The 114,545-nt window shown below is 38.7% G+C and overlaps 1 protein-coding gene across 1 annotated transcript; it reads left to right on the forward strand.

The window, feature by feature from the left end:
- Positions 1-5,958: 5,958 nt before the first annotated feature.
- MLIP (muscular LMNA interacting protein) lies at positions 5,959-110,296 on the forward strand. The gene is given in 16 exon segments (XM_036381258.2): positions 5,959-6,080; positions 48,785-48,943; positions 50,927-51,295; positions 57,189-58,280; positions 58,282-58,818; positions 64,246-64,317; positions 72,770-72,815; positions 72,818-72,834; positions 72,918-73,001; positions 73,098-73,157; positions 74,829-74,873; positions 77,329-77,373; positions 83,828-83,953; positions 100,403-100,456; positions 107,881-107,915; positions 109,983-110,296. Coding segments are annotated over 15 exon segments (2,796 nt in total). The 5' UTR covers positions 5,959-6,017; the 3' UTR covers positions 107,908-107,915; positions 109,983-110,296.
- The last annotated feature ends 4,249 nt before the right edge of the window (positions 110,297-114,545 follow it).

Consider the following 114,545-nt stretch of genomic DNA (forward strand, 5'->3'; position numbering starts at 1 on the left):
GTCTGGCCCTGCTAGACTTGAATGCCATGACTTTCTTTTCATGTACATTAAGTGTGCATTTATGGTTTTTATGATGTTTATACAGTTTATTTTCCTGTAAATGTACTATAACACAACCTGACCTGGTAAATGCTCATATTTTATTCACATTCTTGAGAAAGATTTCTCAGGTGACCATTCATAACTTCAATGAATGCTGGTAGCTGGATTTTACAGAATTAGAAAGTTTCCAGGAGGGTATGGCTGTCACAAAGAGAACAATATCTCCTACTAACAAAAGGGAAATTTTATTTTGAAGAGATGGATTTGTGCTAGCAGTATGATATCTAGTCAATGGCATCCAGTTAGGTTTTTTATTATCTTGTACATCTGCATTTTAATTGATGATAGCAATAGGAATATTAAGCTAACTTCATTCATTTGCAAAATGAACATTATCTTAGAATCTCCTATGACTGTAATATTAAAGACTGTATAATGTGCGTAAGCATAGGCTTAAATGATATTGATAAATGAAATGTTATTTAAAATATTTGTTTCCCATCTCTTTTCTTCCTCCAAAATATACAGGGTTCTTCCACTATGACTTAATGTTTGATCAATGCACGTTGTAAAAATATCAAACTCAGAACCCACAAATGCTTTGGCCCTCTAACTAGTAATGCACAATTTACTACTACTTTATTGTGTCTCACTAGACTGCAAAAAAACCCACAAACCCTCAGCTGTTATAAATCAGCCTTAGATTGCAGAACAAGTTGTAGTTGAAAGCTAGTAAAAATAAGAGTTCTGTTGAGAACTTGGTATTTTCTTCCTTTTTACTTCCCATGCAGAAGCGTTTGTTTTAGATTTTCCATTAGATCTTGGAAATCAAAACAGTTGCTATCAAAATTACAAGCTTTTAACCAAATGCTGTCGCCATTCAGGTAAGTTTTAAACACTGAGATTTTTATCTGTCCTTCTTCACTGATTTTCAAAGCAAATTTCATACTGCAGTGTTGAAAATTTTGCTGTGAGTATAAACTTACGGTGGTAACATTTTGTAGAGCTGCATGTCTCTGTGGACATGCAGCTGTACAAAATATATCAATCAAAGCCTATGCTTATTCAAGCTTTCATTAAAAAAAACCAAAAAACAGTGGCAGTTAATTATGTTTTGCTTTTGCTCTGCCAAAGAGGGGCAGGGGTAAAGGTCAGAAGCTGGTGTCCTTATCAGCACTGAGTAAAGTCTCTTGAGGTTTGGCTGTTTGATAAGAATGGGCAGAGACAGAAGGTGGAGAGGCTCAGTGGGAGTTGGTCTTTAATGACAGCTCATATCCTGTGTCCTCATTTCCTGCTGGCCTGGGAGGTTACTAGAAAAAGTTGCTGCCTGGCTATGGACTAGTTGTTTTCTGTGGGGAACGGGCTCCTCCTCATTCTCAGCTGCCACATAATTTAAAGATAGCTATGAAGGTATATAATGATTTAGTAGTGTTTTTCATTAGCCTAATCTCGTTATTTTTGCATCCATCGTTGTGGAGAAGGCATGGCAGTAGCAATCAATATGGGAGGGAAGATTTTTCTTTGTGCAGCTAATCTATTGATATATATTTTTCAGCCCAGGATAATTTAGGTTTGCTGGAATTTAGCAGTAATATTTAGGGACATCATGTATATAGCTGAAACAATGGATATCTGACAGAAGTCTGTTGTTCCATTCCTGTCTGTACTCCTGGAGGACAGTAGATGTAGGACCTGCCAGCACAAGGATAGTCCACTTTAAAACAATTAACTTAAAAGACCTGCAAAGAGAAGAATGCAAGTACAGGATTGCCATTCCAATCCTGGAAGAATGCTTCCTAGGATTGCCATGTCAGAAAAGGACCTGAGCTCTTGGAATCAATTTACTGTAATGTTGAAATAATCTTCCTTGTTTTCATCCTCAAACATAAGCAAACTTATCTCTTTGGAGAATATTTGTCAAGGAGCCTTCAGCTCCCTGTCCATGACATGCAGGACTCTGCTTCCTCACACACAAGGCACTTGTGGTGCCTGTGCTGTTTTCCTTTTCCACACCTGCTGTCTCCTGCTCTGTGAGTGTTTGCAGAGCCAGCAGGGTGGACCAGGGAGTGACAGCAGCAGCTGTTGGGTGCTGTGGCAGGAATGTGGACCCATCTCTCCTAAGGATCAGCTTCCTACCCTTGGCTCCTGGCTGCCTGGAAGGTAAGCCTGCTTCATATGCTGTCTCTGTAGCTCTGTCATGCTCTTGGTTTCTGCAGGGATCCTGCCATGGAATACCATCTCGAAATGCTGCTGGGGTTCTGTGATTCCAGGCGTGTGCATGTGACCTTGGATGCATGTGACCTGGGCTGGCACAGGGAATGCTTGCTGGTGGGGCAGGATGGGGCTGAGAGAAGGGTGAGCACCAGAAATAACCTGGGAAGCTCAGCTTCTGCTGGACTGGCACTTACAGAGGCACTGCTGAGTTTGGTGCTTGTTGTTACTTTCAACTTTTTGATTGAAGTGTGGGACAGAAATTCTCTCCACCTTAGAGCTTTAAAAATCGCTGTGAGAGTAATTTCTGTATTAGTCTTCGGGTTTTTAACTGGTAAATGTGACTTAAGTAGATGGTTTTCAACCGAGTATGGTCTCATTGACCACATCAGGGGCAGAATTAATACTTCTGTTGAATTTTTATGATGTGTCTGATGCTGAGTAAATAAAAGCTACAGGCTTAGGAGAGCAGAAGTGCAGATGTGTGATGTGTGGTGCAGCCACTGGCTGGCTGCCCTGGGCTACTGCTGAGCCAGGCTGAAAATGAAAATGTGCAAATTTAAAGAAGTGCAGGAGCCACAAGAGTGAAAACACAGCTGAGTGTGACACACAAACTTCATGATTGCATCACAAGCATTCACTTGCTTCCTTCTCCAGGAACAGCAGATCAAATGAGCACAGAAAACACATCTGTTTAAGTGCCTTATTTACAAAATAGTGTTATTTGGGATATTCAGCACTTGGATCTTACAAGAAAGCCCACAGCCCTCTCCTCCATCAGCTTCTTCTCTTGGCCTCTTGTTGTTTCTCTTCTGCTCTGAGAAGAGAAACAGGTGTCAAGAGATGAATAACTGTAATAAAAAGAAGCAATTGGAAATAGCACAGTAATTTAGGCAATGTCTAGAACATGCTTTTTACTTAGCACCTGTTTGCCCTGTTTCCCCTTGTGAAATAAAACAGGAAATATACAGTTACTAACAGTGTGTCAGGAAGTTCTTGGAGTAGAATAACCATTATTTCTCTGTAGGAATAAGAAATGTACTCTCATGATTGTATAAAACCATGGTCTTTCCTCAGGTTTGGTGAGGAAATGCCATGCTGAGCAAGGTGTGGTAGATAATAAGGTGATGTCAGCTTTTCTATGCTATCTCTAGGGTCCTTATATAATAGCCTTCAGGCTACAGAAGAGCTCTGCATCCACTGTTTCCTGGGCTCCTTGATTTTAGTGCGAGGGCATGAAGTTTGGTGTCATATTCCCTTGTATTCATAGCCTTTTTTTCATGTTCCCATCTCCAATGCAGTTTGCTCCAAGTGCCTTGCAGTTGCACGGGCAGCAGCATGATGCATCCAGAATATGAATTTCCATTCATGAGAAGTGGAGATTCTCAAGTGAATGCTTTAGATGGTGTTACAAGAATGTTAATGGGAAACCTACTTGTGAAATGACATACTCTCATCACTATCTTATGTTAAAATTATTGAGTACAGTTCACACCATAATTAATTCCTTGTGTCTTTCTGTAGCGATTGTTTTCGATATCAAAGGGTGAGCTGACACATGAAAACAGTATTGGACCATACAAGTAAAGACTATAAACATATCTGAATATTAAGTTCTTGGGTAGTTAGGATGAGTGCTAAGTTACATGCTACATAAACACCAGATAAAAATCTGCCATTGCTTGCCTGTATACCTCTCAAGTCCTGCATTGCTGGTTTCTTGCACCACTGAGAGCCTGCTCTCTTACCAACATGGATATCTGTTCCCCAGCCCAAGGAGGAAGTGCCTCCCCTGGAAGCTGCTGTTTGCAAGCCTGCTGACATCCAGGATGTCCCAGCTACCAGAGGGACAGGGCTGGGAGGGCGCCGAGCCACGCAGCTGAACGTGCCCACCTGAGGTGCTCCTGTCCTAGTCTGTCAATTAAAACCATTGCAAATGGACTTCATTGCAAATGAAGATTTAGGGGACTGGAGGAGCTTCAGGTTCTTCACCTGCACTGCAGGAATGGTCAGTAATGTAAGCAGCAGTGTAGTGCAAGCTGCTGTTTGGAGCCCACTGAAGACCTCCTTTGAGGTCTTTAAGTGGTGCAAAGCCATTATGAAGTCCCTTGCCACAGGGATAAGTCTCAGCCTCACGAAAAGATTATGGAGGTATGAACTTCTTGTTACTGTTTGCCTTCCCACTGAAGAGTGGAGAACTGCAGCTTTCCTCTGGGTATTATGTCACTTACTCTTGCTCCTTTTGTCCCAGCAGTTCCAGGAGACACAGTGGGGTGTATTTTTGCTTCATGACATCAAGCTCATATTTATTCCCTCTGCTGCAGCAGCCCGTACAGATTTGACTGGTTCTTTGCATTTGCCTTGCCATATTTACTCTTCTGATGGCTCTCTTATACTTCTAAAAACACAGGTAAAATAAAGGCTAAAGAAAACAGTTGTCACTGAAGTAACTTTTTGTTTGTTCTGAAGAATGTTTAAGAACAGGAGCAGTCTTAGGTTTTTTCAGCTTTTCATATATAAGGTATAAAGACTGTTGGGAGATGACTGGCTACCTTTTCTTCCTATTCAAAGCTCTAAAGATCACGTGAATATAGCATCTCTAAAAAAACATGCAGAAAGGAATGTGCCTAGTTAGGGCTCTTGAAAAATTGTAGATGAAAAATGGTTCAATATTCATTTATTCATTTATCCTATCTGCTTATTTATCCATTTTATGAGAGTCTTCTTTTACCAATGTGTGAAAGGAAGAAGTGGAAAGGATGTGTGTTTACTGGGGATTTAGTGAGATGCTTAAACAGCCAGCTTTAGAGCATGTCTAATGAACCACAGATTACCAGAGAGCACATTCTTTAACAGTAGGAAACATTTTCTGTGTTACTCTGTGTCTTCATGCTTCCCCTTCCCTGCAGAGCCAGGCTTGTGTGTGAATCACACCTTCGACAACGTGAGCCCTGTTGATGTGGCAGCAGAAGGGTGTGTTGTAAACCTTGGCATCCTCAGCAGAGCTGCTGAGAGGTTCCTCCAGCCCTGCAGTTTCTAAAATTGGCCTCCTGACTTTGTCACTGTGAACCAGAGCCAGGTTATTCTTCAACAGTCAAGTAACAAACTCCACAACCACCCTCGTGTGGCTGTCGGCTCCATGCTACTTGTTCACTGGTCCCTTCTTCACAGTGCCTGATGGAAGTTTAGCATTTCAAAAGTGCAAGATGTCACTCTGATATTAGGATAGGAGAGTACTCTCTGCTTGAGGGAATGTGGGGATAGCTCAGTCCCAAACACTCAACAGGGAAATATCAATAGTTATGGTGAAACACTGTTTTAAAGTGCTTTTCTGTATGCTTTTGTCTTGGCATAGCACATGTAAATTATATTCATTATTTTGCTTGCTTAATAATCTCTGTGAACTCAAATTAGTGCTATTGAGACATAACTATTAATTTTCATGGACTTTTTCGGTATGAGCTTTTGGGATAGAGAGGAAAAAGGAGAGAGTGAATGGGGCTGGTAACCAAAATCCATCCTGAACAATCTGCTGTGATACCAACCCAGTGTTTATTGTTATCAGAGGCAGCTGTCTGCCCCCTCTCCACACTTCTATTTGTGGATTTTTGATGGCTATAAATGGAAACACACGCTGACCAGAAATCACCACGGTGCTCCTGATACTTTTCTGTCCTGACTCCAAAAGTACAGGGATATCTAACATGTAGTCAGGTTGAATCACTTCTGCTCAGGATATTAGGTGGTTTTTATTCCTCTGGGAAATGGAGTTAGGAAAACATGAAAGCAAAGCCTCAGGAAGAGAAGCTTTAGAGGAAAAGCAAATGGTAAGATATATTGAGAAATGTTGATTTTTAAATTTTTTAAGTACTATGGATTATTTATTTTTCTGCTTATTTTAAAAAATAAGCAGGAAAATAAATGATCCATAGTACTTTATAGGAGTATTTCCTGGCTTCCTTTAACCACTGACCTTGAAGATTAAAACTTCATTCATGTATATTAAATTAATTATGACAGTGCATTTCTGTAGAAATTATGTAAATTTGTGAATTCATTTTGTGTGCATGTGAAATGCCAAAACTGAAATCTGGTTAAACTTTATTATCATAACCCAAACTGATAGCTAATATCATTGATTTTCTTGTATTTTTCTTAAGGGACTATATCCTTGCACATAATGTTCCATAACTTTAGATCGGTAAATGGCAGAAGAAATTATTTGTGTCTGGAATGAATCTGAAGCTTACTGAAAAAAGGTGTGACCAAAACAAATTATTAAGAGAAAGTGAAAACAGTCAAAACACAGCTTATTCCTAATTAGCTGAGGCTTGCAATGCAATTTGTAATTTGCCTTGCATTAATGAGTTTTTTCCTTGATGTCACAAAAAGGGTAGTTTATTCTTGGCTTTGCAAAGCTGTGAAGAAAAGTGGTCATCACTCTTGCTAAGAAACAAATTAGCACTGAATTTTTTAGCACTTAAATGGTGGTATTGCATTGATTTGGTTTCTTAGTGGGCCAACTTTTACTCCTGTTTAATCACAATGTTGGCCTCTGCCAGCCTCAGTTAAATTAGTTTTGGCAAGCTTGTGTATTAGTTAACAGTTTTCAATACCACTTCACCAAGGCAAGTGCATTAGGAAATAAAGAAATAAGGCAGGAAATAAGGAAAGCACTAAAACTGAAAGTAATGACCTGGTCTTATAGTACCTTTTCTTTAAAAAACCACGATTTATCTAAAGAGTAGTATCTTAAAGAGCATTGCTAAAGCTTCATTGCTTAAATTCTAATGGGAATATTATTTATTGTTTTAATTGTTCATTTTCTCATTAATCAATGAATTAATTCTTTAGACAGTGACCTAATTTTCAATTTGTGGTTGATATATAAAACATAAGGAAAACATCAAAATTAAAAACAAGTATAAAATCCACTTGATCTTTAAGGAACGTTTTGGAGGAAACCTTTGACATTTTGTTCTAGCTCATGCAAAGAGAAAATGCATAGCAATGTAATCAGCCTGTATGGTTATCTAATTGCAGACCATATCCTCATGCACAAAGAATTGAGCAGCCAACCTTAAGTAAGGCTTTTCCAGAATGCAGAGTGCTTCATTTGGAACACTAATGATCTGCTGTTGACCTTCTTTGTGTGCATCATTTACTAATTTTAAGAAGAGCAAACTGGAGCAAGCAGGGCCCCCGCTGCTGGGAGCCATGCTAACGCCCATGTCAGGTCACACACTGTTCAGTGATTTCCAAACTAAATCCTCCCAACACGTTGAGCTGAGAGTGTCCCTGAGCAGTGGCAGGTCACGCTCCTGTGGGTGCTCAGTGAGGGGATAGAGCTGCCTTGGCTCAGGGGGTTTCACAGCACTCTGTTGACAGTGGGGGAATGCCTCTGCTTTCGTCCCAGCCCCTTCTTCCCTGACCCCTTCCAGCTGAGCCCCAGCCTCCTCTACATCCCACCTCAAACTGCCTCTGCCTGTTTAGTCTTAATGCCTTTCTTTCTGTTTGCTAGGTTGATTACCCTTTGCCCCCACATTTTTTCCCTAGTTTTGCATCTCCAGGATTTTTACTGATTCTGCCCTTTACTCTTAGTTACATGCTAGTCAGGTCAATTGACTGCACTGGAGCAGTGTCAATCTGTGGTACAGATACTATTTGTACATGCTGTTGTGGATGTCTGTTCATATATTTAACTTCAGTAGAGCAAATACACACACTGTTTCATGCTCTGCTTCCACCTCCTGTGCTGCCTTTTTGCACTTCACCTCAGTTGTAAATTCTCAGTTTTGCCACACTGGTGTCCTGGTAAGTCTGCTTGTATTCCTGAATCATGAATAGCCTTGCATGTGTAAGAGGTTGCTTTCAAGGACATGATAGCTTTCCCAAATTCCCTGTGTTTCCAAGCTTCCTTCTACAGTATCCCACTTACCATCTCCTGGATAGGCTGAAGTCAGTTTTCCTAAAGCCAGCGTGTGTGTTTTGGTACTTGTCTTCCTCGGTTCCCCACACGGTCTTAGGCCTCACTATTTCACAGTCACTACAGCCCAGCCTGCCACTGAGTGTAAACATCCACAGCCACTTCTTCTTTGTTTGTAAATAACAGATCCAGCTGGGTATGACACTGCTTGGCCCATCCTGTGCCTGCATCAAGAAGCAGTCCTTGATGCCCTGCAGAAATTGTCTGCATTGCTTGTGCCATGCCACTTTGTTCTCTGTGGGTGTCACAAAAGCTTAAGTCTCATGTGAAAAAACCTAAACAAACAGGGTGTGCAGTCCAGATACTTCCTTGAGTTGTTGTGAGGAGCACTCTCCACTTCCTCACCCCTTCCGTACTGTCTGTAGCCCAGTCCCACTGACCTCCTCCTCCTCTGATCCTGACCCACATGCACTCACCCAGCCCTGTTGTTCAGCCTGTACAAATGTTCTCCACGTTTTAGCTGTTGCTTCACACAGAGATTGTCTTCTTTTCCCTGCCTTTCTGAAAAGCCTGTGTCCCCTTGCAGCACTATAGCCATGTGAGCTATCCCACCACATCTGTTATTTCTGTAATGTTGTAGTTCTATGCCCTATATGTATTTATATATGTAAAAGCAATCTTGGGTTTGTATGCCTTGTTACAAATATTTTCTAGCTATTTTCAAAAGAACAAAGTCTGTCATCCTGATTGTAGCATGTCAGTCAATCAGAGACCAGTTCATGCTCAGAGTCTAACATAGAAGACAGCATCACAGACAGTTTTATGAAGTGGTATTGTACCTTTACATTCACTGCTTATTGTGCATGAGATAAATACTATAATATTCTCTACCACAGGCTATTTCATGTAATATTTGTGAAATTTATTGTTAAAGAATTCTTGTCCTTGCTTCCTGGAGGAAGACTTGGCAGCCAGAATCCTGAAGAGAGTCTTTGTGTAGAGCTGACTGTGAGAATGGAAGATAATGGAGGGCCCATTTTGTGAAGGGAAAATAGAATGACTCACTATAAAATAGATTGGACTAAGTAGATGGGCATACGTGCCCTTTTCAGAGCTTTGATAGCTCAGAAGGACCCAACAATTCCAAAGTTTCCCTACTGAAAAAATGGCTCACCTCAAAATAGTCTGTTTTCATTCTAAAGTCCTCATCCCTTAATGCATATTGCCTTATTTGAATTTATTTTAATTATATTTCACACTTGTCTCTTTCCTTTTTGTCCTGTTCTCTCCCCATGAAAAACAGCACATAAACTATTGCATTTAAAATAATGTTTACAGTGGTATATTTAATGGGGAACATTTAATCTTTGTACTTTAGTTTGGATTTTAAGGTTTTTCTTTACTTTGTTCTTACATGGAGTAGCAATAAAGAACAGTTCTATAGAGAAAATAGATCAACCAAATGGATATGTGAATCAGAAAGGATGCCATGCACTCCTTAAAAGGCTAGGTTTTGAATGATAGAGTTGCAGGACTTCATTCAGAGAATTAGCTTTGCTTTTCACTAACTGTGGATACAGCTTTACAGAGCAGGGCAATTTGGATCAAGCCCGCCCAAGTGAAGCAATGGTTCATCTTCTTACTCTGGTAGCAACATCAGAAGTCCTGTCAATATCAGGCCTTCTCCATGGCAAGTGTGGGAAGTAGAGATTCCTTGAAGAAGGCAGCCTGTTTCCTGAAGTGTGCCACCTCAGGGAGCCCAGGCAGAATGAGGATGATGATTAATGAGGTGATGGCAGGTCCTGCTTGCAGGTTTTGTTGTTGATTTAAGGCCATGTAAACCAGGTGAGAAGCGAGTATGAGATGGGAAGGGTTGTTTGAAAAGCAGCAGATAAGGGAGCTGGGTGGAGGCTGGTGGGATTGGCAGGGCAGGAAGCACTGGGTACAGCCGTGCCTCCATGGAAAAAAACCCTTCTGCCAGGTCACCCCCAGTGCCATGAGGGCTGGGGTCAGGAATGGCAGCACTGCTGCTGGGGTCAGGGATGGCAGCACTGCTGCGGGGGTCAGGGATGGCAGCACTGCTGCTGGGCTGCTGGGGTCAGGGATGGCAGCACTGCTCCTGGGCTGCTGGGGTCAGGGATGGCAGCACTGCTGCTGGGGTCAGGGATGGCAGCACTGCTCCTGGGCTGCTGGGGTCGCTTCTTTTCCAGGAGCAGGGCCCCCTCCATGGGCAGTCTCTGGCACACTCCCTGGGTGTGCAGCAGGCGGGTGTGTGCTGTGGCCAGAGGTGTGCTAAGGCTCTGTGGGTCGCCACAAGGAGGAAGGAGGAGCTGAGGGAAGAGCAAGCGTTTGTCCCACCTGGACAATGGGATCTTCTTTGGCACAGCAGAAATCTCTGTGGCTGAGGAACAAAGGGTAGTTTGATAATTCGGTGCTGAAGTTCGAGTACCATGCTCATTTCATGACACAAAATTAAATAAACAGAAAAGGCAGAGAAGGCTTTATATGAGTATATATTTAATTTATTCTTTTTTATCTAAGAGGAAGGTTTTAGTTCATGCTGTGGAGGGTGTGTGTGACCTCCTCTGGGAGATTTTGTGGTGTAGCTGAAAATGTGGTGGGTGAGTTGACACACTTAAGATATTTTGTGCTACTTTGTCCTGAATTACAGCAGCTCTGGAAAAGAGGGTTGCTTCAGAAGGGCAACTTTCAAATAACCCAGAGCTTTGTAGATCAGGACTGAGGCTTTGCAGTTGCTACAGCAATAAGATCCCAACATGGTGGCAATTGCATCTTGCTGTACAGGTGTAGGAAAGTGACCAAGGCAGAGCTCTAGCCAGAGCAGCATTTCCTCTTGCATACCTAGAGCTGCATTCCTGCCTGTGTGGAGGCATGGATTACTTCAGCAAGCAATCACCCAGAAGGAGGAGGAGGAGGGAATAAATTGGAGCCTGCATGTAGCAGCATATTTTTAGCACTGTTGATGTGACATTAAACAGGACAAAAGAAAGTGGGAAGCACCGAATCTTGGTCTGCCCTTCTTTCTAATCCTGTCATGGGAGCATAAATGCCATGAGGCAGGAGCTGCCTTTTCTTTAGGCTGATGCCAGTCTTACAGAGGCACTGCTGGAGCATTTGAGGCAGGCTTTGGTTGTATCAGTGGGAAAAGAGCTATCTGGGGAAGGTGTCATCAGTGCATTTTTGGTTGGAGGTTATGTGAAACAATACCATACAATATCACACAGGGGTTCAGGAGAGGAGTGCAGCAGATTCCTGTAGGGTCTTGAATGTTGCGGTAAAAGAGGCTTTTCATGAGCAAGTAGCAATTGCCTATTTTAATGTTTGGGGTGAGGAAAGATAGGAACCCCGGTGCCCCTGTAACAGTTGCATCAGTTGCTGCCACAAAGTCATGCAGGGCAATTCAAGTGATAGAATTTTGGGTGAGGCATCAAGAAAATGCCTCATAGAAAATGCCTCAGAGTGTTAGTATGGAGAGACAGCCCATGTTGATTAATTAAAGCAGTTCTGGGAAACAGTTCTAGACATGAAACTCTCTAGAAATCAGTTAAATTTTTTTCTGTGGTATTTTTTTGAGACTTCTCTGAGTGTTACTCAGGTATAACCTGAGAGTTATAATGAGTGAGAAACCATTTCCAGAAATAAGTTTGGCTATGGAGACTGTTATTTAGAAAAAAACAATTTTTTTCTAAAGATATTCCTCAGGAATGTCTGAGTTATGGGTGATACTTGTGAAGATGTTCACTGCTGCTGCTCACACTGAAATTCAGAATGAATTCTAGGAAAAGCTCCTTCATTAGAAGTATAGTGCAGCACTGGAACAACCAGGGAATTTTTGGACTATCCACTCTGGGAAGTTTTCAGGACTTAACCATATGAAATCATGGCCTTGCTTTGGCAGTAGTCTGAAGTTGAATCCATATGCTGGAGTGGATGATTTTTGGAGGTCCCTTCCAAACACTTCTTTAATTTAATTTTGAACTACACTACGGCATTTGTCATGAAACATGCTTATAGCTTTTCCCATCTGCAAATCTCCTCACACATTTAGTATGGATACACAATGAGACTGTGGTTGTCATGAAGGCATCCTTATTCCAACATTTTAAGCCTAATGTTTTCAATTCACTGTTCTTTGAATTCTGAAAGCACTCAATAATAGAGTGGCAACATTAAATCTTTTGCTTTTGTATGAATTCCTGAAAATAGAGATTTTTGTGGTTTAATCCCAGACAGCAATTAAGTACCACACCACAACCAATTAAGTTGCACCCTCCTTCCCCTTTCCCACCCCACGTTGTGGAGGAGAATAAAAAAACCGTAAAACCTGTGGGTTGAGATAAAACCAGTTTTTATCTGTTTAATAAGTTTTATCTGTTTAACAAGTTTAGTAATTGAAACAAAATGCAACAATAATGGTAATTATAATGACAATAATGAAACAGAGAAATAGAGAGGAATAAAAGATAACAAAGCTTTTATGCACAATACAATTGCTCATGACCTGCTGACCGATGCCCAGCCTGTACCTGACCAGCTCCTCCCAGTTCATGTACTGGGCATGGTGTTCCATGATACGGCTCATAGCTTTGAGCCATATCATGGTCAGCTCTCGTGTACCTGCTCCCTGGCAAAGCAAGGGAAACTGAAAAGTTCTTGATTTAGAGTAAACACTAGTTAGGAAAAACTGAAACATCAGTGGGTTACTAAGACCTGTATCCCAGCTGAAACCAGGAAAAACTACTTGACAATGTACAGAATAAAGAGAGAGGAGTGGTTAATGAAAGGGATAAAGAAGGCAGATGTTAATGAAGCTGGGCTTGGAGGGCAACATGCATGTGGTGTCCCACATTGCTCCTCAAGGGGAGGGGGCACCCAGGATTCACAGGTGCCTGTGGTCAAAAAGGAACGACAAAAGTCAGAGGGGCTGCAAAAATTTGCAAAGTTTTATTAGTAAATTATACACATGGCAGGGCAACTGGAGTGTTAGTCCCTTATGATATAAACACACTGCAGTGGATTTTGAGTAAGGAGTAGGGTGAAAGAGGAGGGAGAGAATAAAGAGAGGGAGAAAGAAGAAAGAAAGATCACCAGTCCTGACTCTAGCATCAATCCTGCTGATGGGGTGCCCGGGGTCCTGGATCACATGTGTGCCTAGGTTTTGTGGGGTTATGTTTTTATTGGTACTTTTTGCCTGTTCTGGAGCTAAGTGTCTCACTTTCTGTTCAAATGAGTTGCCATATGCAGTTAATTCTTCTAGATCCTTCTGGAAACAGGTTGGAGGACATTGGGGGTCTTTGGTGGTCTTGCTCCCCCTCTGCTGGGTTGGCCTTTTGATGGCAGCCCATTCCTGCTTCTAGACCTCATCCCAGCACTTGTGCTGTGCCGTGTTTGCTTATCTCCAGAAACCAGAACAAGGATGTTTATCCAGAAAAGTGCTTCCCTACCTCAGTATGGCCTGCTTCTCCAGTCACATTAAGTGAGGCATCAAGCCTCCCTCAAGTGATGGTTGCTTATTTCATCTCTCCTTGAGAGGAAGATTCCACTGGATGAGGAGAAGCTGGAGTAGCATAGCCTGTATTTCACTTTTTAAGCATGTGGTCTGCTGCACTGAGGTTAGCAAAGGCAGGCTGAAGAAACACAAGCTATGTGTGGAATGAGTTTGTGCCCCAGACAGATGACGAGGCACTGGTGAGTCCCTGCCATTTCCTGACAGGATGGAAAATGGAGCAATGCCTGCTGGTCCTTAGTTTCTAGGACCACCCTAAACCTTTCCTTCCTGTTGCTGCTCCTTTAGAGGGAAGCCCTACCCTAACCCCGAAGTTCTCTGTGCCAAGGGAGCAGAGCTTCAACTCTTGATTGAACATGAAGGTCCTGCAGATGCTAGATTGATGAAGGAAACCTTTCTCCATTTAATACTTCATTTTTTAAAGTTAACTGTTACCTTTTTGGATAGAATGGATGGTGATCTGTAGTACATATTGCAAAATAATTTCCGATGGAAATTTTGCTATATTAGTACCTTTCTGGTAACAAAGATCCATTCTTGAGGAAAAGGAACAAAAGCAAATTTGCTAAATGTTGGTGAAAAATTAATTTTGCTCAACCACTTTTAATTTGTTCAGGGTTCTCAAAAGTAGAAAGTAACTGGTTGAAACTTTTTCTATCTTGAATTGTACACAAAAGAACGTATTCATACGCCAGAACTGACAGAAATCCCTAAAGCAATTTAACATTTTTCTCTATGAGACAAAAAGTGAATCATTGCCATTCTCTCTTTGCTGTATCATGTTTCTTGTTCTTGAAGAACATTTGGAAACCAAACATGGGAAAATTATAGTGTTTTATAAATGTTATGTTTTTAAATGATGTGAAATGAACCTACAGGATTTGCTTTAAACATTTAAAACTGAAGATTCAGGGAAGAGCCATCAAAAATTGTTCCCCTGTTGAATAGATTTAAAATTGTTTTTATAGAAACTCCATGCATCTCATAAAATGTTACTGACAGTAAATTTATCACCATTTTACTCCTTGAAAATACACCTGTTGGTGATGATAAAAAGAATGTTTGAAAAACATCATTCGATTTTTCAGCCTCAAGCAAGAATTAAATAGTTTAATAGACTTTTTTAGTAAATACACTTTGAAATACATCCAGATCAAACCCAAAATCTCAACTGAGTTAAGTGATAATCAAAGAGTAATTCTTAGCAAAGCTCCTGAGCCAAAACTCAGTTCTTTCAGTCTGAGACAACAAAAGCAAAATGCACAGTATCTGTATTTGAAATTCCAGCAGAGGAAAGGGCATGATTTGTCTTTCTCTCTACTCTCTACTGTTCTGTAATAGATCATTTTTTCACTAATGTGATGGAACAGATCTCAGTTAAAAATACATCAGCTTTCCTTATAGCAATCTTATTAACAGTCTTTAGGTGAATTGACTCTGATATTTACATATTTTAAAAAATCCAAAGAAAATGTCAGTTTCTTGGGTTTTTTTGTTTTTTTTTGTTTTTTTTTTTTTTTTTTTTTTTTTTTTTTGAGAGAAGTAGCCAAATCTAACAAGAAAGATTTCCTTTTTTAATTTCATTTTATTCTTAATAACAATATATTCTAGTTTACAGTGTCTTTTTCTGAGAAATAAAGTGTATGTGCTGAAGGATTATAATGATAAATGATTCATGTAATGGTTTTCAGCTCCTTCCCAGTTTCTAAGTCTTAGAAGAAGAAGTCAGGGCTGTGCACCTCCAGCCTTGCCAATGACTTGTGGTGAAACAGTGCTGCATCGTGTGATGGATTGCCTGGGGTTTTCAGAGGCTCCAGAGCACTTTAAAGTTTGGGAAATAGGATTATCAGGGCAAATTGAATTTTCACTTTGTTTTATTTGCTTTGTTTTATTCATAAGTGTTATGATAAAAAACAATGTCAATAACAGGATTACAGGCTATTTCTTTGTTCTCCAGTGGTGATTTTGCTTAGGAATCACCATGACCAGCTACATCAGGATACAATGGGATCTGAAAGAGAGTAGTTACCCTCAGTGGTATTGTAAGTAAAATGTGGTAAAATAAAACCTAATATTTCATCCTTCTGTTTCCAATTGAATATTTTTTTGACTTTTTCAGAATGTGCTTCTTGACATATGTAGAAAATCTAAGTCAAATGGTTGAGATGTCCAAAGAAAGGGAAAGCTGTAATTTTCACCCTTCCACATAATGACAATCACAGGGATGTGTCCAGAAAATGGTTCTGCATACTGCAAAGTGCTCTCAGAAATTATCCCCTGGCAGCAAGTGTGTGGGTAACACTCTCCAAATTACTAGGAACGAGTTAAACCAGTTTCTTTTCTTAAAATCAGCTAAATTGTTGATATTATTAATTTTTAAGAAGTGTTAATGGTCAGACTGCATGACTTCCAGGAGCACTGCCTCTATGAAGTGCTCAAGTACTGCAGATGTGAGTGTCAGGTAAAAGTATGGAAATAATTTTCATGATGCTCTGGGCAGTGTATGTCTTGGGAGGGGTGTGAGATTGAGATTGGGCTTTGCAGAAGTAGGATATGCTTTGACACATGCTGATTTTCAGAATATCCTCTGGTGTAGCAATATTACAGATTCCTCAAAATTCAGATCTTATTTGAAATGTTGACCCCAGTATTCTGAAGGAATCTCTTTGGTGTTCCTATGTTGGAGTTTCTTGATAGGAAACTCTGTTAAGAACATAAGTGCTTATATACTGTTATATTTACTGTGTATAGTAGATTTCCTGTAAAACATTATTTGTCTATGAAATGGTATATTAGAATTTTCTAACTAATGTTCTTTTGTTCTATTTGATTACTATTTCTCATGCAAGATCTTACAGGTTTAGATGTTCCTTCATTAATGCAGGAGATAGTTGCCCCTCTTTCAGATTTCTTAAGCAAGAACAATTTGGTCCAAGAATAGAATTCTATTTGAAAGAATGGCTTTTGTATAAAACATAAATAGTTACAGTAGTTATCTCACTGAGCTGTCTCAGGGTGGCAGTGATTTGGTTTGATAGTTGTTTGTCTTCCTTTGTGATTGTCTTATATTGTAGCTACCCTCTTTTTGATGTCAGTGAGAGGGTACAATTCTAAATGATATCCAGCAGCTTACATGTGTAGTCCAAGAATTTATCAAATTTTCATCACATGTAAATAATTTAGAGGGCTAGTCATGGAGATAAAATATATTATATATAAAATAAATTTGTTTATATAAAACCAGATAGCCACTTTCAATCAATGTGTGAGTGAGCAGATGATGACTTTCAAGTAAATCTGTTGTTACTTACATGTCTATGTCTTGCAAATAGACTGCATTTTATGTAAAGTGATGATGATCTGTAGCATGTCTGAAACACTGCCCTGCAGTAGAACAAATGCCAAACAATGAAGAGCAATGTTTTTGTATTTGCAGGTGTGGGACAGAATTTGCAGCATAAAGTGTGAAGGGAGTTGATAAGCTGTTTTGTAAAACCAGCTTTCACTTTTGAAGCAGAATGCAAAGGTATTTTTAGCATTACTGGGTGTTTCTGAGTTCAGTGCACCAGCTTTTCCTCTCAAAAGAAAAGACCAGAACTTGTTCAGAGTGTGACTGTGCCTGCTCTGAGAGAATCAGGCCATTCTGGGAAGTATCCCAGCCAAATATTCTTTTTTTTTTTATCTGGGAAGTGGAGGAAATTGTGAGAGGGATTTTAGTACTGCGACTTAGTGAACATAAAAGGAATCAGATAATATTTGAATTCCAAATGATTGTTTTGGAAACCAGTGGAGAATTGAAATCATTGCATAAATATTAATGATATTTGCATCATCATTAGCATTACTAATATTGTGATTTTCTATGATGTATGTTGCAATTTCACCCATGAATCATCTACATCAGGGCCTTTTAGCTCAAGGTTAGGAGTTGCCAATGACTACTTATCTGCAGAACCCTTATATACTAAATTCTTCATATGAGTTCTTTGTAAATGTCTTTCTAGTTAAGATGTTTGCTTTAAGCTGCTATTCAATATGTAGAAAAGGCACGAATTCAAGTGATCTTGAAGCAATCTTCAGAAGACTACGACCAACTTATTTCTTCCCATCTGATGCATAAATAAACATCTCAAACTGTTATATTCTTGAATTCAACAAATAGTTCTCTAATTTAATGTGTGTAATTAAAAATATGTAGATTTCATGAACAGAAAGTTATTTCCATAATTTAAAATATTTTTGTGCTAGAAAATGAGGCATGTTTTAAAGCAGTTTTAATGAAGTTTTAAAACCATAATGATATAATTAGTTTAAAATGTTTTCTGTGCTGTTACTTTCATTTCAGAGGAACGAACATATCTGACAGAAAAATAATCAGAAAGTACATTTATGTCTATTAGCTGTGTGCTGAAATCAGTTATTTAGAATTCCACTGAAGTGACTGGCTAGGTATTATGTGGAATGGCAAATACTCAAGCTGTTTGGGACTGTTAACCCACACAAGAAATTGAAAGACATTTTTTCACTTTTAAAATAGACACAGGTCAATGAATTATATCTCAGTGAAGTTTATTTGCACCAACCAGTTACTTTTCAAATGTTTTTTATTATGTTATCACCTCCTAATTTCACATTTTTGGCTGTTATTGTGGTGTGTCATCCCTGCCTGTCCTCCTCCAGCTGAGCAGCAACACTCCCCTGTCAGGAACCCCTCTGGTGCTGGCTTTTGTAATGTGGATTCTCCTGAGCACTGCTGCTGCCTGTCAGGAGATGTGGTCTGTGGCACCTGAGTAATAAACCCCAGTCTGGATTTGGGTGTGAGATGAGCATCCAGGTGGATGTTGAGCTGAGCCAAGGCAGTGACAGCTCTGGATAAGCAGCAGTGGTAGCCTGGGTACCTAAGGATGCTTTATCCCCATATTTAGGCACATGTGAGTTTACAGGTGTGGATAGAGGGATGAGCACTGAATGGAGGAGGAGTACGGGTTGAAAAGTTGAATCTGAGAGAAGCATAAGTGCTCTTTTGAGTTGCTAAATTGGTTTTGGTGGGGAGCTTCAGCACTTCATTGTTTCCTGAAGCAATGGGACTTAACAAAAGCATTTTACTCTTTGCTGCTTAGGTCAGTAAAATCAGTGCTGCAGGGAAAAGTACTGGTGAAGTAAGAAGTGGGGTGAATCTAGGGGGCTCTTTGCACACACTGGTGCTGTGGCAAAATGTGGCATGCACCACAAACCTTTTTAGTACTGCACACCATAGACATGGTTGTAATACTACACACATTAGACAAGACTTGAGAGGGAATCTGGTAATAAGACAGGAGAGGCAGGGAGTCCTAAAAATTATTAAAAGAAGGTGGAAAAAAAGTAATAAAAGTAATTCTCCCTGAAATGGGAGAAATGAAAGAAAAGGGAAGAAAGATAATTACTTCTGAAAAATGAAGTAAAAAAAGCCTACAAGATGGTGGGAGTGAAAATTAAATAGATATGTGTGAATTAAAGAAGTTCAAGAAATGTGGGAATAGTGATGGAGAATGAAAAATAGGGGATGTGTTTGGATGAATTTTCAGCAAGCTTATCTTTTAATAATTGATGTGTGACTAGCTTTATTTTATTTATCAATGTAATAATTCCATCATTTGTACCTACTATTAAGTTTCCTCACACTTTTGGTAAATAACTGTGTAGAATTCACAGATTACTTGGGAGAATACCTGTAAACATCTTCTAAGTTATGGCTCAACAGCAGCAACTCCCTCTGCTAATGTGTTTATAGCAACCCTTTGTATTCGTAAAGTGATTCTCCCAACATCTGTTAATTCCCCACTAGAAACTTAGAAGCCTCTTCCATGAAAAAATTTAGTTGTGTTTTTTCACATATTGTATGTATTTCACATATTACAGGATAAAAGATTTCAGTAAGGATACTAAAACCTTGTTGCATTTTTCTTGCTGGCTTCATCAGCACAGTTTTCCACACACCAATGTGGGTTGATGCTGATAGTTGGGAAAAAAAAAACCTCTTTTCCTTCTGTACAAACATGTTTTGCCATTGATTTCCATACCTGAGCCCTGCTGAACTGTTAACAAGATTTCCCTCCTTTCACTCCAGCACTTCATATAAAGCACTCGACTGCACTTGTAACTTAGTCTTAACCAATTGTTTTTGTGCTGATCTATAGAAATAGATGTAAATAGGTATACAGAAGATTTTATATCCTGCAACTGCTGTATAAGTAGAAGAGATATATTTCTACTCAGAAAGCTGGGAGTGATACTTTGCATCATATCTTAAAGTGAGAATGCTTCAGCTCTTTTCTTGATTTATTTTGCTATTATTATTTCTGTGGTTAATATCTCTCCAGCATTGCAGACAATCCTCCTTTGCTGCTACTCTTTCAGTGACATGGTTGTCTTCTCACTCGACAGCACTAGGCAATGTGTCACTTCTTTGGTTGACCTCTTGTTCTCCTGTATTTTCTGAAGTGTTTACAGGGTTTGTGGCGCTCCTGCTCGCTGCACTCCAGGCATGTGAGGCAGCTCGCAGGCTGTGCTCCAGCCTGGCAGGAGCTTTGGGCATGATAACAAGAATTGTCCTTTTACAGCTTTGCAGTGCTCTGCAGTCCCATGGTTGGTTCTTTATTTGAGTCTACAGATAACCTTGTATTTTTTCAGCATTAGGAAGCCTGAAGTAATATCAGATAACAGAAATTAGATTGTGCGTTGCCCTTGTTGTTTGTGGGCTCTTACAAGATTCTATTTGGGTTCCTTTATTTTCATTTTGGTTGTCTCCTGTCACTTGCAGGAGCAACAGACTGACTGCTATTAATTTCTGACATATTATTTATTTTTTTGGCATCTGGTTGGCACCTGTTTCTCTCTGATAAATACTTAGGGCTACGACTTTGTGTGGATCTGTGCACACACTTCATTAGCAGCACGCCTCCACTGATTTTGTTTGGATTGCTTCCGTGATTTACTATCCATAGGGACTGGAGTTTGCAGTTGAAAAATTTGATAACTCCATGAAAATTATTGTTGTAAGCACTGTGTGTCTGGCTGCTAATGCTGAGATGAATGTAAGCACTGACTGTGTGTCCCTTTAGGAAAAGCACTTGTACTCTTAATTGCCAGTGCACAGCTTCATGTGGCTCCTTTTCTGCAAATGCAGCCAGCTTTGATTATATACCATTTTGATTTGATTGAAAAAACAGCAACAAGGCCTCAGACACTACAGATTTTTTTAAAGCTTACCACCACAGAATGCAGGTTTATTCAGACAGCTGGCTTGCATCCTGATATAGTCCCTGTTCCTGCCTGTTATTATGGGCTCTCTGTACAGGCTTGGCTGCAATAAACATAGGTAAAATTTGGGGGGAACCCCTGAAACACACACAAACCTTTTTTTTTTTTAAAGGATTTTCTTGAAAACACTTGTATCTATTTCCTGGTCTTAGCAGCATTTAATAGTCCTAGTGTGTGTGTGTGTGTGTGTGTGTGTATGTCTATTTCTACACAGTTTTGAAATAACTGATGTACATTGATTGTACTGGAAAATAACAGTAATTAATTTTTCTCTGAACCATAATGGGATGAAGGGAATGGTAGTTACTTAGTGCAAAAAAAAAAAAAAAATTCCTGTGTTTATTTGGATTTTTCATTTTTTTTCTGTAGAGTGGATTTGAAAGTGCTCAGAAGAAATTGAATTAGCATAATATGACAGTTTTTTTTCCCTAACATAATTCTTTCAGTCACGAGGGAGATGTATTTAATATAAGGGATATGTGTCTCCTTCAGCCTGGCATAAGAGTTCATATTTGGTAATGCATAGCAGCAGTGATTGCTGAAATACAGTAGTTAGCCTGATGGCTAATTTAAAAGTAGAAGGAAAATGAGATGTTTGGATAGAAGGAAAAAGAATGTCATATGTAAAATACTTTTTATCATAAACATGTCAGAGCTTATTTTGTGTTGCAATGATAGCTCACTACTGAGTTCCAAAATATTATTGGGAAATCCCCCTGTGTCTGATTCTTCAGAAAACAGGGTTTAAGAAGAGGGTTTTGAGCCATAGTTTGGTGTTTCACTGTCATAAAAAATAAGGGACAAGAGACAATGCAGTAAAAAGAAACATTACAAAAAGCAACCTTTTCTCTTACTGTTTGTGTTCTCCCCAAAAAAGATGGAGGTAAAAATTCAATTAGCAGCATTAGTCACAGGCTAAGATTTGAGTTCCCCAGAAAAACACTCTGCAGTCAAGTTCTGCTGCTATTTTTAGCAATTTTTCAACTTTGCTCGAAAGGATCGAAGATGAGACCACTGCTGGTGACTCACGTTGATGACAGAATGGATAATATCAAGTAGGTGTTTGGCTCCAACACTAACTCTCCTCACCAGTAAATATCTCTACTGAAATAATGTGTCAGGAATGGAGGATTGGACAAAGCACAAATGTTTTGAAGTAATATTGGGAAAGCAGATAAGGTGATGGCTTGCATTTTTTGTTTGGGTGCTTTGTGGTGTAAAACTGAGGCTTAACCTGCATTTGATAATCCTGGAAAAAAATGGTATGAGTGAGATAGGACTATAATGCTCCTTGCTTGGCTCACTGCTGGAAGAACAGTGTTGGCAGTATGAGGTCAGAAAACAGGAATGGATGACTGAATTGGAGATCCAGTCCATCTAGCTCAGAGTCCTGTCCTCAGCTGTTCCTTGAGGTTCATGTTTATGATAAAAAAGGCCTAGTGAAAAGGATAGATATTCCTGTGTCTTCCTGTTCCCCCTGAGCTTAGTGTCAGTAAGTGGATCTGTACACTGTGGATGTATTTTCTTGGGTTTTGATCTGTTTTCCTTTTTAGCATCTGGAACTTCCTGATGCTGCAAGTTTCATAATAATTATGTGTTATGTGAGCTGACACTTTTGTTTGTATGATAAATTCATGTGGTGCCCCATGGCAATTTTGTTCTTATCCCAAGAATCCATGACACTGTAGTAGAAACTTAGCTTTATACAGATCTGTTTTTCTATACAATATTATAGTAGTCATAGTCTTGTTCTAAGTACCCACTAGCTCATATTTACAGGGAATCTTTTGCATGAATGGTCCAACAAATGTTGATTAGACAGGAATCATATCCCCTCTTTGAGATGTCTATAATGTACATCTGAGTGAGAAGAAAATCGGATGTTTTTAATATCAGCTAAAAAAAGAGACTATGATTAATCTGACCCAAATTAAACATTTACCTTTGAGTATAATGGACTGCACCTCAGAAGTGCCAATTTCTCTCTTTTGTATGTAGAGACAACATGGCTTAGATGTAGACTTCTGTTCTGGACACCTCTGCATTTGGTCAGATGAATATTGCTTTTGGGGATGTCATTCACTGTGGAAGAAGAAAAAACTGCTTTATGAATCATTCACCATATATAATAAGCTGGTAAAATGCATTTTACTTGCTGTCCTACCTCAGACACTCTTTGGGCAAGTGGTAGCCAGACCCTTTGGCACTAGCTGAGATGCTTTTGGAGTACAGAAGGAAATAGCAGAGGAGATTTTATACAATGAATACTCTTTAGCAGGGTTTTTTTCCTTAATGCCTGACATCATGGTATGCCCACAATTTTTTTTTTTTGGTGAAATTGTTTGTAACCTCAAGAGAGCCCATTCCTTGGATGATGTGCTTCATTTAGATTGTGAAGAGGGCTCCCAGCACAGTGTCTCTTCAAAGGTCACCCAGAACATTTTGATTAATGCTATCTTGTGTCTGTTTGGCAGCTAGTAAAAGGGAGGAAAAGAAAACAGACAAAAAAAGCAAGGCAAGGTGAAAAAACCACTTTGCTCCTTTAACTAAAGCAAGGTGGCAGGTAAATGTTATCACCACAAACACATGGTGTGCAGTGTGCTGAGGAATAAGAGATGATCCCAGGGCCAAGGGAAGAGGAGAGCTGGTCTCTGCACCTGGGAGATAGTGAGCCTCAGCTTGCAGGTGCCTTGGTAGTGTGCCTTTAATTGAGAGCTTGCCATCTTAAGTCAGTTCCAAACATTTGATCTCCCTGATGGCTGAGGAATCTGTTGCTGCTACACTGAACACTGGCACAAACACGCTGCCTGGCAATTGATGTTGCCCTTCTGATGTCAAATCCATAGAGTGTGATTCCACTAGGTCACTGGAAACTGTATTTTGATTTTAACCGGTTTTTAATAGGAAAATATGAGAGAAAAACTTTATTCAAAGAAATAAACAGCCCTAGACTGAGCCATCTAAGTAAGCTTCAAGAATCTCTAGCATTTGCCTTACCCTGGTTATGCAGTTTCAGTAACTAACAGCAAATGATATTTAGTTCCTAGTTGTGCTTTCTGGCATTCTAGCACTAAGCTTTCCTCAAAAAAAAAACCCAAAAAAGAACTTTGGACCTATTTCTTGATAGTTCTGGCATTCCAGCATTCATTCCCACTACAATTTTAGGTGCCAGCATGATATTTCAATGCAGATATTGTAAAGAAAGTATCAGAGTACTGTTTAAATTTTATTCAAGACCTATGCTATTAACTTTGATGTGGAAGGCAGGCTCTAAGTGTTTGAGACCTACAGAAGATTTCGAAGATTTCAATATTTTACTTGCTAGTCTTCAGAAATAATTGAAGAGGAGAGAGTGGGTAGATCCCAGGTTAGAGTCCTTTTTCTCCTGCTAATTCAGTGTCTGACCTTGCTTCAATTACCTGATTTTCATTCCCTAAAATCAGTAATTTAGAAATTCTTATTTTAGCTAAAAGGGCTAATCAATAGGCTGTGATTCATCTCTCCTGAATTTAGACAACTGCATTTACATCTGAAGAGCTTGTCCAGGCTCCTGTTGCAGACAGGAGAAGGAAGTAGGGACTTCTTGGGCATTATTCTCTGATGTAGTTTAGATGCCTGTCTTTACTCTAAGTCTAATCTATGTTTCCTTAACTGTCTGTATAGGAAATGTCCCTTTAAGTTTGCAGAAACTTTGGCTTTTCATATTATTGCAATACTATTTTTTTTCCTGTCAATTCATTTAATTCAATTTAATTGCTCAGAGTTATATTTGATGTGGAACAGAGGTATCAGCAGGCACACCAAAACTTTAGATGTGAATTTCAAGACATACACAAGTGAAAATACAGGGAAAATGTAGACTGAAATCCGGGCACAGTCCCAAGAAACAGCCATTGGCATTCCTACTCCTATGGAAAGTGTTAGGCTATATTAAGAACCACTGTTTTTGATTGATAGCAGAAGGGATTCCAGTCTGGAAAAATATTTTCAGCATGTTAAGTATGTCAGGCATTTATTATCTTACACACTCTTTTTTCTTCATGTTTTCTGAAGCTATTTTTTCCTACAACCTCTTTTAATATCCTACTACACCCTATATGTTCTTTCTGGTACATTGGGCAGGGCTCTGCTTGTGTTTCTGTCTTGAACAATAAAGGATCAAATGGTCAGACGAGCATTCAATTTGTACTGCTACTTATGTGAAATTAAGTACAGCAGTTTCCAAGTTGTAATAACCACAACTCTTTCCTCTTAGGGAATGTTGCCATTTAGACATCACCACTGCAGTGGGATTGATCCACAAGGCTTGTAGATTCCTTCATTGAATTGTCAAACAGAATAGTCCTGGAAGGTTACTCTCTGCTGTGTTTGTAAATTCAGGACAGTCTCCGATTTAGTAGTTACTAGTCAGGAAAGAAAAAATTGTGAAGGGACATCACATGTCCTGGGAGAGGGCAATCACACCCACAGAAAAAAAAATGGCTGTTGGATAAATGTAATTATCTGTATTTTCCTTGGCAATCCCTTTGTATTTTGGGAAAATAGAATTAAGAAATATAGGGGAAAAAATCTGCTAATGGGATGATTTACATATACTTAATAAATGCTTTTCACCCAGTATTCATTTGTTAGAAGAAGACGGAAATTATTTAACTTCTGTGTATTCACTGATCATCACAGATGCAGTCAGTGTATCTGCCCTCAAATAATCAATGAAAACTTCACTTAGACTGCCAAGAAATTTTCTATGCCTTTGTCATGAAAGTGCAAGACAGAAATATGTGGAAATATCCCACTTCCATTGCTTGAATTTTGCTTAATTTCAGAGTGTAAATACTCTGTTGAGTATGAATTAAAGCAGTAAAATTATGCAGGAACTCTGCAAAAATTCTTGCAAGAATTAACTGAAATTATAGCAACAGATGAACCAGTTGATTGTTCTCATCTAGCTTTATATTTCTGTTACAAAATCATAATGCAGAAAAATTCAGTTCTAGGGAAAAATGCCTTGCAATATAAAATCTTTACAGACAAAACAGGTTTTCTCATTTAAACAAGAGTGACTTTACAAAGGAAACTCTGTCTACAAATAAAGAAGGACATTTGTAGGAAGAGAGAGGATTATTATTGGAGTGATACATTTGTACCTATAGACATGTAGTGACACAGACAGAAATTAAATCCATGATACTTATCAAAGGTACTGACCATGGTACCCATAGCAGGTAAACCCACCTAGAACTTGTCTGACTGAACCAGATACTCTGACTCATTGCCCCTGGTGTCAGATTAACCTAATTTCTTTTGTGCTTGCACTTATTGGACTGAAATCAGAAGTCTTTCGCAGTATTTTTTTACAATTATTTTTTCTTAGGCTGTTTTGTCCAGAGAAAACTTAATTCTCCAGGGGAAAATTCTACATTGCCTAAAGTAAAGCAAAAATCTGTACAGTTGAACTAAGGAGACAAAGAACATTACTTTCAGACAAGGAACTGGGCTGGAGGAGAGCTGGAAAAGAGATGCTGCTCTTTTTCTCAGTCACATTGCTCACTGGATTGCTCCTCTTCAAATCAAGCTGGCTTAGCACAGGAATTGCCTGAAGTTGAGTAGTATGAAGTGGAAATAAGTATATATATAAATCTGTTAGCCTCAGTCTGCTTTAATCAGAATTTACTACCAAAAAAAAAAAAAGAGTAGGTTTTACTGACACTTGACGTGGAGTTATTCCAGGCTCTTTAGAAGATTCTGTACCTGCACTTGACCCCAAACATGCATGAGACCATGGAGCTGGCTGCCTTCTCTTTGTTGTGGGCCCCTCCCCTGCATTTGTAAAAAGATGGCCACATTTGCTTCATTTACAGCCCCAGAGGGGTGTCTTGGAAGGACATCGTAAGCTTTGTCTCCCTTCCCACCACCAAGACCGCTGTTCTAAAGCTACTGTAAGTCTTAAGAGAGAAGGAAACATCAGCCCTGAGACAGAGCACTCCAATATTCTGTAGATAATGTAGATTAGTCCAAGAGACAGTGCAATATTGTGGCATGTAGATTATTTTCAGTCCATTTGGTCTATAACAAATCTGCTCTGTTCCTATTTATTTTCCAGATTTATACTACAATTCTTGAGCTAGAGATGACAGAAGACAAAAAAATTAAATGGCTCTTACTAACCATATTTGCCAACTAGCTTACTACAGTGCAGAGAAAGGAAGAAGTCTCCTTTTCCAGGACCAGAGATGAAAAGCTTTTCCCACCCAGAATAAGGTTCAGACATAATTCAAATATCTCAGTCAAAATTCTGGAAAAGCAATTTTTAGTTCCATTCAAGTAATGGGCTTTCAAAGTTTTCATATATGAAAATTTCCCAAGCACATCCATTTCAGCTTCAGTGGCTCCATTTTACAGTATATTCTGAGTATTTTGGTGCTGGTCTGTAACCATATCTCTATCACAAATGCAGAAAGCAGAAGTTATTTTGATAAGTCCTTTCATCCTATGAATTTGATCTGAGCCCCTCACAGAAGAGAGATCATTTCTGTTAAATACAAAGGGAAAGGGAAAAGAATAATAATTGTCCCCTTTTGAAAGGCATCCTGCTGGAGTGGGGCAGGGGAATGTGGGTGCCTCCAACATCCTGGAGACCCAGTCTTCAAATAATTTCTTTAAACCAACCTAAAGATGCATCCCAGCCCCCAAATCTCATACTCTATTAATAATGTCCCTTTATTATTGGTGGCCAACAAGCAATCATAAATACTGAATATTTTCTGAATATAAAGTAGTGTAATAGAAGAGGGAATGAGCATTACCTGTTGCAAGAATGGCCTCTTGCCTGGTGGTTGGGGAATACATGGGTTTAAGTTTCTTCAGGCAGACTTTATTCAGAAAACTGGTTTGCAAAGGAAAACCAACTGCCTGTATTACACACCCACACTTGTTTGGTAGTGTTTCCATCTCTGTATTGCCAGCCTTTTCCTAGTGTAATAGAAAGAATATTTGAAATTGAAACAACTTATAAAATCAAACAACTTATAAATAGCTTATGGAGGATATGAATTTGATGCTAAATAATATTTAGGAAGGTATTTAGAAATGGGTTCTATGCTAATGGAAAACATTGTAACAAATAAATTATAGTCATTACTATAGATTCATGATAATATTAGATAATATTTTATCTGGGAAATACTTCTTGAGACTTGCCTGTTTTCCTGTGCTACTAAAAGCCTGATTGCTGAAGTTTGGCCCAGAATTTGTATTACTGTCCTGGGGGGTTGTTTCAGAGTCCTAGATGGCACTGGAAAATGTTTCCTGATCCCCAGCTGAATATATCTTCCTGCTCTGATTTTTTTCCCCCACTGGCACTGAGATGTGGACCAGTGAAGCCACGGAGAGATACAAGGAATGCTGGCACTTCACATCAGCTGAAGAAGAACCCCACAGTCCCTTAATACACCTTCAGATGAGTTTTACCTCTTTAATGAATTCCTCCACAGATACTTCAGATTTTTTATGATTTCCTGAAGCTGCAGGATTCATTCTTTACTACTGCACAATTTTAGCTCTATATAAACTTTGTTCCATCATTATTGTAAAGCTTTCTCATAGGCACAGCAGTGTCAGATTTTTTTTCTGTTTTGCTTACTATTACCAACATATCTAGACAGCTTTAAAGAAAAAGAAGAGACCTGCAATGGTTTCTATGATGTTGGAGTGCTGCTCTGCAGCAGAGTATTCTACAGGAATGGTGCAATATGGTATGTAGTGCTTTGTATGGAATTATGCATCAACAGATAGTATAGATGAGAGGAAGTGTGAAGCTGAACACTAGGTGATCTTTGGTTAAACCAAGACCTGTGTTAATGAACCAAGCTTTGTTTTTCTTAAGAGATTCTCTACCCCAAAGAAACAAATATCATGGTGATTTTGTGGTTAGAAAGCTATTTGCTACTTTGTCACATTCGAGGTATAGTTTAGCATTTGCCTACAAGTTGTGGGGACTGTATTAAAGAATATGGGCTCATTAGCTTTCCTTTCCTCAGTGTCATGTCCTTGTCAATTTTAAGGCCATCTGGTTTAATTTAAAATTGTCTTTCATTGCAGTACTTACTGCACGGATCAAGTATGTTTTTGGGAATGCCTTTAGAGAATTAGGGTTTGACAAGGTGCAGTGATATTTATACACATTTATGTACATTGAAGCATGCAATGGATTCTCTTTGGAGATAACAGACAGATCCTGAGACTATTGCATTTATATTGGTTTTCTCTATCACTAGAAATGAACTTGGCTGGCTGTCATCAAAAAACTTCATTTCCATAACAGGCAAAGAAATGTAATTGCTTTTGTAGATTTGCACACCATAAGCTCAAGGGCTCTAGTGTATTTTATCACAGTTGCAGTTGACTGATGGAGATTAACCTCATGCTAATCACTGTAAATGTAAAACCTTCTGTCTCAGATGGTGCTTACTACAAAGATCACTGATGTAATTTATTCCTATAAACAATAAGGTTTTTTTAGTTGTTTGGGAGCCTTTGAAAAATCTGACTAACTAATACATGACTTCTGACCATCTATAATATTTATGGTGCACTTTCAGTCATACAAGATATACTGCTGCTAAACTTGGACAGAAACCAGGAAATATCTTCCAAGTTGACATCATTTAAACCCTTTAAAGCATAAAATTTGTGAAGTAATGATATTGTTAGCATTTTTGTAAGTGATCCTTCAAATATTTTACTCCCTGTCATGTGTCTTGCTTAATGAGATGGATATTTAAGCCAAAAAGAATAATAACAAAAAACGATTGTTATTCTGGAGGCTCATATAAGGAGTAAGATATAATGTATATTTTACATTTAGTTCTGAATTGAACACAGTAATAATATCTAGCCTTGTTAATGCTATGGTCTTCTGTCTCATGTTTTGGGAGGATCTAGTGCAGGATTAGATGAGGTTTCCATGACAGAATATAACCCAAGTCCACCCTGTGCTTTCTTTTCTCTTTAGAGAAAGTAAGAGCAGCACATCTGACCTCACATAAGCATTTTCATTAAAGTACTCTGGAAAAAATTTGGTGACATTTCTTCACTGAAATCAATGAAAATCTAAGAGTGAAAATCTGAGAGGCCTGTCTGGTCCCAGAATTTCCATCCCACCTCTACCCTCCTCAGCACTCATAATTGGTTTGGGCAGATACAACACTACCTTGTCCCCCTTTGGTCTCAGAGAGCCATGGACACACTGGTCAGGGTCAGTGGCTGTGACCTGAGCACCTGCTGCCACCACTGCAGGCAGTGATCACCAGAGCCTGGGAATGAGCTACAAAGGACTGGTCCCAAATTGCTAGAGATTTAGGGAGTAGTCTTTCCTGCAGGTGACACTTGGGCCCAGAAAAGCTGCTGTCATGCATATGAGTGTTTCTAAGGGGTGTTTTTATTTTATGAAGGCTGGAAAACAGCAGTTAGGCTAAAATGATGCTTAGAAAGTTTTGTCTCCTTTATTGACAGTGGAAAATGCACCGTATCTCTTGCATAAGTGTTTGCAGTGATCTTTAAAAAAAACTTCACTGGGAAAAAACCTGTAAAATGATTTCAAGGTCTTCTATAGGTAATCAGACATTTCTGTTATACTGCCATTATTGTATTACTAGATGGTATATGTGGTACTAAAAAAATGAGGCATTTTCATAATATAAAAGCTATTAGAATATTCAGCTGCAATCACTGCCAGTCTTTTATAGTATCTACATTGGCAGAACCTTAGTTTGCTTGTAATGCTTGAAAGTTTATTACTTATTCATCAGCATCTTAAATTAGACAGCCTCAGTATCTCAGCTCTCTGTAGCAGGGGCATGTTGATTAGTGTTTCTAGAAAGATTTGGCATAAGTTAGGTTGATGCTGGCAGAGAGAGGTGGGTAGCATATGTACTGCATTATCACTATATGTTTTCAGTGTTGACAGGAATAGAAGGAAGCTGACATAACACATCTTGATAAGTAATACTGCTATTACGAGTGTCACTTTTATCACCAGCCATGCAAAACATTGACCTAGGACTCTGGTTTGATGTTAAAATAACATTGGTGTGTATTGACATATATATCATATTGATTTTGTCATGACATTCCTTGGCAGGAGTATTATTGTATATTGCTTCAGTTTACTTGTTAGTGTTGCCCTTAATATCTCCTTCAGAAGGCAGTAGTTATTTTTGTGCTTTTTTCCCCCCTAGTGACAAAGATAGCACTTATTGGTTTGGATATGAAATGCTTATAGGTAACATTTTCAAATGAGAGGCTGTCATACAGTTAATTTCGTTGCCAGCAATTCAAGTATTGAAAGATTCAATGTCATTCAAAGATTTATTTTTTTTTCAGAATACAAATCCATTTTTGATAATTCCATCAAAATTTGATGTCTGGAACAGCATACTTTTTCTGTTAAAAATGGAATTTTACTATTACTTATGTAATGTTTGATGCATCTTTAAGATGTGCCAATCATTTGATTACAATTTAAAGATGATTAGCGGTTGCTAACTTCTGAATGTGAATGACTGGTATCAAAATACTAGGCTGATCTAGCAGAGGTATTCTGGAAAACACCGTGTTGCAAATTGCATAACCCTCCAAAGTACAGGGATTTTGGGGTGGTATAACTGGTATGGACTCTGAATAGGTGGTGGGAACCTGAGCTGTGAGGCATTTGCTTGCACAGGTTCATGATGACAGCACTCTAGATCTCACTGGAGTTGATTTGGCTGTAGACTTTTATTTTCACCATGTAGGTACTGTGGGAGTGTACAGAAAGTGTGGGGTTTTGTCTAGGGCACAAACAGCTCAGCAGCACACATTTGGACAAAAAGGATCTTTTGTCAGAACTGAGAGTTGCTTGCTGGAACCTCTGAGACGTGAGAGGTGGGACCACAGTGGCTCTTAGTCCCGTGTTGCCTTTGCAGGACTCATCTGCTGGTGCTGTGCGGTGTTTTGTCTGTGCAAGTAATAGGAGCCTCCTCGAGCCCCGTCTCATAAGCTCTTGAAGGTCTATTTCTCACCCAAGATAGCTCAGCCACCTTTGGAGGCATAAAATCAGCAAGATGGCTTCCGTTGCAGTGTTGGAAACAAAAAGGTTTAATAAAAGGCAAAATAACAAACTTCTTACAGGGAAAAACCGAGCCAGGTGCAGGAGGTTCTTGCTCCTGGTAAAGCACCTCACAAAAGCAATTAGTCTCTTTGTTCTCTTCTTTTTCTAGTAAATTGCCCAGGTGGGATTTTTTGGCTCCTGTCCAATTGGCTATCCTTAAGTTTGAGGTGAAGTCCCCTAGGCCTATGAGGTGGCTTTTTCACCTAATCGAGGAGAGAAACTTCTGGGCTTCTTTCCTTTTTGAAGGGACAAAGGATAGTTTTGTCACTCCGTCAACAAGGAGCACATTTCTGTACATGCACACAGGCACATCCCCTCTAAAGCTTGGAGAGCCGTGTTTAAAGGAGAGGAGACACCACCATGCTGTGACCATCTGGATGGGAGCCACTTTGGTGTGGAGGATGAGTCATTTGGCTAGCACAGAGCTGTGCTCTGCTTATTAAATTAGGTGACGTGTTACACAATTAGCCTGTATTTGCGCGGCTGGTGACCCAGACTGGCTCAGGTGTCCCGAGCTCTGGAGCTTAGGAAGGGATAATTTGGACCTATCTGTAGTAATCACCCAAGAAAGCTGTGACGCCGGAGTGGTGGAGCTGCCTCAGGGAGCCATCAGGAAAAGCCGCCTGTAGAAAAGCGTCCGAGCCCTGGCCCTTGGAAGCGGTAAGGACCTGACACAGAGCCCCAGGGAGCAGCTCCCCTTCTCGGCTTTCTCAGCTGTGGCTCCTTCCAAATTTAGGCCTCTAAAGTAGGGATCAGTTTCTTACGAGAATGAGGCTGTGAAAACTGCCCCAGTGGATCAGCCAGAGTGCCAGTGGTGCAGTGTCCTGTCTCAGGCTGTGTCTGAGAGCTGACGCACAGAGAACAGTGGCAGAGAGGGGCCAGCATTAGAGCTGAGCTCACATCTCTCCATTTGCTGGGCAATTACAGTACTTCATCATTAGGCACAGAGTATGTCAGTGAGTTTCTCCTAATGAAAGTCTTTCATATTGTTTAACTAATTGAATAGTCACTGGGCCAGAGGAATTTAGGGGACCTAAATTGTCCTTTCCATTCCCATGTCCTGATCAACACCTAATCCTTAGCTGCTTCTACATTGCCCTAAATATTAATTATTTATATGGATTTTTTTGGTGGAATTTCTATGTATTTGTTAAATGAATCCCCCTTTGTTACCTTTTACTAACCTAATATTTTAACTTTTTTCCCCTTAAATATTCTGATTTTTGGCTTCCCCCCACCCAATGATTCAGTTTTCCTGAGAAAATTTCAAGAAGCTTTAAATGTTTCTCTGCATTCTGAACAGAATTTGTGTGTTTGAATATCTCTTACATTTGATGTCAAAATCTAACAGCAAACCAATTCTTGGTGACTTTTTTGTGCACCTTCCTTTGCTGCTATATGAATAAATGACATTCTTCACATATTCTTCAAAGATGTCATGCCTCTATTTTATTTTAGTTTAGATTTCATTTTTCAATAATTTTATTGGCATTTTATAATATTAATTAGAATGAAAAAGTTTTTGCATTGAACTAGCTCTCATTAGGCTCTCAGAAGTTGTGTTTGATAATTTAGTGAGTGCATTTTTACAATCCCTGGAAAGTGTGCAGTCAATGTGAACAGGGAAGAAACGTGAAGCTTTACCAGAGGGTTTATGTAACTGATCAGTTGCAATGATGGATGCAGTGTATAAGAATTCTTTCCCAGAATATACTTTCTAAGTGTGTATTTGTGTAACAGATGTTTTAAAGTGGTGACAAACAGCAAAGAGAAAAAAAAGAAACAAAAAAGAAGATAAATATCTTAGAAGTGATGTAGAATTCAATGTTGATGACTAAGAAATACTGCAAAAGAGTTTTTCAGGATGTTTCAGTCTTGTTTTACCAGTTATGAAAGGCCACATGACTGCAAATGCTTGACTAACATTCAAAAAGTCATCCCCTGTTAGCAGAGAAACATTCTCATGCTACCCAGGGAAGAAGTAATGGTAGGCTATTTAAATAAATCCATTTGCACCACAGTATTTTTTTTATTTTGCAGTTGTGGATGTCCAGCAGTCCCTAGATGATTGATTCACTATCTGTACCTCCACTGACAGATAATAACCTTTAAAAATAGTCTTGCAATCAGATGCACATGTTCCAAGAGAGATGAACTAAATTTGGATGAGAAAACAACTTCTGAAGAGTGCACCATTGGTAATTAGGCTTGAAACAAGCTGATAGTTTAGAATTTGGTCTTCTGAAGTGATACAGCATAATACTTATGGAACTGCTTCTTTCATTAGTCTTCATGGAATGAAGTGTATTTTTAAGTAGCAGGTGCAAATGCATGAAAGCCTATTTTATTTTTATTATGATGCAATCTCAAAAACACTGTAAAATCTTGCTCAAGTCTAATTTTTTTCATTTAAAAAATCCATTAAACTGTAGAGTTTCATGTGAGTAAGGCCTAGTCTATTGTTATAGGACAAGTACATAGTCTGCTGATCTAGCTGTTTGCAAAAGCAAATCCCAAATTCTTGACACTTCACCTCCACCCACATAACATTCTCCTGTCTCTCATTTGAGCACACACACACACAAAGACACACACTACAGAAACCATGCCAAAGCCTCTTAATCCTGAATGCTCTATTAAATGTTTGAGGTTCTAGTAAATTGGAGTGAAAATGCAATGACTAAGAAATAGTTTGTGTCCTATGTAGTAGACAAGGAGTTCTTAAACAGACCTGATCTTGTTTTTGTAGCACAAATCACTCTCTTTAAACCTTTTTGGCCGTTGAATTTTGCCAAGAACAGCTGTGCGTCAGTACAACCTTACATCTTGTGTTTATTTAGCATTAGTGAGGAGCCAAACAAAAATGTCTGCCCATTGCTTCAAATCTGTGACTGTGTGCATTTCTCATATGCATTGGTTTGGAAGAAGAATAAAGGCTGATGGCAGGTCAGATGTGCAGATCCTTCACCTGCAGCTTTCTGGCTTGTTTGTGACCATCAGGTGCTGCAGTGGCTCTTGGCTGCTGGCAGGCAAAAGGCAGGTTCCAGTGAGTGCTGCAAAACAAAACCTGTCACCTCACAGTTACCTAAAGCTCCTTTCTCTTGCTCCACAAATCCTTCTTCCAAGGCCTTAGTGTCAGGATTTTTGAGTCAAATGCTTCTCCAGCTCTGGAAGGTTGCAACGCCATTTTAACATTCAATAACTGTGTCTGACAATTCTGACTAGGAAAAGACTTTAGCGGGAGGAAGGCTTCAACCTTTGGCAATCTGTTTTCTGATGCTAATGGTGGAAGACCTCTTTCAGATCTTATGCTGAAAAACACATCTGAGAAAGAGACATCTGAAAATAGTCTGGTAGCTGGGTCATTCTTATTCTTGTCATTCAGAGAGACATTTTCGAAAGCAATTCTGTCTCTCCATTCTGGTGCTTCCAGCAGTCATTCCCTCCTGGATTCAAGGCACCATCCAGATAAAATGAATGAAGCCAAGTAGGTTCTGTTAAAAAGGTTTTGTTCAAGCAAACTGACTTTTTTAGTGTGGGAGAAAATACTTAAATGAAAGATTCCTGGTCCACTGCAGAACTGCAAAGGAGATGGGATCTCCTATGTACAGTGGCAATACAGAATCTGTTGAGGCAACATGCAACAAAACACAGCATCTGACTTCTACCAAAATTAAAGGCAACCATTTCAATTAGTGGAATTTCATAATCTACTAGTATATTTTGCAATTTTCTAAAACATCTTTCTTGGAAAGCAGAGTAAAAGTAATTTTTTTGGTACAAGAGGTCTTTTAAGTTACTTGAAAAACAACTTCATTGATTTCCTTAACTTTTAAATTCTTTTCTTCATGCTGATTTCTGGCTAGTTAACAAACAAGACCTTATAGGCAGGGCAGATACAAAGTCAGAGACTGGAGCTGGGAGAAAAAATACTGTATGAGGGTACAATTTTTGGGAGAATATGTAAGTGGTTACACTTTCTTTAAGAGTCAGAGAAGGGGTGTTTTAGGGAAGAGGACTGGGCTTGTGAGTGTATCTGCCTTTTGCTCTTCTTGGGTGCCTGAGTTCTCCCCTTGACCTGTGTTCTCTGCTCTTATCAAAACCTCACCTGGATAGCTGTGGCAGCACTGGGCTCCTCATCACTTTTTTTCCTGAAGAAAGAGCTGTAGCCAATAGGAACATAAAGTCCAACACTATGAAAAAGAATTTGGCATAAATAGTACAGCAGTGCCTTTTTTCATAAAAACTGAGTTTAGAATATTTTAAAATAATCCAAAGATTTAGTAAAAAGTATGCATGATTAAAATTTTATTGGATTGCCAATACATTGCTGTTAGGATGGTCTTGATACATGACCTAAAGTTTCAGGGATTTTAGTTTGGTTTTTTTTTAATTTGAGACTAGCTATGCTTCTGTGTAATGTAAACTAATTAAGCTGTTCAGAAGACATTGATTATGAACCTTTCATAGATTGTGCCTTGTGCAGGCAGATGGGAGAGCTTTATTAAAAATGCTTGTCATTTCTTAATATTGTTCACAGGACATATAATCTCTGGGATAAAGAATACTTGCAAGAGTCATTTGCTGATGCAGAACAAGGACTTTTATTAAGTCCAAATCTGTTTATTATCTGTAAATCTTCTAACTTGTCAAAACATTGGATGAAAAAGTAATGCATGAGTTATAGGGTCTTTTCTGTTGAATTTAAATGAAGAATATATATTTGATGTCTGGTTTAATGATCCCTGCTCTTAAAAATTAAAACTATGACTGATATGTCAAACTAACAAACTGATAACTGAAATGCTTTCACTTTTTAAAACTTTATATTAACCTCCAATTTTACTTAATTTGAATTTCAGTTTCAATCTTCATCCAAGATATATTTCTTCCCTTTTCAAAGCAAAGACCAAGTTCAGAAACTCAGAATCATACTTACTTTCACTCAATTCTTGGGTGAAATTTGACTTATTTCAAGTAACTTTAAGAAAAAATGGTCCAAAGTTATTAAAAAAAATTTAAAAGTCACCATTTCTTCTGAAATCTTGTAAGATTCTCCTCAATCCAGACATTTTAGAGCACTGCAGTAAGTAAGGGATGTTTTCCCTGAACCTGTCGGCTCTGCTTTTGGGAGATTGCAGATTCATCTCCCACTAAGGCAAAAGGAGCAAAGGTCTCTTTGGCTACAAAATTTTGGGCTCTAAACCCTAGAGTTTGAAGAAGAGGGCATGTGTCTAGCTAATAGAAAACACAGCACAAGAGAACCTTGACTTATGAACACTCTTAACATCATTGAAATGCTAAATGTCCTTTACAGGAGGAGGGACAGAATCCATCCTATATAATGTATGTCAGGAATGTCACTTAATGCACAGCTTAAGGGTAATCAGTTCTCCCTGGTGGTGAGGGTGGTTTAAGAATATTATGAAATATACTGGAATTACTGCCAGGACCAACCTTGATTGTACTGAGTTTATTTTGGGGTATTATAGGATATACAGGCTTTGAACTATTTTAAGGTGACAAAAATATTTCTAAAATCTCTGATATTGTAGTTCTTTCAGTAAATTAATTAAATTGCTTCTTTAATCAATCTAAAGCTATGATTATTACATTCATGCCTTCCTCCAATTTCCTAGAATGAAGATACAACATGACAGTACAAATACGTAGGAATTAAGTACTGAACCTACATTGTTTCTCACTACCTGCCAAAGTGTTTTCCATTGCATTGTCACGTGTATTCTAATATTGGGAACTTCTGAAGAAAGTATCTGTAGACAGCATGTAGATTTTTGTTAATTTCAATTAGGTCCCCTCCCTTTGTTATAAGCCTTTGAGCCTCTGATCCTTTTAGTTGAAAAGTGTGTTAAATAACACTTAAGCAAGTGTGTAATAAATAACACTTAAGGAGTGTTATTTATTACACATTATTACACATTATTCATTTTCAACTGAAACACCAAGGTATTCTTTGTAACACTGACAGGGTTTTGCTTAAATTTGGAAGACTCTTCTTTAGAACCCTGACATTAGTAGCATACTTGGTCTTGAAGTGTTTTCTCACTACCCAGATTTGTTGTCTAAAGAAATTATGCTTGTTCTTGGTGCAAAATGTACATTCTGCTGTTCTCCTACAGTTCTTCTATTCTTTCTCCTACACTCTGAAATATCTGAGGAATGGTACATGACTGTATTTAGTGAATTATTATGCCAAAGTGGAAAAGTAACAATTTTTTAAAATGAGACAAAGTCAAGCTTGTATATATATAGTGTAAAATTATTTAATAAGTAAAAATAAAGTTATTTAATTGGACCAAGTGTAATTATTCTTCCCAATAGATAAAGTCATATGAAAATGACCCTAGCACTATAGCACTATTCAAACATGCAGTATTCTCGATATCTGGGAAAGCTCAAGTTAAATGTTTAAGGACAGCTGCTTTGGAATTATTAACACAGAGAAGAAAACAAGATCCTAAGTTTATTATCGTGCCCTCCTGTGAACGTGCAGAAGAAGCCAACAGCCATTCAGCTTTACCTTATTGTTTGCTACTAGCTGAGTGCCAGAATAATTACTCTTTGTAGCCAGCATTCTTCTGGGCCCACACAGACCTACTCAGAAAATAGCTCATTAAAAGGACCTCTGAAAGTCCTTGCTGAGAAGGGGAAAATATGACCTCTTCTTCAGTTTTATCATAGACATTTTGTTGCTGCTTTTTTAATGTTCATTTTTTATTTATCTTCCAACTGTGCTCTACATACTACAGGCAGCAGTCTGCAGAAGGAGGCATCTGAATTATCAACCCTCTGAGTTTTATTAGTAGGGGACAGGTAAGAATGCTTGTAGATGAGCTTGTATTGATTATTCCTTAAATGCCTGGCACAGATGACTGTAAAGGGTGCAGCTTCTGATAGGGAAGCCTATTGCTGATAATACAAGATGAAATAATCCATTTCTTAGAGATTAAAATATTAACTGCCTTCCCCTATGTGTGCTTTGTTTAAAAGCTGAAAATTTAGCAGCAGATATTTCCAAAGTGCTCTGTGTATCCCTAATGTACCATCAAGGAGAACTCTGTTCTCTTCTTTGTGGAAAGGAGCTGAGGAATATGGGCTAGCTGGTATTACAAGACTTTCACTGCTGTCTGCTGAAATGACAGTAGAAAAAAAATTATTCTAGATTAACTAGAAGCCCTCAATCTGGGCATAAATGGAGTAGGTAAAGAGTAACGTTTTAATTTGCCTGTGTTGAAATCTATGACAGCATTGCTTTTATTTTTCAATATACCCTTTTCTGATTGATAAAAAAGCTTGTTAAATCCAGAGGCCAGATGGCTTTTTGAATCTTGGAACACATATTTGAGAGTATGTAACAATAATTTAGTGAGGTAATACCAAAACATGGAAGATGTGCTATTATCTGTCGTTGGTATGCGGGTGGCAGCTGTATGGCCTTTTGAAAATCTAACACAAGTCTTTATTAATATTCTTTGGATTGCAGCTCCAAAAATATAGTTCCTCTGCAGTACCAGTGGCCAGACACAAGCTGTAGCAGTTTGGGAAAGGAGATACCTATTGAAGATGTGATTCTTATTTTAAAATAATAGTAATAGCAGAGTCCAAACACAGGAAAGAATCTGTGCTGCCAGAAGCAAATCACATCAGCCTTTACTTTCCTCCTGCCAGATCAACTATTTTTAAATGAATATTTACTTTCCAATTAAATAAAACCTGTCCAAAACATTTTAACTCTCAAGATCCCTTACTTTCTACAGTTTTTAAAAATGAAAATATTTTAATAAACTAAACTGAAAAAGCCATCAAAAAATTAAATGTACTTTTAACAAATTTTTGTTTAGCTGAGAACAGACAACAGTAATAAAAGAGGAATATTAGAGGAAAAGGAAACTTTTAGGAAATCAGAAAATCAAAATGAGGAGACAGCTGTCAGTGGAGACATGCATGTAGTAGCTGCAGGCTGTGTATGAGCATTTCACTGCATTTTGGTGTTTGGATGAGAGCAGCTGGAGCTGGTTGGTTGTATCAGGGCAGGAGGTAATGACAGGATCTGTTAACCTGGGGCATGGGAATGGGAACATTAAATCTTACAGAGGTAGCTGCAATCTCTGAGGGGGAAGTATTGGATACTGTCTTATGTCCTCTCCTGGAAAGAATTTTCTTTGCTGAAAATGCTGGCAGTGAGAATGAATTTGAACCTGAAGCTGTAGTCCTTTGGGTTAGAGGACAATGTTTCTTAGAGTAAATGCTACAATTAACAGGTGACCATGGTACAAAGGGCCATGGTTGTTCATTTCTTCCAGTCAGATGTGGGTGACTGGGGTGTTCACACTGTGTTGGAGTGTTTTGGATAGAGTTATACCTGGGGGAACACAGAGAAAACGCTGTTGTGAAACAAATGATGTTGTGCTTGCCAAAATATTGCTGAAGTGCTCTTGCTGACAGCAGGTTTGCCCCAAAGCACTGAGAGCCCATGTCCTCATAAGGGTCCATGAGGGATTTCACACACAGCTGTTAACCTGGAGAAGTTTGAAGTGTAACTCTGTATAAATCATCTGCTGAAGTGGGGCTGTACCAGTCCTTCAGTTGCATCTAAGCTAAGGAGCAAAGCACTGCTTTAAAACTGAGCAGAAACCTGCACAGGTGGGAAATGCTCAGTCTCATCTGCTGTATCCAAATCACTACCAAACCTCAAGAGAGGTAAGACCAGATACCTTGTGCAACTCATGCAAGCTAGAGAAGCATCTATAGAGATGCAAAAATTTCTAGTTACACTAATTGGAAAATTAGCAGTCTAATCACAGACTTATAATGTTATTAATTCCCTTTTCCCCAACAGGAACAAGTTGAAGGAAGCACTTCTCAAAAACAACATTTATATGAGCCCTTTTTCTAGTCAAGATATTAAGAGAATGAGGCTGTTGTTAAAGCAGATAACTTTCCACAGGGTGTGTTTGGTTGCTGAAGCAGCTTTCTCAAATTCTCATGCACTAACTCATGTCCAGCTGGAGGCACAGCCCTTTGTGCAGAAGTAGAAGGCTTTACTACTGTGCCTTTGGCTTCTTGGTGAGCTGTATGTGTAATCCTGCAGTCTTTGGGTACAGCTGATACAGGGGGGGTTCAACTTGTTCATTGCTGATTCCAGTGTGTCCTGGGGGTCTTGGGCTGATACTTGGTATTCTGAATTTATCATTTATTTTGTATTCAACTGGACCACTAATCCCCTGAGTTTATCCATTTGGGAAAGACTTTTGTGCACTACCTCTCACACTTACCCTCTCTTCAATCTGTTTTCTCTTAGCACCTCCTCATTGTACTGTTCACCCAAGTGCACGCAAACTCTCGTGTGCATGGGGCTTATATAATGGTGTAGTCTAGGTACAGACATACACTTAAAGTCCAAATGTCCTATTATTGCAGCTCAATGGTCTCACAGTTGAAAGCAACCTAGATAACTTCCTCTTTTCTACCTCTTTTATTTTCTATGTATCATTATGGAAGCTGCCAGCATCTCTATTGTTTGCAGGAAGGTGGATGATGGTGGTGGTGGGGCTTACCCTGTGCTTTGGGCCCACTTGAAGCTACTTTACTGTCTTTGTTAACAGTTTACTTGTTCCTCCTTCATCAGCCAGCACATCTAAATTTAATGGTGTTTGACATGTTTTATATATGCCACATAAAACATGTTCTTTTCTTGCTCTGTTATCCTTAATACCACCAGCACACAAGGTTACATTCCTGTTGTGAGTTACAACTTATTATTAATGATTTGTGCTTGTAACCCTAAGGCTCCTATTCCACACTTGCACTTTCAAGGCTTCTGCTATTATCTTGTCCTTGTACTTTTGGAAGCATCTTTTAAAATCCCTTGTTTTCTTCAACAACCTTCAAGCTATGATAGCATGACATGTAGTATTAGCACATATATATCCTTTTTCTGGAGTCACTCTGTAGTTAATCCAGTGTACAAAATTAATGGTATAATGGTCTGCTAGGAGATTAGCTCAATTGGTTAAAGCATAAGTAAGATATGCCTAAGGCTGTGGGTTCAATCCCTGGCCACTCACAACACAAAAAACGAGTTGGACTCATTTTTCCTTATGGGTCCCTTCCAACTAAGACTGTTCTGTCATTCTATGAATAAGAGGGTGCAGCTTACAACACATGCAGGGGTATGTGCAGGCACAGCTGTGATGCTGGGCACCACCTGCTTCCAAAATGCATTGTTTGCAACAACGTCACTGGTGTGTTCCCAAACTTGCTCTGCAGTGTGCTTTTGGAAGGAGAACAGCAGAGATGCTCACCTGTGCTGGCTGCACCACTGGGCTTGGTTCAGGCAGGCAGGACTGGCAGTGCTCAGGGTGTGGTGGCAGAATGTCAGAATGTGAATTGGTGGCACGTGAGCCCCAGCTCTGCAGGGAGGGAGCTGCTCTGGCTGAAACCCCTCTGCCCTCAACCACTCGGACATTTTGTGACACCAAAAGGCAAATGGCTGATGTGGGATACTATAAAATTGAAGTTCCTTCCTAGCATCATCCCACAAGACTGATGTCTCAGCTCTGACAGATGTAAGGAGGGATTTATTTATCCTCCCAGTGCTTGATTTCAAACAGCACCCTCTTACTGATAGGCACAGCTTTTGGGAAAACACAATGAGAGGAATTATGTCATATAGATTAATGAGAACGTGCTTTAAGTTTGCTGTGAGGGTAACAGCAGCACTTTGGTACTCTGTCACAGGGCTGAAATTGCAAGAAACTTACAGGAAAAAAGAATAAATTCTAATTTTCAATTTCTCACTGAGTAAACAAGTCAGAATTGTTCAAAAATGAACTGGAAAATGGGGATCTGTTTTGCCTCTCTGCTATAGTAATGTGACTGACCAGCGTGCAGCCTTTTTTGCTGGGCAGAGGTATCATGACATTGCATAGGCATATATTATATATATCAGTTTTTATATGTATCTGCTAATGTGCTAGCATGAATGCTTTACATATGAAGGCGTAAGTCCTATGACCTTGCAAGGCCTCCAGTTTTAAGGCAGATATTTTTCTTTACCTTCAGGCACTGGATTTGATCTGAAGTCTCTCATTTCCCAAGAAGTCTTCTGACAATGATCAATATAAAAATATTTAATAAACAACCCATGTGCATGTACACAGCACCAGTTTTTTGTTTTGTTTTGATTTTTTAAAAGTTTTCTTTTGCCTTCAAACTTTTTCAGTCTACTTTTGTCAGTCCTTGACTGCCTTCTGTGGAAGGCCAGATAGCAAGCCTGGCCACACTAGTGCAGAATCAGCAACAAGATTTCAGCTTAATTTCTGCTTGATCCACACAGCAAAATGAACACAGGACAGCCAGAAGGAAGTGGTGATTCCCTGCTGAGGAAGAAGCCAGGGGCAGTCTGGGTGTGGGACAACCTACCTGTGGTTTTTTACATGGGTGATGGACTAGAGCAGCTTGGGATGTTACAACACAGTGTTTTAACTTGGGAGATATTGCTTCTTAGGAAGTTTCAGAGACTGAAAGCAAATCAGCAGTTTAAGGGTGCCAGTGACACTAGAAATATAATTTAAAGACACAGATCATCTTAGGGTCTAATATTTTATGACCATTTAGTCACACTGCATTTAATTAAGTCAAGTAAGCATAACAGAAGAGGTATTTTACTTGCCCTTAGCAAAAGGAGGAAATTAAATGTTATTTTCACTTACTTTTCATCAAACTTAGCTGCATATGTGTAGAGCAGTATCAAAGAGCAATTACAGTTGTATAAAGTCTGCTGGGCTGAAGAGCTAATTAAAATGATGTTTGAAAAAAAACCACTTAATCTGAATGAGCTCTTGCATTTTGAATAATAGATTAAATTTTTTTACTATTATTCATTTGCTCTTTCCTGTGCTTTAGACACATCACACATTAATTTTCAAAAGATACTTGTCTGCATTTGAGTGTGTGTTGATGTAATGAAAGAAGCACAAATGATTTGCTGAAGGTGATAAAATGGGCACATCATAAAGCTTGGGGAAGCTTCTGGGCCAGAGTTATCCTGGGAACTTTGGCACAAACTTCTTCTTGACTGTAATTTCATTCTGGACCTTTGGAATGAGTTTAGCTTTTTCCTCTGAAGTTCCACAGAGAGAAAGTTGGTGTTCAGATGATCAACTGCTGCTGTTTGTAAAAGGTTTTAGAAAAGCCAGAGCTCATTACACAATAAACAGCTAATCCATATTAGGTTACTGTGATAGCTATAATGAGTCATGATATGAAGACAGGCTGAAGATTCTTACATCTCATTCACTGATCATTCCATCTGACTAGATTTTTCTCTAGATTTTTCTCTGTCTCGAGGAGGAGGCAATGTCTCTTTGTGCTTTGACTTTAGTCTGGACATAGAAAAGGAGTTTAAGGAGCGATTACAGAACTCAGGCTGTGTTTTTGGATGGCCCCTCTCCCTAGCTGGGTGAATGGTGTTAGCTGTGCTCTCTCTGAGTGTCAGAGCTATATTTATCACTCAGGAATTGTGGGCATGTGAATTTGTGCTCTGACCAAAACAGTGCTTCAGTCAACATGTTTCTATTTCATGATGTACACACTTGTTATTTTGCTATTATTTACTCATCATTTCCTTTTCTGTCCTTTAAACAAATAAATATCTTCAAAGGAAGAACTAGATGTTTCAAGAATGAGGTTTTCTCAGGGTGTTGTTTTATTAATAGAATGACTTACATTAACAAATCAGTGCAAGAAGTGGTAACGTGACCCAGCATATTGAATTTCACTTTAGCAATCTGTATTCCAGAAGGAAGTCCTGAGAAGCAATCATTGACAATAGAACCTCTATTTAAATTACAAAATAGGCAGCATGCTGAATGCATATGGAGCATATGAGAGATTAAACAGAAGTGTTTGTTTGTGTTCATAAGGTAACCAAGACAATAAAAATGGGCTCTACAACTAAGGACTACAGAAGCTGTGGTAATGAAAACAATAATTAATATAATTTAAGTTACTATCCCCAGGGCAGCTGTGAATTGATGGTATTAATTATGCAACAAACCTGTTTGTAAATTGATGACATAGGAGCTCATGGAAGTCATCTAGAATAATTTTTTTGTTTTGAAGCTTTTTGGCAATATATTGTCCAGCTGCCCATAGGCACCAGTGGATATATATAAAGGTTATTAATATTAAACTCTATAATTTCTATTCTTCAAAAAACTAGTTAATGTGAGGCTGCAATTATAAAAAATCAGTTATTTCATGTGCATAAGATTGATTATATAATATAAACCAGAATTCCTCAGTTATTGAATTCAATAGATGTCCCATTTGGTATTTTTCTGCACTGTAACTGTATTGATTCAAGTGAATTCCAGCAGCAGGGAATGTATGATATTGAATTACCTCTGCTGTTACTACTGATTATGAAGGAAAGATGATAAGAAGTTTAATATATTTTTAATATATATTTGAATTTTAAGCTTTTTTCTTTATTGTCTACCTCTACATATCAGAGTGGCTATTAACAGATGAAATGCAGTGCTGGAGGTCCAGCCTGTTCATTTCTTTTTGGTTCTTCAAGGTTAGAAACATCAGCCAGAGAGAGAGAGATGGTAAATGAGATGAGCATATAAAAAAGGTATAAAAATCTTTTTTCTACCTTAAAGAAGGAAGTAGTATTTAACAGTTCCTTCTGCTTTGCATTGTTAAATGAAAAATTAAATTTTAAAATGTCCAATTATTTTTACTTATTTTTAAAAAAATATATAAAATAAAAATAAGCACTTAAAAATAATTTAAAGCCACAAGTATCTGTCTTTTGTTTTCCCTCAGTGGCAATGTTTGTGTTTTCTGGCTAGTCATGTGATATTTGCTTGTCTAGGTTTCTGTGAAGCAGCTTAGATTGCATGACCAGTTTTACCAGCTGGAAGTACCTGTTTCTCAATTGCTGTGAGTGAAACTAAGAGGAGCACAGTCCTGTCACTGCTTAGTGCAGTACCTAGCAACTTGAAACTGTCTGAAATGCAGTAATTGTATTTGCTTGTGTATGCTTTCTAAACTTTAAGAAAATAATATACACTAGGGGAATAAAAATAATGCCATGATTTAATGGCATCTCCCACCTGAAAAAAAAATCTTGTTTGTCTATTTTAATGTATTTTCCAATCATGGTTTTAGCTTGCAAGCAATTTTGATGATTATTTCCACAGTGTCTTTAGGCCAAAGATGGTGAGGTTTTCTTTGTGTGTTCTGTAATTTTTCCACCAAGGCAATAAAAATGGGAAGTGCAGGGTAAGACAGATACAAAATAAGGTAATATTAAGATATCTCCATTACTGTGCAACAGCCTGGAGCTTCTAGTCTAATTTCTTGTTTGTAATTCCTGTTACAAATATGCAAATAAAATAGTGGGAGTTTAGCAATGCTGACACATTATATTGGAATTTGCCATAAATCTGTTTGTGTTTGGGCTTGCTATTTGCACACTTATTCCCTCTCTTCCTTTTTCTTTTATAAGGAATATTTTGCCCTCTGACTCAATAATGTCCAGTGATACAGAACAGCTGCTGTCAAGTGTCAAAACAAGAGCATGACTAAAGGGTGAGGTAGAGGGGGGAAATGGTTTTAAAGACAACCAAGGAAGTCAAAGTCCTCAGCTGCACTTCCTAATTAGAGAGAGAAGATGAAAGCAAAACTACAGGTCTTCAGGAAAGCAAAGGTCATCTCTAGCTGATTTTAGTGTAGACCCAGGCAGGGTGTAAGACTGCAGTGAATGGTGTCAGCTGTACAGAAATCACTAATGCTGATGTGATGCTCCTGCCTGTGTGCAGGTAATCCTGCCCCTTGAAGGCACCTTGGGCTGGAGGCTGCATCCCTGGCTGTGTCCTGGGGAGTGGCAGCTGCTCCCTAGGGAGTGCATCCTTGAGTACTGACGGTACTCATCTGGCTTTTATCAGGTGCAAGGACAAAGTGTTTATTGGGCTGGCTAATAATATTTAAAAATGGTGTTGGTCTGTTATGAAGAGCAATGATCAGACTCTAGTACCTTAGCTCCTGAGAGAAGGACAGAGCTATTGTTTCTCCTTCACATAAAATAACATCCCGAGCTCCTGGCATGGTGCAGCATTTAGCTGTTATTCCTTTACTGTGGATTCAGGCCGTGCATTATTTGTTCCAGTGCTTGGTCACTTGTGTGAAATGGAGGGGGAAGTAAAAGTAGGAGAGCACCTTGTACCTGCACACCTGGATGTGTCTGAGAGAGCACAGTTGTTCCAAACTGTAGAGGAAAGAGCAGTTGACTGCATTTCTACATATAACCTGCCTCTGTTTTGCCCAAGCACTCCGGGAGACAGCTGTTAGTCGAAGTAACTAATATTTGCCTAGAGTTTTTTAAAACTAGAAATCTGTGTCCATCATTTTAATGTTCCAGCCACAAGATGATCAAGTAATGTAAACCATAATTCTGCTCTGTTCCATAATTGCTATTTGCTTATGGATGCAAATTACAAAGAAGCATAATGAGAGTCATAGCTCTTCAATTTGTTTCACTTTAAACAAGCAAGCAAGCAAGCAAAAAAAAAAAAAAAAGAAGCTGAGGCAATAATCATGTTTTCCTGTATGATTCAATACAGTTCAACCCTCTGCATATTAGAGTTCATTGAAAAGACAATTAACAGAATTAACAGTCATAAGATTTACATAAGATATAACAAAGGAATATCAATGTACTTCATATTCTTGAGTCAGAAAAAAGAATTTTTTACACCAACAAGTAATGGGAAGGCCAACATGTCAGGTTCAGTGGTTTGGGGTGTGGCTCCCTCTATTTACCTGGTGCATGTGCAGTTCCCCTTCCTGACATCTGGCAAAGCAACTGAGAGCTTTATGATGATGTGGACTTCGTCTTTTCCCTGGTCCATCTCCTGTGCAGGGGATTCAAGTGATCGGAGAGCACTGTGATAAAACCAAACATTTAGGTGAAATTGCCTTCATTTAGTCTCTCTTGTCTTTGGTGCATTCAGGCCCTATATACACAGCCCTGCTGAGAGGGCAACAGGGGGAAGGAGAAACAAGCAGACAGACAAACAACTAGTTGGTGTAGGTGGCTGGGAAGCCCAAAGAAAATGGAGAAGATACTTAAATTACAATTTATTTCTGACAATTTGGTATTTGTTAAGCAAATACTCTAGGGACTGTAATTTGCCCAGATACACTGATATAATTGAATTTTTGTTCTTCTAAAGTGGAGTTAAACAAAGATAAAAACAGCCTTGGAATGGATTAAATATGGTTTCCTAATTTTGTTATGGAAAATTGAAAGAATAGCAAGCTATCAAACAAAAGTTCTCCTGTCTGCTGAGCCACACTACTAGAATATAGAGAATGTTGATGAGTATAACCATGGCAGTGTTTTGTCTGTTAAAAAAGGCTTTAATACACAATTAGCCAGTTAAAAACCCCCACCAAAACAACTACAGGTAGAGTTAAAAACAGACATGTAAGTTACATAGATTCATTATTTCATGTTATTCATATTATCTCAACTCTGATAAAAATTGTCTTTGTTTGGATAAAAAAGTTGAATTAATTTTGTGTTTTGTAGGTCTCTTCTCAAGAATCTGGGACCAAACCATTGACCTTCACATTCGTACCATCCATTGGACAGCTTCCAACTCATTTTGAGGTTGTGGATATCTCTAAGTTCCTTGTGACAATTCCAGAGGAACCAAAGGATCTGAGCAACCAAAAAATTGTAAATAAGGTAGATTTTTCTTTGCATTGCTTTTTCCACTTCTTCAAAAGATAATTTTATTCTGAGCATTACTGAACTGAAGCCCTTTCCCTTGAATGGTTTCTTGGCTTGTGCTTGGTTTAATTACCAAGATATGGAATCATTGTGCAAGAGAAGGTGAGTGTCTGCTCAATAGCTTGCATTGCCTTTGCCAGACTTTATACTGGAAGGAAACCCTTCATCATCTCAATTCTGTGCTCTGTCAGTCATGCAATGGCAGAGGGGGACTCCTTCTTGATCTTCATGACAGCAAGTGTGGTGTGCAAGGAGTGTTATTACATGGAAATGGACCAGGAGTTGTTCACTGGATCCTGGTTTCAGCAAATGCCAGTGCTGTGGCTTCCAGAAAGGTGCCAATTCCTTTCATAGCTGCATAGTAATGCATCAAAGTGGAAGTAAGCTTTTGATTTTTGAAAACTTTTCCCTGTGATTTCTTGCACAGTGAAGCCCGCAGCACAGCATTCCTGGCTCTCCTTCTTTTAGTCAAGCCTTTGTTTGTTTCTTTCCTGCCTCACAACACTTAATGTGCTATTTTATTCCATGTTGCTTGAAAGGCTACCACAATCCTCAGGTTAATATTAGTGCTTATGGCAATTCTGCTTTTGTATAATTGCTCTTTTCCGGGGACATTGCTGGGGCTGCAGTTCTGGGTGCTTCTCCATAATAAACTTTTCAGAGGAGTTCACAGCCCTCTGACCTGAACATATTCCAGCATTTCAGCAATCTATCTGTCGAAAAAGGGGTTAGGTCTGGGCAAAGGGTGGATGTATTTGAAGAGACATTCACTGGAATATTATCCTCAGGTGGTTTAACTAATTAGTTACATTTACAGGTGCTCGGTATTGGTTTTGTTGTAAGTAATGCCCAGGGTAAAGCAGAATCAGGTCATCCTGTGTATCTCTTCCCCATGTGTTTCTCTGTAGACAGAGGAACCCTTTCTGGAGGTTGATGCAGTGGTGAGGCCTTCATAGCACAGATTAATCCCTCTTCTAAATTGTCTAGAACCTGAACAATGTTTTGACAACCAAGATCAGATAATCAAAATAACACTGTCAAACTTGTAGTGGTGCTATCCCCCTTTATGGTCCAATATTTTTTCTAAGAACTGAACTCCAGGACTCATGGAGCTGCCAGTGAAGTGGAAATTTGTAATTACCGCGTTCCTCAAGCAGCATTCAAATATGAGCCCCATCTGGAGGCCTTCTCTTGCAGTACACAATATGTCTATTCATTTACCTGATTCCTCCTCTGACAAGAAACATGATTTACAATAGCAGTTTCAATACTGAATGCTTTAATGATATGTGTGTCATGTGTGTAGTCTGCACTATTTCTGCTTTCATCTGAAGCATGCTTGAGAAGTGACATACTGGATGTGGAAATTGCAGCAAATACGAGGAACAATTGCGGTCTGTGCTGCGAAGCTTGAACATACAGCAAAGCTCTCTGACCTCTGAGTCTGTTTGCTCTCTTCGAAGAATGCCTTGTCTTAAGGGCCTTTGTTTCTTCATTAATATGTATAGGTTTTGTCCCAGATTTGTCTGTCAGCTCCTCTGAGGAGCATTGTCTGCTCCGTGGATGCTGTGGTCGGGGTGCCTTCCCACCGTGTCTGGTGTAGTGCGGTGTGACAGCTCACTCGGCTCGGCTGCTCTCTCCTTCCCAGCCCCTGTGCCGGCTCTGTCTGGGGCCATCGCTGTCTCAGAGCCCCCTGTTGCTCTGTGAGCTGCTGAGAAGGCAGCTCCCACAGTACTGGCTGGGGGCTGGAAGCTGGGACTCCCCAGCTTCCAGCCAGAAGTGGCTTCTGCTGTGCACTCATGCCTAAATTCTTCATTTGCCTACAGCACTTTTGATAGTGCAGAGACAGCCACTACCTAAAGCCAAAATTACCTCACATTTTGGGGAACACAAATAAAATGCAGTTAATTGGGATCTTTTTCCTTGTGTCTTTTGCAGTCTGACGCAGTCTCTGATGAGCTGGTCTTAAAGAGTGGGGCCAAACAAGGCTGTGTGTCCACTGTCTGTGCAGGCAGCGCCCGAACGGCTTTCCCGTCCCTGGGGTGTCATTCAAGCAGAGGAGAAATGCAGGAGAATGACCTTTTTAAGGCTGAGTTTATCCTGATTACGGACTCTGGTGATGAAGATGAAGTAGCTGCTGCCTCAAGCAACGTTCATCAGCCTTCCGATGGCTACAGTCCCATCAGTGCTCAGCTGCTGACCACATCCCACGATTCCCCTGGCACCGAGGCAGGGAAACCTCCCGGCGATGGGCACCTTCCAGGTGTTGCACTTTCCCACAGTATTACTGATCCACAAAAAAAACAGGTAATGAGATCTTTAGAGATAACCTTTGCTTTCTAAACCTTTCAGGATATGGAACCAGTTTGTGCAGCAACTGGGTGAATTTGTTCTTTAATTAACATTTTCATTGGACATTTCTGTAACGTTTGGACCTTAAGGAGGTGGCCCATCCCTTTTGACTTGCTGCCTCTCCAGCCTACCCATATGATTCTGCTGTGTGTGTGGAGCAGATGAGGCAGATGTATTCTTTAAGAGCAGCTCATCATGACAGCAAGTTAATCAGGAGATGTTAGATTCCTAGCTAGTCTAAATTGGGTAAGGTCATTGAAATCAATGGAGCCTCGAGATCATTTGAATTATTAGCATCAGACTTCCCAGACCTAGATTCTTTTTTCTCCTCAGCACCTCTTGCAGTCCTTTATGCAAGAGAAAGAAGCTGTAAAAATCCTATTATTCTGATTGTTGGTTGGTACACCTGACTTTGCACAGATGTAAAGAACTAATGAAGATGAAATTTCTATTTTATGTGGATCTTTATAGGTGCATTTATCGACTGATTAAATTTTCAATTCTCCCTGGGGCATTTCCAAAAAAGAGTCTTTGAAACGTTTCATTTACAAAATGCATCAATCCAAACTACTTCATGAGAAGTTAATGTCTCTCCTCTTGGGAAGAACACTGATGTATATTGAAGGGTGTATATGCAGTGGAAAATTCCACCTTTAGCAAAATAGCAATGTCCGTGTCACATGAAATAAATTCAGGCATTTCCTTTGACCTTGACTGGGTTACCATCACTTGAAAATGCAATTCTTCATTGATGATTTAAAAACAAATGTTAAGCATGGCTACTTTGTTTCTGAAAATGATTTCCAGATTTCCTAGCTTGTGTTGAAATACTTTTGCCACTCAATTTTTCATAAAAATTCAGAGTCAATTTATGATAGAAGACATTGTGGATAAGAAATCCACTCTAGTTTGGGATTCACAGCATATGAAATGTTTATTTCTTCTGAGAAACTCCCAGTAAAGTCAGTGAGATTTTTCCATGAGGAAGGTTAAAGTCATAGATAAGCATACATAGAGGAAGCAGCCAGTAACAGAATACTTGTCCTGAGGAAATACAAATTTACTTTAGCAATGTTCAGGCTTACTTGGGTAGTTTTTAAAAAGCTTTTACAGAAATCAGGTGAATTTTGGAATACTATATAGAAGAGTTCCTATGTTGGATCTTAAGCTTCTGGTGACTTGAGAAGAAAAGAGGGGTTGGCTGGTAACAGAAGATAAAGATTGCACAGAACAAGAAATTAGGTCCAACTTTGCTAACTGTCCACCTGAACAGGAAGAGAGGCAGTATGTAATATGGGTAATTGCATATCTTGTCATTATTCCTTAGTCACAAATTTTCAAGACTGTACTTCCTCAGTCTTCATTATCTCAGTATCTTTAGCCACCTCTATTCTTTCATAAAAAAAGATGTTTTTACTAACCTGCCTTTCACTGTTTTGGTTCTAAAGTGTTTCCTTAGGCATCATTCTTTCTGACTTGCTATCTAATGAAGGATCATCACTTCTGAAATGAGGGAAAAACTAGAAATATATTAAAGAGATACATTGTTTATCTGTTGGTACATTTCCCTTTTACAAAGGACTCCATATATGGGCTACCTTTTCAGTTCTTGGATTATAAGGGCAGTATCATGTCCCTTTTAAGAGTTATTGCATATAGCATTACATTAACTTGAAAACATAATTAGACAATGAGTTTCCTGTCAGATGTGAAAAAAGCAAGGACCGGTTTTGGGGACCATTGTGTTGCAGAAGGGGTCACTCTAACTGACCCAGAGGGCTCATTCAGCTTAATTCATTTCTGACTTTGTTTAAACAAAAGGAAAAAAGGAAAGCACTAAAAAATTGGAAATTTCTGTTCTGTGAGGCATAGAGGTCCTGACTGATGTTGGAAAATGCCATGCTATTTTCAAAGTCTGAAATAAAATAACCTGCTATTCTGGTCACATTTGGAACTTTTTGGTAATAGTTTAATGTTTATATGTTGTGCTGGGGTTCTTTTGCCCCATTTTTTTTTTTTAAATGTTAAAGAGAGTCTAGCCATGCAAGAGAGTCAGACTGACTCCTGCCTTTGGGAATTTACCCTTTGGCTTCAGCGGGATGTCTGCTTCCCTGAGTGTCAGGGCATGGGCTCAACTTGGAGAAATTTCTTGACTTGCTGTGGGGGGTCAGTAACTGGAAGGATTTTTAGTTACTTGAAGTCACTTGACGTTCCTCAGTCCATTGAGTGCCATCTGGTTTGGCTTTTCCAGATGAATGAGTCGGGGTTCCTACAAACTCATGCCATTGCTTGGACAATGCACCTTCCTTGTTGGGAGAAACTGGACTAAATAGCATTTATATTAATTGGGTCTCAGCTCACAGTCTGATTTACTGTGTTGTCTCTAGGGATTTTTTCATGTTTTTCACAGTTTCTGGTATTTCCTTCTGACTTTCTGGTTCTCAGGTTGCAGTCTTTGTAGGTAATTTGTTTTTATTTTTTCCTGTCTATAAGGATATTCTACTGAGGTCAAAGCATGGTTAACTGGGCCCAGGATCAGGTCTAAATTGAAGACATGATTCACTCAGACGTGATTTGTGCCTTTTGGGGTCTCAGTTTGCACACTCTTTGCTTTTTCCTGTTTGACCAGCACATCTTTCAGGGTCTTGCTGGTATATAACCAACCACATCTTTTGTGCCCTTCCAGAACAGTGTGGCCTCACCAGAATGACCATTTGCAATGTCTCCAGCTCAGTTCTGCCATTTCAAATGTGCTAAAGGTCTTCTGGGCAAGGCTCAATACTAGTATTATGTCCACTTTGAAAATTCTGGAATGATTAACTACAAAGCATCAAGATCTTTTTCAAGTGCCTTTATCCCTTTGTGCTAACATAACCTTGCCACCTATTTCAACTTTCTTCATACATTTTTGGGACATGTATAGGTACTCAGGAGAACAGAAAATGGCTTGCAGTTGAGAATCACAGACCAAAGAAGCACAAAACTACTTTGGTCACTCACTTCTTCAGCACTAATCCAATTCACCTACAGGAGGGTTTAATCTGGTAAAGAACCTGAAAGAAAAACATTCTCCTGATTGAGGGGAGTTATTCTATCTCACTTGGCACTGTTGAGGCTGCAACTGTAAAGCCATGCTCAGTTTGGTGGCCAGCAACCTTCACATTCAAGAGAGATGTGAGGAAGGGAGTGGGGTCCAGCACAAAAGTGTAAACATGCCTGGGGCACATGTGAGCTGAGGCTGAAGGAGCTGGCTTTGTTGACTCCCACCAAGAGACAGCCTAGGAGGCATCTGGGAGCTGCCCAGAGCCCCTTGCAGGGCAGTTACGGGCACGACAGAGCCAAACTCTCCTCTGCAGGGACAGGTGAGGCAGCAATGGCTGCAAATCACAGCGTAGGTGATCCCATCTGGAGCCCAGGAGCAGCTTCCTCAGTGGGAGGTGGTGCAGCACTGGCACAGGCTGCCTGGGGGTGCTGGAGCTCCATCAGAGCTCTGGGGACTGAGGAGACACAGGCACAGCTGACCCGAGCCACTGGTGCTGGTGAGGGCCCTGCTTTGGGTAGGAGGCTGCACTAGATGATCTCTGGAAGTCACTTCCAAGCCACTTTGATTATGATTCCCTGATCCCGTAAATGAGGTTCATCATCTATGGATGTGGTTATTAATACTGTGTTGCAATAGCAAAATCATTTCTGAATATTTGATTAATGGCTCAATTAGCTCAGCATGTGAATGTTCAGTGGTATTTAAACTGGAAGAATTCTGCAAAATGTCTTGATCTTACTTGCAGGAGCATATTTGTCATCTGCTACCATGAATATTTTTGTAGCTGCTTATAAATCTTATTAAGTTTTAACTAATTAGAAGTCAGTGCACATCATATGATTTTATTATGAAGTTTCATATTTGTTCCTTGCTTTTTTTTAATCTGTTGTCTTTGTAAGGGAAATTTATCTATTCTAGTTTGAAATACAGAGATTAAATACCCTAACTCTGTTTTGGTAGTTGATTAACTTCCAGAATTCATTATTAAATTCAGGAGGCTGCTCCAAATTATCAGATTTATTACCACACTGCTTTTCAGCTTGTTAAATGATTTTATCTTTCATGACATATTTAATAATAGTTTTTCATAATGATTAAATGCTGGTAAATGATTTTCAATTTCCAGTATTTTTGCTTCTTCTTAATTAGCAGTATTTTCAACAAGAGTCCTAATTTCTCAATTGAATAGAATATATATACAAGGATATAAACAACATTAATTTTTATATCCAATATTTTCCCTGTATACATCCATTGACTTTCCACTTTGAAATGTGACACCTTAACACATGTATAAAACAGGGGAAGTTAGTGTTGTTGTAAAGGCATTTGGAGGTTTTGTGTTTATTCCCATAAATCAAAGCATTGACCTGGCTTTTCTGAAGTTACCTTATGCAGAAAGCATCTTTGGTTTAAAAGGCTTGCTATTTGTATGGTATCATTTAGCAAGAAGACCTCACTGATTTAAAGTTACAAGGGCTAATAGGGTTTTGAAGTGTGTGTTTAGCCTGTATTTAGGCATAGTTTTGCCTTTGAAAGCTTTTAAATCTTCCTCTTCTGTCGCAGCTTCTTCCAGCATGTGCTCTCACGTCAACATTAGTTGTTTTGTTCTTATTTTTGTTTTGTAATATATCAATACTATATTACATAATCATCATAATTTGTCTGTATTATGGGTAAGATATATGTATTAAAATATAATTAATAGGCTGAGCCAAAGCCATGAGCAAGTAGTGTGTTGAAATTGAATTGTATAATAATAGTCTTTCATAGGGCTGCATAATATTTTCAGGGTATCTAACAGCAGTTAAATAGGTGTTCTGATATATACATCAAGTTTGATGAAATTGGAGTCAATTTCCCTGCTTTGAAATTGCTCAGTCAAATGTTAGGTGACAATTTGTATCCTTTTGGTTTTACAGTTGACTTTAATCATAATTTCATACTGCTATGTTTTATTCATATTGTGCATACCTCAGTTTTTAATTTCAGCATTATAATAACTTGAAAGATTTTGAGAGAATTTCTTTCTTTAGAAGCATGAAACTGTATAACAGGTTGATAATATACTTGTATGCTCTAATTAGTTTTGACAAATCCTAATTAGAAGAGACCCAAGAAAAAAGACACTCATGAAAGAGCTCATGACTGTTTTATTAGTGTATTGAAAGACTGTGGAGAAGGGGATAAGGACTCTAACATGCCTGGAAACTGTCAAATGCTCTGCACTGTGAATGACAGGAGAAGTGAAAAGCAGACTGGATGTCTGATTTAAGTAGTTCCAAGCAAATTTCGCATTCTGATATCACAGTGCTGCAGAAGGGCAGTTTGGTTGTTTACTGAATGAGAAAAAGAACACTTGACTTGAATCCCATTTTCAAAAAGGCTGCTTTCCAGTGAACTGGCAAAGTGAGATTGGACACTATTGCAATTTTCTTACCTTCCACTGTGTTTGCATAATGTGGATGGCATCACATGATTCCGGACACTCATGGCACCACTGTCTTGGGTTTTACCTCAAAGGAAAAATACTGTAGCCTTGAACCTTGTTTACATCAACAAAACTGAAGTGTCATAAACCCGAAGTACCACATAACTTGTCTGCCTCAGTCACCTCCCCATAAGGACCTTAACCATCAGGCTCTATGGCCAAGCTTAAAACAGCCCTATGCTTTTAACCCACACAGCAGTACTAATGGAAACCCTATACGCATGACCACAGGACTGAAATGTGGGGTGTTTAACAGTTCCACAGGTTCCACCTATTTTAACAATTCTGTTCTTTTTTTTTTTTTTTCTCTCCAGTTAATTTCTACTCTTTCCACCTCTGATCATCTTTCCTCTAAACCACCTGCTGTCCACTTAATTTCTCCAATTAATCAGAAAGTAGCGTGCGGTGCCGTGGTTAACATGAATCAAGCCTCTTCGCTGGAAGATTCCTGTAACAACTGGCAGTCAGCAACCAGGTTATCTAAGCAAGAGTCATCTCTCTACTTTCAGTCTGCTTCCCATAGTTCATCTCCCTCAATGTCTAAAATATCCTCTTCTGCATCAAAGAGTTGGTACTCCACTCCTCGATTGTCAGATAACCTACAAACACCAAGTCTCTATAACCCTGACTGTGTTTGCAAAATGGGAGGCTTCACCACATCCTCTCTTCTGACAAAGAGTCCAAATCTTTCCTCCAATCCTCCATGTTCAACTGAAATTCAAGGATCTTTAGCTCAGTCTATATCCCCCAGTTCTTCAAAAAAATTGAATGCTCTGTCTCCTCTCCCTGTACATATAATAACACATTCATTATCTCCCAGCCCTAAACCTTTGTCTCCACCCTCTCTTTACGGGTCTTCTTCGACCATATGTAGTATAAATGAGCCTTGCACACAAACGTTATCCAGAGGAAATTCAACCAAGTCAGGAGTCAAATCCCCTCTGCCAACCAGACTGACTCTCTTAACTGCTATTCTGAGATCAGGCTCCTCTCAGCGGAGGCCGCTTTCTCCTGCTTCTTGTCCCACATTTTCCCCTAGCTCCCTTAGTTCCTCAACACTTGCAATAGATCAAAAGTTCAAAACAACACCCCCAACCCCCAAGAAATCTCTTTCAAGCCCTCCTATTAGGCCAGATTCCCCCAGCAAAGAGGATTATTGGCTTTCAGGATGGGCTCAGCATCTGCCTTTACCTTCCAAGCCTCATTCCACCTCTCAAGCAAGGTCCCTTTTTCCTAAAAAGCCCCCTCCTGTTCAATCACTTTCTCCAGACTGCCGCAATTCTTTGTCATCCCCTCTCTCCTCCCATAGAAGATCAGTTGCTTCTCCAGATTTGCAGTCTTCCCTGCATCCTCCTTGTGCCCCAGCTCCCTCTTCCTTTGCATACCCCACCTCTCCTTCTCCAGAACGGGCTGGGTGGTTCTGCCTCCCGGTCCTGGGCACCTCAGAAGTCTCAGAGAGTGCACACTTACTCACCCATCTTCACTTGCCGGTCATATCCTTTGCTTGCTTCTACCAGTCCTAGTGGTGCATTGTCTCCTCCCTCAGAAAAACACTCATCTCCTTCCCCAAGCTTTTTGCACTCACCTTCTAGATCTAGATCAGATTCATCCCAAACATCTGTTCATGAGATCAGCGCCTCCTCTCCTACCCCTTCTAGCATCTCAAAGCAGTGGTCTCTCCCACGGCCTCACTCTACCCCACTGGTTCCACAAACTGGTAGCATTAATTCCCATCCACAACAATTGAATTCCTCATTGGTGCAAGCAAATTTTAGGTCTAACTCCTGCTCTCCAAGACCTGAGCATTCTGCCACCTCATCAGTGTTAAAGTGCAGATCTCCCATCTCAGTCAAGGCACCAGGCACACTGCCATCAAGACCCAGAGAGCTGACTTCACCACAGTCTTTTTCCCTGCCTCCTGGCCATGAAAACTTCAAACCCAAGGTACTCTTGGTGCATGCTTATTTTATAATATTTCTTTGTCCCCGCAGGAAAAAAATTACACCCATGTGGCAGAATACTAGTAAAATAAATGTGATGTGGAAAAAATGTGGAAAAGGAACAGGTTTTGTATCAATAGTGAAGATAGTGAAAATTAAATCCTACCCTTCAAATTGCTAGCACTGTGTTCTGTATTATGGAGATGATGTTGTAGGAATCCTTTAGCATAAAAAAGAAGATACTTTATTCTTGACTATGATGATTTACTACTAAAGATGGATTTGTGTGCAGTGGCTCTGATGTACATTTGGTACACATATTTGTGAAGCTCGCCTAAAATCGTGGTGTATCAAAAATCAACCATGAAGCATGTTCTCTTCACCCCATTCTAAAATAAATCCTTATGTGTTCCCAGGGAAAGTCATAGAATTGTGGTGATCTGAGGTGCAGGGCTGAGCAAGAAGCAGTTTAATCGAATTGATGCGAACTAGCTGTTCCACTGATAAGTGATTCCCAAGCACCCCATCCTGCCTGTCCTCCTCATTTTCCTGGAGGCTTTCCTCACCCCAGCCACCCTGGGACTGGCCCGGGGCAATAATGAGCTCAGCCTGAGCAAAGACTTTGTGGCCAAGGGCCAGCAATGGAAGATGAGGACAGTCTCCTGCTTCTTCCCTTCCTTTTGTACTCCTCTGATTTTGTTGTGCTAGACAGAGGATGAGGGGAAAAAAAAAAAGCCAAGCTTCCTACAGCCCAAACAAGCTCCTGCTGTTTGTCATCCACCCAAAGGCAGGAGAACCATTGCAGAGTGAGAATGAGCAACGATGGCAGTTTCTGCAGGAGGGCTTGGGAACCAATCACACTGTGGATTTAAAGGTGTATCTCAAGAAAGGGAAGTGAAGGGTATCCAAAAATATGCAGCAGGTAGGTGAAAACAAGAGGAGCTGCTATGCGAAAAGGAGGAGTTTGTTGCAGAAAGCACCAGAGCTGCAGGAGGCTTCCCAACATTTTTTATCTTATCTTTGCACTCTATCCTTTCCTTGTGCTGTGTTCCCTTTCTCCACTCACATCTGAGCTCTGTCCATCACACAAAGTCTATCATAGTTTATTGATTTATTTCCTCACAGCACACCTTACAGCCTGGTCTGCCAGATCAAGTTGTGTCAGATGTACTCCTAACAGTTTGGCCATGGCAGGGGTGACTTAAAAAATGTTAATTGGAAATGAGAGGTTAAAATCAGCACAAAGTAGCAATTGTCATGAATGGTTCTTTTAAAATCCAAATGAGCCAAGAAAAGCCATTGTGCCAAGCAAAGCTGTTCAGTGCTGTTACACCCTGTCAGTATTAGTTAATGAAACAAAAAGAGATATGAAATTGTAGAAATTCCAAGAAAAAAGACCCTGAGACCAAACTGTAACCCATGACCAAGCCTGCAGATTGCAAAAGCAGTTGCTGTTCCTGCTGGCTGGTGCATGGAGCACTGTGAGGTCTCTGGCAGTAAGGAAATTCTCTACTTGTGACACAGAGCTATTGTCTGGGTTTATATTTGCAGAGATTGTTATACTTGTGTCTTTCCTACTGTCCCTTTTCCTACTAATTCTGCTTTATCATGCAATATGGCAGCAATTTTGAAACTGCCCTACCATCCCATGGAGACTGGGAGAGTGTCCACCAGTATCACAGACTTGGACCATTAGTCCAGTCTAATTTTTAATCTTGTAGACAAAGCTGACTCAACTGGAGATGTGGAAGACCTAAAATATCCAAATCTAATGCAGCTGGGTGTTCAGTGCAAGAAAGGTCTCTCATGGCTTTAAAATGTGAGTCAGAGACTTCATCTACTGCTAATACTGCCCATTCAACCCCCATTCTGCTCACTTATTTCCACCCCTAGATTATGGTTTAGCTTAATGAACTTTGCTGATGTATTAATGGTAGCAGGCTGTCCAGTGATACTCCAGCCTCAAATCTCAGTATATTTCCAGAGAAAAAAAGAGAAGTTTTGAGGAAAGACAACTTTAATATCTTTAGCAGCATTTAGGTCTCTTTAGTAGTATTCAGCTCAGCTTTATAACTAGACAAAAAGCAGATTGCTTTATCTGACGACTTTTGACGCATGACAAAATCTTTTTATGTACAAAAGTACTAAGTGAACATCAAGGGAAAAAATACAGCATCTGGAAGTGCTTGCCTTTGGTGTGTATAATTTGGCATGTGTAATTTTTCAGCCTTAATGTTGCTTCAACAGTCATTACAGCAACATTAAGGCACACATTAAACCAACATCTATTAAAGCAGAATTCGGACATGCACCAAATAATACAAATCAAAGGATAACCTATTCATTTGTTTAACTGTTTGTGTATATATATATATATATATATATATATATATATATATATATATATATATATATGCATGTGCTTTCCCTTGGTTTGTATTTTTTAATGATTTAAAAATGGAAATGTTTTGCAAAGTGAATATAAACATGAATCCACAGATCAGTGTGAAGTGTCAGCTTTGGCTGATCACAGGAAATAAAAGCCCTCTCCCTAGACTTTGTAGATACTTTGTTAATGTCCTCATGGACCTAATATAGCAAAATGGACAGTGAAACACTCTAGGGACAGATAAATTGTGCTGGAATAGTTGTTAGAATAACAACTTCTAGCTTTCTGTTTTGAAAAAACTTTGCAGTGGTTTCATGGGGTATCATTCTTCTAAAGCCTTTGATTTTTCCTATTTGAATGTAGCTCAGGAATGCATACAGATCTATACAAAACAGTTGGGGAACAAACTGACTTTAGCAACATGGAGCTCAGCACAGCTGCAAAACCTACCATAAAGCCAGAAAGATTATTCATGAGGAGCTCTAAGCTACCAAGGTTGGTAGCACTGATTTTAAGCCCTTATAGCAGATGTCTAGCAGATTTTGAAGTGCCCCATGGGTGCCCTAGGTGATCATTCGAACAAAAAAAGCAAAAGTTTCTCCCAAACTCCCCATCTGACATTTTCCCAAGCTCTTATGTTGGAATTGGTTTGCTTTTGCCTGTACTGTGGTGCAGGCCAGCAGACCTAACTGTCCACAGCTGTTTAAAATTATTGCTAGATTCCTATGAAGCAAATTATTAAATATATTTAGGTATTGAAAAAATAATTTTAAAAACCATGAAATAATGTGTAAAGAAACATATTCATATAGATGAGAAACTGAATTAAAGACTTTCTACTCATCAAGACCTGCAAAAATAGCACATTGCTCTCAGGTTCTACAGTATATGGAAGTCATGAAGCACATGAAAGCAGTACAGAAACTTTCACATTTTAAGAGTCTGTTATGTCTTTGTTTAGCAAATATAATAGTACAACTAACCTCAAAGTGATCACAGTTCTCTTTTCATATATGATGCACATTTTGTTATATGTCTTCACCAGCCTAGGAGCTAGTGAAGACATTGTATTTCACATGTTCAATGACACAATTTTAGTTGGATTTCAATTATAATCAAACAAGAATACATTTTGTGAATATGCCTATTTTAATATTTGGAATTCAGTCTTCTGTCTCAGTGATCAGTATTTTATTTTAGTTTAAAATAGCTAAACAGAAGTTTAGTTATGCATAACTAAACTTTTGCATATAGTTTTTGTATATGCATAAATTCATCTATGGAGCTCTGCAGTGTTGCTGTCTAAATGTTCAAAGGCCAGGATTCATCACACATGACTTTTGACATTTGAAAGTTACATATCCAAGCACAATTTAGGTGATTCTATTACAGCTAGTGGAGAGAATATGGTGTATTTAGAAGATGATTTTATTTTACCTTTCCATTTGCCTACTTTGGGATTAGATTAATTCTGTAGAAATGGCTATGATTATAAAAAGCATCAGTGTTGACTGAAGAAACTGAATGATAGACATAAGTTAGAATCACTAAATCTCAAATGATTTACTATCCCATGCTCTAAAGCCTCTCCCACCAAAAAACAGAAAAAAGTTCAGTTCCAGAATTTGCATTTATCTGCTTTGCCAAGCTGTTCATTCAATTTGATTGCTGTGATTACTGACTTCTTGAATGACTCATTCTCCTGTTTCCGACTGAGTAAAGCCAAAAGCAAACAATATTATGTATAGAAAGAATTAAAAGGTTGTTCCCTACACTATTTCAAGACAGTTGTGTGGATAAATTTCTTATCTGAGTTAAAATTTTGCTCACTCTGCTGTCATTGAGACCTTTAGTAGATATAAAGAAAATAAAAAGTAAACAAAATAATGACCCAAAGTGCAATATGCTGTTTCGGACTGTTATCTCATAATCACCAGTATTTACTGATGCAGATAATGGTACATTAAAAAACCTGACCCGATTAACAAATAACCTTATTTCCGACTGACTGTCACAGAAATAATCAATCACTAACTTAGAAGTCTATTTTTGTGTGAATTTATGACTTTTTTGTCAGATTGTTGCCAAATAGGGAACAATGTAGCAAATATCTTAATAATAATAATAATAATAATAACAATAATAATAATAATAGTGAACGTTCTAGCAGTCCTGTGATTAAGAATCCTACCTCTTGAACTCCTATAAATATAAAAGAGACTCACCAATCTTCTAAAAATTACTGAATTCAGCCTCTATATTTGTAAAGAAAATGTTAAAAATATTATTTGTAAAGATTTAAAAATAACTGGGCAAACAAATATAGTCTAAAATATAAATTATTTGAAAATAATAAATTTTAAGGTTCATGTTCAAATTTTCATACCCAAACTCATACATTTTGTATGTTTAGATTGCCAGTTCTGTTAGTTTTGTTAGAGTGTGAAAGTTCCTATGCTTATTTTGTTTGGGTGGTAGAGTTATTTATTCCGGAGATGAAAAGCTGCATGAAGATTTAAATGGCCTATCTACTCAAACAAGCAATTCAGCATTTAAGGATCATAATCAGTCTCATGAGAGCCAATCACAGTAATCTCTCTGATTTCATGGTTCAGGATGACACCACTCAGCAACAGTTGTTGAGGTGGATGTACTGACAGATGTAGCTGTACATTTTCATATCAATTCGCAAGAAAACTTGGAAAAAAACTTACAGCCTGCCCTGATACTCATTTAAGGGTAGCAGTCAGCAGAAAGTGGTTAAACTTACTTTGGAAGCTATAAGATAGAGGGAACTTGTTTTGTCCTACTTCATTACTAAGAACAAAACCTGTACATTACCAGACTTTAAAGCCTCAACAAAAACACTAGATTTTTAAAAAGGAATAGTTTTTCTAGGAAATACATAAGCATTGTTTTGTTGCAACATGTCTGCAAGATGATTGTAATTGTCTTTCATTCTGTCGTACCTTTCCCCTCTCTCCCCTCTCTCTCTTCTACCCTGTTTTACTTCTCTTCCTGCTCTCTGGTTTACCCTTTTAGCAGTACAAGATCAAGACAAGCTACAAGGCATTTGCAGCAATCCCTACAAACACATTGCTTATGGAACAGAAGGTTAGTGCTTGCTCAAAGACATGGGCACTGCATTGTACATTTGAGACCATTCAACTTTGTGTACAAAATCAGATATGTCTGTTGGGGAATACTGCAGAATGTGAATTCTGGGAACTACTCAGGACTGTAATTCCAGCCATTTTATAGGGTCATCCACTTTCACTGAAGATCAAAGTTCCAGTAATCTGAATTTCTGAAAATCTATTTACTATAAAAAAGAAAAAAAATTCCACTGTCCTAAAGGAATTGCCTTTTATCGCAGCATCTCAAAATCTGTTTTGTTTTTGCAAAGTGTCTGAAGCACTGCTGTTCTGGGACCTGACAATCAGTAGATCTTGGTCAGTTAATGATTATTGGACAGCTGTGCTTATACCCATAAATTTAACAACAAAAAATACGATATTTTGACCTGCTGTCTTGTTAAACTGAGAACCATCCTGGCCATTGTTCTGACCTCTGTTAACTTCCATTCTTCCTGAACACTGTGAGAGCTAGTGGGCCATTCTCAGTTTGTAGTTTATGCTAACAATAATTTTCTGTAGGACAGGCAGATAGATTCAAACCCCAGACTTCAGTGCATTGGTTTACCGCCAAAATCACAGTCAACAAAGGCAGGGCTGTATAGTCTTATTCAGACAATTCAACTTGGGAAGTCAATTGAAAATTTAAGCTTTGCATTAAGGGTTCAAAATACCCACAGACATTTATTTTGAAAACATGTTTCCCAAATTAATTTACTCAAAAGAACAGCTAAGTTTAAGAAAAATTTTCTCTGATGACCAATGAGCTAAGCGTCTTGCATGTTTAAAGACATGCTTAATCATCGTGACATTCAGTTTGTAACTCTATCAGAAAAAGCTTTCTGTTCAGGACCTAGTTGAGGAATTTCCCCTCTGATTAATTTCTTTAAGCATTCCTGACTACACATCTAAATATTTTACATATACAGCTCAGTTGATTTCACTAGTAGTTTACAAAGCCTGAAGTTATTGGTTAGGGTGAACTCAACTGTGTACAATATTTGAAGATGATAATTTTTTCCTTGAAATGTTACTGATTATGATCTAGTAATGATCAGTTAAGTGCTATAAATCAGATTATTTTTCAGAAAAAAAGAGATATTCTTTTCCAATGTTCTTTTAATCTTGAAGGATTTTCTTAATCTTTTGCATAAAACCTGATCCTTCCCTTACTTAAATCTTGAATGCACTAATGAAGGTTATGTTTGCTTTAGCTTGCAATGTGGTGCAATAGAAACGGCTCTGTAAAGGAAAATAGCTGATGCAGGAGATTCTACACCCCTACAGAATGTATTTTGGGAGGGTTTTGTTTGAGCAGAAAGCCTGTTAGCAGGTTGAAGAATTTGGTGGACTCCTGAAGTACCACTTCATGGTTGACTTCACCTGAAAGGCACTGTTTGTGCACTCTGAGACTGCACCACCCTGCAACCCAAGCCAGGTAGGTGACCCTGAGCAGGACACTCACTCTAAGATCACACTCCTGATGTGAACTAGTGGGTTTATGTCAACTGTCCAATTGCACTTTTTCGTAAGAAAATGAATTTCCTTTTGACGGTCTTGCTGGTGCTGTCTTGGGCATTGACTCACAACCTGCATGTTACTTATCCCCAGTACATGAAACTGATTTGTATAATCTAACGCCGGCAGCTCTGGAAAAAGTAACAACTCAAAAGATATCTGTGTTTAGATAGACTTTTAGTTATCCATGGATTTACTGAAAATCGTAGCCTTGGTGTATCCTTCAGTAGTGAGAGCAGTCATGTAGTACTAATAAGAAATCAATTCTTTGTTATTGGATTTCCCTTCAGGAGAGACTCTTGACTAAGTAACTTTGTAAGTGTATGTTTCAGCATTGCCTGAGAACATGCTTTCTCCCATCTGGGGAGTTATGGATGACAGTCTCCTATTGATCTGCAGCAGCAGCTAATTGTAGTGCTCCTAAGCTGGTCCTGTTGTGTCAGCTGATGGGAGTTGAGAGTATGACTCCTATGAGAAAGCATGAAGAAGTCACATGGCACACTCGGGCCCCATTGTACCAAGTCTTAATATCCAAATATTCTTCTCAAAATGTTGGATAAGGAACTCATGATATGTTCTAGCTCAATGAGAATAGTTATGTTGTTTCCATTTTATGCAAAGCATTTTATATGCAGCATTTAAAAGAGTGAGATTTAGGCAGTAAGATTTTAACTACATAAGTGATATTTTATTAACATCCTAATAATTATTATATGATTAGAAAACCAACATAATTTTAGATACATTTTTTAGCCTAAGGTGCTAAAGAAGTGTTTTGCTATGTGATTAAATTAGAAATGCATGTTACCAGAAGTAGGCTTTTTCCCACTGTGTAAGTAATTATGTTATTTAATTTAAGTGGTCGTGAGAAATAAAATTAGTAAGAATTGTGTTGTGGGTGATCCTAGTAACAATTCATCTGCAGTATTAATTGGGTCCTATGACAGAAAACTGCTCCTCATGGGCCATGTAAGGTGCAATGATTTGACTGCCTCTAAATTTTCTGTTGATGTCTAACTTTCTTTCTCAAGTTTCTTTTACGTTTGTGTAGATGCTTTAATTTAAACTGGCATTTTTCAACTTTAATTTAAACTAGAATTTTTCAACTTCTGCTAATGAAACCATTAGGCTGTCATCACCTTAATGTTTTTTCTAGAACATGCTCCTATCCTCCAGTACTCTTACTCAAAGAGAGTTGTTTGAGTATGCGCCCATTAGTTGAGAAGAAAAGGCTGATTTGCTCTATATGTGTATACTTTGAGAAACCCAGAAGTGGCTTAAGCTCATCAAGTCTCCTCACTGGCAAGTTTCCCAGCGGTTTGAGTTTGTATGAACCTGGTGTTTCTCACATAATTTCTGTTCTCTGCTCAGAAAAAGCGCTATCCAGGATATCTCTTGAAAGATTGGGTTGTAACTTCCTTCACAGCCAGAAGAACAAAACTTGTTTTTAGGGGACTCACCCTCAGCATGGGCAGGCTCTGTCAGGGAACAGCAAGAGGGGGCTGCTCTGCAGAGAGCTGAGCTGGCAGCAAGGACGTCAGGACAATGTCCCTACCAGCACAGGCACAGCTCCACAGTGCCTGAGCAGGGATGGCAGAAATGCTGATAATGAGTTGGTGATACCCAGGGTCACTCAGCAGTGCCATCACAGCCACACAAATCCAGAGCTTTGAGTCAGGACCACAGGCTGTGATACTGAGCTCTTCAGCCCAGCAGATCATAGGATCCACTGGCCAGAAGAGGAAGCCGAACAAGTTTAAAATAGGCATAAGGCAAAAATTTGACAGAAAGAATTAATTCGCTATTAGAAAAAAATTGCTGGAGACTGAAATAGGCTTTTTATCACAAAAATTGAAAAATCAAGACAGGAAAATTTTCTGGTTTCTCATATTCCACATAGTCCTGTGGTTTAAAGACGTCGTAGTAGGTGAACACTGTCATTCCTTCTGGCCTTATTAACACAGAGACAGTGAGTCACACTTATACAGACAGTCACTCTTGTGTAAGTTCTACAATTATATGGATGTGGACACAGTCTAATTCAAAATTCCCTTCTGAATTGGGTATTATTTAAAAAGTAATGTGTCTGTTATTTAGAGGTTGTATTTATCAAGTATCAACTGTAATGTCTTTCAGCCAAAATGGAGAGATGAAGAATTTATTTCCAGGCGCTACAGCAAAATTCGTAACTTTAAATACCTCATGTTAAGAAAGAAAAGCAATAATTTGTGCAGTTGTAGAGTGATAAAGGGCCTTGTTTGTCTGTAAGAATAACCAAATGTGCTAATATAGGAACAGCCTCTGAACTCCTTCTTTCTTTCTTTCAAGGGCCTTGAAAATAGTGTCTTAAAACAAGTACAACTTCATCTTTAGGATTATGTAGAATTTTATATGTAACCCAAAAACTGCTGTAGGCTTTGGATTTACAAACCAAAAAATTATTCTCTTAACAGTTCAGTCTTCTTTGGTCTACAGCAAGCTCTATGCAGGTGAATATGGGTTTTCTGTATTTGTCCAGCTACACATCCCCTCTACCTACTGATTGGTGTGAATTTCCCTTGTCTGAAGCATCATTTTGGTGGAAAGGAAACATGGGCATACAGACTGGGTGCTGCAAATATTCTGCTCAGACTTCCCTCAACCTGAACTGAGGATGAAGTGTGGTACATGTGTTACAACCCAGGATGATGGAATGTGTCATGAAACAAACCTGCTTCACAGCTGAGGCTTATCCCACACTTCTTCTGTCCCACATGTCTTCTGAAACACAATAGGTAGGACTGGCTGTGGATGGAAGGGGTGCAAGTGTAGTCTCATTTGGATTCTGTTTATTAACTGATTACAAGCAGACAACAATTTCAATTCTAAGTAAATGTAGAAAAAGTAAAACAGTCTTTCCATATTTTGTTACACTTCTTGGAAAACTTCTAAGATCTGGTAATTGCATTCCATCACCTGCAAAAACAGACTAAAGACAGTGCAGCATATTCTCTTTGTGGAAGAAAAAAATAGAAAAAGGTATTTTCCTCTGCACGCAGAAGGAAAAAAAAGAGGGTGTGTTGGTTGTCTTTTTTTTTTTTATTTTTAGATATTTTTTTTAAGTGAAAAGGAAGAAATGCAACTGAGGAAGTATGGCAGCATTCAGCTACATTGAAGACCCAGCTTTAAGTTCTTGCCTTTAGGAAACTCTTAGTTATTGTATTATCAAAAATCCATTGCTACAGGAACTGATCATGGCAAATGCAGATACAGGTTGCTCCTTGAAATCATACAGCAGGAGCCTGGAAGACAATTTTTCTCACTCAGATGATTGACCTAACTGCTGGACAATTGGCTATTATGAGGCATGTCAGAACTTTCTGGACCCGGAAAGCATTTCTGACAACACTTTATTGAGAATATTTTGATAAAAATAGGTTTTCCCAAAGTATTTCTGGTGTGCAATTACTAGGTGAATTTCTTTCACCCAGATTATATGTTCACATCAAAGTGTTTCTCAAGGCTAGAGACAAATACCTCGTGGTAAGAAAGAAAGGCAATATTTTGTGCAGTTGTAGGACTAAATAAAAGACCTAGTTTGTCTGTAATAATAATCAAATATGCCAATGTAGGAGCAGCCTTTGAGCTCACTCATTTTTCATGGGCCTTGCAGTTTTCAATATTAATTATTTTATGGGACAGAAAATAGTAGGTATAATTTCAGTAAAATTTTCAGTATAATTCTCCAGAATCTTCAAGAGAGAAGTTAAAGGAAACAATGGTATGTGAAGTTCTATTGTATGGTGGGATTTCTTCACACGTGCTGAGGGCTTGGGAAAAGATAGAGATGGGGAAAATATGCTCAGTCCAGGGTTTTCAGAATACAGTAAGAAGAAAGCTATGTCAGATCTAGGTCACAAAATTAATTTTCTTCTCTTTCTATTGATGTGGTCCATTGGACTTTTCAGTCTTCTAATGAAATACTAGGTATTGTGTTTGGATCATTTACCAGTGTCCTTTCAGCTCTGATACAGTTTTAGCAATCAAAAAGGAAGAAAGAGGAGGGAAGGGTTGTAGTCATCAAAGATGTCAATGGCACAAATGCATCACACCCATAAAATTGCCCTTTTCAAGGAAAAAAATAGTGGTTCAGCAACTGGTTATTTCATTTAAATTGCTTTACATTTTCATTATCTAAATTATGATGTTCTTTTAAATTGTGGTACCACTGTTGTTTCATATATAATCAAAAATTTGAATGTCTAAACAAGAATGTTCCACTTGTAATACTGTTAGACCATCAGCATAGGAAGTGAATCTTGAGTACTGTTGATAGTGCTAATCAGCAGCATGTAGATAGAAATTAATCATAACATTTTTGCATGATGACACCAGTAATTTTGAAAATGTAGTTGTACTTTTTATCTCTTTATTTTTTCTATGTGGAAATGTGAAAGAAGGCATGCTGGGAAAAAAATGAGATGTGTTTTGAAAAGCTAACAACAGATTAAACAGAACCATTTATCTTAGTAGAGGTGGTAAGGATAGTTATAGAGAGTATAGTTTCCTGTTTCTACTCTTTCTTTGGAAAACTCAGCTGTTCAAATAAGAAAAATAGGAAAAAGAAAAAAGAAAGAAAGAAAGAAAAAGAAGAATTAAAGATGAAATAGTGAATGAAATTAGATTAATTGGTTTGAAGATAAAAATTTTCTTTTCCCAAAAGTACAGTAAGGGAGAACACTGCAGCTTTTTTTAGCATGGCTCCTGCATGATGGCTGTACCTCAGAGGGACTGTGGAGAGCACAGACCTTGGTGCTGTGCTCACCTGCATTCCTTAGTCAGTGAAGGCTCCAAAATGGAAAGATATTTGGGAACTCAGCTTCTGAAATGAATAGATTCTTAAATTAGCCATCTTGGTTCTGAACAGAGACTTCTGGATGTAGCTGTAATTTCTCTGGAAAGATTCCCCCAAATCTTCAGGGTAGTTGTTTCTTACCCTTGATTTTGTTCACCCACTATTCTGGTGAAGTGAATATGAAACAGCAACTGTATTTTTTTTCTTAACAATCTCTTTATTATGTTTATTATCTTACTGGTTTATTGGGGGTTTTGAGAAGCTTAGATAATTCCCCATTCCAAATCCATGATTGATTAAAAGTTTTTCTTTTCCTAACTCACATTCAAACTCATCATCCCTCTATATCAGGCTGTTTTGTCAATCCTGACCCTAATAGGTACTGAAATTACTCTTCTACTTAATTTTATTGCTTATTGAACCAGGGGCACTGTATTTCAGTGCAGTGCTGAGCTCTCTTTGGCTGAGTCCTCCTCTTCAACAGGACTGTCTGTCTTTTTGAAACTCTAGCTGGATGACAATGATGAGACTTCAGAGATGAGAAAGGCTATTTATCTTTTCGTGCTCTGTCTTGGGATAAGATTACATTAATTTCTGTATATCAAAGTGAATCACTTTTACTTTTCACCTTTTGAACTAAAACTACTCTAAGGCCAACACATTTGTCACTTGTCAAGAGATAGAGAGAAAGGAAGAAATGTTGGAAAGCAATCACTTTTAATTTTAGTAGAAGACATGGTGTTCCATGAATGTGCTTTTGTGCAAGATCATTTGTGGGTGGTATTATAATATTATGAAAAGTAAATTGTCACTAACTTTTCGCTTAGGTGTACACAGATGCATGCTGCCAGTAGCTGGACAAGGAAAGAAATCAAATGTAGTCAGCAAAGTAAAACTCAGAAATAAGTATGCTTCTTTTCTTTTATTTTTTAAATACTCTGAAATTTTCATCACAGGTCCACATACATCTCCTGTATTTGGCAGCCCTCATACCCACCTCAGTGGCACCAGCCCATTCACGCAGAATCCCACATGCATGAAAAAGGGCTTTATTGGAATGCTCTTTTTTCTCTTATACTTAAAAAAAATTAACAAGACGAAACCTTACAAAAACATAATGTGTTAAACAAAGAAACTCCACAAACCCTGAGGTTCCCTTCCCTGTAGTCCAGCTTCAGCAGATACATCAGCAGGCTTCCAGAGTAATTTTTGGTCTCAGCACGGTGTCTATTTGAAAATCACTTCAAAGCAAAAACGGGTGATGGCAGGGAGAATGTGCTTCACAGATGCTGGATGAAGATGAAAAGGGAACTGAGCAGTGGATTTTGGCTTTTGAGGGTGTTTTGTGACCCTTATAAAGTGAAGGGATTGGCAAACTGATTTCCACTGTTCTCAGACCTGTTCCAAGTGCCGGTATAGGGAAGTGAGCGGTATAGCCAAACACAAAAGGCTTGTGTTTTGTTTGGAGAGATTGCGTATGTGCTTATTGTGAGATCACAAATAGAGTATGGAACATATTTTGCTCCATACATTTCTGATTTCAGGCTAAAACCCAAGAATGGCAAACACTGGTTTTTTTGCAAGGTGACACCACCATCCTCTTTTAAACAGGAGATGCTTTTCACAGAAAATATCCACTGAGGGAAAAAAAGGGCCTCCTGTGTGTTTGGGTCCCTGCCTTGTCCACCTGCTCACAGGTGGTGGCTCTCTGTTGACACACAGCAGGCAGCCCCCAACACCTCTGTGGCACACAGTGCACACTCACTATGTCACATTTACTGTGAAGGAGGTGGCATTATTGAAGGAGAAGACAATTGGAACTGGTGGTTTCTGATTTTCCAAAAGAGGAGATGATTCATCCTGCTTGAATACTGTCTTCTCTGTAAACCCATACCCATACCACTATGAATCAGGTTTTGGGAACCTAAACATCACTAGGCCTGTAATTTCTTTCTTTTCCATCTTTCCATGGTGAAAGAGAAAGTGCCACCTTTGGAAACAGAGTATTGGAAAAAGTGTATGTTTGTTTGGTTTTCAAAATTTTCAACTCAGTATCACACCAATACCTCTTGAATTGCAGGCATTAGAAGAGCCAACCAAGCCTGCTAGTGTGACTGAAGGCACTGCTTTGACACTCATTCAGAGGTAGTGGTGTTATTTATCTTTCAGATCTATATTTGAAATCAAAAAAGCAAAGTTTAACTGAGTGATCCATCCTCCCTTTTCAGATGTGCTCCCCTGCCCAGCTCAGACAACAAACAGAAGAGTTGTGTGCTGTCATTGATCAAGTCCTGCAGGACCCCTTGACTATGGTAACCCATCATCATGTGGAATGGACTTATTATCTTCTTTCCCTTTTGTCTTTCTGGCATTAACATGTCTATTCTCTGTTGAAAATAATCTTCCAGCGGCGGTGTGAGTCTTCTCCAAGTTTTCTGCAGATGAGCACAGAGTCAGATGTTGGCAAGGTAGGTGAATAAGCCCATGTCCACAGCAAGGGCTCTTTTCAAGTAATTATAAAGGCTGGCAAAATCGGTAGGCAGTAGGGACTGCTGTGACAATAAAACTAATGGCAACTCAGAGCTGCAGCTGAGAAATGCAAAATCAAAAGTGTTTGGTGGCAAAAAAAGTATGGAAAGACAGAACTGTAGCCCTGGAGTCAGTGCAGTCTTTGCTGCAGGACGCTTTCCTGAAGTCACAAGGAGATATATTATGAAGGAGTGTTTTAAGATCTGAGGCTAAAAATCTCTCATACCTTGCCTGCAATATGGCAGGGTCTCTGGCCTTCTCCCAGACTTCATCCCATCCATGTGTGCTTACTACAAAGCAACCAATGTTTCTAGCTTTGGTGGCTGGAAGCATCTTTCAGAACATAGGGTTTTTTTCAAGTTCATGATTTATTTTAAAATAATGGGAGTATTAAATTAATAGTTGGACATGTTCTGAAGTTCGATTTCATTTTAAGTCTCACCACTCCTAGAAGGAGGATGTCTGCAATATCCCTTCGTCATGGATGACTAAGAAATAGGTAGTGAGAGGGAGGGTTAATTTTCTCCTTCTGAACTTCTGGTTTCATTAAGTTATACTGATGTGCCTTTTGGGTTCAGAAGGATGGCTAACCAAGGGAAGAAGGTCCTGTATTCAGTTTGCTCCAGCTAAATTAAAGTTACCTATCACAGCTATAGGAAAGTGAAAATGGCAGAAATACAACTAAAAATGGCAGGAAAGGCATTTCTGGCAGATGAACACACAAAAAAGTTAATCCATTCAAAATATCCTGCTGAATGTCCAGTCCACCATGCAAGAATAGGGCACAGGTCCAGTATTTCTCAGCGGCTATATTCAATATAAACTTCAAAGTTAATTTCTGTTTTTGAAAGTACTTCTGTCAATCGGCGTGCAGGGGTGAATTGGACTCCAAGAGGCTGAAAGACAGAAATGTGACAGCAGGAGAAGGATGGGCAGACAGTGTAATTGAGTGTGTTTTCCAATGCCTGAAGAATCTGGAGTGGTTAAAATCCTGCTACCAAGTTGAGTTAGAGTATCCAAAAAACACTTCCTTGGGCAATTGAGAATGGCAGGCATCTTTTAGCAGTCATGAATGTCAAATAAATGCAGCGTAGGGACCAAGCTAAAAGTGTTGAAGATCTCAGAATGAGGTCAAAAAGTGCTTAACAGAGGGTGAAAGAAGGTCATAGACATGGAAGAAAAAAAAGAGCTGATATGCCTTAGAATTGTTATGGGTTAGTCAAATTAAAGCAAATTCTTGCAAATGAAAGCATGGAGATGTAATATTTTGTATTCTGTGAGCAAATGTAACTTCAATTTCATGGGGCAATGATACTTATGGCTATCTAATAATAAGCATTTTGTTATGAGAGTTCTCATTAAATGCCAACCTCAATAGAACAGGATCAATGTTTTTGAGAGCAGTAAAATTTCGTAGTATTTTCTATAATAAACATACAAGCAAAGCTTAAATATGCCTTAGTCTCATGTATGGTGTGAATATTTCTGGAAAACGTAAGTTTTCCTGAATTTGAGCAATTAATAAAATCTCAGAATGTTGAAAATCTCTTGGAGTTACTGTTCAGAGTAACTCAATATATTGATTATATATCTGTTTGTTTTTTTACAAGATGTCAACAACACTGCAGAGAGCAGCTGGGCGTGAAACCAGATATGTAAGTACTTTTACCATTGCTCTCTATTTTGCATGCAAAATGCTTACTTTATCTGCTCCCAAACAATCCTGGGTGAGTCTGAACGCGCATCTGCTTGTGATATCAGATGTTGACTAGAATAGACAAGCAAATATATTACAGTGCTGGCATTTGAGACTTGAAGTGTCTTCTCACGGTAATAAACCCATCCCAGCTGGAGTCTCTCTTCACTGCTGTGTCTGTTGATAATTTTACCTGTGTAAATATGATGTTAAAATTAACCTCTTCACACACTTTGTTGTTGTTTCCTTCAAGCCTGGGGCAAGAGTTTAGCTGTTTGGTAAATGAGTGTTGTTTCTTATGGGTGCTGAAGGGTGCATTTCTCTGGACTCAGCCTGCACTGTAGGGGACTTGCTTTGGTAGAAGTCCTGTAGTTCTTGCTTATCCTTCAGAATCTGGGATTGATCCAAACTTTTCTTTCCAAGATACAGAGCTGGCTGAAAACCCAGATGAATTGAAGCTGTTTTGCCACATACCAACATATGTTGAAAATATCTGTATTGAGTCATTTATTCAATTACTGAAACATTAAACCCAATTAATATATTAATTCTCTCTAGCATACACACTTACTGCAGGTTCCACATTTTACTTGCAACTCATTTAGTCATGTGGTGAGAAATCTCAGCTTCCTATTCATCATTCAGCATTTCTATTGAATCTCAAATCAAAGCAGTACTGGCAAAGCAACAGAACTCTCCCAGTTTTATGCCAGCACAGTGCTTGACTGATCAATTCAATTTTGCTTCCTGAATGTGGCACTATGCATATTTTATTGCATACTGTGATTTTTGCTTGACAGATTGTGCTGGCTCATACTAATTAGGAAGAATATCAGAGGAGAGCTTTTTAATGAAATAAAAGAGTGTACTTCAGAGGTAGTCTTTGAGAACAGAGTGTATTTAATAACACTCCAGTGCAAATCTCCAGCTCCCAAAACTGAAATATGGACATATACCATAATTTCAGGCACCCAGCTTAGGGAAGCCTAGGGATGGCATAGAAAATCACCCTTACAAACACCTTTTCTTCTGTTTCCACCAGAACTTTCTAGATGAATGAAACAAAACAATATTTAAAATGTGTTTGGGAATAACACAGAGGTTTATTGGAAGGCCAATCTTTCCTATAAATTGTACAGGTGTGTTGAACTTTTTGTGTGTCAGGAGACAGACTGGGGTCCCCAGGCTGGGCTGTGGTGCCTGAACTTGATGGGTCCAGGTTCTCCTGTGCTCTGCCATTGCTGTACTCTGCAGTAGTCACCTGAGGGATATATCAGGTGTCTTTAATAGCATAGGTGCATCACAGTTCTTTCCTCCTCTCTCACTCTGCTTCCTTAGTAGGATGTAAAAAGGCTATTTCTGCCCCAGTTAATAATCCAGGCAGTGGTTTGTCCTCTGGCCATTAGAGAAAGGACACACAGAAATGGTTTTCCATAGAGTTATCTTCTTTTTGTATTTACAATATCTAATACTGAGATGCTTGTCAAAATGTTGCTTTGAAGGCATTTTTTGTTAAAAGACGAGCTTAAATTTGTTTATGAGTAATGCTTAAGTGTTATTTATAACCACCACGTGTAAAGGTATATGTATGTATACATGGTAATATTGCTAATTACTTCAATAGGTAATAAAAAGTACAAAAGTATGTTGAAATAGCCTGCCATTTAACAATTACAATGTCATAGATTTGCCATGGCCTCAGCTACCTTTTATATTCTCATGAACTTCAGAACCTTTTAAGGATGTAAATTGTACAAACAGTGAGTGTATAAAAAGTATGAAAACTAAATTCAGTTTATACCAGCTGACAACTAAGTACCACAGTTGTAATTTAATGACATTTAAAACTGTATGGTGTTTGATATGATTCTATTCACCATTTAATAATAATGCATCTCTGTTGGCTTTAGGGATGATACTGCCAATTTTTAATAATAATAATACAATGATTCTCAAGATAGGAATTTCTCATTATTAACTGGAAAAATGAATGTCCATGTTACTGACATGTATGCTTATGTAGGATTGTTCTGGTTCTCCTACTATAAAGTGAGAAAAGGTTGAGAAGGTACTCAACCCAGTACTATTCATAATATTAAAAAGATTGATGCTGCAAATTAACAGACAATGGCAGGCTCAGAAAAATAAGATTTAAATTTCAAGATTAGATCAAGACGAAAACCAGAAATTTTGCTGCACTTGGAAAAAAGAATTCCTAAAATCTTAACAGGCATTTGACTATATCTAGAAATAAACTGGAAATGAGAATGTTTTATATTCTTTCATACCACTGTGTCAGTGGGAAAACCTTCTCCAGCTAAGTTAAGCCTAGTGCTGTTCTGAATTTTTTTCTGTCATCATTATAATCACAAGTATATTGCATGTAATACTGTATATATTCATCTTTTTTGCAGGCCAACCTTTACAAATCGGTGCCTATAGTAACTGAGAGTCAGCTGGTATGTAGAGCACAGCTGTGATACACTGTTTTCAAAATTTGCACGAGCACAAAATTTTATTAATTATTTACTTCCTTAGTCCTTTGAAAAAAATCCAATCAATTTCTTTTTACAAAGCTGCATGGCTTCTACAGAGCTGTATTGGTTTTTTTTCTGTGCTGAATTACAATTTTTTCTGTGCTGAATTACAATTTTTTCTGTGCTGAATTACACACCTGTTTCAAGTAGCTGTAAATCCTGACACTACTTGTAAACCCATGGGCCAAATGCCAAACTACAGAGTCATGCTGGATCTTGAGGTGCATGACAGCAGTAGAATCAGCTGCTGCTTCTTGGACTCTTTTAATATTCCACTTATATAGTTTTGTTTAAATGTGAAATTATTCTACCATCTATTTTCTTCTTACAATCTATTTTACATCAAAGATGCTTTAATGAGTGAAAAGCAAGGGTAAGATCAAGTAAGAAAGGGAAATTATGTATCAGATGTTCATTTAAGCTCTGATCACAAATTTATCTTGTTGGAGACAAAATTTCTGAAGAAGAGTCAGAAGAGAAATCATGGAGCCTGCCCAAGTGACGGTGATCATTAATAGCTGCTTAGGGGAAAAAAGATGTGGATCAGAAATTTTTCCCTTGTATTTTAAATAATGGAATCTTAGGGACTTCCTGAATCAATTTCTTCTCCTAGCAATCTTTGACTAATCTGCTTTCATGATTTTTCCAGTTACTTTTTGAATTTTGTTGTATTTTGATCTTTATAACATTCTCTAGCAGTAGACTTTACTTTTAAATTATCCATGGTGCAATATAGTACTTTAGTCCTTTGTTTTAAGCCTATGACTTGACCTCAGTTCTTGTACTGAAATAGCAAATAATTTTTCTTTGCTTTCTAAATAACGCAAGTTTTTTCTAGGTATTGCAATAATATCTAGACCTAGCACTACCAGTCATGTCTATTTCATGTATAAAATTAAAAATTGCTTGGTCACTCTTTGAAAAGTATGGATACTATCCCATATCACTGATGATCCTTCTTGCCCTTCTCTGTATCTTTTTCAGATATTTGTTTTTGAGACTGGGAGACTAAAACCATAAGCTGCTCTAGTATAGCTCTGAATACAGAACTTTCTATTTACATGAGGATGTGATAAGGTCCTTTATTGCTATTTCTATTCCTTTCTTAATAATTTATATTACTTTATTTAGTTCTTCCTACTTGTATTGAGCAGCAAGCCAATGTTTGCACAGAACTATACACAAAAAAGTCAAGACATATTTCCTGAGTAGTGAGAGCTGGTTTCTCAGCTAATTAGCTCATTGGTGCATGAGCATGAGCAAATTTGGGATGTAGTTTAGTTTTCTGCTGTGAAATGTGTCAATGCTGAATTCAGTTATGTTTCACCTGCCTTTTATTATTCATTTACTCAGTATTTTAGGATCTCTCTGTAAGTCTTTGCAACAATATTTTTAGTCTCCTAATTAGTATTACCACCAAACTTTGTCACCTTACCAGACAATCTTTTCTGTCTTATCTGCATCCATAATTCAAGCCCAGATTCCCAAGCAGATTTCTCCAGAACTCTGTGACTTGTTCCAGCGCTGGTGCTGTGGACAGGGACACCTTTGACTAGACCACATTGCTCAGAGCTCCATGCAACCTGACGAGGGCTGGGGCATCCACAGCTTCTCTGGGCAACCTGTTCCACTGCCTCACCAGTCTCACAGCAAATAATTTCTTCCTAATACCTAATCTAAACCTGCCTTTTTCTGTTTCAAGCAATCTCCCTTGTTCTGTCACTGATGGAATGGGGTTGCAACTGGGACCTGACCCACCAGTTTCGGCAAGATCCCAGGGGCAACCAGGGTGATAATAACGGGGGAGAAAATTAGAGGTGAACGTGCCCATACCTCTGCCAACATTCAGTCTTCTCATTTTTTGGACAAATACTATGCAAGGCTTATTTTCACACAAAATAACCTTCAGTTCCTGAGGGAGGGTGGCCCTGCACCCCAGCCCAGCCTGTAGATTATTTCTATTTGTGCATTTGCTCACTTGGGCCAAACCCATGCCAGAGAATTCCCTGGCACTAGGTCAGTATCACTGATTATGGGTCAGCTCTGGAACTTGTGTTTTGGCCCTGTGTAATTTGCTGAAAGTTCTGTGCACATATGATGGCAGCCCAGTGCTACCATGACAGCCTTTACCATTTTTTCATGTTGTTGTAGGAATAACAACAGTTTCCTTGGCAAAACTTAGTTTTAAATTGTTTCTCAGCATGTCAGCTGGGACATTTGTCATCAAAGAAAGAGTTCAAGTTCTTAGTTTTGGATCAAAGATTTTATGTAGTTTGTCAGAGTGCTAATAAAGTGTTTAGAATTCTGGTTGTTGGCTGATATCTGTCACTCTGTTAGCAGAGTTAGACATAAACATATGACTCAGCCAGCATTTGAGTACATGATGTTGTTTAGAAAATGCTTCCTTAAAAGCATTTCTACAGCATGCATTTGGAAGAGGTTTCTTACAAAAGGAGAGTAGCTCATCCTTGATGATTTCAGGTACCACAATGGGCTTTTGATTGCGTGGTTACATGGTGTGGAGGAGTGCCAGAAGACCACATGTCCTTTGTCTGCATAATAATGACTTGACAGCAACTGCACCTTTCTTTTTAAATTTATATTTATTTTGAAAACCAGACATTTTACGGATGCTTTACAGAAATATTGATAGAAAAATAAGCATCTTTTGGTGAATCCTACAAAGATATAGTCATGAAATATGGACTAGCAATTCAGTAATAAGCACTGCATCTTTGAAAAAGTTGATCTTTGTAATGAAAATGTTTTTGATCCAGTTTGACAGTTACTACTCTTTAAAAAAAATTAGTATCACTGCATGGCTGATTTTTTTGCTTTCAGTTGAGTATTTTTCTTGCTTGATGAGACAAATGAAAGGGCCCCAATATGTGGAGAGGAGGGAGAGTAGAAAACACTAATGTAAGAGAAGATATTTTGCTCCCTGGGCCTTGCTCTGCCCAGGAGTGTTATGCTTATGCCTGCCTCTGCTGCCTTCACCTCAGACCCTGGGCTGAGCTCTGTCCTTTCCCAGGGAAGAAGCAGAGCACAAAACACCCTCTGCACCCTCCCCTCAACGGACATTGCTGGATGCCTGCAGATCCTGTTTTAAGGGGATCCATGACTCAGTTTACACACTACATCCAGCAATCTCAGCTGAATCATTTTAAGCTTACTTTCATAGTAAACTTCTCTTTTTCCAGACTGACTGATGAAGTGTATTGCTATTATAAATAGACAGCAGGGTATTATTGAGTATACCTATGAAGTGGTCCAGCTGGAGAAAGACTGTCCTTGCACGTCCCGGCTAGCTATCCAGCACTGCTAGCAGTATGGGGGCACTGTCCCGATCTCTGTGGTTCAGGACAGCACCTGAGGCAAATGCTCTGTGCTATGACAGCAGCGCAGCTTGTGGTAGGATGTGGCTTGGCTTGTGGCTACAGTCAGCAGAAATAAGAAGAGAGCGCTCTCCAGCTGTGGTGAACCCAGGCTTCTGGGGTCCCAGGGGAAACTGACAACCGAAGACAACAAGGAAGGAGTTGCAACAGTTTATAAGGAGGGAGGGACACAGGGGAGGAGTCAGTCCTTGGACGAATAGGGTTTCAGAGGGGAGTGGGATACAAAAGATTGACTTAGGGAGAACCCCAATGGGGATAACTTGAGGGGGCCCCGGCCCCTGAGCCAATCACTCGATGCTCTAGCTGGAAGTTTCTAGAGAGTTCTAGGGAGAAGGGTGGGAGCACCAAGTGACAGACAGGGCACCGGGGAGGGATTTGAGAAAGGGTACATTGATCTCCAAGGCAACTGGGGAGGAGTTGGGATAACTGGCAGCACAAAGGAGGGAGGGGAGAGCCAGGGCAGAACCATTACATGATAGGGGGAGCAGAACAGTCCAACTTATACAGACAGAACACAACATATGTATTTATTTTATAAATAAATCTAATAGTGAATCAAGTTTCTTCTCTTCATTTTTATACCTGGTTGGATACTGTGACAACACTTATTTCTCAGTCCCAGCTGGGCAAGCTGCTTCTCTGTGCTGCAACCACAGAAGGACCTCAGCAGCAGTCCTGTTGTTACTACCTTCATCAGTTGTGACAGAGACCACTTATTTTCTATGGGTTTGTCATAACAGAAGAGAATACAATGGACTCATTTAAAAGTTTAAATTCAATCACGGATCTTGGAAGACTTGACTACTTTTAAATTCCAGTGAGAAAGTGTACTTTTTCTTCCTTTTTTGGCTCACTGAACATGTCTATTTCAAAATTATCCCTTAGCCTCTATTTAGAGTTTATGCCACAATCCATCTTGTCAGATTTTACAGTAAGAATTAAAAAAAAAATCACAGATATACTAAATTGAGAAGGTAATAGTCAAATTTTTTGGTTCACTGGTTGATGACCAAGGAATTTTTTCTTGGTGAAATAATCCAATTTGTCTGAAATGATGAGTATCACATATCCATGCTGATCAGATCCTCTAAAATTGTACTTTTCCAACTGAACTCTTAAAGATACTGTCACTGTCACCGAGGTGAGTGGCTCTAGTGCTGGCATGATTGGCAGTGGAGCGCTGCAGTGGGGTGCACAGAGGGGCTCCCTGAGCCAGGGGAACCTCAGAGGGAGCTGGAGAGAAGAACTGGCTGGATGGCCAGGCTCAGACAGTGGTGGGGAATGGGGTTAACTGGCTGGTGGCCAGCCACCAGGGGTGTTCCCCAAGGCTCAGTATTGCAGTCTGTTCTGCTTAGTATCTTTATTGATGATCTGTGAGAGAGGATTTAATGCACCCTCAGCCAGTTTGCAAGTTGGATGTTGATCTTCTGGGTAGGAGGGTTCTGTGCAGAGGGATCTGGATCTGGACAGACTGGGTAGATGGGCTGAGGCCAATTGTATGAGGTTCAACAAGGCCGAGTGCTGGGTCCTGCCCTTGGGTCACAACAGCCCCATGCAGAGCTACAGGCTGGGGCAGAGGGGCTGGAATGGGGCCCAGTGGGAAAGGGCCTGGGGGTGCTGGTCAGCAGCATCTGAGAATGAGCCAGCAGTGAGCCCAGGTGGCCAAGAAGGCCAATGGCATCCTGGCCTGTATCAACAATAGTGTGGCCAGCAGTTGCAGGGCAGGGATTGTCCCCCTGTACTCAGCACTGCTGGGGCCACACCTCCAGTGCTGGGTCCAGTTCTGGGCCCCTCACTGTGAGCAAGACATTGAGGGGCTGGAGTGAGTCCAGGGAAGGGCAGTGGAGCTGGTGAAGGGTCTGGAGCACAAGGGCTGTGAGGAGCAGCTGAGGGAGCTGGGGGTGTTTAGCCTGGAGAAAAGGAGGCTCAGGGGAGCCTTATCACTGTCTACAAGTGCCTGAAAGAAGACTGTAGCAAGGTGGTGATAAGACAAGAGGAAATGGCGTTAAGTCATGCCAGGGAAGGTTTATATTGAACATTAAGAAAAGTTTCTTCAAGGCTGCACAGGGAAATGGTTGAATCACCATCCCTGGAAGAATTTAAAAGATATATAGATGTGGCTCTTAGTGATATATTTTACTGGTGGACTTGGCAGTGGTAGGTCATTGATGGGACTCTATTATCTTAGAGGCCTTTTCCAATAAAAAAAAAAATCTATTCTACATGTGTATCATTTACAGTACCTGAAATCAGTATTATGTCTCCACTTTTGGTACTCTGTCTTAACATTTCCACTCATTGGACACAATATTCTGCAGGTACTTAAAAGATGTGCAGATGGAGTGCTCAGGTACATGGTTTAGTTGTGAACTTGGCAGTAGTACGTTTATGAGTGGACTCAATGATTGTAAGGGTCTTTTCTATCCTGTGATTCAGTGACTCTATGACTCCATAACATCCAGCACACAATCACTGGTATTATTCCCCAATAAGACTTTTCCTAACATGCTTCTGCCTGGGTGTAAGCTAACAGCATCACAGGTTGTCCTTGTTTCCTTCACAGTTACTGTTTTGAGGAGCCCAGTGTGAAAGCAGATGTGTGGCTGTGCATAAAGTGTGACTTGAACTAATCAAGCTGCAGCTGAACAGCCAGAAAGAAAAAACAGCCAGCAAAACCCACAAACCACGGTCTGACAGCTCTGTAGCTATTTTTTGTCAGTAATAAACACATGCCAGTGATGAAGTTCTGTGCCTAAAAGCAGTTCTTGGCACTTTTCCACCCTATCTGTATTAGAAGTAGTCCAGGCAGCATGACACCTGAATAATTTTGGTGGTGAAACACATCATTAAGAAAATTTTTTTAAATATAGTCAGTATAGCCCCACCAGAATTGACTTGTCTAACAAATATTCTGTAAATGGTAAGGTGTTTTATGTGATTCTTCTTCCATCTCTTTTCTCCTGGGTGTGCTATGGGTCAAGACAAAACCTGGTGTTATTCGTCCCGTGTTGGTGAAAGCAAAGAGTACACAGCAAAAGGAGGAGTCCTATCAACCCAATCCTTTTAAAAAGTACCTTGAAGAAATCAGTGATCAAAATATTGAGCAGGTGAGTAGCTCTCACTCTGAAGGATTTTGTAGCCTCAGCTAATTTCCCTAAAGGAAATGAAGGAATGATGAAGGAATAAACATAGATCCTTGTTTTGCTCCTGTCTCTTCTTTTTTTTTTTTTTTTTTTTTTTTTTTTTTTTTTTTTTTTTTTGGCAAAGTGAGATGATTCCCTAAGGGGCACCTGGATCCTAAAGGAAAGTCTTCAAGCTGAGATGAGCAGCTGGGCTTTCTACAGGGCCATTTTTCTTTGGTGATGTAAACACCTGTATGTTGAGGAGAGGAGCTTTTCATGACATCTGTAAGAAACATTGTAAAAAAGAGGGTGGAAATCCTGTGCTTCCCTATCAAACAGATGTCTAGGTCGTATCTACTAGAGAGTGCTGCCTTCATCTGGGGCCCAGACCTGAAACCTCTCTGAAGAGAAATGACAGTGAGGACAGGGCAAGGTTCACAACTTCTTCTCCAAGGCAGACTGCAGGGGAGCCCCAGTGTGTTTCTGTTCCACTTCCAGTCCATGTCTCCCCCAGTCCATATCTCCCCCAGTCCATGTCTCCCCCAGTCCATATCTCCACCAGTCCATGTCTCCCCCATTCCATGTCTCCCCCAGTCCATTTTTCCCCCAGGTCCATGTCCATGTCCCTCCACAGACTGAGGGTACAGTTGTACCACATGTGATGCTGGGGCAGCAAAGATGCTGTCTTCTCCCACAGCCCTCTGCACGAAACTGTAGGATCACTTTGCAAAAACACATCTTGGACTGTGCTGACCTGTATGAGGCATTATCTCAGAGAAACTCCAGATAAATGGCTGTGACAGCCTTTCCCCATGCATTTGTGTTTGTGTGCATTATTGGGAAAAAAACCCTAAATATGATACACAATCTGAATGTCCCTGTAAGAGTTTGTTATTAACCTATCCAGTATGTTCCGGATCTTCCATCTGGAGGGAAGTAAAATGAAGCCAATAGTCCTCTTGTCAGACACAATGTGAATAAAATACCTTACTAATTGAATTTCTCTTATTCCTGTGCCTCTCTACGCACATTAGACATTTTTGCAATGGCAGCCCCCTCTTCTTCCTTTTAAAACAGAATTTAATTAAGAATTTAATTTTATCTCTTTCCATTCCTCTCCATAGCTCTGATTTGATGTAGAAAAATCCAAGAACTCCTCAAGAGTACTGCAGCAGTACAGAGGAAAATAATTGTGGTTATGAGTGGGTTTCAGTGACATATATGGGTGGCATCAGAAGGTTTCCATAGACTGTAGAGTTTATATAAAGTATAAGAAAAAATGAATAAAAAATGGTGATTTTTAGTTTGACTTTGAACTTTTGAGGTTGGCAGTGAATATCTGAGTTCAATGACTACAGGTGAGTTGATAGTGAGTAATTCACACTTTAACTTACTGAAAGCCTTCAGATTCCAAGGTGCTGTGCTGCCATTTCCTGGCATGAAAGAGCAAGAGAGTTATCTGGACATTTTACTATAGAGCTTTTGCTCTAGGGCACCTCAGCAGAGCCTTCCTGTAAAGGCAGAGGCAGTTCAGACCTCCCTTTCATCAGGGCTGGACACTGATTATGATGGCTATAGCTTTACTAATGAAAGTTTACCAAACTTCCTCTTTTCAGACAAATACAAACCTGGGGTTATTGCCAGGGTTTGAAGCATTATGACATTTGAAGCGAACTCTGGAAACCAATCAACTTACACTTTATAAATTACTTGTGGCACATATTACTGAAATACTGACAGCATAATAAGTCTAATGTTGTTACAGTAGAAGGCAAAATTATTTATATGAAAGCTACACATTAAAATGAATAAAAAACCCCCTGCATTGTCTTTAATAGATGGAAAAATTGATTTCACAATTAATAGGTTCAGTTTTGCTTCCTTTATGCAAATGAATTGTTGTATGCTTTATAGTACTGATAAATTGGTATCTTTGTCCTAAGCTAAGTAATATTACAAGTTGCTGTAAAATACATGCTATTTTAGAAGATCTTTGTGAAGACATCTTTGCTCTGAAAAAAGAAGTAATGACTTGTATTCAAATGGATTCACTTAACAGAAACTGGTTTTGTTAGTGTGAGATATGGCTATATGATTCTCGTTGTGGTCTCATAGAACAATTAATAGTATAATAATATGCAGATCTAGGGAAAACACTGAAGTGCCAAACAAGACAGCATATGCTCTTAATTTCAGCTCCTGCCTCCCAGAGCAGGTTCATGGTACTGGTATCATATCCCTTGTGGGTGGAGGGGACTTGGATGCCCAAGTGAGGATGTTCACAATCTTTCAGCACCTGTGAAAATTTCCTGAGGGATTTTAGTGCCTGTAGGAGGGCTGCAGCACTGACTGTGGAACTGGGCTTGGTGCCAAGACAACAGCTTGAAAATTGCTCTGGTTGTCTCTAACTGTGAGGTTTTTAGCCTGTAAAGACTAATGACTCATTCTCCCCCTTCACCTGCTCTCAGTAAAAGCATTTTTGGCTGCATGCTGGCTCACTTCTAAGAGGGGGAGTTCTTCCTGCCAATATTCTCCCCAAATTGGGTAAATTTACTGCTTGCATGGGATATAAGAGCTGGGAATTAAAACTAGGAGACTGGAAGTTAGGCATTCTGTTCTCTGTGGAAGAGCTGGTGCTATTCTGTCCTCAGATAAGAACTTAGGAGGCATTAATTGTGGCTGTGGGCTAAAGTGCTCATACTGTTACAGATTTTCCCTGTTTTTCTTTGAAGATTTTCCCAGTCATGCATGGGAGGTTCAGCTCTTACATTTCTATTCTCTTTCTCTCTCTGAGTTTTCTTTTCCTTTCTTTCTAATACTGTTGCCAACAACAACCTCGCTAGGTAACGTTGCTGCCTCTCCTTCACGTAGCCCATCTTGAAAGGACAGACCCTTTCAGGCTGCATCTCTGAGGAGGGTAGAGAGTAGATGTGATTCCAGATGGCATCAGCTTTATTAATTTATCTCTTTTGATTTTTCTTAGACCTCTGCAGTACCTCCCTGCCCTGCTGAACCTCTCAGTGTGACACTGAGCACTGGTGACTGTGTGGGTGACATTCAGTTTGAGACATAATGATGCAGCCAGCTGTAACTGCTGACCTTCAGCTTCACATCCCTCTGTTGAACACTCTAGGTGTTCTGCACACCAGAGAGTAGCTTGTTTGTTTTTCATTTCATTGAGAAATATCGTTATGTGGAAAAGTCAATTTCCTTTAGAATGGAATAGTTTTTAGTTTAACAGGTAGATGATCTCACGCAGATAATCCAAAGTAATTAACAGAGAAAAAAAAATCTAAATTAGCAAAGATCATCCAGAAAGGATGTAGTTCAGCTCACAGATATCTGTGAGATATCACAGATATCACAGATATCACAGATATCACATCATCTGTGTTCTGAGCACAGTGTGTATAGATTTAGACTCATGTGCCAATAAAATTTATAAACCAAGGAAAAGCCCCAGTTTATTTTGGCTTTTTTTTTTCATATTAGCATATACTGCCACCTTTTCTTTTTGTTTTTTTCCCACCCTGAGGACCTATACAACTGGTATTACTGTTACCTAGTAGATATCCACCCCTCAAACACTTTTTACAGACAGAGTGTAATGTTTTTGAGGTTCCAATCCAACAGTATTAAGCTTCCCACATTTTTAGATGCCTTTACTAGACATTATGTTTTTCCCATCATGAGAAAGAATTTTTTTTCTCTTAGCACATTTCAATAGCATCCAGGATTTTTCTAAGTATGTTTCACTTTGTTCAAAAAAGAACCATGAAATACACTGGAACTGGAAATAAATCTGCAACAGTGCTCATATGACAGCTTTATGAAGATTTTGATTTGAAATTAGGGAAACAATTTTTTTTGGAGGAAAGTTAAGCATTTTGCTACATAATTATATGAAATGACTCATAAGGAATGTTAGACAATTCATATGCTTGCAAATATTTATTAGCAAGAATGCTTACAGACCGCTTTGTCATTTAAAAAATAAATTACTTCGGGACATGGAAGAAGAATGATAAGGATGAACTAAAGAGATATTAGTTCCATTTGGTGTGAACCTGTGTGACCAGTTTGCAAAGGTTTAGCATTAATAGGGGCAGGCCTGGTGCCTTTGAAGAGGCACGGCAGGAGGCAAGGCTTGTGTGAAGTGGCTGGGCTGCTGCCCAGCTCTGATCCTCTGTTTGCTCATGCTCACTCTTTTGGTGGGCAATGCATTAGCTTCTGCTGGAACTAATCACAGCTCTTGTCACAAATTTTCTGGTTCTTTGGCTCAAAGGCACAGCACAGTGGAGTTGCTGGTCTAGACAGCCAGCCAACTAAGTGAGAATCCAGGATGTATTATGTCAACAGCCTTGACAAAATCTAAGTGCAAGATGTGTGCCAAAACCTGGGTATGCCTCCTTGACTCTATCCCAATTATTTTGAAAATCTCTTTTTAAAAAGGGTTTTAACCTTAGGTGCAAAAAGAGCATACATATTGGGTTTTCTTAACCAGAAACACTATTAACTACTGACAACTTAGAGCAGCAAAAAATATTGTGTATGCACCTTCACTGGTTTAACACTTAAATGTCTCAAAAGTCTTGTTGGAGTCTTGCTAAAAACCCTGGAGTGCTCCTGCTCATATACAGATACAGCTATCTTTTTTACCTTTCAGACACCATTTTTACATGGGTCTTGTTCCTGTTTTATTAAATCCCCTAAATATGATGATTTTATCCTAGCACAGGATCCTTTAGGGATTTTCTTTTCTGTCGCTTGAGCACCAGTTGAGCTGCAGGAGGGAGATGCACTGGACCCCAGTCAATCAAAGTATAAGTGGATTAATGGGACATCTACTGCAGGTTTTTGTGTGTGCACTTTCATGCCAATCAAAATGTTTAGTGTAGATCAATTGTATTGGCATAAAAGTTCAGTACCTTTCCTGGATCCATCAAGATCTAGGAGACATAAAATGCTGCAAGAAAAGCACTTTGCTTTCTGCCCAGACTTCTTTTTTTTGCACCCATTAATTTGTTTCTGTTTACTTTTCTTTTTTTTTTCATAGAAGATTGTCTCCCAAACCTTCTCTATCCAACTAAACTGATCCCTCCAGCTAAGTCCCCTTTGTGTCTTCCCTCCATCTCCCTCACTGACTGTCCAAACCCTGGACTTTCAGCCACTTCTCTTCTATTGTGTGTGATGTTCATGAGAATCCTTATAGCCCTTACAGACACAACTTTTTGTACAATAAGGTGAGCATCAAGTATAGTGTGATTCAAGATCTGTGTAGGCTGTTATTCTTTTAATTCTAGGCAGAATTCAGCTGAGTCATTAGGATTCAGTGTTGGCAAGAGCTATGGGAGAGGTATCTCAGATGAGCCTGTGTGTCCAACTTCCCTGGAGATGTTACAGCTTTTGCTTTCCTTGACACAGCTCCTGTTGGGTCTGGCTTTCTCTAGACCAGCTAGGACAGGCTCCCACCACTTTTCATTCAAACTATTTCTTCTCTAAAGCAGTAGTAATCTATTTCATCCCTCATGCTAAGATTAGTTTTAACATTTCCCCTCACTAAAGTAATGGGGTATTTATTTTTTCCTTGGTGATCGAGCAAAGGAAGACTAATTGAGAGAAATACAGACTTTTCCAGTGGCTCTGTCATCCTGACAAGCAGTTTTCTCTTGCCAATGCAAGGTGAATGATGTTATTGCTGACATTTTTACCTTCTTTGAAGCAGCATTGGAGAAGTTGGACAAAAATAACTGTAGTCCAAGGTGTGTGGGTAACAGGGCTGGCTAATGAGCTTTGTAAGGTTAAAATTGTGTCCTATGCCTAAATTGAAGTCTTTTTGGTGAGCAGCTGACACAAGGTATTTACAGTACCTCAAGAGAGCCCCTGCCCTAGAAAAGCATCAGTTGTGGAAGTTCATAAAAGATGCTGTTTGAAACCTCTCAGAGGCATCTCTTCTACTTCCTCTCTTTCTAACACAGAATCTGGCTGGAAATGATCAAACCTTGTTTCCAGGAGAGACTGTCCCACTCTGAGCTGTACAGTGTACTTTGTTTGGGATGCAAGAGGTTAAAATGTTGGCATTGGGTGCTGTTTCTTTAGGCCGTGTCCTGGTTTCCTCTTCAGGGGAAGTACCAGGGTGAAATAGTTTCAGGCATGCTTGACAGGGAGTCAAGACTGCTTTGAAAAATGTGTAATCTCTGCAGAGGATACGTGTTGATCAGCGATCAGACTCTAAAGCAAAACCTGGAAATGCCTTTCTCTCTCCATACTAGAAGCATGGTTTAGGTTAATAGGCAGCATCAATAGTGGTTGATATTGGCCCCTCCATCCTGTGGGATTTACAGAATTTGCTATTTTACCCACTTATGAGGATGAGCCAGAAATAAAACTAGAACTAAAATCAACCTTCCATTCTGTCTTTGAGGCAACCTGAACAAAAGCATCTTTTCCAATCTGAGAGACTGGTTTAAGCAGAACAAAGTTCTGTTTAAATTTTTACTGAACTGGGCTGACATATTTAATTAGGCAGAAAAGATTTTACAATGAAATATTTTGGATAAGTTTCATGGTTCATTGTAGGCATTCACATGAACAAATAAATAGTTCATATGACCAATAAAACCATTGCTTTATAAGGAAAATGGGTTTTTACTGTTGCTAATGAAAACAATGCTAAAAACTCAGAAATTTGAATAGAAAAGCAGTCAGGAAAAAGGTGTCTGAAGGTAACTAAGATAGTGTAATTTTTTGGTATATCATGTCAGCTGTCCTTTAGCAAACAGAATAGTCAGATGTCAATACTGGGCTATTCTAATACAAACAGAGTTTTTTTCACCCCAAAAGCAAATATTCATCAGTTAAGATTTTTTTTTATGCTTCTGTTTTGGTCTATAATATTAACATTCATTGATAAACAAAGGAAGATTAATTTTGATTTTGTTCTCATAATTAATATTTAACATTTGAGTCAGTATATGCTGATAAAATTCCTAACGATATTTGCCTACTATTTCCTGTACCACCCAACTAAAGTCTTAAGGTAATAATATTTTTAAAAAGAAATTTTTAAATTTACTGTCATAAATACTTGCAGTAGCGGAAAACATAGCACAGCAGACACAGGATAAAGTGTTGACATTTCAAACAGTTGGACCCATTCTGTAAACAACATCCTGACAGCATGGGAATTTCTTTCTGTTCTCTACTAAACCTGGACTATTTTCTCTGTTAATTCCCTGGATTTTCCCCTTTCCACTTGCCATCCTTTAGGATAAGGAATAACATGCAGTGTCTCATCTGCTGTCTCTCCAGCCACCCAGTAAACATGTGGTCAGTGTCCACAGGGTCAATCTATGAATGATAAGTTTCTAATTACTTGTTGTAATTAGAAACATGTTGCTTCACTTTCCACTAGAGGGCAAAACCAGCCGGTATAAATTCTTATAACCATTCTAAATATGTTAAAAATGCAGTATTGAAAAAGGACAGGAGGTCACACTGAATTAAGTTATTCTCCACATGCACTATTGTTAAAAAATTACCTTAAACCAGTGTTCCATCAGAAATGGGAAATGGAAACAACCAAAATGATTACCTATGTCTTATATTAGGGAGACTGGATATGGTAAGGACCTAAGCCAGGATCATGTCATTTGTTGGCTTGGGGTATAAGACAATATCAGCTGTATTGATCTGAAATGCTTATTGTGGTGTTGTTTAGGCAGGCTTGACTTGGTGCCAGATTGGTTTTTTTGAAGTACCTGAATCTCCATAGGTGATGAAATTACAGAGATCAAGCTGAAAGATAGACCGGGCAGTTTTTGTGGATTTTTACTGTTTGAAGTGATGAAATACATAATCTGTGTCCCAAATAATTTCACAATGTGGTTCTAAGATTTGATAGAAGGAGGCAGTGGGAACTAAGGTATTGTGTCTCTCTCCTCACATCTGTGCGCAGGCTACTTCTGAAATAAAAGTGTTGTCCACTTCACTGAGCTGATTCTGTTCTTACTTGCCCTGTTATCTCTCTTGTCCTCTCCTTCCCCACTCTGTTGCCCAGCCACCAGGTGCTTCTGCTCTTATTTAAACTCCCCAGACTTTAATAATTATATGATTCAAAAGTTTTATTATTTAAAAAGCTCCATTTGCTTTTGATTGCAACAAAACAACTCAAGAAAAAGGAATGACATACAAGTGTTGCAGTGATGGAGAATCAGAGGAAATGTGGAGCTCTGTGGTTTACTCCAAAGCATGGTTCTGATGGGAATCCCTCCAGTCTTTAAGGGAGAAATGTGGAAGAGCACAACTCTGCACCTGGGATACTGTGTCCAATTCTGGTCCCCACAATTCAAAAAATATGCAGACAGGCTGGTAAGAGTCCAAAGAAGGGCCACAGATGTGATCAAAGGACTGAGAAGGAGAACCTGCCCTATGAGGAAAGACTGAAGGAGTTAGGTCTTTTCTTCCTGGAGAAGGGAAGGCTCAGGGAGGACCTCTTCACAAGATTCCAGTACTTAAAAAACAGGGAGAGCACAGAGGCTTTCTCTTCTTATGGAGCCACATGAGAAGACAAGGTACAATAGGTTCCACTAGCAGTAGGAGAGAATTAATTTTGTTATACAAAAGATTTTTTTTTTTTTTATGAGAGGGACCAATCACTGGAACAACCTCTTTAGGGATGTATAGAATCCCCACCACAGGTGGTTTTCAAGATGTGTTTGGACAAGGTGCTAGGTAACCTCACTTAGGCTCTATTTCCCTCAAAAGGCTGGGCCCTTCCAATCGGTGCTGTTCTAAGATTCTGTGTTTTGTAGGAGGCACAGTAAATACCTCTCAGGGCAGAGACCACTAGCTTTTAGAAAATCAGCTGTTTTTTGAAGGAGAGAGGAATCACCTGCTCATGCAAAGAGGCAAGAAATGAATGAGTACAGCTCCCTCAGTCTCTAAGTCTCCAGTGCCTTTCAAACTTTTCTTTCTGGCAACAAGGGCTGAATATACAATTTATGAACACTCCTGTGAAAATCTCCCTATTTGTTAAATATTTAGGAGCACAGCCTTTGAAAATGGATTGGAGGGAACTGCCTTCTTGCAAGCAGTGTGAGAAATGTTAAAAAAATTACCATTTCTGTCTGGCTAGGCATTACTTATAACAGTAGCAGAGGACAAGTTCTCTTTAATGTCCAAATTTGGGCTCAAGCCAATTTAATTTTTTTCTTTAATGGTCCAAATGGAATTTTCTTGAAACCACTACATGCAGTCATGCCAAAAGTGTCAACTTTTCATAATCACTTGCAGGTCTCCAGGCTCATAGGTAAGCAGAATATTTAAAGGGAGTCTTTATTATTTTTTAAATGAAATCTGTGGTGTTTACTTCATCATCCAATCTCCTACTCATTGGAGTTTGTATTTGATTAATAGTAGCATAGTGAGAAGTGACATTCTGTGAATACAGCAGCCTTTCAAGGTTGCCATGGAAAAGCACTTTTCTCCCAGACATCATTCCAACGGCTTTTATTTTCTAGAAGACAGTTTCTTTCTCTCTTTTGAACTTTGTTATTTAAATGTTGCACTTGTGTAGGTGTATTGTGGTTGATCAATCTACTATCTGTGACCCAGAAAAATTGCTTTGGTGTAAAAACAGATATCAGAGGTAAACAAGTCAGTTCATTAGTGCTGAGCTACAAATTGGACCTCCTTGTTGGGAAAATATTAATGATTAATATTGCTGTGTCTTCTTTGTATATTGTTTTATAGCATTCTTGGGCTTAATGATTTATTTTAATGATATATTTAGATGATATTTCTATCATTTTTGACTTAGTTTGATAATGCCTTCAGAAAATGTGTCTACAGTCCCTGCTCAGCTCATCTTTAAAGAAAGGTGTTTCTCTTGAAACACTTTTTAGAAAGATCATAACTTTCTAAACATAATCAATTGCTTTCTTTCAAAAGCCATTGAATTAGCAACAGAACTTGAAGGTATCTTAGGCTCAACAGAGGACCCAGGAACAGCCCCTTAAATGGAGGTGTCCTAAGTCTGGCACCACTTGGAATGACTTCAGCCACCCATTTCTCTGGAGACAGCTCTTCCAACGAAAGAGAAAGGAATTGATTATGGTGTCACCTCTTTTGGCCTGGGCAGTTTGACAAGTTTGAGAGCCTTTCTGTCCTATTTCCAGTAGGAGAAGCTGCTGAGGGTAGCACCCTGGCATTTCTTTGGTGTGCTGCTGTTCATTTAGAAAACATGCACACAATGCAATGGGATCGAGCCCCAGCAGGCACTTTCTATGCTTAGAAACCAAAACATGCTTCCCAGTGAAGACACCCAGGAGTGTTCAAGCTTCCTCTTGAAACATAATTACAGCCACTTCTATTTCTTTCTGCCTTTTCTTTTATACTGGATGTCTCTGCTAGGACAGATTAAACCAGTCTCAAGCACCAAATAGCACTTTAAGATGTTTTGTCTTCATTCTTAGAAGTCTCTACCTAATAAAAATTTGAGTGAGTTCAGCCTTATATCTGGCTTTCTAGGGTGATGGCATCTGGTCTTCTGCCATCAGAAGTGGATTTCAGACAGACATTTTTTATACAATAAACATTCCCAAATATAATAGAAAGTCTGGTCCTAGCTAACAACTCACTTCTAAGAACAGAAGCAATCCAGAGATAAAGGCTCTTATTAACAACATTAGCAGAAATATGTAATTGAATGAAGAACACCAAATCAGATTTGGTATGTATGAAACCTGTATGAGAAACAAAACTTGTATTTGTGCACTTTCAATTGAAGATAGTGAACAAGCAAGACCTAAGGAAAAAGAAAATCATAATTAATGGAAAAGCACCCAAAGCTATATTCCAAAGCACCCAGAGCTATATGGGCATTTTTATTGCAAGTATTTCTATAATGTATACTCTGAAATAGAGTCTCAATTCACTCTAATTTCAGTTATGTTAGATAAAAGCATGAAATATAACTAGTTCTGGTAAAATTCCAAGGATGTACTCAGATCTTGAATTCAAGAGGTCAATATTTACTGATTTACAGAGATGTTGTGAACTAGCTTTTTCTTTTTCTCAGTTAAAACTAGATATAATTAGTTATAGTTATCCTATTGGCAGAATATGATCTTAATGCAAATTTTTATATAATAGGTGACAATTACAGATGTTCACTCTTGAAGATTCATTAGAAGTTTCTGGTTTGAACTTAAAGTAGCTAAGGGAAAAGATCTCTTGCATCAGACACTTGCTCAGAAAACAGGGATTTTTCAGTTTAGCAGCTAATCTGCTAATAAAATATGTGGGGGAAATTCAGATCTGAAAATTAAATCCAATTCATTTCACAGTGTCACCTGGAAAGTGGTTAGAGTTCTTTGGATGTTTTCATTCAATTAGAAATGAGCCCCTTCCTTGGGCAGGAAGCATCTAAGCAATGACTATTTTGATGAGTAAATAAATAGTTCACAGTCAATATGCTGAGGGAAATTTCAAACACTTGTGTTATTGGAAATTCTGACATTTTCTTTCCAATACATATTAAATTTTGAAGAGATTTGAATACTCCAGAAACCAATATGCATCCTTTGGGTTACATGAACTAACTCAAGGCAGATGGCTCTAACCCATGTGATTAGAAGCGGTTTGTCTCTGCTGCCTTACCCTATGGATGTGTGGGTTGTGGTTCTCATGCCTTGAGTGTTCATCATGGGTGGTGATGAAAATCCTTGCTGACCACCAGCTCCCATCATAACCAACAGTGAAATCAGCCCTGCAAGGAATTGCAGTGCTTCATTAGCCACAGCAGAAAATAGAGGCTCTTAACATGATTGCCACAAAGTCGATAGTGAAATGCATCTTAGTATTTTATGCAAGTGGTCCAAAATGAAACATCCAAGACAGAAAACACAATATTGTTTGTTGCAGATGGGTTTTCTTGCAATTGAATGCTTCATTTTAATTTTCCAAATTACTAGCAAGAATTTGCAAGAGAAATTAACATATTTTGCAGAAAGCTTAATTTTTTTGTTGTTGCTAGTATTTTTCATTGAAAAATAATTTTGGCAGAAAATCCTCAGTCAAGTCCATCGTGGACTGGCCCTGCATGTGAAGTTAAACTCAATCTGGGAAAAAGCAGCCCAAGGAAAAATAGTGCACTGCTGGGCTTGCATGCATCTCCCTCCCACTCCACTTATAGATAAGGAATCCTTACTGCAAAGCCCTGTAACTCTTCCAGCCTCTGGTATTCTCTGGTGTTAGGCTGCCCAGAGAAGCTGAGGATGTTCTGTCCCTGGAAGTGTTCAAGACCAGATTGGAGGGGGATTTGAGCAAGCTAGTCTAGTTAGAATATGATATGTTAGAATATGTCTAGTTAGAAGGTGCTTCTGCCCAAAGCAAAGGGGTTGGAACTAGGTGATTTTTAAGGTCCCTTCCAAACCAAACCTTTCTATGTTTTTATGATTCATTCTATTTAGATTCAAATCTCTCAGTCTCACTGCACTCTGGAGACCTCTGGGCCTGTGTCTGTTAAGAACCCGTCATGAAACAGTGCCTGTGTGAGAGTTGTTTCTTTTTTGCAGGTACTTTCAGTACCTGGAAAGAGTTTTGAAATCTTCAAAATAAAAGCACATGGCTACAATAGTGTATAATAAGGATTTTCAAGTCTGTCAGGATGGTTTACTGCGTAAGTCTGAAGGCACATTGTAAATATGTGTTGTGATTCCTATTTCTACCTTACTTTTCCTTTTTATAGAGGTACAAGATGCAAAAGAATTTGGTGCTTAAGGACTGAATCTTTGAAATAGAATTTATACTGTGTCATCTCAAAGAGACTAGAGACATTTTAATCATAAATTGACCCTTTACATTATATTATTTTCTTTCCCCTTAGTTGAAAGTATTCCTTTATGTACTTCTGTGGGTGGTTTACCATTTATTGGTACTGAGTATTTCATGTTCATTGTCACTCAGATAAAGCAGAGAGACATAAAACTGTTTTATGAAAATATTTGCTTGTTGTACATGTTTAAATTAGTGTTTTTAGTTTTCTTTCCTATTGTGAAGGAATGTATATATGTTTAATAAAGGTCTAGAGTGTCTAATTTATTTTCAAAGGGTAACTCGACAGCATAGTGTAAATGTGAATGTTCTCTGGTTAATATAGTTGAAATATTCTTACTTCCTATGAATGCTATCTCTCAGTAGTTCCAGTTTTAAGCTGGTGCCTCAATTAGCAAAGGTTGCAGACCCTCCAGAGAGCGACTTGGATTTATGAAAAACATCTTACACTGAGAACAATTCAGAAAGCTTTATATTAGTTCAGAGGCAGCTGTGATTCATAGCACAATAAAGATCAAATGACCTTTTAAAGGCAAATATGTCTTGCTGATTACAGAACTAAATGAGCAAAGGTCTAATCAAGATATTATATAACCACCTCTTTCTAAGCCTTGTCTTAGTCTGTAAGAGGTTATTTTGGGCAGGTGTATAATTTCTCTTTGAAATTACATCCTGCAAGTACTTATATATTGTAAAGATAATCTACTCTCCTCAGTACAATTTTGCAGTCACAAATGCAGATTTGTCTAGTTTGCTCTTTCACTGTTCTTAGAAATAATAAAGAAAAAATACCACATTAAGAGAAATCTGAGTAACATCTGGAAAAGTTAAAAATTTTTGATTAACCTTGTAGGAGTAATGCAGAATTTTGTAACTGTCACAGGAAAGAGTGGTAATTATAAAAGCAATATTCATCTTCTACCATCAACAGACACAATATTTTCACATTTGCATAGGAGATAGGGCTTCTTGCCAGCTGCTTTGACCTGAAGATGAAAGAATGACAATGACAGAGTTTGATGAGGTCTCACTGATACTATACACCCATAAAAAGTACAAAGTCCTACTTGCATTCACATCTCAGATCTGGTGGACACAAGCACATTCCTGTATGATTCTGAGGGGAGATAGTGACACAATGTCAAGTAAGAAAGGGCTAATCCAGCCTCATGCTGCCTACTTCATATTCTGAAGTAGTACTTTGAAGTTGGCTGTGTCGCGTGCAGTCAAGAACACAAAAAAATCGTATTTTTAAGGAAAAATCAGTAAGAACAAGATTCTGTAACCTTTTGGTTAAACTCAGGACAGGTATGGTATACTTTCTAAAGCAAGGCACACACATTTTGGTTTACACTGACACTTGATGGAAATAGCACATGCAATCAGCCTCTGGGTCTTTGGGCTGATGTCAGCCAGGCCAAGGCATTTGTTTCCTTTTCAGCTGGCAGAGGCAGAACTGTATGATTTCAGGCAAGATCTAAACACCTTCCTTTCAGGGACCTGCAAGACTAAGTGTTATTTCAGCAGAAAAAGGGTGCAGCCCTTGGCTTATTGTTCTATATTCACTAAAGTACTACTTAAAGTTCTTTACAAATGAGCTATATGTTGCTTCCTTAAGACTAGACCCACCTGGCTATTAGAAAACATAGACTCTTCTATGATAACTTCAAGGGGTTTTGGTCAGAGAAGCCTTGTGGAAACAGAGGGGACTCAATATTGTTTACTAACTATTTTTCTTCATTATTACTTGGTGAATTCCTTGCCTTCTTTAATTAAATATCTCCAAACCAATTAATATTAAGAGTACCTCTTCATAAAATAGAAATAATTTTCCTCCCTATGGAGACTGTCACATAGTTTGGCTCTTTAGTTTGAAAAGAGGATGCTATCAAAATAAGGGAAGAAATCTCTTTCTTGGACAAAAAAAGGTAATTACTTTTGTCAGGTCTAAGGATGGACTTGAGACCTCATATTCAAGAAAAAAGGTAAGGTAGAATCATGACTCACAGGGGCATTTCAGGTTAAGAGAGCAGGCAGTGAGTACGAGCAAGAAAGGCCGGGATGAGATAACACAATAGAAGTGCATTTTTCATTGATTTTCTCTCTGTGCAATTTGAGGTGTTCCTTTCTCAGGTCACTGCCTGACTAAGGAGCTTTTCTTTCTTGTGAGAGGTGGAGAATTATTCTCAGAGGGCTTAGCTGTACATCAGAAAGTGAACAGAATATGAAAAATACTTTCCTTCTTCTCTTTGTGGCTGACCCTTCTTACTTTGTCTGGGATACAGATGTGCCATATTCTGATGAGGCAATGAATACCTCAACTCTAGGGTTTCTTCCAATGGGCTACACTTGCCAAGATGCCGCAGGTGTTGCTAGAACTTTGTACCCTGTGTATCATCAAGGATTGCCTAGGCTTGGTGATCACAGGATGCTGGGTTTGGAGGCAGAACATCTGTTCCACGCAGACCATCAAACACCTCCTGTGTGTGCAGCAGCAGGAGGTGGTGTAAGGTCTGGGGGAAGCCTTGGCCTGATTGACATTGGGAGCCACAGGAGTGTCAGAGGGAGAGATGTTGCCACTGAGAGGACCTAGGCACCTTACCCCTTCCTTACCCTTCTTTTGCCTAAATTTACTCCTTTATAAAAATCTATTGAATAAATAAACTTGTTGCCTAAAGTTGTTCCCTGCCCTTTTCATTTTTGGGAATAGTAATCACAAAAAAAGAAGTTAAATGGTTCAAAGCTTCTGTTGTCGATAAAGTAGATGCCTTCTTCTCTGGAAAGAAATCAGGGAAAATTTGCAAAGGAAGAGAGGAATATATAAAGTAATTGCAGAAAATTAGAGTATATTCCACTTCAGTATATTTCTTTGTGTACACAGCCAGTTTAGCAGATCAGTTCTACTTCTCAAAAAGCACAGTGTAAAAATCAATTTTCTTAGAAGAGCAATATTTTTAAGCAACATATAATTCGCTGGTTTACTATTTGATCTAAATGCCAAAATAAATGAATGCCTTTGATACACTGAAAATAGCAGGCTTTTTCCAATCTTTTAGAGAATACTCAAGCACCCACATCTTTTAGCAACCTTTTCTTTAAACATGATGTCTCTGTGTCACACTATAAGAAAATGTCACAAGCTTATGATCTTTACACTGCCTTTGTAAACTCGAGCTGATTTACCTGCATTCTAATTAAATTCTCATTGATGTTGGTATGGTTCTGGTTATAAATAACTTTAAGTGCATTATCTCATACTAAACGTATCATAAAGTAGGCGCTTTTGCTGTGATTTTTACTTGAGATGCCTCTTTGAAATTCAAAAGGGATTTATCCCTTCCCCACCCTTTTAATTATGGGAATATAATATAACAGAAAACAGGCCATACCTTGAAATAGATTTTAATACAGACAAGGAGTAGTGAGAGTCTGCTGAGCACAGATCTAAGTGCCTTGCTATCCTTAGTATGTCTGAGGGTATTGGCTTTAATTTTAAATTTTAGTGATATTTTATATAGAAATTGAACTGATAATGGATTTGTTTTTCCTGTGTTTAACCTCATGCTCTCTCCAACCTGTGACATCTTGGCTCGGCAGTCCAGTCTTTCCATGGTGCCTATTCCAGAAAATGAGATGCTCATCTCCAAGGAGGTAATCAGTTGACATTTAATGGGTTTAAGCATTTGCATGCTGGCTTTATCTTCTATTTGCATAGCCCATATAAGGTTGATCAGTAAAAATGTGCTGAGCTTCCAAACCTGCTTTTTTTTCCAGTGCAGAGACTAATAAACATTAATTGTTCTTAATGATCAATAAAGAAAAAAACCCAGAGGTGTTTTACCAACTGTTGCTCATGTGAATTTGAAATAACAGTCACATTTATGCTTCAAGTTCCTGATATGTGCTGTTGGGATGTTAGCAAGTGGGAATGGTAAATTATGCAGCCATGTTTAAATAACACATTCCACAATTTTCAATCACTACTATAGCTTCTGTTTTAAATATCAGGTACTACAGCTACCAGAAACACTTAGGATAGTTATTAAGAATTTCATAAAAGATAGTCAAGAAAACATAAAATGTAATTCAAGTTTTCCCAGTATTAAAATTCAATGCCAGTTTGTTGTTGTTTTTTTTTTTAACTTGAAGAAGGGTAAAACATTTTCTTGAAGTCAAAATTCAGTTGCCAATTCCCTACAGCATTTATGTGTCTAAACTGTTGGACCACAGTTATTACCACTGTAGACAACTCATTCAGTGAGAGAAGATGCAATCTATTATTCATTATCAATTTTCTCTTGAGACAGAGCATATAGAAAATCAAAAAGGTTCAGCTGGCACTGGCAAGTCCCTTTTTCCAACATGAGCATGAAGATGAATGATAGCCTCAGTGTTGGAATAGACATATGTAATTCAATTAACTATCACACTCTTTACTCTGGCTTTGGAATGCAATAGGACACCACTCATTACGGGAGATTTTCAATACTATTTTAGAAATTCACCCATGAAAGCATAATTTAGTACCAATAATAGCAGTATGAGAATGTTTATGACACAAGAATGAATTTTTTACTACCAAGCCTCTCTTACCAGGTGCATTCTCACAATGATCTCACTAGTTTTTTAATGAATGTAAAAATACAGATAGGAATTATAATTATAAATTTAAAAACAGTTTGGTTTAAATTTATTATTTTAAAATTAGATTCTAGTTCGTCTGAAAGCAGCCACATGATAATTTAAATATATGAAATGGGTATTTGCCAGTCATTTCTACCAAACATATAACTTCCTTTTAGTTTTGAAAAATATTGTGGGAGTTTTAGGGTCAAGATCTTCACATTTTAGAAGTGGAGGATTTGCCTGAATTCTGAGTTTGTTGACAACATATCAATATATCCTCAGAGTTTATCTCAGTTTCCACTGGAAAAAAAATAAGGGGGAAAAATGATAAAAATGAAAAGAGGTTGATATCTTAGTGGTTGGGTGGATCAACCGACTGCAGTTCTGCACCAGGAGTACATAGGCATGACTGTAGCCTCTTATTCTCTTGTGCATCCCTGGCCTCTCTGCGCAGGGTGTCAGGGACTTGGAGCTGTTTCATATCTCTTTTTGTTTGAATCTCCATCACAGCCCTCCAAATCTCCTCCTTTGTTCCTTGCCTTTGACATTTCTGCTTGTTTTTACACCATCAATCCCCTTTCCTCTGCCTCTCAGGAGCCACTTCTTGATTCTCTCAAAAGCAGGTGTTACAGTGTCTACTATTCAAAGAAAAACCCAAAATGCCCTCACAAGGTGAAGTTAGACCAAGAATACATTTTAGATCTTCTCAGGTTGGTTTTTTTCCATCTTAGCTGTAAAGTTTTGGAAATATTATTGAAGTAATGGTATATCATTAGAAGGCAGTGAGAAGGACTAAATATTTCTGAGGATGAATTTGGTTTTGAGATTAAGCAGATTTGCAGTACACCAGGAACTCTAAAATGGGTATATATACACATACATGTATACATGTGTATGTGTGTATGTGTATATATTTGCAGCCTCTGATGATGAAGATGATTTTCCTGTATTTGAAAACAGAGGGAAGCAAACAGCTAGATCCTTGTGTCTCATCCTTCTACTTTACAATTTGCACATTGAGGTAGAATTTTGCAAATCTAATGGAAAGACTGATACTTTCAAACAGAATTCTCTAAGAGACAAGACACATAGTTTAACTACTAAGATTATTAAGATCATTATTACGATCAATTCAGAAAGTGAAGGATCTTGTACTGACATAGTAAAGTCAGACACAAAAAAAGTGCAAAATTCCTTTGGTTAGAGGCCAGCTTGGTCTGTTCAAGGCAGGTAAAATATATTAAAACTGTCTTCTAAAAGTTCCCTTGTAATTCAAACAAGCGCTTTGAACAGAATTTCTATCTACATTTTTTAAAAAAGCTTAAATGTAGTAAAACAATGGGAGAATTTGTACCATGATCTGTAGAACAACTATATCTGATGAAACTGTGGTTGCATTTATAAGGACCAAAGACGATTGATGGGAAAGAAGATTTATAAGTGCTGTTATCAGTACACTTTATATTTCCTTTGATTAACGTCTTATTGGATGACTTATAATAGTGTTAGCTAGAGGCAAATAATTAGCTTTAAAGTTGAAAAAAAAGTGTCAGATATCATTTTGTACAGCTGAGCAAGCTGACTGCTGGTTCCCTGGGGCCTGTCACTAATGAGTATTTTGCCACTACGAGTATGCAAGTGGACTCCAGTCCATGTAGAAATATCAAGAAGAATTGTGTCAGGCTCACCGCAAGCTGCTCAGAAAGTATCATCAAGAGATGACATATTTACTCTTTTCTCTATTACAAATAAAAGAAGGCATTTTTCATAGAACTGTTCAACTCATAACAAGCAAATGATCCAGTATTTTCCCAATTTCTTAATCTCATTTTTAGAAGGAGGAGGTGACCAGGGCACATCTTGCTGGCCACGTGAAGGCTGAGCAATCTCTTTGTCTCTTTAATGGGTGTCAGAGAAGACACAAATGCATCTAGAGATGACCCCCATTTTTCATTCTCAGTCAAGAAGAACTGAACAAAGGCATCTGTTTCCCCTGAGATCTATTGCTAGAAACTGAAGTATTCAGCATTGATACGCAGAAGGAGATCTACATTTATGCTGTCTTGGAGACAGACAGGACAGCAAAACAGAATTAGGTGCAGCTCAAGTTATTTGGGACAGCCTTCTTAGCTGTCCTGAGGGTAGTGGCTTCTTGGAGATAAGTTGTTGTCAAGCTGTCTCTGAAAAACTAACATATTTTCACCATTTTCTGTTTTTTCTGTGGTTGGGTTTTCAGAATTGTATGTTATAATGCTTTCTCTTTCTAGTGCATAAAAAAGCAAGGAAGGTCTTGGTTGATGATTTTTAAAATCACAACATCTTTCAGGCACCTGTGTTGTTCCTTTTTGTTTGGGAACATATCTTGACTCTAAGAACAGTTTATACTGAATTCTCACCTTATGAGTTTCATAACCCACAAATCCTCATCCTAATTTAATATGTCTTCTTTTTTTTTATCAGTGAATTCTGTTTGGATGATGAACTGATTAGGAAAAATCTGCCAAGTCATAAGTCCAATATTACTCTTACTGCTATCATAAGACCCTTAGATCATTCTCCTATATTATCTAAATTATTATCTACTCTCTTTATCTAAAATTATATATAGGCTCATACTTAACATTTCCTGCAATGTTCCCCCCTCAGAATGAGAAAGTAAGTGTGATTTGTGCAGTTGCAAAAGAACCCAAATGGAGGGACAGATGCTCTATGAAATGTAAACACCTCTAGGAAGGAGTGAGAGAGGAAATGAGGGAAATGTGCTGCTAGTTTCTCCTTAGTAATTTGTATTGTTTTCCTCAAAGCAAATTATTCAGTGGAAATTATAATAAACAAACACACAAATAAAATAGAGGTACCTTTTTATTCAGAAGAATAGCATTCGTGTAATTTTAGCATCATTCTGTTATGGCATGTACCAAGTAAGACCTGTGACTTCCCTGTGAAAGTAAGAAAATAAATAAGTGATATTCTGCTCCTTGTGAAATCCTCCACTACAACCAGTGCATTTTAAATGGAGGAGGTCTGAAGGATACTCTTTGAAACATAAGCAAGCAATATGCCAATAATTTCTGATACCTACTGTCTTCCTTTCAAGTGAAGCTAGTGTTTGCCTAGGCCATGATGTGGGAATAGTATTATAATCAGTCTCAGAATTTTACTGAGTCAGAACCTTTAGACTGAATGTTGGGCATATGTACCTGTATAATCTGAAAAAAAAAACCCATTGTGTGGAGGGGCTAAAAGTATGTCCTCATTACCCTTATTCATCTATGATTTACAAAATCCTGAGTCTACAATTACAATTACTAATAAATGACTAATTATAGTTACCAATACAATTACTTTAGGCCCATGTAATCTTTTGCTAAAGTTGAGTAATTACTCAGTTTTATCTGTTTGTTTTGTTCACGAAAGATCTGCAATAGTTGCTTGAGAAATCAATAGCATTTCTAAAGTCAACATTTATAAAAAGACCCCATGAGAGAAAGTTGATTCTATTGACTTGGGTGGCAACAGGATTTTGCCAACTATCTTCTGTGCAAAGTAACGAAAGTTCTTGAAATTTGAAATTCTATGAAAATGTCAATATGGTCCAAAGTTTTGTTTTACATTGCTCTTGGTCTTTATTTACTGAAGGAGTGTTCCTGCTCAGAAGTCAACAATAGTATTAATCATTGATAGAGTCTACCTATAAGAGGAAAATGTACCCATTTTAAGAAAGTGTCCTTGTACTACAGAATTTATGTAAAAGGTTTTACTGTAAACAAAAGCTCCAACCTAAATGATGTTATCATGGCAAAGTTATGTCCTTCCAGTTTAACACCCTCCTCACTGGACCCTGAATTATTCTGTAATGATTCAGCTCTTCCATACTGCTCAATACCTTTTCAACTTGTAAAGAAGTTTCCAGCTTGTCAAAGCAAGGACCTAACAGAAGCAGAGGGAGCTCCAGAGGGAGCTCCACTGGAAACACTCCCACTCAAAGGTCAACTTTATGCAAGCACCTTCTTTTTCCATTTGGCAGATGAGATACATCTTTCCAGACGTGTTGGGGACAAAGACAGCTCATTGTGCCTTCCTAGGAGACAAGCATGGGCTCTTCATGTGTCACATCACAGATGCGCAATTCACTTTTTGCTTTCCATCTTGCACACGTTTGCAGCCTTGTTCCTCAGACAGTGGAGCTGCTGTAGACTGGTATGGCAGAACATTGCCGCCCCTTCCTCTCTGGAGTCGGGGTCTCACTGCCCTTGGGTTATTTTGACCAAGCCAAGGAGTGCAACCCTAAGCTCTCTCCATAGACTTATAGCAGTTCATTTAGCTGAAAATTTAATGACCCTGAAAATGAACATTAAATGTATGAATAACTACTGTTTTTACTAAAGGAGTAGGATTTTCAGGTGTTAGTGGTGACAAATTCTTTAACTTCTAAATTGGATGGGCCACCGAAACAGCAAACTGTTGCCTTCTAATATTTATAAATAGAAAGGCAAGTTCAAACAATGCACATTTCTAAAATCTCAAATAAAAACTTTAAGTATCAGCAGACAAACTTTCTATTACTTTAAACTTGAACAGTGCTTTATTTTTCTTTCTTTAAGATTTTGTACGTTAAGCAGAAAATTTATATTGCAATGGGTATTTGGGCAATACTTTAGTCACCTTCAACTATATCTTCTTGTTTTAAGTAAAAACTTTCAGTTATAGCCTACTGACTTGAAAGGGCATATTAGATCACCATGCCGTAACAAGGAGAAAGCATTATATGCATTTATAGAATTTTATTTGTACAGTGATTGCATAAAAATAATTGCTGTAAATATATTCATTTTATAAGTTTACATTTAAAAGTCTGAAAAGGTAGTAATATAAGAAGGATAAAGAGAAAGTTTGAGATATCAGTATGTGATTCAAACTGCAATTTGAATCTAATTCCCCCTGGCATTAAGAAACAGCTGTTGTTATTGGTCCCCTTCAAAGAATGGCAGGAGTTCTGAGAAATTGTTTTAGAGGAAAAGAACTTGCCTTGAATAGCTAGACAGAACATAACTGTAGGCTGAAGAATTTTTTTTTAATTATTCAGTACTTAAGTAATGCATAAGTAATTAGAATCATAGAATCAGATTTAAATTAGCTATAGTGTTTGACAACTCCTATGATATAAAATATGTTTCTTTATGGCTAATTAAAATTTCCCCACTTGCTGCCTTGTTTTCTTTCACCATGCAAATCTGGGCTGTCATTAAACCTTTCTTGAATGGCTGGAAAAGGAAAAAAATACCCCATGGTCTACTCTTTAGGTTAAACAAGTGCTACCTGTAGCCACCCCTTATCTGTCACATATCTTTCCCAGAAATCAACAAACACTTGTAACTGTCCTGATAGTTGTCCATTGGTTTCCTCTGCTTACTTGACAAAGCAAAATCTATTTTTATAGTGAGAGCTCAATAATGGAAATTACATTCCAGATGCAGCCTTGCTAGTGCCCAGCAGAGGGGATTAACTTCCTTCAACCTGCTGGCTGTGCTCTAATTAATGCAACCGTAAATGTTCATCACAACAAGGCTAGACTGATGCACGTTCTGTGTGCTGTCAGACCTCATATCCCTCTTGGCAGAGCTGCTTGTCAGTCAGTCAGTCAGTCAGTCACTGTCCTGTGCCATTGCACGGGTTATTCACCTCCTCCATCCCCCCTTCTCTCCTGCCCCACGCAGGATTTTGTAATTGCCTTTGTTCATGGATCTTCTGCTAGCCCATTGCTCCAGTTTGGCAGAGTCCCCCAGACTCCAGAATGGGAGTCATACCCTTGGCATATCAGTCTCTCTTGTCCTCCAAATTAGAAACATCCACAGACTTCCAGGACACGTAGGCTCTTCAGATCTCTGATGGAGATGTCACCCTAGCATCCTCTGAAATATTCCCTGGAGGAGACATTTTGAACTGTTGAATACTATCTTTGTGGACCAGTGTCCCAGATAGGGACAGGCTGCATTGGGGTTCACCCTGTAGTCTATCCCACTCCTTGGTTTGGGTGCCAGGCTGTTACAGAAGACTGGCAAAATCCGTGCTAAGGGGGAGGCCAGCAACACCTGTGGCATGTGAATTCAAGGGTGGCCACATGCTCTGTCCTCCCAGCAGGAAGTTCAGAAAAGAAGTAGAAAGTGGAAAACCAATGTGAATCTGGTGTGTGATTAGTCAAAGTGACGCTTGTCTGTTGACATTTCTGTGGGCAGAGGAATTCCTAAAGAATGTCAATGCATGAAAAATCATTTCTGGTTCAGTAAGCAGAGTTGTAAATTAAGAGTGCAGCAAACCAGTGATTAAAAAAACCTTAGAAGTGCTGTGTGGAGTTTTCCATCAGTTTTTACAATTGATCCTGCATAACATTTGCAGTTTTTATTTTCCTCTTCACTTTGTTTTCGCTTTTTATTTTCATTTTTCTATAGGTTTCCAATGAAAGAGGTTCTGTTTAGATATGATGGTGAGTATTACTATTTTTTAAAAATATGATTACAGTCAAAATTAAAATATGTAACTATTTTGGTGTCACTTTATCAATTTTTTATCATTTTATTTGAAAATATAATAGGATGCTTTAGGTACACAATTTAGTGTTTGGACAATAAGATGGCTATATTTGGTGAATGATTTTCTATGAAATATTACCAATGCAGAATAATTCCAATTCTTAACGTGACAGAATAAAGTCACAATAGAATTAATTTTAAGTGGGATTCAATCAAATGGGTGTAAGAAATTGAGGTATACCCTGGAACTAGATTGTGAAAGGATGTCAGGGAAATAGGATAATTTTTTTTTATATTTGAGCACATAACCACATACTGCCATTAAATGAATGGTTTGCTAGAGTTAAATACATTGCAAATAATGTACTATGCTTGAGAGCTGACTTAGCAAGAGAGGTCAGCAAATAGGTGATACTGAAAAGTTCAGTGCCTTTTTATCCCCTCTTACCTTGTTTAAGTCTTCACAAAAAAAAGAGATATTAATTATGAATAAAATTTTATTTCTATTATTATTAAGAATTTGTGAGTAGGATCATGGAGAGAAATGGAAAATGACACCTGAAGGAATACTGAGGTAAATTGGAATATTCATAATGGAACAGCCTGATGAAATTTACCCTTAAAATACTTAACCTATGCCATTTCTCAAACACTAGTGATTAGCAGGATGAGTAATTTCCCAGAAAACTGGAGAAAGGTAAACACAATGTTCTATCTAAGCACAAGAGGAAAGGAAAATCTGAGGAATCACAGAAAATTCAGTCCTAATAGCATTTCCAAGACACTGGAACAAAGTATTAAACAACGTTTGTGGGCATCTAGAGAATGGTAAGAAGATAAGATTATTTGCACAGGGACACGTCAGAAACAAATCCTATCAAGTTGATCTCATTTCCTTCTGTGACAGCAAGGCAGATACAAGGATGTGTTTTATACAGTGTATCTTCAATGTAGTCTCACATGACATCCCTAAGCAAGCAAAGTAAATTAAATTCACATAAGGTAGATAGGTACTTGATTGGAAAGCAGGACTCTAAGAAGGGTTATTTGCTGCCTGAGTGGGAGAACATCTCAGCGACTTCCAGAATGCTGTCTTCTAGCTCTAGTACTATAAAGCTTTGCTATTAATTACTTTCTCAATGACATGGACAATAGGCTTACCCAATTTACAGATAATGCCCACTTGGGAGGATTTGCAAGCAGCATGGAAGCCAGGATTTTAATTCAGAAAAATTCACTTATATTAAGGGAATGGCTTGAAATAAATATGATACAATTGACTGAAGAAAAATACAAAGAAATATGATGGGTACAGACAGAAAAAGAATGACAATAATACTGCAGATGAGAACCTGAGGATTATAGGGGAGGAAAAACTGAGTCTGAGTAGAAGAGGTGATGCTTTCAGGGAGATGTTGAAAGGAATGCTTATAATATGATGAAGATAATTACTCTTTTTTTCACTATTAGTGCAAAATCAGTGGCATAAGATGTGGGAAACAAATGGGAGGTTTAGAAAAGATGTAAAGGCTTCAGCATTTTCACACAGAAGATAAGGACATAAGAAATAAGGACAGAGGAGAGGCACAGCAGTTTCTCTTCATAATGGACTATTATAAAGGGAGATTAGTAACTTTTTCATCTTTCCTATGAGTAGGAGAAAAAGAGATGGGTCTAAATTCAGGGAGAGAGATTTAGTTTGAATTTGAACAGTTACAGCTCTGTGAAAATTTAAGTCCCAAAAGAAGTTTGCCTCAGGCTGCTGCAAAGACAGGCAAGCTTCTCACAAAGATAAATCTGATCTGCCAGCTCTCATCTTCTCCCACAACTATAGGACAAAGGAGGTGTCTGAATATATCTTTTAGGCTTTTTTTTTTTCTGTGAAACTAAGAATTCTATTTGTTAGCCAGATCATCAGGTTGTATAAACTAGGAAAACTAAGTGACCTCAGTGTGTGTTATGCATTTTACTAATCTGTATTTTTGACAAATTGTGTTCATATGAAAATACTTCTTTTGCAGCCCCAAATTAGGATCAAGAGCAAAAACTGAATTTGAAGCCTGTTTCTATATTAAGAAGGAATCCACAGCACCAGTCTTATTTAAAGCAACATTAAAAAAAAATTGCTTATGGTATGCTAGTTGCAAGGCAGTAATAACAATGAAATATTCTTTCAAGAAATAATATGTACTAGCATAATTAACCCCAGAGATACACACATGAATATGCCATTTCTTGAAGTGCTTGCTGATTTAAGAGATGCCCAATATAACACAGCATATTTTCTTTAGAAATAATATAAATGTTGAAATTAAATAAAGCTGTATTTTTGTTGCAAAACATTTTTTGTGATCCTTGTTTTTACTCCTGTAAATCTGGCTCCATGGGTTTCAAATAGCTGAGAAGAAATGCCAACATTGCTGAAAGGAATGCTCCTGTGTGCTTTAACTTGGTCACATTTTGCCACCACACAAACACTTGTATTTTGTGAAGTAGTCCAGGGATTATTCATGTTGGTGTCAGCACCCACAGCAGTCAGCAGTGAACATGCACAGTGATTTTCCCCTGCCATGCAATATTCATAGCCCCTGTGACCCTGCCAGGTGCAGAGTGCAGGCAGAATTACCCTCTGCACTCCTGGAACAGCAGGAAGAAACACCACTTTCCACTTTATGCTGCTGGCTTTTTGATCTTGTGCTGCTTCCACATGATGTTGTACAGGCCTGGTTCTTAAAGATTTTGCTTTCAAAATGAATTATGAAAGGGTAAGGAAGCTGGTTCTATGCTTGAATGAGCTACCTGAGTTCTCCCCAGTGTCTTGGTCCTTTGAATCCCAAATGACTCCGCTGGTGACTCTGACAACACGCTCAGGACCTTTGCATCACAGCCCTGTCCCAGAGTGCAGGAGCATTTTATCTCATGATGAATTGTGATAAAGACTGATAATTTAATGAGAATCCTCCTTGATTAAAATTAATGTGATGAACTATTTTATGAAGTACTACCATAGGGAAAACCATTAAAATTAAAACCAGCTTAAGTGGAATAGTCCATAGGCTACTCAGCCTTTTGCCCTATTGGAACTGATGTAACTTCAATCCAGCCTGCTTTTAAGCTGTTGGACTCTGTAGCTATGAAAACTGAAGAAAAGGTCAGCAATTAGTGATTATTTCTCTCTATAGGTAATATATAAATTTTTAAGAATATTGTGGAAAGATTGCTACACATGTAAGGGTGGTTCTTTCTCAATGGAACCACCTTTCTCTTTAGTTTCTTTCTCAATGGAAAAATAACAGAAGTTAACTGTATAGATCTTGTGAATGACATACCTATTAACTAGGTGGTGGAAAAAACTCATTTCAGTGAGTTCAAGAGTTTGTGGGGACAGAAATCCACACATACAAATAGAACAAAAAAGTATAGAAAAATTTAAAAAATAGATAAAAATTCATACATATAAACCATCTATCACTATAAATGTGTTAAAAATACTGTAGGAGCTGTAATAGATCTACCCACTAAGGACCTAATAGTATTTCTTGGTTTCAGTAAAGCACTGAAGTGGGAGAAATTGTTATTTAAAGACATGTGATCTGTGTGATTCTCAAAAGCCTTAGTCTGCTTTCCTGCTCATTTTTTTCCAAGGTATTTGTTTTATTCTGAATTTGTTCCAACCCCAGATTTCTTTTCCTCTTGAATTTCAGTTTTGTAGAGCCCAAATCCAGTCTAGCATGTCTAGCTGAGACAATTGTTCACACAGCTTACGTTTAAGTTTAAATTAACCCATGAGATAGACTGAAAGGTGAAAGGAACACAAGCAAGAGAAGGAACTACTGGGATTAGAGGAAGAACAGAGGAGAAATCCTTTTGCTTACCTCTGGGATTTTGCTCATCTGTGTGTACTTGAAGAAAGAGTTTCCCTCTCTGTTCAAAAAGCTTCCATCTATGAATGAAAAATGAGATTATACTGGCAATCAGTTCCTAGAAATTGTGTCCTGGGAAACCAATGGAAAAAGCATTAAGAAAAAAAATCTTTAAGGAGAGATTATAAAGAGCAAAACAACATGAAAAGTGATTGCCTTTTCTGTAGTACTGAAAGATTAATGGACGATGCTCATTCAATAGTGTAATATATTTAGTCCAGGTTCTGATGCCTTACCCTGATTTTAGTAATGATTTTATGGTAAAATACACATTCCCAACAGGATCACAATGGCTGCATAGCTTTACTGAGGGCTTATGATCCCCTTTTTGCCTCAGCTTCTTGCAATCTGACATGCCATGTTCACCCCTCTATGTGCATGCTTGTGGTGTTTCTTTTGTTGCTCTGTGCTACAACTCAAGCTATCAAGAAAAGAATTTATTAAAGTTGGCCCAAGTGGTCAGAAGGGAAATGTGTCCAGCACAATAGGTGCATTTGGACAGGGACATACTTGAGAAAATCTGGATGCTGCATCAGAATAAGGACAGCCCTTGGTCCCAGGGTTCAACTGGCTGGCATCCAAAGCCTGGTTTGGAATGGCACAGATCTGTGCTCTAGACTCAGTTTTAATGAGAAAATTGCTTAAATCTCAGGGAGTTCACAAGCTAAAGCTATGCAAAATGAAAAAAGTAAAAGCACAGAGAGAAGGATTTTGTTAGGATGGTAAGATTAGCAACTCAGGGATAGAAAATGAAAAAAAAAAATCTGTACGTTAAAGTATGAAAAAAATCATTGAAAGCAGAGAATCAGCAAGTGGCAACTAGGCAACACTGAGGATCAGTCTGTTTAAAGGATTAAGATAAAGTCTTACTAGAAGCAGCTGAGGGAGCTGGGGGTGTTTAGCCTGGAGAAAAGGAGGCTCAGGGGAGACCTTATCACTCTCTGTGAATACCTGAAAGGAATCTGTGGCCAGGTGGGTGATCAGTCTCTTCTTCCAAGTAGCAAGTGATAGGATGAGAATGGCCTCAGTTTGTACCAGAGAAGGTTTAGATTGAGTGTTAGGAAAACATTTCTTCACTCAAAGGGTGGTCAGGCATTGATATAGGCTGCTGAGGTTAGTGGTGGATTCACCATGCCAGGTACAATAGGTGCTTGGATGTAGCACTTGGGGACATGTGATAGACTCTGTGATCTTAAATATCTTTTCCAAAATGAATGATCCTATGATTCTAAGATTCACTGGTGGGATAAGATAGGAGCATACAATTGAGATGAACACCAACATGTGAATAACTTGCTAGCAACACCAGCACAATGCTTTCTGAGAGCTCATATTGTCAATGAAATACAGTACAATGCTTGTCTCCTTCATCTTTGACTGGATGACGAGGCTGGGATTGGCAAATTCACAGTAAACATCACCTCTCTGAAGCTAAATGTAGCCATGCACAGGTTAATATGTTCACAATAGTCTGCACTGATGGTATAATGAAGGTGGCATGTCCTCTCAATAGAGGCCAAAATTTCTGAACCTGATTGTGTTTCTTGAGAGGTTCCTTTTCAGGTATGAGCCACAGTGACTGCTGCTACCTGTTCTGTAAGTCCTAGTGAAACACCATTTAGGAGAGCCCCTGCAATTGTAGGACTACACAGACACTGTGGTGGTTCATGCACTGGGTCCCCACTCTTCACAGGCTTCACTGGGCTGAGCACAGAGTGGTCTGGCCTTACACAACACAAGAGCATGGCTGACAAGAAGAATGAGATGGCACCTGCTTCCTCAAGGCTGACCAAGTGATGCAGCTGGCACAGGAAATATGCATCGTCAATTACTGTGGTGGGTGGGGCAAAAAGGCTATGAGGCCATAACAACCACATAATAATAATGATAATAGAATGATAATAATAATAATAGTAGTAGTAAACCATGTAATGTATATTTGTAACACCTATAATGTAATTTCTTTTTACCTGCAGTTGTTGACTCTGAGCTCTTGGGCATTCATGTGTGTGCATCTCTGTGCGTGAGGAATGGGATTCCTTTGGCATGCACAATTTGGGTCAGTTGCTCTTCCTCTACCTCCAGCCCTAAATCTGTTGATTCAAACATCTGATGAATTGGAAGAACTGGTGTGAGAGCCTGTGAATAACAAGTCACACTGTGACAGGGCGATGAAATCTGTCACATAAGTGCCCATTATTCTGAGTTGCATGTGACTTGGATTAACATCATAAGACTTGAGATAGGCAGCCCTGAAATTTTGGATTAAAAGTGTCACTGCTTGCTACCACGCCAACAACACACAGCAGTGACCTGCAGGCTCTTGGCAAACAGGCACTCCCATTCCTATGCCTGCTGTAAACATACAAATAGTGAATTTGCAGTGAGAAAATCACTTTAACACACAGCTTGTCTCTGCGTAAACACATCTAGGAGCTAGGCATTCACAATTTGGGAGGATGAATCCTATTCTACCATTAGTACATGGCAGAGACAACACATTGTGGGAGAATACTTTTGTTGAAGTAATTTTGCCTAGAAAACTTTCACTGCATTGCAACCATTAATAAAAAAGAGGAGTAAGCATAAAGTGCTGTGGCCATTAGAAATCAGTGGTGCATTCTGTGCCAGGAGTCACCAGTTAAATTTCCATTTGAATTC

Source organism: Molothrus ater, chromosome 3 (assembly GCF_012460135.2).
Source record: "Molothrus ater isolate BHLD 08-10-18 breed brown headed cowbird chromosome 3, BPBGC_Mater_1.1, whole genome shotgun sequence".
Lineage (NCBI taxonomy): Eukaryota > Metazoa > Chordata > Aves > Passeriformes > Icteridae > Molothrus > Molothrus ater.